At 42.1% G+C, this 129,233-nt stretch overlaps 8 protein-coding genes across 12 annotated transcripts; 4 read left to right on the top strand and 4 right to left on the bottom strand.

Moving 5' to 3' along the window:
- Positions 1–10,553: 10,553 nt before the first annotated feature.
- stag2b (stromal antigen 2b) lies at positions 10,554–38,947 on the bottom strand. 2 transcript variants are annotated; one of them, XM_012869893.3, is made up of 34 exons: positions 38,750–38,947; positions 36,665–36,794; positions 36,454–36,535; positions 36,225–36,368; positions 36,033–36,129; positions 35,866–35,942; positions 35,555–35,759; positions 31,905–32,056; positions 28,471–28,544; positions 28,265–28,388; positions 27,965–28,063; positions 27,725–27,804; positions 25,967–26,074; positions 25,773–25,884; positions 25,559–25,676; positions 25,366–25,469; positions 24,116–24,208; positions 23,929–24,018; positions 22,772–22,975; positions 22,571–22,641; positions 22,358–22,445; positions 20,935–21,015; positions 20,758–20,850; positions 20,479–20,653; positions 20,265–20,404; positions 20,074–20,175; positions 19,821–19,969; positions 18,795–18,923; positions 18,481–18,707; positions 18,156–18,384; positions 15,278–15,385; positions 15,079–15,205; positions 13,839–13,916; positions 10,554–12,612 (listed from the first exon to the last, which is right to left on the bottom strand). In XM_012869893.3, the coding sequence occupies exons 2-34, from the start codon at positions 36,706–36,708 to the stop codon at positions 12,589–12,591; spliced, it is 3,828 nt and encodes a 1,275-aa protein (XP_012725347.2). In that variant the 5' UTR covers positions 36,709–36,794; positions 38,750–38,947; the 3' UTR covers positions 10,554–12,588. The 2 variants fall into 2 exon arrangements, with proteins under 2 accessions (XP_012725347.2, XP_035982798.1); XM_036126905.1 differs by lacking the exon at positions 38,750–38,947 and adding an exon at positions 38,406–38,646.
- A 1,466-nt stretch (positions 38,948–40,413) lies between these two features.
- xiap (X-linked inhibitor of apoptosis) lies at positions 40,414–45,107 on the bottom strand. Its single transcript, XM_012869916.3, has 7 exons — positions 44,934–45,107; positions 43,555–43,844; positions 42,907–43,462; positions 42,702–42,801; positions 42,518–42,596; positions 41,042–41,081; positions 40,414–40,678 (listed from the first exon to the last, which is right to left on the bottom strand). Exons 2-7 carry the CDS (start codon positions 43,792–43,794, stop codon positions 40,485–40,487), a joined length of 1,209 nt encoding a protein of 402 aa, XP_012725370.2. The 5' UTR covers positions 43,795–43,844; positions 44,934–45,107; the 3' UTR covers positions 40,414–40,484.
- Positions 45,108–50,367: 5,260 nt separating this feature from the next.
- Positions 50,368–56,524, bottom strand: psmd10 (proteasome 26S subunit, non-ATPase 10). The gene is made up of 5 exons (XM_036127314.1): positions 56,282–56,524; positions 56,086–56,184; positions 55,844–55,990; positions 51,483–51,649; positions 50,368–50,893 (listed from the first exon to the last, which is right to left on the bottom strand). The coding sequence occupies exons 1-5, from the start codon at positions 56,393–56,395 to the stop codon at positions 50,740–50,742; spliced, it is 681 nt and encodes a 226-aa protein (XP_035983207.1). The 5' UTR covers positions 56,396–56,524; the 3' UTR covers positions 50,368–50,739.
- Positions 56,525–56,902: 378 nt separating this feature from the next.
- nxt2 (nuclear transport factor 2-like export factor 2) lies at positions 56,903–59,940 on the top strand. The gene is made up of 4 exons (XM_012869878.3): positions 56,903–57,063; positions 57,232–57,318; positions 59,232–59,376; positions 59,522–59,940. Exons 1-4 carry the CDS (start codon positions 57,049–57,051, stop codon positions 59,704–59,706), a joined length of 432 nt encoding a protein of 143 aa, XP_012725332.1. The 5' UTR covers positions 56,903–57,048; the 3' UTR covers positions 59,707–59,940.
- A 2,924-nt stretch (positions 59,941–62,864) lies between these two features.
- acsl4a (acyl-CoA synthetase long chain family member 4a) lies at positions 62,865–75,854 on the bottom strand. 3 transcript variants are annotated; one of them, XM_012869898.3, is made up of 15 exons: positions 75,758–75,854; positions 71,824–72,337; positions 71,579–71,756; positions 71,398–71,507; positions 70,366–70,504; positions 70,118–70,268; positions 69,739–69,862; positions 69,509–69,580; positions 69,227–69,366; positions 68,941–69,113; positions 67,719–67,793; positions 67,413–67,601; positions 67,182–67,296; positions 65,375–65,532; positions 62,865–64,564 (listed from the first exon to the last, which is right to left on the bottom strand). In XM_012869898.3, the coding sequence occupies exons 2-15, from the start codon at positions 72,178–72,180 to the stop codon at positions 64,407–64,409; spliced, it is 2,139 nt and encodes a 712-aa protein (XP_012725352.2). In that variant the 5' UTR covers positions 72,181–72,337; positions 75,758–75,854; the 3' UTR covers positions 62,865–64,406. The 3 variants fall into 3 exon arrangements, with proteins under 3 accessions (XP_012725352.2, XP_021175871.2, XP_035983113.1); XM_021320196.2 differs by having other exon boundaries at positions 75,699–75,799; XM_036127220.1 differs by lacking the exon at positions 75,758–75,854 and adding an exon at positions 73,251–73,384.
- Positions 75,855–79,874: 4,020 nt separating this feature from the next.
- eif4ebp3l (eukaryotic translation initiation factor 4E binding protein 3, like) lies at positions 79,875–83,581 on the top strand. The gene is made up of 3 exons (XM_012869895.3): positions 79,875–80,276; positions 82,282–82,464; positions 83,013–83,581. Exons 1-3 carry the CDS (start codon positions 80,144–80,146, stop codon positions 83,039–83,041), a joined length of 345 nt encoding a protein of 114 aa, XP_012725349.2. The 5' UTR covers positions 79,875–80,143; the 3' UTR covers positions 83,042–83,581.
- Positions 83,582–95,128: 11,547 nt separating this feature from the next.
- On the top strand, positions 95,129–108,197 carry LOC105931282 (cysteine-rich and transmembrane domain-containing protein 1). 2 transcript variants are annotated; one of them, XM_036127316.1, is made up of 3 exons: positions 95,129–95,304; positions 103,637–103,941; positions 107,197–108,197. In XM_036127316.1, exons 2-3 carry the CDS (start codon positions 103,644–103,646, stop codon positions 107,298–107,300), a joined length of 402 nt encoding a protein of 133 aa, XP_035983209.1. In that variant the 5' UTR covers positions 95,129–95,304; positions 103,637–103,643; the 3' UTR covers positions 107,301–108,197. The 2 variants fall into 2 exon arrangements, with proteins under 2 accessions (XP_035983209.1, XP_035983208.1); XM_036127315.1 differs by having other exon boundaries at positions 95,133–95,304; positions 103,626–103,941.
- Positions 108,198–121,016: 12,819 nt separating this feature from the next.
- Positions 121,017–124,467, top strand: LOC105931274 (gastrula zinc finger protein XlCGF26.1). The gene is made up of 2 exons (XM_021320197.2): positions 121,017–121,467; positions 122,294–124,467. The coding sequence occupies exon 2, from the start codon at positions 122,473–122,475 to the stop codon at positions 124,366–124,368; it is 1,896 nt and encodes a 631-aa protein (XP_021175872.2). The 5' UTR covers positions 121,017–121,467; positions 122,294–122,472; the 3' UTR covers positions 124,369–124,467.
- Positions 124,468–129,233: the final 4,766 nt, after the last annotated feature.

The following is a 129,233-nucleotide window of genomic DNA, read 5'->3' as shown; positions in this document are numbered from 1 at the left end:
GGGTTCCCACGGCGCTCTATTCATAGCGTTCCACGGGAATCTGCGGCCTGTCCGGGCCTGTTCCTGGAGAAAACCTGCTCCTAATAATGAAAGCCATTGATGCTTCTCCTCATTACGCATTCACCTTGACATCTCCGTTACAGCCCACACGGTGTCTCCTCTTAAAGCAGGAGTGCCCCTCCTTCCCCCCTTTGGTCTAGTTACCAGACACTGCACTGGATGCGGAGTACAGCGCTAGAATGACATGAGAAAAAAAAAAAAAACGGAGGTTAAATTTAGCGCAGCATGGGGAGGAATTTTGGACATCTGACAGTTATTGGCCTGGAGGTCTGTCTGTCTGTCTGTCTGTCTGTCTGTCTGTCTGTCTGTCTGTCTGTGTGTGTGTGTGCTTAACTCCCCGTGCTTAATCTAATGAAGGGTCGGGTAAATGATTTAACAGGGTCAGCTGCTCCCCCCCGCCTTCTTCCTGCCTTTACAAGCTGAGGAGACTATAACCAATCCTTTCATTAATGATTTATTCATGGCATAAACATTGCATTGCTTTATCTCCTCGCAGGAGACGACTCAGGTCTGGTTCTCTTTGGGAAGCAGCTCTTTTAAAATGCATCTGCAAAACTCCTGCAAGCACAGCGCCTCGCAAAAAGCACTCGTATCCCTTTCATTCCGGCGCATTCTTACTGGCATTGTACGTGACGCGACAACGCGATGCAACTGTCAAGTGGGCCGAAGCAGGCGGCACGCTTCTGAATACAGACCCCCTTCTACGCCGATACCCCTAAACCAACCCCAACGACACCACCGGCCTTGAGGAGCGAGATGATAAGATAAGCACACAGATGAACGTCCACTTCGGTTGAAGTGCCAGGCAGGGAGAGAATTATACAGAGAATGAGCTATAAGGGATCACACGTGGGGACTCTGGAGGAGCTGCAGAGATCAACCGCTCAAGTAGGAACATTTATTTATAGGGCGACACAACAACTACAAGTTGTGTTCTACATAAATCTGGCCTTTAAGGCAAGAATAAAGCCATACTAAGCAGGGATGTTGAAGAAGGCAGTCTGGTCGGATGAGAGAATAACTCGACGTTTTGGTCTGCGTGTAAAATAAAGCTAAATGCGTAAATTCAGACTGAAGAAACTCATTGCTTACCTCCATCAATCAAGGACTCATTCGCCTCCGACGCAAGCCAATCAGCTTTGAACTGCTACTCCTCGAAGCCAATCGGTGTCCTGGATTCGTTTTAAAAGAACTTCAAATCCAGCTCAACTACTATCCAGCAAGCAAGCAGTCGCTGTGCGATGTCGGATCTGGACTCTGATGACTGGATTCAACCCACCTCCATCCCCTTCTCCACCATCATAGCAGCTCCATCTGGCTTTCCTATGTGCTCCTACAACCTTGTTCCTATTAGAGTGTAATTCCTCCTGGACTCTACAGAATTCCCTGTCATATCTCAATCGGTCCGGCAGAAGACCGCCATGTTGAGCCTGGTTCTGCCAGAGGTTTCTTCCCAAAGGGGAGTTTTTCCTCTCCACAGTCGCTTCAAGCTTGCTCATCATGGACAGTCATGCAAACCTGTGTTTATCAAATTGGACATCTAGCTCAAACAGATCATCATATGGACTGAACAAACTTTATTTATTTCCACTCCACCACCAGTTTCAGGCCTGGGGGATCATTCCTATTCTCTGCACCGGCTTATGCATATTGAAGTATAATTCAGCGTGAATGTTTCCTGCCGAGGTCTGAGCGCCAAAGTCTTAAAATATTGTATCAATAAATTCTTCTAATTGTCTCTTCTTTCCGTGTGAGTTTTTAAAGATTGAAAGTATAGATGTATGTAACAAATAAAGATAAGAAGACAAACGGTCGAATGAGGCAGCAGCACGCGAGAACAATCAGAGGCAGAGCAGGAAAACTGCTCTCCTCAGCAGAGCTCACAATGCAAATAAAATATACAAGAAACAGCTCAGCCGCAGTTTCACTTTGACGGGCGCAGGGTTGAAAAGAGCCTGGAACCGTGTGCCTCCTCCGAGGCCGAAGATCGCTTCGGCAACAATGAGGTCACACGAGCAGAGGTCACGTACTTCTTTTTTTTTGTCGGTACAGCAGTTCTCAATACATACTTCTGGCTTTACGAGCGCAACACACGACCTTGAACGCACTATCCACATTGTAAAACACGGTGGTGGCGCGAGGCAGGATCGCGCCGTGGAGGTGCTTTTCTCCTAAACGCAATGCCAGAGCTGCAACGAAATGCTTTTGATCGCAGCATATTCGTGTGCTTTAGTGGCCCAGTCAACGGCCAAACCTGAACCCTATAGAAAACTAGCCATAAGACCTGAAAACTGATTTTCCACAGACGCCGTCAGTCCAACACGACTGAACTTCAGCTACTTCACAAAGAAGAATGGCCAAAAAACTCAACTTTTAAAGGAGCACTAAGAAAGATATTTACTGTAACATCAACTTAAATCATTCTCATTTGTCATCTGGGATGGAAGTAACATTCCCTATAAACAATCAGTCCTCTCCATCAACAATGTCTTAGTCACGCTTTTCTCCTTACAAACCTAGAGGTACAGTGCGGAACAAGTTCGGTTCAGAATGTAGTCCGTGTTTACTTCCTGGTTCCTGAGCCAATCATATGAAAGATACCAGGGTTCCCAAAACAGAGCGCAGTATTTTATTTTATTTTGGCGAAAGAGCAGCAGCCTGCTAACATGGAGGCCAGTAAGAGAAGCGGAGAAGAAGTAGAACACAATACACCTTCATAGACCTGTCCTGTGTACGAAAATAATTAGTGTGGTTTCACAGCAACAACGGAGCGTTGAGTAGAGGCTGGGGTCCGTTCTTCGTATGTTGCTAACTCAGTTAGCTGGATTTGATTGTTGACGATTTGGCATGATCTTGGATCGTTTGGTTCTTCGAAACTCATCTTGGACTTGCTGTCATAGCAACATGTGCCCCAGTTTAAACCTGCTCGAGAGCAGGCTTATTTCATGTAAACAAGATTAGATCGCAGCTTTAGAAGCGGAGGAGATAGGAAAGTCTGTCGTAGCCATGTCCATTTTTACGACAGCAACATGTTATGGAAGGTGCAAGAACAATTTGCAGAGTTTTTCGAATTAATCGCGTATTGCGCAATAGACAGGATCCTTTAGGGCAGCGCGACAGTGTAATTGTAGAGAGATTTTTCTTGGTGGATGTTATAAACAGACAAACACATCATTTAACAGTCGCTTTTAAAGAGGAAAAAGTGGTGTTGGAGCCATAAATCTAAAATATTTAAGTTATTTGGATGATGGTTTGCTTTTTATTTTTATCATATTTGGTAAGATTTGTTCAGGCCATTTTATTGTGAAGTTTAGTTTTACTTTGAAAGGCTTGCTTCCTGTCGAGCCGTATATTGTATTAGAAAATAACTATGGATGGATTATTTAGATACGGAGCAATACAGTTTTACCGTGTAAACTGTGGATGACTTGGAAAAGGAAGAACTTCATTTTTTTACAGATAAAGAATTTTTTGTTAAAAATCCCAGTTTGCACATGTCCTTTACTTCCCGTCTCTAAGGAATGACACTGAAATTTGGATCTCTTGACGTAACAAGTGCCTTTTTAAAATAAAGTTTAATAATTAAAGGCTATTTTTGTAAAATATTCTTGTATTTCACTTTTACTTGTCCCCATCTAGTGGGTCCCGTGGAGGCTCTGATATAAAAGAACAAAGTAAATATGAGATAATTAAAATGCAAAAATACATACTGTAGAAAGTGATAGAAACATCTACCATGGACAGTATTTACGCATTAATTTGTCTGCTACTTTTTGCCAGCCCTCTCTCCTGGCTTTAACAGATTTTGAGGTGTTCCCTGTCGTTTTAATTAATGACTCAAATTCGGCATAACCTTCCATTAAAAGCTCTTGTTCTGTTTGGGAGAAAAACTGTGGGCGTTCTTTGGCCATGCTGAACAGCCAATAGCAGCGCTGCTGATCAATGTTTCTACTATCGACACATTTCCCCTTTTAAACAAACGCATGAACGCGCAGTTGTCTCAGATAACTCAATCCAGCGATACTAATCATAAACAACAGGTGTGTTGGAAGAACCCAATTAGCCGGATCATGATTAGCAGGATGAAATCATCTTGGATGTCTCATTTGATCTCGGATGTTTTAAGCAACGTACGAAGAACGGACCCCTGGTCTCCGAGAAAGGCGCTGTTTGTGTTGTTCCAACTTTAACCACTAGGTGTCATTATTACCCATTGTTCCTTTAAGTAGGCAAAGCTGGTAGACGTACACCTGGCAAAACCTGCAGCAAATGGTGGCTCTAAAAGGTATTGACTCGAGGGACCTAAAAACAAGTACATGCCACACTTTTGGGATTTTTATGCAGGTTTTTAGAAAGATTTATGTGGTACACCAACTTGGCGTCGCTACCACAAAAGACGGCAACAAATCACACTTAAGCATTTGGTTGTAACGTGACAATTTGCACAACAAAATAAAACTGGTATGGATACTTTCGCAGGGCACTGAGCAGGTGCTTTACACTGAGCACCATTGTGACAATTATCCATCGGACAGTTATCCAACGCATGTGCGAACTCCGATTCTGCTTGAGGCCTCAAGGTTTCAACACAAGCCGAGCTGATAACGTGAACGGGGGAGGGCCTGCGGGTTATCGGAGGTAAACATAAGCAGGAAGCCTGAGTCTGTGACTGCCATTTAAACCCAGCAGCCCTGACCTCTGCCACGCTGTTTAACCCGAGCCATCCAAACAAACGCACCGCCTCGGAAACGAGCAGCAGAAACAAAAGCTGGAGTAATTATTTTTGGCGCAGAAGCAAGAGATGCGGGGTTAGGTTTCAGAAAAGCCCGGTTCAGCGGCACATGCGTGATGCTAGGATGTCCCAGCTCAAAGGGGGCGAATCAAACAGGGCTGCAGAGGGAAGCGCCTCTCTGCACCTCTTGTAAGGCCCGACAGCCGACATGTGACAAGCAGCCTGACGCGGTGATGGACGAGCCTCTTCATGTGTCGCGTGCTGCACGTGAAACATGAAGGTGAGCTCTCTGCCAGGCCCTATTCTGGTGCTCCGGCATTGATCTGAGGCCCTCTGTATTAATCATGCACTTTAAAAAAAAAAAAAAAAAAAAAGAAGTCTCTGCAGCTTTCATCCTTTCTTCTGCCACCTCGTGAGCTCACTTTTATCATATAACCACAGCGCTCTGTGTCTGGGCACAACAAAGCTTCACTCCTGCTAAAAGGCTCCTTTGAGACCGAGATTGGGTGTGTGAAAGCACATTTTCACAAAGTGAAAAAGATCTATGCATTAGAGGGGTAACATCATCCATGGGAACATGAAATGTCGCAGTCTGGCTTGGCGTGCACTGCCTCCATGTGTCGAGAATGTAAATTGCACGCGGGTGTCCTGGCCAAAGGACACTGTTCAATAATTCAGTGCCTCCTCCACACATACCAGGTACCCCCCCAAGTACGACCATCGTCACTGACATTTCAGATCCGCTTTGCAGCAGATTTTTCTCATTTCATTGTGCTCCATCATAATAACAATACAATGAGGGGCAAATAATCTCTTGATTCATTAGTAAGGCATGCTGGGTTGCAAGATATTTACCGCTTAGGCGCCCTATCTTTACTCAAGAGGAGTTGAAATCAGGATGTCAGATTGAGTAATAGTCAGGGGGGTTCACACCACGCCTGACTGCAAGCTCACCAACAACACCTACTGACAGCTGCTGTAAACACAATTTGCTCTGACCTGTGTGGCCTACATCAGGGAGCACGACTCACAGGTGTATAAAAGCACAAAAGAGAGAGAAATCCGTTATTAACTTGCCAATAGCTATTGATTTTAACCTGGCCATTGATCATATCAGTTATTGTTGAGCAGGTTTGTTTCCTTCCACTCAACTTTCCAGTACTCTGCTTGGATTCAGCACCCTGAACAGCTGATTTATTTAGCTTTTAACTTGCTCACTCTCCTTATGGACGGTGAGGGTGACTGCAATATAGCTATTGCAATATTCACATTTTCAGATTTTTTTTTCTTTAGTTGCAAGCCATAATCACTACTTACCAGAATATTCAGTCATATTCAATAAATTAGAACATGTATTTCAACGAGTCTTTTTTGTCAGATAAAAAAAGAAAGAAAAACCTTTAAGCTGGTATCAAATATACTTTCCATTAAGCCCCAATTTCTGCATAAATAATGTAAATGTTAATTAAAAAAATGTTTCATTGGTCTGATGCAATATTCTAAACTTAAATTCTGTGATTTTATTAGCTGGAGGTGGAATATATATATATATATATATATATATATATATATATATATATATATATATATATATATATATATATGTGACATATTTAAAGGATAGAAAACCTCATCAGTCTGTGTTAATCTATATAATGTTTCCCTTGGTGAACATTTGAACAATATTGTAATTTATTGAAAAAGCAATACATACATACATACATACATACATACATACATACATACGTACATACATATATACAGGGGTTGGACAATGAAACTGAAACACCTGGTTTTAGACCACAATAATTTATTAGTATGGTGTAGGGCCTCCTTTTGCGGCCAATACAGCATCAATTTGTCTAGGGAATGACATATACAAGTCCTGCACAGTGGTTAGAGGGATTTTAAGCCATTCTTCTTGCAGGATAGTGGCCAGGTCACGATGTGATGCTGGTGGAGAAAAATGTTTCCTGACTCGCTCCTCCAAAACACCCCAAAGTGGCTCAATAATATTTAGATCTGGTGACTGTGCAGGCCATGGGAGATGTTCAACTTCACTTTCATGTTCATCAAACCAATCTTTCACCAGTCTTGCTGTGTGTATTGGTGCATTGTCATCCTGATACACGGCACCTCCTTCAGGATACAGTATTTGAACCATTGGATGCACATGGTCCTCCAGAATGGTTCGGTAGTCCTTGACAGTGACACGCCCATCTAGCACAAGTATGGGGTCAAGGGAATGCTATGATATGGCAGCCCAAACCATCACTGATCCACCCCCATGCTTCACTCTGGGCATGCAACAGTCTGGGTGGTACGCTTCTTTAAGGCTTCTCCACACCGTAACTCTCCCAGATGTGGGGAAAACAGTAAAGGTGGACTCATCAGAGAACAATACATGTTTCAAATTGTCCACAGCCCAAGTTTTGCGCTCCTTGCACCATTGAAACCGACGTTTGGCATTGGCACGAGTGACCAATGGTTTGGCTATAGCAGCCCAACCGTGTATATTGACCCTGTGGATTTCCCGACGGACAGTTTTGGTGGAAACAGGAGAGTTGAGGTGCACATTTAATTCTGCCGTGATTTGGGGAGCCGTGGTTTTATGTTTTTTGGAAACAATCCGGGTTAGCACCTGAACATCCCTTTCAGACAGCTTCCTCTTGCATCCACAGTTAATCCTGTTGGATGCGGTTCGTCCTTCTTAGTGGTATGCTGACATTACCCTGGATACCGTGGCTCTTGATACATCACAAAGACTTGCTGTCTTGGTCACAGATGCGCCAGCAAGACGTGCACCAACAATTTGTCCTCTTTTGAACTCTGGTATGTCACCCATAATGTTGTGTGCAGTGCAATATTTTGAGCAAAACTGTGCTCTTACCCTGCTAATTGGACATTCACACTCTGCTCCTATTGGTTCAATGTGCAAATAATGAAGATTGGCCACCAGGCTGGTCCAATTTAGCCATGAAACCTCCCACACTAAAATGAGAGGCGTTTCAGTTTCATTGTCCAACCCCTGTACACACACACACACACACACACGAGTGAAGTTGATCAAGTAACTGAATTTCCTTAAACTTTTTTGCAGTCTTAACAAAAAGTAATCAAATTTCTATATATTGGATTCCAAATATCCAGAAATATAACAATATTAACAAATGGAAGCACCTTTGCCTTGCACAGAGAGGGTGCTGGGTTTGAATCCTGTCCTGGGGTCTTCACTGCGTCGTGTACGGGTTATAACTAGGGACTTCACATTCCACTCAAGAAACATGACTGTCAGGTCAGCTGATCTCTTTAAGATGCCCTCAAAGGGGAAGGTGTGCATGGCGGTTTGTCCTGTATGTCTCCGTGTCGCCCTGTAAAGGACTGGTGACCCGCCAGGCCTCTCGCCCAATGACCCCTGGACACAGGCACCAGCCCTGCACACATAGGCTATAGTAGACGGTGGATGAAATGGAAAAGATTGAAGATTTAGCTTCTGAGAATTGCTGAATTAATGTCGGGTTACAGACGGCATTCCTGACAACTGCTTCATTTCCGCTGTGTGAAGTCGGCCAAACTGTCACAGGTATTCCTGCTCCTAATGAAATGATCACATTTCACACTTCTTCTGGGTTTCTTGGTTTTGCCCTTAGAAACGGTACGTCTTGATGTCGACCCCCACGTTTTCTGTTGGAGGACAGTGTGGAGGACAGGCCGGCCAGCCCGTCGCTTTAAACGTGCGCGTTTGGAACCAAGATCGTCGCTTACTGGTGCCTTTGGGGTTCCCACTTTGCTGAAGCACCTGCTTTAATGGCTCTTCCTCATTAGGCGGCGGGAGCTCAAGTAGTCGGATGTGTTCAAACAGATTATCCCTGGTATAAGCCAGGCGCCACAGCAGGAGGACGCCCCATACCATGACGGCTGCGCCGCCATGCTTCAGTGTACCGGGGCTTGAAATCACTGTTCGGAGTCTAACAGGATTTTTCTCCATTCCTTTTTGCTGTTCTGTGCAATATTTGGAACAAGCCATTAAACTCAGAAACACAAAAAACAGAATTTATGTTTGCTGCCTTCCTCCTTAAATAAGGCCCATCTAAATAGCTGACCTCACTGACTGCGCTGTTATGTTGAAGAGGCTGTTGTGTCTGCTGGTTTCCTGTTACTCTACATGCACAGTTGGGTCCAAATAACAGCAGTCCCACATCACTAGCCAGATAAATCACTGTTTTTGTTCAAATTTCAACTTCTACACTACAAGTTAGTTTCCAGAAGGTTTAGTAAATATATAGAAACCCAACAGACCCAACATGCATGCTGGTGGGCTAAAAAACAAAATATTGCCTAGTTCAATTAGGGGGAGTGTTAAACAGGTGGTCCTTATTTAAGGATCAAGGCAATTGACATTGCATATGCTGGCTGTGCATTTGAGCGCGAAAGACACGGTTCAAAAAGAGCTTTCTTTGATTAAGAAATCGACGAAAGAGGAGGAAAACCTATGAAGAGGTGCAGAAAATGATAGGCTGTTCAGCTAAAATGATAAACGCTTTAAAATGGCAGCTAAAGCCAGAAAGGCGAGGAAGAAAAGCGACTATTCGAATGGATGGGAGGATAACAAACGGCTCAACCAATGATCAGCTCCAGGAGGCTCAAAGATCTAAGATTGCCTGTGAGCGCAATCAGACGACGTCTATGTGAAGCCAAGCCACCAGCAAGAAGCCCTCCTATTGTTAAATAAAAAAATAAAATAAATAAAAGTGCTGAAGCGGTTACAATTTGCCAAAGAACACACTGACTGGCCTAAAAAGACATGGCGTAATAATTTGCGGACTCATGAGAGTAGGATTGTTCTTTTTTGGGTCTAAGGGTCACAGTTTGTCAGACGTCCTGCAAACTCTGAATTAAAGCCACAGTACACGGTGAAGACGGTGCGAGCGTCTGGATATGGGGATGTTTCTCCTACTACGGTGTTGGCTTAGTTTATGAAATACCAGGGATCATGGATCGGGTTGAGTACATCAGAATACTGGAAGAAGTCGTGTTGTCGTATGCTGAAGAGGAAATGCTCTTCAATTGGGAGTTTAAACAAGAATGACCTGAAACACACCAGCAAGCGAGCAAAATCACGGTTGCAGACAAACAGAGTTCAAGTAACAGAGCGGTCAGCACAATCCCCGGACCTGTGGCCGGACGTAAAAAGGTGCTGTTCATGAGGCTAAACCAAGGAATGCAGAAGCATTGTGGAACAATTGTCCAGGGCTGCAACACCTGCTGAACGGTTCCAGAAGTGGGTCGACTCCATGTGCCACAGACGTGAAGCAGTTATCAGAAACCGTGGCTATGCAACTAAATATTAGTTTATGATTCTCAGGAAAGTTGAATCTTCATTTCAGTTTATACCGTCCATTTTTCAGTTTGTAAAGATGCCAACACTGCTATTTTTATGAACATTATATTTCTTGACTTTCTGTAAAATATCCAATTTGCCTTGCTTTGAAATAGAATGTCCACTGTTCCCGATGCATTTGTGTTAATCAAAATACAAATTACTTGAAGGAATTTGAGGTTTACTCACCTTTAAAAAAAAAAAAAAAACACTATTAATAGATGAGCATACCAGCACTAGCACCTCCTTTGCCAAGTAGAAATACTTCTACCAAAAACTTTCAATGATTTGGTGCAACCCCCCCTTTTTTTCTCTCATCAAAAGACCAACAGAGGAACTAACGGCGCAGACCGAGAACCATCAAGAAGTCAAATGTAGCACAGAAGAAATGTGTTGATTTTTATTCAAAAGTTACTGTCTCCAGACAAGTACAAATCAGAAAACAGAGTGACTGAAGGGGGGGGGGGGGTAGACAATAACTCAAGAGTGTAGGCAAGAGTGCAGGAGAATAAAACAGAAATGTTCAAAAGCAAGGAGAGAAATGATTTTTTTTTTTTATATATACACATGATCTAATAAGAATTTATACCGATGTAGTGGTAAGTAACAAACAATAAACAGTACTTTTTTTTTTTTCCTTAAAAGATTTTTTTTTTGTTTGTTTTTACTTACATAAAATAATTAGGCAGAACACATATAGGCTGTTTATCTACTTTATCACATTACATCTGACCACCTCATATTTCATGTTCTAAAGAGCCAATTATCCACCTCGGACATGGAAGATTACTGTGAGAGAGGGTGACCTCCACGAGCATGTTTTTTAAGGCTTAAGCATGGAATGACTACAAAAGAAAAGACCTCAGTAGACAAAAAAAAAAAAAAAAAAAAACATGTTCAGTAAAACTCGTGTGACAAACATCTTGTCAAAATCTAAGCTTTTTTGTCTAGCTGCCACAGCGCTGCTGAATAAACGTCGGAGTTTCAGTGACTACCTTATAGGTTGAAACGTTTGAAATCTAAAAGCAATCACTTATTTTAGGTTCTGTTTTTTTTTTTGTCTTTATATTCGTGACAGGACTTTTCAATGCTGAGAAAAAACCTTAAAGCTCAATTTCACAAGTTCTTTTTCATTAGTTATATCCAAACTAATTTACACGTAGGAAAAAAGGTAGAAATTCAAAAGACGGTATCAAGACGGAGAAGAAGAAGAAGAAGAAGGAAAAAAATAAAATAAAATAGGAACTTAAAAATACAAATTTAAAAATCTTCCTTGATGCATGGCTGCACATGCGCTCATTTTTTTCCCCTGTTTTTTTTTTTTTGTCGTTTTTGTTTTAGTTGTACGTTTCTCAAACTTTTCGGCCTTAAGATTGAAAAAGGGAAAGAAAGAAAAAAATTAACAAAAAGCACATATATAAAATCAGCACCGATTCATATATAACTTTTATTTAAAATGTGGAGAAACCCATTTTAACATTATGCTGTTGGAATTTAGGTAAGAAAAACAAAGCGGGAGGGAGGGAGTTCCTTTTGAGAGATCTTCCACGGCGACGCTACTTGAATAAACCTTAAATCTCAGATTTGTCGTCTCCTAAGGAGTGATCCAAACTTTGGGATTGATTACTGGGGACTCTTCACAGCATAAAAAAAAAAAAGGGATCTGGACTGATTCTAGGTAACATCTCAACATCTTAACCACCAGTGGTTATCAGGACCTCAACTCAGACCCAACAACAGGGAAGAAAAAAAAAAAATGAAGAGATAGAGGAAACTTATAAACAAAAAAACAAAATAACAGGAGGGGGAGCACAAAAAAGAAGGACCTCCATCCACTTGGCTAACACAGTACAAGCAAGCTACTACAGTCTGTTTATAAATTACTACTTCACACCTGGTAACTTACTACAATTGTAAAAAGGGTTAGACATAAAAAAAAAGAAAAAAAAAGGTTTCTTAAGTTAAAAACACACCAATTCATTCCCCATGTTGCTTTAAAAAAAAAAAAAAAGAAAAAAAAAAGAAAAAAAAAAGGAAGGAAGGAAGAAGAAGAAGAAAAGCTATCGTTTTTTTCTTCAGACGCGTCTTGCTTCTAGTACGTTTCGGAAGTGGCCTGTTTTTTTTTTTTTTGCGCTAGCTCGGAACAGGAAGAGCTCACCCAAGGTTAGAAAAGTAAAGTTTCTGAAACAGAGTCCTCTCTGAGCAAGCAACACTGAGTGTGGGTTGTCATTGGTCCACGTGGAGTACAAGCCAGAATGTGGGGTTTTATTTGTAGCTATTTTTTTTTTTTTTTTTTTTCAGTTTTATTTTTTGCTTTTTCTTACAGAAAACACTTCTGTTTTCGCATCTAATAATTCTCTTTAAATACAAAGCGCCTCTTCGGCCATCCCGGCGTCCCAATCCTCTGGAGTTTAGCTTAAAACATGGACACCCCGAGGACCTAGGAGAAACAGACACAAAACACACGGTTACTTCTTTTCCCGGAGTCCATCCGTGAAGTTTAGGACAACCGTCCGCGGTTTCTACGCACACAACGGACGCTGACGTTCCCAAAACGGCTCAAACGCAGTCGAAGGGGATGGAGAACGTCTTCGCAGCGTATTTCTCCATTAGATTCAGGTCTGGACTTTGACTGGGCCGTTCTAACAGAGCGAACTGACTTGACTTTTGGTTACGGTACAGAGGAGAGCAACGTCTCTACTTCCAGGACAACATTTAAGCATAATGGAAACTAAAGTATGAGGAAAAATGAACAAAAAATAAGCTATAAAAAAAAACAAAAATCAATTAAACTAAAATACCAAAAGTTTCCATCAACTCTGAACAGCTTCCAGTGTTTTCCCACAATGCAGCATTTAGCTTATGGACCAAAAACCTCCGTCTTGCTTTCGTCTGACCAGAGACCTTTGCTAAACTCTAAAGGATTTTTTTTTTTTTTACCTTTTTTGACCTAACAGACCTGTTAAGACATTTACAAGACATCTTGAAGAGCCTGTATCCTTTCCCTCCATTATGGATGAAATGCACTGAAGTTTGTGGCTGCAGATTGAAATAAGGGTGTGAATACTTCTGCGAGGCGCTACAGATGTCCGTCAGCTCATCATATTTGCCGGAACGTCCGTCGGAGAGCTTCTGGGGTTAAACTCTGGCTATTTTGTTTGAAAGGGTAAAAAATTTTATGTTTTAAAAAAAAGCGCTGACATCAGTGGAAAAAGGCCACGATGCCTTCACCATTGCAAAGTTTGTCACAGTTGCTGTTTGTTTCTTTCTCCTTTGTGTCCCTCTGAGCTGATTTCAATCAGTTTATGTTTTAAAAAAAAGAAGAAGAAAAAAAGCCACATCTGATGGAAAAAGTAACGGCAGTGGGAACACAGTGAACAGCGTGTAATGCATTCCAGTCGAAGCGAGTTTCTTTTGTCAAGAGCGTTTCAGAATCACGCTTTCTGCTTTGACTTTCATCTCTTTCGTGATCATTCGACGTCGCCCTGAAACATTCACACACCGCATTAAAAAGGTCCGCGTTTAGAGATCTTAGCTGTGTCACTTGGCGTAGCGAAAAGACTGGGATCGGTTTGCAGAGCAGGAAACGTAGCAGTGCAGGGGAAAGAAGAAGCAAAGGCTGGAGCGCGCTGAGTGTGTTTTAAATACAGAGATAAGGCTCCTTACCGATTCATCCATGATAGACGCAGGGTCAAAGTAGTCCGGCTTGAGCTCAGATCTCTCGCGGCGGTTCTTGGAGGGCGGCTGAAAGAGGAAACAGTTCCAGCTTAGAGAGGGAAACTTCTGCTGCTTCGGCTAAATCTGTCAAAACCTCTTTACTCAAAGAAAACAATGTTTCTGAATCGTTTTAGACCGTAGCTGGAGATTTTCCCTCCCAACATAAACATTTCTCCAGGGGGAAACGTGCTTTTAAAAAAGAAATAGACATGATTCTGTGGCGCTGCCGCCTGCAACGCTAAACATAAACCATTAGTGAGCTACAAAGTCAACAACTTCGGGTTTCTGTGGGAAACTGTTGCACTCTAAGCAACAATTGGCCTTACGGACAGTCAGACTGGGAAAAGAAATCAGCAGAGAAGCAGAATAAAGACTTTAAAGGGAAACATTGTTATTTAGATGACCGTTAAGCTACACTACACTGGAGAGTTTGTCAGCTCACACACAGCCGCCTGCAAGAAATGAAGCGCGCCGAGTGGCCGGGCCACTAGGTGGCAGTGACGTCAACAACTAAGAGCCAGATAAAAATGTTGAGGCGGTAAAAACTTGTCCAAACGTGACTGGAGTTTGAAGGCTTTTTGGCGGCCTTGGATGGTGTAGGTTTAAACAGTAGCTGAGGGAGAACAACCTTCTCCAACATCTCTCATCAAAGTCACCCAAATAAAAGTAGAAAAAAAATCTCTACTGAGGAAAATTCAGTAACGATTAAGCCACGAGACAAAAGGACGACAGCTTGGTGCTAAACGCCTCATCTTCCAGGAATCGTCTGAAATAATTGATCTGACCAAACTTAGGGACAAACTGGATGGGTCAAATAAAAGGTGAGTTTATTGCTTCAAAGACTGTGTGCACCCAGACGTAGAAGTAAAATACAGCGGTAACTTCAGTCTGATGTCAGTCAACATAAATGAACAGCGGAGAATTTGTTACTGGCTCAAACAGAAACACAGTTCCCTCATCAGCTGTGAGACCAGAACTGTGGCCGATTTGCGTTTAATGCGATGCTTCACCTTGCTGAAGTCAGCAGAAAACGCAGATTTCACTTAAAATAACTACAAGAAGACATAAAAACGGATCATATTTTATAGCCTTCCTGTCGCAGTTGCTGTTTAAACACAGTAGCAGCAGAGAGAGAGAGAGACAGAGAGAACATGCTGCTAAGGTAGCGTGAACGGCGAGGAGCCCTTACCAGATCAATGTCCATGGTGTCAAAGTCCATGCCTTCATTGAGGTCGTCCATCCGGCCCTCCGATGACATCATCACGTCCTCCACGATCGGCTCCTCGTCCTCCTCCATAAGCCCGGTGCCGCGACGACTGCGGGACAAAGCAGCACAGAGTGAGTGAAGGGACCGGGACCAGCGCCGCTCCGCCGGGTCTGGGTCTTACATGGCGTGCTGCAGATTGGTCCTGAGCTTGACGTAGTTCATGGCTCTTTCCTGCTGCTGGCGCGCCTCTTCCTGCTGTCTCTGAGCCAGCATCCACGTCACCTGGGAACTAGAAGCACAAGGGACCAATTCAGGACGTTTTGAACCGGCTAAACTAAAGACGTCAGACACGAGTCCGTTCGCCGTTGGGCCTGGTGCCGGGGAGTCGTAGAGAAATAAACTCATCAGACTCTCCCGGTGGAGCCGACACTTGGCAGGCTGTGGACTAACAAACATTTTGCTGACGCGTCCTGGCTCGGTCCAGTTGGAATCAGGTTCAGGGACGAGGGGAACCACTGAACCGATTACTGTGTTGGACCTGAGCCTGGACACAATAAGAAGAACCTGCGGTATTAGCAGCTTCATCATGGAGACGTTTTCTGGTTAACGTCTGAGGCCTTTCTGCAGGATGACGGTTGAAGAGGCTGTGAGCCGTCGCGCTACACGCCGTTAGCCACCGTCCACCGTGTCACGCCGTTAGAGCCACTGAGCTATATTATACACTGGAGTGGTGATTTTGCCGAAAAACTGAAGTCACTGGCCGCCATCTTGCTACTCCCTACTCTCCCAGAATCCCACAGGATTTGGTTGCAACAACAAGCAGTTTTCTGGCTGAGTGAAAACGTTTCACAGGTAATTCTACAGTCAGTGGATGTACTAACACTATCAACTACTAGGAAATGATGTGCTGAAATATTTTACATGTTATTCATATTAAATATATATATATATATATATATATATATATATATATATATATATATATAGGTATGTGTATTTGTATATATGTATATACATGTATACACATATGTAAATATATGTTTTTGTACATTGTTATTTATATATTTATAAATGTTAAACATATATATTTAAATGAATAAAATGCTAAATATTTCAGCACATGACTTTCTCAGTACTTGATATTTTTAGAACATAACATAAAACTATATGGCATTTGACATTTTAAAAAAGTTTTAAGCCCCCCCTAAACATGAGAAAATCCTCGTTATTCGATGCTGTAGCGCACATATTTTCTAGTTACTGGGGGGAAATAGGGAGTACCAATATGGCGGCTGGTGGCTTCAAAGCGACTCGTTCAAACAGACGGTGATTAGCACTCCAGTGTATAATAAAGCTCAGTGGTTAGAGCGCGATGAACGCAGTGACAACGGCTGCAGACGAGGGAAACCGTTGACCACGTTCCTGCAGTTTGTCTCCGATGTAAAACGAAGAGCAAAGATTTCCCTGCACTCAGAAAATGACCGTTGACTGCGTGTTGTGGGGAAATGCAACACGTTACATTACGAATTCAGACATTTTCCCTGTTTCCTTCCCTGAGGGAAAAAAAAAGCCCAACAGCCTGCAGCACATTAGCTGAACTGATGCGGCACAAAGATCTAATAGTGAATTGATCAATTTACCTGCTTAGAAACATTAGCAGCTGGGTGGAAGTGTGGATCAGGAGTCTACGGTTACACGGACTAATTCTTTTAACTTTATTAAAAAAGATCGCAGTGGCTCCGACAGCCCTGTTTAATCTCACCTACGGGATGTTTAGTTTACACTGAATATATAATTAGGGATGTGTTAGAGGTCCATCTGAGAGCGTTTGATGCTACGGGCTCCTCTGCCCACTACAGTCGGGACATTTTTCATTTTAACTTTTAGATATTTCCTAGATGCAGATTTGCCCTTTTTTTACTTTACATTTAAACGTTTTACTCAGGAAGTCATGGCGGACTTTTCTACGGGCTTTAAACGTGGGACCTGCTAACAGCGTGGAGGAAAGGTGAGCGGTAGGGAGGGAGGACGCATGGAAGGGAAGGAACGAAGAACGCGAGAAAGGATGGAAGGTAGGGGAGACAAGGAAAGGAGGAACGACTTAAGGACCCAAGGAAGGAAGGAAGAATAGACAGAAAGACACGTGGAAAGAAAGTTGGGGCATGAGGAAGCGAGGCCTGAAAGAAGGAAGCAAGGAGGGAAAGAAGGAGACAAGAGAGTGAGGAAGCAAGGAAGTGAGAAACAGGGTTCCTACAGCACAAGGCAAGTTAAATTGAAGACTTTTTAAGACTTTTTAATGCCACTTGAAATAAAAAGTTAAGACCAACTTCACGATAAACAAGATAAACCTGGATGCGACAACTTTACCCAAATGTTTATTTTAACATAAACCATTACTTTCTGGCTCAGTAGACATGTTAAAGATTTTGAAAAAACATTCCATATAGGAAGAAAGCTAAAACACACACAAATTACAGATATATTTTTAACAACTACTGAACTGAATTCACAAACTTTGTTTTGTTCCCTACTAAAATAAACTATAAATCAGTGTCAGACTCTTTTTCCCAGCTATGGTCCGGCTGCAGCAGTTTTTATTGGTTCCGCTATCGGGACGGAACCAATAATGGTTACATTGAGCCGATCGGTAAATTTAAAAAAAAACATAATTGTATCAATTATTTGACTGTTTGGTAAGGATTACAAAAATAAAATCCTATTTATGACCTGGTAACAATTTTAAGACCTAAGAAAGACTGATTTAAGACATTTTAATGCCAATTAAGGCCTTAGTTTTATATTACAGAATTCAATGCCTTTTAAGACTTTTTAAGGATCCGCAGGAACCCTGGAGAAAGCAGGGACATGGCAAACTGAAGGTCATGTAGAAAAAAAATGGACACGGAGGAGATAAGGAAGATATGATGAGGAAAAAAGGAAGGAAATCGCAAGAGAAAGAAAGACGTGACGAGGAATAAAGGAAGGACATTTGTCGATACTTTACAAAAGTCGATACTTTACAAACTGGTCTGTGCGCCAGAGAAACCGCGCCTCCTTACTTGTAATCCATGGGCGTCTGGTGGTGCTGAGGCGTCTGTGGGTGATGCTGTTGGTGCGGAAGCGGGTGGGGGGGCGGCTGCTGCTCGTGAGGAAGAGCGTAGACCCCCAGGTAGCTGTCGTCGCGTCCCCGCTTGGGGTCCCGCATGGCGGTGGAGGTGAGATGAGGGGAAGGCATCATGACGGGGGTCTGAATGCTGTGCTGCCAAACGTCGCCGCTGCTGCTCTCCTCTGGGGAAGGAAGAGAGACAGACGGGCGTAAAGAGAGGACAAACCTCCACGATCTCAACCCGCGCGTACACCAAAGAGGCCCGGCCCCCTACGCACCTTCCGGCAGCTTCCTCTTCACCGCCGACGTCCCGGCGGTGGCCGCGGGGGGCTTGGACTTCTTGGAGCGCACCGAGGAGCCTCGGCTGGAGTAGCCGCTCATCACCGACATGGTGTCGTCGTCGCCGCCCGCCTGCAGCGAGTTCCTGTAGGAGATGAGCGGCAGCCAGCAGTCCTCGCGCTGCAGGGCCATCTGGAAGGTCATGAAGCGCTCCAGGTACATGTGGCTGGTGAGAGCAGGGGAGAAGACACGTCGATCACACATAAAGCCAGGTGGCAGGCTGAAAAGGGGGGCGCCTGCCGAGAACACTTACACAGTCCTCTTGTCTTGTCTCATGAGCTTGGAGGAGAACTCGCTGAGGATGTCCAGGAAAGCCAGGTTTAGGGGAGGGCCTCCCTCGCCCTGAGGACTGGGCTCCTTAAACGCAAACTCAATGCCGTCCCTGCAGGACAAACACAGGAGGAGGGAGAGAACACGACACAGTCAGCAAATACTTAGTTTCTCACTCTTTAGGCAGCGTAGAAGGTCAGAAGAAGAAATTCAGCTGATGATCATAACTCAACACACAGCTAGATGAAAACTCCAATAAGTCTAGGGCTGAACAATTAATCGCATTTTCAATATAATCGCAATTTAAAAAAACAAATCACAGAGGTCTGCAATCTTTAGGCTATGTAACAATTAGTGAATTAGACACGTCCATTAGGTGTCGGTAAAATGTTTAAAGTGGGTTTGCCTCCACATGGAAGGGAAGACAGTTGTAGCAGTGAGATAATCTAATTGTATTACTAGTTTTAGAGTTTATATAATCATACATAGCATTAAGTACTGGTCAATCAGTTTAATACATAGACTTGCTTGTTGGTTGGACTTCATGTTTAACAAGGATTGATGTACAAATCAATTAAAAGCTGTTCTCTTGAACAATGTTCTGATTAATAGAAACATTAAAAGTTCTTGTTTTAAATAGTCCTTGTTTACAAACATCTTTATTTAGAAGCCATTTTTGTTGCTTGTGTTTAATGCAGAGAAAAGTCAAAATTGCAATTTTGGTTGAAATATATCGTATTTCTGCTCTGAGTTTAGATGCTGTGGGTCTTTTAGCAACTAATCTGCACAGCGAGGAAACAAATTGATTTGTTGTTTGTATATGTTTAAAAAGACATGATAAACTAGAAAAAAAAAAAAGAAAAAAAATTGCATTAAATCCCAATATTAAGAAAAAAAAAAAATCGCAATTAGATTATTTTCCAAAATCGTTCAGCCCTAAATAAGTCCGTCCGGAAACTGAGCTAAAAAGCGCGGAACGGGAACCGGCGAGCGCCGGACGAAGCCTTACTTGTGCAGCATGGCGATGGCGTCCCTGGTCTTGACCTGGTCGAGGCCGAAGGTCAGAGAAAAGCGGCGGGCCAGCTCTTTGATCCCGCAGAAGGCGGAGGAGGAGCGGTCGAACCCGTGACCCAGCTCCGACAGCATCTCGTTGAACAGCTGGCAGCGAAACAAGCAGAGGAACGGACGGGTTAGACGGTTGAGTGAGGGCGGAGAGCGGGCCGGGGAGGGGGGGGGGGGGGGGGGGCGGCGCCGTCACCCACCTGCTGCAGACTGAGGATCAGCGTCTTGGCACACTGGATCTTGTCGATCTGCCGGGTCTTGCTCATGGTCTCCTTGATGATGTCGCCGTAGTCGTTGTAATACTGTGAAGCGGCAGATTAGCGACTTAGGCTTTTCTTCTGCAGAACCTTGAGTTTATTTTTATTTTTTTTAAAAAGGAAGCAGAGCTCACCCTCATGTACTGCTTGAAGATGTCCGCTCCGGTCCTCATCTCCACCACGCAGTAGATGATGAGCTTACAGTAGGCCGCCAGGAGGTTTCTCCTCTTGTGCAGGGCTTCGATCTTCACCGCCTCGTCGTCCTGCTGGCCGTCTGAAAAACACGGGGAGGTGAGAACGGATCCGGGAGCGCCCCCTCCCCCCACCCTGGTCCAGAAACGCTCGTACCGGTGCTGTTGGTGTCGTCGTCCTGATCGATGAAGACGTGGTTCAGGATGAAGGACAGCAGCTCGGACTGTAAGGAGTCCTCCGGCGAATACACCAAAGGCTCCAAGTGTTCCCTGCCTCCCGACACCATCTGATGGCTGAAGATGAGCAGGAGGTCGCACAGGATGGTGAACGCCTGCGGAGGGGACGGGGGGGAAAAGAGAAGAGCGGCATTAAGCGTGAGGTTGGATCGCCTAGAGAGGGGGGATGAGGCGCTTGCATCCTGCGGGTCTGGGTCACCTGTTCCTTGACGGCCGTGTTGACGTTGGTGAGGTAGCGCTGGCACATCATGCAGAAAGCCCTCATCTGCTTCCTCAGGTTCACCATGTCGTCCTGCAGCCAGAACGGAGGCGTTTGTTAGAACGGGCGGCGGAAGCGGAAGAGGAAGCTAAAGCGCGGACGGAGGAAAGTGCTCACCTTTCTGGAGCTGCCCTCGGACAGCTTGGCCAGCTGCCACAGGATGACGTAGTGGGTGCACTGCAGCGAATGGATGACTATCTGCAGGCCGAAATAAGTCGCATTAGAGAGCATCAGTAATACAATATATAAAAAAAAGGCATTTTAGAATCTGGTGACAGTATTCATTCCTCTTGAAACTATTTTGTCTCCTAAACACAGACAGAAATGTACGTATTGGACCCAATTTGCTTTTATAAGAAAGATCAGTCTAACAATAAGTCCATTTCATTCTGCTTCCCTGAGTCAGATCCATCATACAGCTCTGGGTCGCTTTGGGGAATATCTCAGGTTTGGACTTTGACTAGGCCGCACAGACTGCTGCTTTGACAGAAACATCTCCCTGCTGCTCCTGACCAGCTTCCCTGTGTCTGCTGAAGGAAAACTTTCCTCACAAGCGTGATGGCGCCGCCGCCACAAGCAGTTTGGGCAAAAAAAGTTACTTTTTTGAGCACCCCCTCACACACATTTGCAGCCTCTCCTCCCTGGTGTGTGGCAAACTGCCAACAGGTCCCTTTCTGGCTTTACATTTAAAAAAAAAAAAAATGACCCAATAAGAGCCAGCCACTTTCAGATATTTTGGGGTTGCATTCGTATTGCTACATATTGACAGGACTTGAAGGACTGCATGGAGAAAGTCCTGAAAGTGAAACTTCCTCACTTTAAACACTTTAAACATGGGAAGAGGGATTGAAATAAGAATAAATATATATTTTCAGGATCATGTTGGTGGCTGGTAAGAAAGATATGACTAGGAATTGGCTGAAAACAGCGGCCCAAACAAGGGAAGATTGGGTTGAAGTAAAGCATAATATTTAGACGATGGAAAGGCTAACTCCTTCCTTTAGATTAGAATCGCGCAAGTTTAAGAACTATTGGAAAAACTGGGTGAAATTTCTATCACTAGTGAGATCAGACTTCATGTGACAAAATAAGGAGAACCTCTTAGTGCTACATATTTAAAGCATTCTTTTATCTTATTGTTTTTTTTTTCCCTTTTGGTGAAAAAAAACAATAGCGATAAAAAAAAAATATGAGTGTGTTTGTATGGGAGGAGACATTTGTAGATATATCCATGAATAAGTAAGAAGTGAAGAAAGGAATTGATTAGTATTTCTTTTTTTCTCACGAGGTTATACGAGTTAGCATAAAATGTTAAGTGTTGAACTGTTGAGTATAGTTGTAGTGAACTTAATTTGGCTAACTGACTACTTGAGAAATGGTTTTGATGAATGTATAAAATGCACTCAATAAAAAGTCAGTTTAAAAAAAACACAATAAATGGCATAAAGGTTTGTTTTTGCGACTTGACCCAATGGGGAAACGTTGTAGGGGTGTGAATAGTTTAGCGCGGCCCTGTCAGAGGGTTCAGACGGTCCGTTACCTGCTCTGGCATGTCTCCGTTCTCTATACCCGTGTTGAGTAGCTTGAAGTTGCTCGTAAAGAGGTCCCACCCCGACAGGTCGTGTGCACTGCAACAAAAGATGCGCGTTAAAGAGGTCCAGCAGCGGTACCGACGGCGCCTTTCGTTTGGTTCCGGGTGAAAACCCAAGTCAGACAGAGGCGGGTGGAGAAGCGGCGACAGGTTCATACGTACTTGTGAAACGCTGTGATCCTCTTCAGAGTCGACAGAACCTGATAAGCGTCGTCTTCATCGGCGTCTTCGCCCTGGAGGGATTGTTTAAAAAATAAAAAGTTAAAGTGAAGGCTTTAACGGACAAAAGGCTACAGCCCCATCTGAGGCTGTTTGGGTTTCTCAGCGAAGGGAAACTGGGATTAAATGAAGTGGAGGTCCTACCTCTTGTAGAAAGTCCTCCAGTAGCCGGCTGAACTTGTCCACCAGCTCATCCAGGAGCTGCGAGCGAGCGATATCCACCCTGTTGAAGATCGTGAACTCCTCGTTGCAGAGGGCGTGGTACGTCTTGGAGCAGGACTCCAAAACTTCAGTGTCTGTGTGCTTCTCCACTATCTCCTTGATCTGCCGCAGCAGGGCCTCCAGGTGCTGGAGCACACACACACACACACACACACACACACACATACACGGATCAATATCGCACGCCAACTACTGCGTTTGAGCAGGGAAGCTAAGCGAGTCTATAAGCGGCGGCAACGAGCCGTACGGCTGGCCCAGTTGGCCTCGGGGGCCGTGGTACGAAGGAGGAAATTTAACCTGTTTTCAGTTCCATCATTATTTATCCTAGAAAGCAAACCTGCCATGAGAAGGTTGTATTAAAAGGGAAGAGCAACAGATGTAAAACTGCCCTCCAAACGTTTTTCTTAAGAGTGATGAAAAGCCAGAGGAGCGTCCGCCGTCCAGACTAACGCTGCTAAATCTGACCTTTACAGCAAGAAGCAGCATCAGAACCCTACAGGCTCCTGAATCTGAAAACAAGTGTGACATCGTTCACAGAACACCCACTAAACTAAATAAGATGACGGGGCCACTTTGAAGCTAAAGCCTCTGCATTTATTATTTTGAAGCTCTTTAGAAAAAGAACTTTGGATATTAATGTAAGTACAAACAAAGCAAAACAGATGAATAAAAAAAAGATGTATATATAGTTTTGCATACGCTGCCACAAAAAATTATTGTTCAGTGAATTTAAATGACCAATAGATTGAATATATTTTAAAGTGATTGTAGAGTTGATGTAACATTAATAAACCTCTTAATTGACTGAATTCATTGACTTTACTCACAGGAAATGTCCTGTTTTCAGCCTATTGACATGAATAATCTTAATAAATTAGCTTTACAGTTCTTTCCATCACTAAGCAGTATCCTGATCCCGACCCATAAATCATCTCATCTGTTTAACACGATCGTAAACAGGACGACAGACGACAGCACAAAACCAGCGTCGTAATGCTTTGGGAGTTACGGTTCTGCTTGTCAGACGACTGAGTGAGGATCTTTAGTTTTAAAAGCCGCCCTGAGCGGTCCGGTCCTACCTTCTCCAGACGTCCTGTGGTGTAAATCTCCAGGTCGAAGTACTGAGGCAGCTGTAACAAGTTGGTCACCTTCTCGGCATCGACGGCGTACTGAAGGAGGGAAGGAATATTCCACGGATTCAGCATTCAACAATTAAACATTCATCGGAGGTGTTCATGGTAAAAACAGCGGTGGGCGCGGCGTTACCTTGGCCAGCAGAGGCGGCAAAGCCACAGCGAACAGCTCGGTTATCCGCGTTCGATCATCCAGCTGGGTCTTCTTCTCCTTCGCCGTCATCACCTTTTAAATTAAGGGAGACCAATTGGAAGGCTGTCCACTGCTTTGCTTTGATGCACCAACAAATACTCTGATTAAAAGCCTAATGAACTAAAAGCAGGAAATCTGTTTACGCTATAGAGGATTCCTTCTGATGGACAATTTTCAGACTTTCCCAGAGACCAATTAGCAGCAATCCAAGGGTGAACATTCTTTGTAGAAAAAATGTTCACTATGAATTTACTAAAGATATCTGTTCATCCTAACACCTACAAACAAGGTACTAAAGGAAGGAAGCAAGGAGAGAGGATAATATGAAACCAAGAACACAAAAAAGAAAGGAGGGAAGGAAACCAAGGAAGGAAGAAAGGAAACCAAGAACACAAAAGGAAAGGAAAGGAGGGAAGGAGGGAAGGAGGGAAGGAAGGAAGGAAGGAAGGAAGGAAGGAAGGAAGGAAGGAGAGAGGATGATATGAAACCAAGAACACAAAAGGAAAGGAAGGAGGGAAGGAAGGAAGGAGGAAGGAAGGAAGGAAGGAAGGAAGGAAGGAAGGAAGGAAGGAAGGAAGGAAGGAAGGAGAGAGGATAATATGAAACTAAGAACACAAAAGGAAAGGAAGGAAGGAAGGAAGGAAGGAAGGAAGGGAAAGATAGAGGAGGAAGGAAGGAAGGAAGGAAGGAAGGAAGGGAAGGAAGGAAGGAAGGAAGGAAGGAAGGAAGGAAGGAAGGAAGGAAGGAAGGAAGGAAGGAAGGAAGGAAGGAAGGAAGGAAGGAAGGTTTAGGCATTCGTCCTGCTTTTTCCCCCAAATGCTTACTGAGATCTGAAAAAGGTGAACAAAAATCCTTCCCATCGCAAGAATAAGAGGAACCCTGAACCCACAAAAAGGAAAGGAGGGAAGGAAACCAAGGAAGGAAGGAAGGAAGGAAACCAAGAACACAAAAGGAAAGGAAACAAACATCGGAAAGGAAGCAAGGAAGGTTTAGGCATTGGAAAGTAAAATTCAGTGGGGAAAATATCCTTCTACATGTCCTGTTTTTCCCCCAAATGCTTACTGAGATCTGAAAAAGGTGAACAGAAATCCTTCCCATCCCCAGAATAAGAGGAACCCTGAAAGGAGCTGGGGGCCTGGTGGTGCTGGGAATCCCAGGAAGGGAGCGTTTCAAACCAGAATCCTCCTTACCCTCTTGCCTGTTCCTCTTCCGACCGGTGGATGGCATTCAGCAGCCTGACGCACAGTGCACAGCATGATTTCGATCAGAGCCGTCTCTTGTCTGTCTGTAAGAGCTGCACACACCAACGCACCGCGTCATTTAGTCTCCGTTCGCGCTAGAAACGCGTTCTGAAGAGGAGCCGTGGAAGGAAAGGCGACGTACCTTCCTCTCCTGGCATGGGGTCGTCCAGCAGTAAGCTGATCATACACTCCCAGTCCTTCAGTAGCTCTGCACCACATTCCCAGAGGGAGTCCACCAGGTACGCCGCGTGCTCATGGAGCTACAAACAAGCACGGACGCACAATGAAACCCCAAATAAACAGAACCCGACACGGCGGCGGGCCGACGAGACGCGCGCTGCTTCCGGAGGACCCACCTCGCTCTCGAGGAAGAAAAAGACGGTGGTCTTGATGAGGTTGGCGTTGGGACTTTGCCTGCCTCTTCTTTTGGGGGCGCCCTCCTCCTCTGGTTCCCGCTGGCTGAACAACCTGCGGGGGACACCAGCCGTTAACGGCTGCAACATCAAACCCCGCAGTGGAAGGTATAAATGCGGAATAAACCGCCACGTACTTCTTGTAGAGGAACTCCCCGGCTGCGATGGCGACCGGCCTGTGTGCCGAGTAGACCAGGTGATAGACGCTCTCGCAGTCCTCCGGCGTCAGCACCTCGTCTGTGCTACTGCAGAGACAAACACGAAACGGCTTCACTCAGCACTTCCTGCTCAGGCAGGAGAAAATGACGCAGACGGCATTTTTCCACAAATGGGGTCTGAGAGCACAAGTTTTTACATTTTTACCCACAATTCTAACTCCTTTTACTGAGATGCTAGCATCACTCGGGTTTTTCCCCCCCAGGTGTACAGAGTATGGGGGTGGACGATATAGAAAAAAGCATATAGATAAAAAAAGAAATCATATTGACCTATTCAAAACATATAATTTAAGCGAGGCTCTGGCCAAGTGTTAATTCTTAGCAGAAGCAAAAGTTTCTCTGAACGGTACAGCAGACGTTTACTTCCTCTCATAACGTACATAAATTAAATTATAATAATACATTTAATTTATACTGCACTTTCTATCAAAAGATCTCCAAGTGCTACAGGGAAAAAATAAATACATAAAAAATAATAAAATTACTTTTATGCAGTTGCTTAACGACATACTTTTAGATACAAAAACTAAAGGGAATGGATGGATGAACAGAGCTCTGACTAAGTTTGGCAATTGTACTAAAGAGAAATCTAGGATTATTTTTATTCTCCATTACCGCATTTTTCATACTGCGGGATCAATTCAAACTAAACTCTTTATTCAACCAACTTTTTACCAAAACTGCAAGTTTTTAAAAAACTAAAAAGAACCCAATGCTCTCTGAACTCTTTGAAGGGGGCGGAGCTTGGCAACGGAGAGTTCCTGGGTCTGTTTGTGATTGGTTGGGAAGATTTAGTCACTATAATATATCAAACATGGCTAGAATGCAAAAGGAAGGAAACCTGTTATTCTATTTAACTTTTTACTGACCCCCCCTCCCATCAACAATGTACGTCTATCGATCGATATATATTGTTATTGAATTATCGTCCAGCCCTAACAGAGTATAGCAATGTTGCCCCTCCCCAACCTGTTGAGCCGCGTTGGCGATTACTTCTACCATTTTTTACAAGACAGACAAAAATCAGCCGCTAGAAAATGGAGAAAAACACGAGACGCTCGGCCGTCCCTCTCAGTGCAGCAACAAAACTAAAGCAGAGAAGCAACGAGCAGCACGCCTCGCTACCCGAGCAGGTTAAGGTTTCACCCATCAACGGGCCAGAAGTCAAAATCAGTCAAAAACCGGCCGTGGTCGGCTTTGATCGACAGCTTAAACACTGAAAAATTTAATTAATTCCCTCCCCCTTTTCACTAAAAGCATCAGAACAAAGCAGCCCCATCATTTTCAGCATACAAACAAGCCAACAGCATGTGCTTTGATGCACTTTTCTCAGCCTAATAAAAAAATAAACAGATGAAAGTTAGGACCTCTGATGCATAAAGAGAAAAAAAAAATCTCATAATTCCATAATTTCTGCCATTTTGTCTCCCTTGATGTGTTTTAGTCCTTAGAATAATAAAAGGGGAATCGGTCAATATGATAAACTGAACAGTGTCTACAAAACGACACTAAAGGAACACATTCTCTGCATAATCATGTTAAGACTCAACTTAGTGACTAGTTTTTTATTGACCAAGTCTTCAAAATCCAAATAACTAAATGTTACCAATACAAAACAAATGTTTTTCTACGTGCAACAAGAAGCTTGTTGCTTACGCATTACAGACGGCCACTTACTTTAAGACTAGAGTGAGCAGTTTAATTGCTTGCACTGCGACGTCGTACTCCTTGTCCAGAGTCATGGAGACGATTCGGTCCTGGGGAAAGGGGGACAGAACAAGCATCAGGAAAAGAGTCGTGATAAAAGCCGAGCGTGGAAACCGAATGCGTTCTGCTGCGAGAGCGCAAACGACTCGACTTCAGGGACGACTAGAGAGATGACTGCTGTGCCCAGGCTGTCCAGCAGGTGGTGCTGACCTTAAAGCGACTGGTGAAGAGCTCCAGCCTGGCGTTGAGCTCCCTGTTGTGGTAGAGGCCCTGCAGAGCCGTCAGACACTTCAGGCGTACCTCTCCTTGCTGGAATCCGGTCAGAGACGGCATGGGATGTTTATCACAGTTTGCAACGCGCGCCGTAAAATATATACAAGTAAAAATAAATATTTTACCTACAGCCTAAAGTCTAGCAATGCCAGCTGTCAGAGAGTTCTGCCTAACACTAACACACAGTTCGCTAGGATGCCTCTGAAGAGCGCAGGGAGGATGGAAGGACAACGGTACCTTGTCGTGCATCGTCCATCCCACGTACTTCAGATAGCTGTCGTTGAGGAAGGCATCGCTGTACAGCTTCATCCACACGCCGATCTCCTCTATGCAGATGGCCCGGATTTCTGCTATCGAGTCTCTGTGGACACAGAAATGCAAAGTCTGGATTTTGCCTCCCTTTTTTTCTTTTACCTGCGACAAAGTTTCCTGCAAAGTCGTACCGATATCGATGAACAAACACTCCCTTGAAAATCGCGTTCATCATGTTCTCGATCTCGTCCTGATTTTCTTGGAGCTGGAAGGAAGCACAGAGTGAAGACGTGTCAGTAACAGGTCATATTAGGGCTGGACCATATAGGGGGAAAAAAAGCACATTGATAAAATAGAAATCGTATTGATCGATATAATTATCTACAAATTCTAAACATATATTTTCAGTGTAGCCCAGGCCATTTTATGCCGTTACTTAGCGACCTATATCAAGATGAAGAACACAAAAACACTGAATTCAAACTCAACACTTTATTCAAGCAACTTTTTACCAACACTGCAAGTTTTTAAAAATAAAAACAAACAAACGCGTGCTCTCTGAGCTCTTTGTGTTTGTGATCGGTTGGGAGGATTTAAATGACAATATTTAAAATAATATTAACCTACATAGCTAGAATAAAAAAGGAAGGAAAACTGTTATTCTATTGAACTTTTTATTGAACCTTTTTCCCCTATCATCAATATACGTCTATGGATCGATATATATTGTTATTGAATTATTGGGTCAAATGTGCTGCCCAGACGATCAGACAGGCCAAACCACGGCGCAGCAGACTGAACCAACAGCAGGACGCCTGCTTGCACCTACACTTGTCTGCACTGCAAAAACAGAACTAAAATAAGTGCAATTTTCGTGAAATTAGTCTATTTATCCTTGATTTGAGCCAGCAAATAAGATTATCTGCCAATGGAATAACTTTGAGAACATTTTACTTGTTTTTAGACCCGTTTTTGCAGTAATAAAAACTTTCAACGGCCACTGACGGGCTTTTAAAAAAGGTTGCCCTTTCCTTCAAATCAGAGCCCGACTCAACGGGCTCCATAAACCGAAGGGAGGCTGCACGTTCTGAACAGACTTCAGCACCGCCTCTTAGCTGGTCCTGAGGAGCTGACAGTAACTTTTCTATTAAAACTGCCGCATAAAGTTTGCAGTTGTTTCAATGTCATCAGGTACGGAGTTATACCCGGGTCAGAACATGACAGAGATGTGCTTTAAAACCGTTCTTCAGTGGCAAAGACGTCTCCAAAATCAGACAGTCAGAACATAAGAGCCTCCGGTCGGGTCGTCTTTAGTGGTAAAACCCCTATTAACGCTTTAAACTACATATAGAAAAGGACAAACAGCTTCAGGTTTTTACTGTTACTCTTTAGAAACATCGAACACATTTGGAAGAATCTTAACGAATGGTAAAAAGCTAAACATCGTGGCCCAAAGGCTGATCTGTAGCAAAAGGCAAAAATTTGATAACCGTTCGCATTAGTATCAACATGGTTCTAGGAGTAAAAAGTACAAAACGACCGCTCTTAACTATCATTCGCCCACACACTCACTCTCAAATTACTCCAGCTCCACATTAAGGCTGCTACGACTACTCAACATGAATGATTTCAACTACAATTAAAAAAAAATATCAGCGTTGAATCATTTTAAAAAACTATACCAATATTTATTATCCTTTCTAACAGCAATGCTCTTTTTGGAGACAGCGTGGTCCAGACGCAGACAGAAGAACTATATATAAGGCGTTGCTACAGAAAGCAGGCATTTTTTAAGTGAACAGCTGTTTTCTTTTTTGAACTAACTGGAAAAATATCTCCGACCGCTCGGTGGAGCACTGCTCCACGTGTTGTGGTGGGGGGTGCCTGGTACAGCGTCTTACACAAAGTGATCAACCAGGCAAGGCGACAATGGACTACGGTTGTCGTGACGGCAACATCTCACAGTCGATATTGAAAAGAAAAATGCCCGATATTTAAGATACCTCGCATGCTGAGGGATTGCTGCAAAGCCACAGACAATGCAGACGACTGTCCGCTGTGGCTCTACGCTCCTTCAGGAGGAATGAAAGCTGCTTGTCACGACTCGATGCGATCTGCTGGGTTTCCTTAGAGAGGAAACTTTCTGACCAACCTGGAGGATCTGATTAAATTGACTTGGTAGCGGCTTGAGATAAATAAAATGTATTTGAAAACCACGGCAACAGCTGTTTAAGGCAGAGGGTCTTTCTAAACAAGATGGACAAAATTACCAATTACGAAACCACAATAGTTTAAACTTCTTATTTAGGGCAAAATCTAAAAGTTGGGGGAAATTCAGCCCTCGTTTGGAGAAATCAAAATTTATAATAAAACTTCAAAGTGTAACCTCCCTGTAGCCCAGATAACAAAATATATTATCCTCTATGGAAGTACGCTCTTCTGATCCAGTCAGGAAAGTTGACATGAAATGTGCTGTGAATTGATGCTATATAAATAAAATTGAAAGTATTTTATTTAATTATAATTGCTATTCTTTAATGTAGCACTGTGTGCTTCCATCTGCCAGGTAATTCGCTGATGACAGTTAAATGTTCCTACTGAGGACAAAGAATCTTTTCTAAACAAAATGATGTTTCCAAACAAACATGGACCTTGTCCGCACGAAACCTGTGTAAACAAGTACGTGGCTCCGTGCTAAAGTACTCCACAGCGGCGCCGCAGCTGCTCTACAACTTAACGCTGCTTTGCTATTTTGCAGCCTACTAAGCTGTAGGGCCGAGGAACGTTTTCCTGAGTTTCTTCGTACTGCAGTAGAACGGAGCGTTGCGTGGTGCAGAACTAGGAAGCGACTCTCGACGGGGGAGCTCAGACGGACAGAACCCCGGCATCGGGCTGTCCGTGTAGCTAACAGCTAAACGGCTAACGCTAGCATGTGTTTGCCGACGGGTTTACCACTTCACTGTTTCGGTTACTGGAGCTTTTACTTTCAAACGTCAGTGTTGGAGCGTCAGCGCAGCTAGCATGAGGCATCTTGGAGCACACCAGACTAGATTGAGCCCGACAGAATTTCGGACAAGGAAAGCAAAGCACTTCTGGACACGCAGTCACGATGCCATGTAAATATTACGTCAGAACCAGCGACAAGAGGTCGCAAAATATTTCACTACATAATCTACGCTTTATGCCTCCGCTGGGGACGGACAACGGAGCGGACAACAAACGTAGTGAGAGAAAATGACGTATAAAGGGGGCGGCATAGGTTTCGATTTTCTGGTCATGTCAATGGGTCAGTTTGCATCGATTTTGAAGCACATGAATATCTTTCAACAATTAATTTTTCTAGTATAAATTATATAGAAATAGCAACATTTTGACGCTCCTACAAACGCCAAACCCCTTCTTTTAGTAAACAACCAACAAGAGCACATTAAAAACACAAAAAACAAAACTGCCAGATACTAATTATTAGTTGACGTAGGACTGTTGAGCTGAAACAGAGGACTAATCAACTGACTGCACCTTTATCACCACTGTGAGCTGTACATTTTACAGCATGAACTTGCATTTTAAACAACCATGCATTGTTTTGAGTGTTCGGTGGAACGTAAAATGTGACCGTGCTCACCTCTTTGCGCTTTTGGAGGAGAAGCTCCAGCCTGTCGTTCGCTCTTTTAGCAACTACTTTATTCCTCTCTGCTTCATACTGGCGCTGGGTGTTGTCCATATTAATGCTCAGGTTTAGAGCTACATTCACCAGGGCTGTCATCAGCTTCATGGCTGTTAGGGGAAGAAATGTGAAAAGAGACAAGATTAGCCCTATTAAACAAGTTCATTCATTTTCATTTCCTCAGTATCACAGAAATATCCCAGCGTAAGGCAGCAATGTTATTTCTCCCCCTTCACAAATTGATGCTCATGTTGATGGTGTTACTTCTTCATTACGTTTTGCATTCAACAATGTAGCCCCCTAGAAAAAGAAGGTAATTATTCATAGGATGCTAACTCCCTGGTTTAATCTAGAGCTTTGTTCTTTGAAGCACAACGACAGGATACTGGAGAGAAAACTGTGCTCTACACAGCTAGAGGAATCGTACCTAATCTGGAAAAACAGCCTACTGTTGTATAAAAAGAGCCCTTTCACAGAGTTGGAGCAGCATATTTTCATCATTACAGTATTTTTTCAGACTATAAGTAACACTTAAAATACTTACATTTTCTCAAAAACTGATGGCGTGCCTTATAATTCAGGGCGCCTTATATACGATTACTGTTGTGCTTAATGATTGTGCTTATATGGTGCAATGCGCTCAAAAATCTGTTAAAATGTGACTTTGGTTAGCAACGAAGTTGTTCCGCTCAATGGATATTCGGAGCATTAAGGTACACTGTGTCGCCACTTGATTGGACCCCTGAGCTGACTACAAGACTGCCTGACTGTAATGTTGAAACTAGAAGTGCATTCATGTAAGGAAGGCCGCGCCCAGAGTACATGCTAGCAATAAAAGACCAAGTAAGTTAATTCAATATAAAAGTTACGTCTATTATGCTAGAAACAGCGCAGTGTAGTCCAACTACTCTCTTCTCCTGATAGAGACAGATAGCTCTCCCTTTCAGGAGAGAGCTGTGCACGTCCACAAAATGCAGTTCAAAGTCTTCAGCTGATCCAAAATGCTGCAGCAAGACTTCTGATGAACATCAACAAGAGGGATCATATTTCTTCAATTTTAGCTTCCCTTCATTGGCTTCCTGTTAAATCAAGAACAAAATTTAAAATTCTCCTCACGTAATCAAGCTCCATCATATATCAGACCTCTGATTACCCCGTATGTTCCTAACAGAGCACTTCACTCTCAGATTTTTCTCACTCTGCCGAGTTCTCCTATTGTTCTCCAATTTGCATTGTTAGCCATTATTTAAATTTTAACTTTATGTTCTTGATATGTTTTTCTCTTCATAGTAGGTACACCTGGTCTGGCGTTCTATTAGCTATGACACCATCCAGGGGAGGCAGATCATCCACTATTACCATATTAACATAGAAAGGATTCCTGAGTCAATGTGTGCTTCTATGCTCTTTTGTCTTCTCTAACATCCAGTCGGTAGAGACAGATGACCGTTCACACTGAGCCTGGTTCTGCTGGAGGTTTTTTCCTCGCTGTTAAGGGAAAGTTTTCCTCTCCACTGTCGCTTCATGCATGCTCAGTATGATGGATTGCTGCAAAGCCATCCACAATGCAGACGACTCTCCCTGTGGCTCTACCATGAGGAGTGAAAGCTTCTCGTCAAGAATCGGTGCGATCTGCTGGGTTTCCTTAAATGGGAAACCTTTTGACCGCACTGGTTGATTTGTGCCTTGAGATGACATATGTTGAAAACTGGCGCTATATAAATAAAATTTAACTGGATTGAATCATAAAGCCTACATTTTTATAACTCACAAAGCAAAGTGTGACTAGATTTCCAAACACAGAAACCTTCTCTGTACAACCGAAATGTGCAATGTGTTAATCACGGTAACAGCAACTAATAAATGCCCCAAGAATTGGACAATTTTCCACTTAATAGGCCCTGGTCAGTACAATACCTCCTTTTCCCCCCCAATCAATGACTGAAACATTCTAAGCTCTGCTGGGTTGTGCTGACAACACTCTTCAGTGTGGAAGTTGCTACTGAATTGATTGAACACGAGGCATGGGGATGAGGTAATAAAGAGATTCAAATCACACGTGTTAAAGCAGAGCAACAATGAGTCTGTATGGTCTGGAGTTAAGACATTTGTGTTTTAAAAATGGATAAATATTAACGCAACTGCTCCACACACAAAGCGAGACGTCGCCTCTGTGCTTTATGTAAATAAGCATTGACCGAAAATGGCAGGAAAAAAATATTTTGGATGCTATTCTAACTTCTTATGCCATATTCTCAGAGAACAGACTTTAAAATACTTATGTTAGTTTATAAATCCCTGAATGGCTTAGCACCTAAATACATCACAGACTTGTTATCAGTGTATCAACCCTCTAGACCACTCGGGTTGTCTGGTTCCAGCTGACTCTGCATACCTAGAACCAGAACCGAACACAGAGAAGCAGCATTTAGTTCCTGTGCTCCACTTATCTGGAACAAACTCCCAGGAGACTGTAAAACCCTGAAACCCTGAGTTCCTTTAAATCAAGGTTAAAACCCTCTTTGTTTAGAGCTGCCTTTGACTGTTAATGTTGAAGTTTGTAGTCCAACTTGTCTCATATTTGAACCTGCTGCTACTACTCCAATACAATGTTCCTGCAAAGTTCCAATAAAATAGCCTGATTGTTCTAAACTATTGCGCTGACTCAAACGTTAGCTAGTAACGACAAGCCAGTTAACGCTAGTTACCTTGGCAACACATCACAACGAGAGATATTAAATAGTGGGGGTCAGTACTCACAGTTATTAAAGAGCAACTGGAATGGTCTAAAATCAATATCGGCGGGTAAAAGTTACACAAAAGTTGGAGATCAGAAATCTGCCAGCTAACTGAACGGTGCATCTCTACATCCAAAAGCAAAAATAAAACGGTGCTCATGTTAGCATAGTTCCAACAAAAACACAAGCAATTCACTAAATGGCAGATATAGTAATAAACACCTAAAAAAAAATTCTAATTAACTAAATTTTTTTCTGTCCCTTGAATGCAGCAAAGCTAAAAACTGGGGCAATTTTCATTCTAGAAAACACACCAACTAACGCCATGTACCATGACGCACCTTGACTTTAACAGAGTAGAAAACAAAAAAATCAGCTTAGATCAGCGGCCTCCGTGTCCAGTCCTCGGGAGCCGGAGCCCAGCAAGCTTTAACACGTCTCACTCCAACACGAGCTCATTAGCAGAGCTATGCAGAGCTTGACTGCATGCTGGTGAGGCGGTTTAGTCATTTGATTCAGATTCATACGGCATGGGACAGATCTAAAAGCTGCAGGAGATCTGCCCTGGAGGACCTGAGTTTAGGACCTCTGGTTTAGGGACATAGGGGGAGGATGCATAAATGGGGATGATCTTGTTAATGCTTCACCTTTAGTTGGAAAATAGAGCACATTCTTTTGTCATACAATAATAATCTTAAAAAAAAAAAAAAAAAGTAAAACAGTAAAAACTGTCAGACCAGACTTCAAACCCCTTGAATAGCATCTACCAGTAAGAGCCCGATCTCTGCCTCTGTTCCATCGCTTTGGGAGATGCCAACCTTGCCAGAGAGAAATAATCAAGCCTACTAGCAATAAAAATCTGCATTTTACCTGCCAGCGTTGAGGTGTGTCTGAAGGCTCGGACTTGGGAATCTGATAGTCCAGTGAGGAGGGAGATGACCGTGTCCATCATGTACTCGTCGTAGATGATGCTGTACTGACACTGGCGGACTAGTACGGAAATGAATTCACAGAAGCTTGTTTTGAACTTCTTCCACTGCGGCCCGGCTATGGTCAGGGGGTAGTCGCCGCTGTCCTAAAGAAGGAAAACAGCAACAAAGATCCTCAAAAACTACAGCGGAAAAGCTCTGCCATCGGGTTTATGCTAGTCGGGGGGAAAATAAAATGATGCGATACTTCACCTCGTCAAATTCCTCCGTCATTCGTCGAATGATCTCAGAGTTCTGCATATTGCGAAACATTTCCCCGGTCACCACGCCTGAGAGACAAAGACCAGTTAGAGCACATCTAGCCGCGCTCTCAAACGAGAGGAACGGTTTAGACGCTTCGAACAACGACACAAGCGTACCTTTACATCCTGAGCACTGGATGAAGAAGTTGATGAGCTCTAGCAGTGCGATGTCTCTGTCGTGTTTGTAGGACTCGATCCACTCGTCGACCACAGACTGCGGATGGAAGAGGAACGGCCCGCTCATTCATTATTCTCGCTGACCGAAAAGTTATTCTTAGATCTCGTTCCTAGAGCGGCGTCCGGCTTTACCTGCATTGCGCTCCTGCCCACCCTCACAACCTCGAACAGCATCATGTTTTCCATGCCGTTCTCCTGATGGTGGCCATTTATGCGGCCCGCGCCCTTCCCGCCTTTACCCTTCTCCCCCGCCGCCTTCTTCCCCTTCTTCCCACCCTGTAGGAAGAGTGAAGAATCACAAAGAGTGTCTATGCATTCATAAAAGGGATCGTCTGACGAGGGCTTGAACCTAGAACCGTACCTTTCCTTTAGCTGGAATGCCACTTCTTCCATCAGGATCCTCAGAGAAGTCTGTGTCTGAGGAGAATCTGGTATCTGTGTCCCTGGTGGAGGCAAACGGATAACGGGTGAGACTTTTAGATCAGCCTCAGCCGAGGGTTTGGGCTGGTCTTTAAAAAAAAAAAAAAGGTCCCCATCACGTTGGGAGTGGTTTGAAGGAAGCGGGTACTTACTGAGGGTAGGCGAACTCTGGTGGTATTTCTGGTGCTGCTATCATTTCTGTAACATCTTCTGGTCAACGTCAACTTTACAACTGACTTGAGATTCTTCGCAGAAAAGGAGACAGGGGAGGTTGCATGTGACCTAGAAAGGAGTTGGGGGACGGAGAGAAAAAAAATGTTTTAAGAGCTACGCAGGCTTAATAAACAGCATCAAATTAACAGAAAACCAGAACGCGGTAAACAATCAGTCACGGACTCTGGTGGGAGCAACCAATTCTTAGAGGTGAAGGGGGGGGGGGAAAAAGTTTCACATGGTAACAGGGGGCGGACACAAACGCCACTGTCACGCTTGCTCTCCTCCCATTGGCTGCTCTTGCCTCGTTTCCTCCGGTTTACAGGAAACGTCACGCAGGCAAGCCGAGAGTTTCTCCCTCAAAGGCCAAATATGGCACTGTCCATTCCGCCCCGTGCGTATGTAAACCAATCAAAGGGCAGGCTCCACATCAACAGGCCACAGAGAGAGCGCCACACGGCTGTGAAGTGCAAATGCATACATGTATCACCTCGGAGAGTGGGCTCAACTTTTGGATCTTTGGATTCTTGCAGCCAAAGGGAAAGTTCCCTTTAGCTCCAAGGGGCTCTGGGTAAAAAGAGCCTAAAGAGACAAATGTTCAAACCAACCCCCTCACTCCGTGCAGTCTGGGAGAAGATCCAGCACAAAATGCGTTGGTACTGATATGAAATAAACAGAATGGGGACAATTTAATGGAGCGGCTGTAATACAATCAAGTGAAATGCAGATATTCCACATGTGCAAACCTGAGCGCCTAGCAATACGCGATCATGGGAAAATAAAGAGTGATCAACATAACCCCCACACATAAAAAAATAATAAATAAAAACGTGGGGCACACCGAGGAAAACGTGTTCGACAACAACTGTGACTTTGTGAAACTGTCGTCCAGAAAACTGGCTTTCCCCCCCCCCCCTCCCCTGGCGCCGCTGGTACCCGCTCGGTGCGGGACCGAGCCGACACGGTTTTATGGGTGTAGACTGAAAAAGTGGCGCCAAACCGGGCTGCGCCGCTTTCCGAAGTAGTTTTACGGGGAAGCGGCGGAGCGTCGCTTCAGGACGAAGCAAAAGCCTCCAAACCGGGTCCGTGCGGACGGGAGCTCACACCCATTTCAAAAGCCCGCCGCCTCCATCCCCCCCCAGCGACGCCGGCGCCGCCGCGCTCTTCGTCGGCTCCTGTCAAAATTGACGCCGGTGCGCCGCTGTGGTGCTAGCGCCACCAGCTAGGGAACCGAGGATCTCGGCGTCTTTTCCTCGACGTCAGCTAGTTGAGATCCGACGGACTGAGCGAGCACGACTCGCCATAAAAAAAAAGGGAGGAAAAAAAAAAAGCTACTGCTCGCCACCCGAACAAGCAAGGCGGCGAGCGTTTACCACGCATTTCAGACCGATTTTCGATCTACAAGCTCGTCCGCTGCGTCTGTAAGACTAGATCATAACAACAAAACAACGTAAGCTCTACTGTACTAGCCGAAGCTAAAAAAAAAAAAAAAAAAAAAAAGCTAATACACAACGACGCTAATCAGCCGTTTTTCCACGGGTATCAACGCCGCTTTGTCTCCATATAACTCGTAGATAAAATGGGGAGCAAAGCAGGCGGGTATCGGCGGTCAAACAGCGTTTAACGAGCCAAGAACCAGCGCCGCTAGCTGCCCGTGGTAAAAGCTAGCGCTAGCCTTACCTAAAAAAACATCACGTCCTTGCGTCCTCCATCTTGCCTCGGGAGTTCCAGTACCGTATTGCATAAGCAGCAAACACTTTGTTTACAAATACATTGCGTGTAGGTGGGTGCACCCAAATAATAAAGCGCCTTTTTATCTTCCAAAATCTATAATTTCAACAGTTGTGCCGAAAATCGACTTCGCTAGCCTGCTAGCGACCGAATTAGCTGTGTACCGCGAGCTAGCGCAGCGACTCGGTTCAGGCAGACATCCGCGCTCTGGGCTCTCCCACAGCTAGCCAGGCTAGCAAAATACAAATCAACTAAGTTCCACATAGCTCTCCGCCATTTTACCGCTAACTTACCTTGTTGTACAATGTAGTCGGGGCGCACTCGTAACTTTTATGCTTCTTATACAGTCTCTCCCCCAATCCCGCAACAAATCTGTTAAAAAAAGAGTTTAAAAGTCGCGGTCAGAGGCAGTTTCGGACGTTCTCTCACCCCGCTCGCTCCGTAGTTCGGTTTGTTGTTTCGACGACCTAGGAGGAGGAAATCCTGGTGCAGAGCTGCCACCTAGCGGCCACGTCGGCCCCTGTAGCAGCAAAGCCGATGGCCTGACATCTAGTGGCCGCGGTCGGGTACTGCACTGTGTGCATACACCGGGGACACGCGCGCACGTAGAGCATGCTTGCGAACGCTGGGCTTGCAGAAATAAAAAATTAAAAAAACGCATTTTAGCCATCTTAAGCCAGCGAGACTGGATCTTTGTTTGATCCCCTGTTGTAGCCCCTTGTCCATCAAGATTAATGAAGAGAGATGTGATAAAAAAAAGTAGAGCAAATCAATATTTATTGTTTCTATCTTACCATATTACAAATTTTGATTAGACAGATAGACAGACACCGTCTCAGGACGCACACTAATTATATATAATACGCAGACACGAGACATAATATTTCCAATTTAGATTTTTATTAATGAAATCAGTTAAGTGCACAATTTGCTTCCTGAAAAGCCTAAAGCGTGCAAATGGTCTTTAGGGTCTGGTAACACCTGAGTCCAAAAAGTCTAACGAAGAATATAAATGATACATGCAAATGTATTTAATGCATGTTGCAACAGTGAATATGCCATAAATTAAGTATACCAACCTTATGCCAACACTCCGGTCGGAGTAAAAGGTCAGCTTATGCAAATAAGCAGCTTTTCTGACTGTATTCATCAGGTTGCCCAGGCATCTAATAAGCCCATTTAATATCTTAAGTGTTGAAATTGACATAATATATCCTATTCAGAACAGTGGTCAAAGTTCCTAACAAACAGGAAAAAGTTCATGTCCGTCGTTTGAAACTACAAGTGAAGTAAAGAAATTAAAAAATATAAAAGACAAATGCAGCTCAGGTTGAATTATTAAAGATTTATTCATTTGACAGGGACATATTGCATGACAAAACATTAGCTATAAAAACATTAGCTATAAAAACAAAAAGACACACACACACATATATATATATATATATATATATATATATATATATATATATATATATATATATATATATACACATACATATATATATATATATATATATATATATATATATATATATATATATATATATATATATACACATACATACATATATATATATATATATATATATACACATACATACACACACCACACACATATACGTACACACACTTAAGACAAGTATTTAGTGATTAGGAAAATATTTTTGTAGTGAATAATTAAAAGAATACACTATTTTACAGGGCATCTAATATACATGTATTATATTATATTATAGCCATTATTTTACAAACCCCTCAACCATATGCATTTAGTCCAGCGATGTGCTGAAGCATAGTCTCAACAGCTCAAACCTAACACACAGACAACCATACAATCAGTCACTCTGTCAGTTCAAACCCCATCCCACCCCTCGTTAACCTATTATGCATGTTTTCTGAGTGAAATCTACCTAGAAACTCCCTATAAGGAGGCCACAGATGTCATAACATTATGGGGGGGGGGGGGGGTATTTAAAAGATGCAGCATCCATGTTAAACAAAGGAGTTTTTTTTTTTTCTTTTACTTTAAGCAATATAGGTTTTGATTTTTTGTGCTATGACTTCACAGCAGATCGGGCACTTGTGGAGGGCCACCGAGCACTGCTGGCAAGTTGCCAGATGAGCACACGGCAGGAAGACGACGCCGATGTCTCGGTCCATGCAGATTTTGCACTGTTTCTCCCTCTGCAACTTCCTCAGTTTCTCCATTGGGTCCTCATCTAAAAGCAAAAAGATAAATATATATATAAAAAAAAATTCCCCCTCTACTGCACGAAACCACGCTGCCAAGTACATTCGCTGCTGTACATAAAAAAAAAAAAAAAAGAAGTACAGGATTCAATGTATATATATATATATATATATATATATATATATATATATATATACACACACACACACACACACACACACACACACACACACACACACACACACATACATACACACTTATTTCATTTTTTTAACAGACATTCTTTGACATTATTGAACAAACTGAATTTTAAGGGACATTAGCAATCTAACCTTTTTATTTCCTTCAATAATTCTTAGTTTTTTTTTAATCAAACTACGCAAACAATTACCTTTTTCACAGGCTGAATTTTCAGTCTGAGAGCTTGAATCCTGGAAAAAAAAACAGAGAAATGGTCATTTTCAGCAGTTCCCTGGTCTGATACAGGACAATAAAACTGAAAGAAAAACAAGAAGAAACACATAAATGCTCGCATACCTAAAGTATCATGAGGATGAGTAATTTATCTCATTCTCATAGAACATGTTGGAAAGAACCAATGTTAAGCTCGCAAAACATGCAGGGTGGTGCTCAGGAATGCGCTTAAATAGCTGAAAGTTATGAATGACGAGGAGTCCAAATACCTCGCACTGTGAACCAGCCAACAGGGTCAGGAAAAATCTATGTCTTTAAAATGAATACGCTGTCAAAAAAGACAAGATATACTAAAAACCCCTGTAGTGGCTTTTTGGAAATTACAGGAATCCAAACCATACTTTGTTGTAACCTTCTTTGTGCTCTTTGGACCAACTTAGATAACCTCTATTTAAAAATCTAGGACCGGATCCTCCTGCTCTCTAAAGCACATTGGAGATACCTTTATTCTGATTTAAAAAAAAAAGAAAATGTTGTTGCAAAACTAAAAAAAAAAGAAAAGGTAATTTCAACCCTTTTTTTGTGGGATCTAACTGAGCCCATAAAGGGACATTGAAGGGGAAAAGAAAATAAAAAATGCACACCACACCTCATGCATCTGTATCTTCCTTGTGTGCACCAGTTATGCAACAATGTATCTGGTGCACACCAGAAAGTAAAACATTTTTTCTTATTTCCCTTCAATGTCCCTTCACGGCTGTGGTTTCCAAAGTGGGGGGGCGCCCTCTAGGGGAGGTTTAGTGTAACTGCAGAGGCAGCATTGTAGAAATGGAAAGGAAAAGTTACCAATTTGGAAGTTATTTAAAAATAAGTATTGTCTGCAATGTTGAATTCAATTACACAGTGAATAGACAGTTTAACTTAAGCAATTACACTTTAAAAGCGGCAGTTTTGTGATTTACAGAAGACTGCAGTTTATTTTATTTTTATATACGTTTTAGTGCAGTTGGCTTTTCGTCGTTCGACTGTCGAAAAGATTGGATGGCCCCCCCATCCAATCTTTGGATGGGGGGGCCACAAATCAACAAATCAAAGGGGTGCCCACCAAGAAAAGCTGGGGAACCACTGATTTAGGGGCTCCACAAGATCTAAACAAGAGTTTAGAAACACAGGTCCGGCGAAAAATCCAGACCCAAGAAAATAGAAATTATAGCTTTTTAGGTAATGTCGTGGAAAACAAACCCAACCTTTTTCCTCATTCAATTGTATTTCCCCCACACCTAGCCAGACAGTGTAGAAATCTTTTTTTAAATCAATAAATATTTTTATATGAAATGCACTCTAACACATTGGCCAGAGCTTCGTATATTGTTTTTACGATGAAGATTAAAAAGTATTTATGTTAAGCAAGACGATCAGACAAAATAGTTGAAAAAAAAAAAAAACAACCTACATCACTAATGTGCTGGGGTCTTCGCAGCTGGATACTGTTGATAAATTCTGATCCCTTTTCTTCCAGCAGGAAGCTGCATCTGATCCAAAGGAAGCACATTAAAGGATTAAAATAGAGCCGTAAAAATAACGCGGCGTTCGGACCGCAGCGATACAAAGGAGAGAACGAAGATGCCCGCCCTTACCCTGGGTAGTGTTTAGCATGTTCTTCCCAGGGGTCTTCCTGGGGCCCCCAGCCTTTTAAACCTCCGCCACAACGGAAACATAACACCTCGTCTCCGTTCCCTTAAAAAAAAAAAAAAAAAAGACAATGGAAACAGTTCCATGTTAAAACTATAAATGTCACAGCGCGCTTGGTTCTGGTCAGTTCCTTAGCCGCCGTGCCTTTACCTGTGCTGTATAAACCGGCTCTCGCCAGCCTCTCGTGGCTGACGGGGTGCTGAACAGCAGCGAAGCTTCTCAGCCTCCCCTCAAACGTCTCCGTATTCCCAGCCCCGCTCGTGCTTCGACTGCTGCTGTCCTCCTCCATCGGCTCGTCCTCGCTGTCCAGGAGCGGCACGTTGCCCACGTCGTGGCCGAGGACGAAGAAGCAGCTGGGGCAGTGGGCGGCGTGCTCATCCCAGGGGTCGTCTCCGTCGTCCCACCGGCTCAGCTTGCCGCCGCAGCAGAAACACTGCACCAGGTCGCTCTGTCCCAGGTGGTAGAAGCCGGCCTGGGCCAGGCTTCTGGGTCGTACGGGCGCGTCGGAGGGCCACGCAGAGAAGGTGAGAAGGCGGGCTTGTTCGCTCTTCATGTGAGGGATCTTAGGGTAGGTGGTCTGGTCAACCACCTCGCCGGTGGACAAACGGTACTGCGTGTCTTCCGCGACTTCGTCGTAGATGGAGCCGTAGCTCGGGTTCGAGCCGTTTCGGTGGCAGCACGTCAGGAACTTGCACGTTGGAGAAACCTGGACAAGGGGGAGGGGGGGACGTGTAATTAAAGCATTTGCAGCAGAACGACGGAGAAATAATCTTATTTTAACAAAATAAATCTAACTACCTCCTTGTGCCTTTGCACAGGCGTGTCTCCGTTATGCCAGTTATCCACAACCTGCCTGCAGCTGAAACACTGGACTCGGTCCTCGCTGCCGGTGAAGTAGAAGCCGGCCCGGGCCAGACGCTCGGGTGGCACCTGCTGAGCCAGGGTGGAGCCCAGGAACGACTCCATGCGATTCTTTATCTGCGAGTAATCGACGCAGCCGTCCGTCTCAAGGCCCCCGTTCTCGCGTGGATCGCACATCGCCGGGCGAGGAAACTTGCTGGGTGGACAAACTTGGGAGGAGATGATATCTGTGGACGAAACAGAGAGGGTTTTAAGTCGGCAAACGGCGACCAGCTGATTTTAACACTCGGCCTGGCCCTTTAAGAGAGTGGACTCATCACATGCAGGAGCGGAACAGGACATGTGAGGGATGGGCACGGAACAGGCGGGACACGCCAAAGGGGTGTAACCCAATGCTTGCGATTCCAAAGCGGTGATAATAACTTTTCAGCAAAGAAGGATGCAGAACACCCGAGGCAAAAGCCACTTGTTTTTTGTTTTTTTTGTTTTGTTTTTTTCTCTAGGAAGTCAGATGCAAATAATTGGACAAAATACTTCAGTGAGAAAAAAAGGACATCCTGTTCCTGCCGCTCACGAGGAAGCGTGCGCGTCAGGAATTGATGCCAAAAGTTCAATCACATCATCAGGGTGGAATTTCTCTCAACATCTCTGTCCTCCTACGCTCAACCCACGCACCAATCACGCAACCAACTCCAGCATTGACTAGTCAGTTCTTGCCATGAAGCGTATCAGGCGCTGCGTTTACTCTATTGACTGGAGCAAGCCTGTGATCTTTGCACTGCATGTGTCGAAATCCCTCTGCAGCCGTGATCAGACCAAAAAAAAAAAAAAAAAAAGAAAATAAGAAAATCCCTCAAGGCTGCTTTGCTCAAACTGAAAGTGAACGGCGTCGGAAGGTACTTTACCACCATGTGGCAGAAAAAAAAGCATGAATGGGCCTACAGATCGAACTGACACTGAGGATTAAATCGTGATCGTCGTAGAGAACTTAGCAAAAAAAAAAAAAAAAAAGCTTAAGAGCGATAAGAGCAAACCTCACTCCCCGGTCGCTCTTTAAAAGGACTTGAGCCATTTCAAAGAGAAACAGCACAGAAACTCCGAATTGGGCGAAATGAAGCAGCGTGATAGCCTAAAAAATGTTCGCCAGAATGCGTTATCTGGAAGTTGTCAGTTTGGGTTTTAGCCTTGGCTGCTGTTACTAAGGCTGCCCTTTAAAAACTGGACCGACAACACCAGCCCTCGCTAGCCGCGTTAGCTTGACGCTACGCTACGCAGCTACGCAGTTGGGCTGTCGCTGCAAAAGGTCAAGATTTTACCTTTGTTTCTTCACGTCTTGGGGACGGGTCCGTGGCTTGTCGCTTCGCTCGGTCCTACTGTTACTACCACCCACAGCTGAGTGCGATGGCTGCCGGAATGGTGTTTAGATTCGAGGAAGTGGTGAGAAAAGGGCAGTCTGTCCTCAGGGCGCAGCGGTGATGACGTCAATAGGGCAGGCTCTCCTCGCCAGCTCCTCGCGCTCTTTGAGTGGGGCGTCACCGCATTTCCTCGAGACAACTTTCACTTGTTCCTCTCGTTGAAATCAAAATTAAAGTATTTAACTTTAAAAATGTACACGCTTCAAGTGTCTATTTAGATAAGTTTGACGATTTTGGCTAACAGCTATTGGATTTTTCTTTCCAGAACATCAGACTACATAAGGGGAAAAAATAGATTTTTGATGCACTATGTCATGAAAAATATCAGCAAGGATGACCAAAGCCTTGAACATATAGTAAAACAAAGACAAATTTCCACGGCCGAGACTACGACTGTCACTCCTGAAGCAAATACAATGTCAGAACTCTCTTACCCAAGCTTAGGTTCACCTTTACTCTAGGGTCCAAAGTGTTATTAAAGTCAATTCTGGAGGAAGAGTGGAGAGGCACAGAAACCAAGCTGCTTGAGGTCCAGCGTGTGGTTTCTTTGAGTCAGTGATGATTTTGTGAGGCATAGTATCTGCTGGTGTTCCACTGTGGCCAAAGTGAGTGCTGTCATATACCATGAATTTAGTACTTCCTGCTTCCATATGTTGACAAGGTTTATATTATTATTATTAAAAATATATTAGGGGGATTTCATTTTCAAGCAGGACTTGGCACCTGCCCACACTGCCAAAACTACCAACACCTGGTTTAAGGACCGTACCCTTTCTGGCCAGTAAACCAGAATGATCTGAACCTCAGCATCCTAATGCTCAGTGATCAGGCTAACTCCCAGCAGTAATACCAACTAATAACATTGGATTTCTCATGGTTTTGCACTTCTAAACACTGTGGTATCGCATTTGTTACAGGATGTTGAGAAGTACTGAGTGTGCAAAAGATTGAGACACAACACATCAATAGTTTTCTTTCCTTAATAAATAAAATCATCATTTGAAAACAGCTTTTTTCAGCCTTATTGTCTGATTAAAATTTGTTTAATGATCTGAAACCTTTACGCAGGGGGAGGGGGAGGACAAACCTCAAAAACTTGTAAGAGGGAAAATACCGACTCATAGCAATATATATTGATTAAAATATTCAACCAGTTTTCACTGTCCATTCACTCTCTCTTACATCTTTGATTCAACCGCTTTCTAGTTTTGCTCTCACATCCCACAGTTTTGTTGAATTTTCCACTAGTGGCCAGTGAATAAGGCCCTGAAATGGATGAAAAATTACACGTTTCATGTTGAAGGGAAGTGACTATAAAATGGGGTTCCCCACAACTGGCGTGTGAGAGACCCTTTTTCTCACCTGTTTGCAGATCGCCTTGCTGCTGCTGGAAAACGGAGGAGACCCCAACGCCAAAACTTCAATCAGACTTTCATAGTGTGGGATATAATCAAAACCCCAAATAGTAGACAGCATTTTTCTTCTTTAACCATGATTATTAATAGATTAAATTTAACCAAACTGCTCAATGGTTCTTTCCAGTACAATTCATACTTCTGTTGTTTTTTTTTTATTAAACAATAGCTGTAGATTTTTTCCAATGAAGGGAAGAAGTCTCTTATGAGGGCTGAAACCCGTGTTTCGCAAGAAACTCTCAGCAGAGATGAATTTATGAGCTTCCTCACAGCTTAAATAGTTTCAGTAATGTAGAACATTTGCATCATACTTCCCCATTTTTGTGTCGCCGTGCCTAGCGGCTCAGCAAATGATAACAAAAATAGATTTTTGTGTTGTGACTGTCGTGTTGAAATCTTGTAGGCAGCTCCATCCTCATCACGAGCCAAGCATCCCTTAGACGCTGTTGCAACCCCACTATTCTCTTAATGGTGCTGCTTTAAGTGACGTAAGGTGCAACAGCTTGGGTTAGGCACAATTATTTGACATCACTTTTAACGACTCCCAAGGCAATCAGAGCACATTCCTATAAGATGATCAGGTATATGACTGGATTGGGATTAATACGTTTGCTGTTCAAATATAATATCCACAATTTGCTTCAGGCAGGCCTGGCACCACATCACCCCGTACGATGGCCTTATGTTAAGGGTATCAGGTTATAATAAAACTAAACTTGTGAATAAAAAGAGTATAACATGATCTAAATGCAGCAATTATTCCTACTGTTGCTAAAACAACACATTGTTTACTACGTTATTAATGTATGACCCCCTCCCTGGGCTGCCACCTTATCGTGGTGGAGGTGTACGAGTGTCCCAATGACCCTATAGGAGCAATGCTGTCAGGGGCTTCATTCCCCTAGTAGGGTCACCAAAGGCAGACAGGTCCTAGGTGAGGGACCAGACACAGAGCAGCCCAAAGACCCCTTATGAAGAGTACGCTAAATGGACGTAGTGTTCCCTCGCCCGGACGCTGGTCAACGGGAACCCTCTCTGAAGAAGGAGTCGAATCTGGCTTTATTGGCCTGTGGGACTCCGGAAGCACCTGACGTGTACCGGCAGTCAAAGTGGCAGGCGGCTCAGCTGGTCGCTGAGGCAAAAACTAGGGCGTGGGAAGAATTTGGAGAGGCCATGGAGAAAGATTTCCGTATGGCTTGGAGGTGATTCTGGTCCACCATCCGGCGTCTCACCAGGGGGAAGCAGTGCAGTACCAACACTGTTTATAGTAGGGGGGTGGTGTGCTGCTGATCTCGACTCGGGACGTCGTGTGTCGGTGGCTGGAATACTTCGAAGAAGTAGAAAAAAAAAAGAACACTTCGAATACCTCTCTAATCCCACCAACACGTCTTCCATTGAGGAAGCAGAGCCTGAGGACTCTGGGTCGGGTTCTCCTATCTCTGGTGCTGAGGTCCCTGAGGTTTTTAAAAAGCTCCTCGGTGGCAAGGCCCCGGGGAGTGGATGAGATTCGCCCTGAGTACCTTAAGGCTCTGGATGTTGTGGGGCTGTGTTGGTTAACGCAGCTCTGCAACATTGCGTGGACATCGGGGGCAGTTCCCCTGGATTGGCAGACTGGGGTGGTGGTCCCCCTATTTAAAAAGGGGGACCGGAGGGTCTGTTCCAACTACAGAGGAATCTCACTCCTAAGCCTCCCTGGTAAGGTCTATTCAGGGGTTCTGGAAAGGAGGGTCCGTCGGATAGTCGAATCTCGGATTCAGGAAGAGCAGTGTGGTTTTCGTCCTGGCCGTGGAACACTGGACCAGCTCTATACCCTCAGCAGGATTCTTGAGGGGGCATGGGAGTTTGCCCAACCAGTCTACATGTGCTTTATGGATCTGGAGAAGGCATTCGACCTTCTCCGGGTTGGGGAGGATGTGCTGCTCTTAGTGAAGGAGTTTAAGTATCTTGGGGTCTTGTTCACGAATGAGGGGAAGATGGAGTGGGAGATCGACAGGCAGATTGGTGCAGCGTCTGCTGTGAAGCGGGCGCTGTACCGATCCGTTGTGGTGAGAGAGAGCTGAGCCAAAAGGCGAAGCTCTCGATTTACCGGTCGATCTACGTTCTTACCCTCATCTATAGTCACGAACTTTGGGTCGTGACCGAAAGAACGAGATCCCGGATACAAGCGGCTGAAATGAGTTTTCTCCGTAGTGTGTCTGGGCTCTCCCTTAGAGATAGGGTGAGGAGCTCAGTCATCCGGGGAGGACTCAGAGTAGAGCCGCTGCTCCTCCATGTCCAGAGGAGCCAGTTGAGGTGGCTCGGGCATCTGGTCAGGATGCCTCCTGGACGCCTCCCTTGTGAGGTGTTCCGGGCACGTCCCACCGGGAGGAGGCCCAGGGGAAGACCCAGGACACGCTGGAGGGACTATGTCTCCCGGCTGGCCTGAGAACGCCTTGGGATTCCTCCTGAGGAGCTGGCCCAAGTGGCCGGGGAGAGGGACGTCTGGGCCTCCCTACTGAAGCTGCTACCTCCCGCGACCCAACCCTGGACAAGTGGAAGATGATGGATGGATGGACTTCCTCAGCAGTATCTCTTTATAGTTATGTTGCTTCTCTCTTTATAGTTATGTTGCTTCTGATGCAGATTTAAGCCACAATAAAGGACCTATACCTGCTACGCTCCCACACCTTGATGTTTTTTAGGCATTGTGCCCTCCAGAGCAACACAAGAATTATCAGCTATTATCAGCTGGTAAATTAGCAGTAGCTTGCCAACTGCGATTTTGGCCAGCTGACAAGCAGTGCGCAGCAACAAGTGGGGCAGGGATAGCTTTTCAGAGTATTGCTATATGCTCTGGGCATCCAAAGGGAACTCCAGTCACTCTGGCATTTCTCTGGTGTCGCATCAAAAGGACTGTTGATCACTGGGAACGATATGACCAAAAGTGTTTGCGGTTTTGAAACTGAAACTTACAAGTTTCAGGATACCTTGATAATTGCAGTGGGACCATCCCTAGATGGTTTCATCAGTAAAATCCGCATTTGTGACCAAACTAGATTATTAATTGTTAAACTGTAATTTTTACTCGAAGAGACTTTCAGTTCTCTTGGGAGTGGTGAGTGGCAGTTTTGGTCTAGTGATTATGGAGCCGGAGATTTGTAACTTGAAGAGGCCGCAAAGGTTACCGGTTCAAAACTCAGTCTATCACTCTTGGTCCCTGAGCAAAACCCTCGACCACAGATTGCTTCGTGTGTGCTATTCCATGTCAGCAGCACACTGCTCACTAAAGGATGGGTTAAATACAGAGACAAAATTTACCCTCTGTGGGACTTTAAGGGAAATGTTTATTTTCTCTGGCTGCATTTAGTAATAGGTATAAAGCCAAAAAGACTGATACATTTCATAATGCTTTTAATGGTCATTTTAAATTTCATTGCATTACACACCACATTTCTAACATTGTGAGTCATTATCACCTAACCCTAGCGGTCAGGGAGTTAAAGTCTAGTTTTTTTTGCACAAGATGTATCTGGATAAAACAAAAACTGATGTTTTTACATAGCATTGTAACAGCTGACATGCGATTAATTTATTTTTATTGTATTAGGATTGAATTGCACTGTATGTAATTGGATTTTATTGGAATGCATTGGATTGACTGGAACTGAATTTGGATCAATCTGGATTCCACACCAGTTTGTTGTACATAGCAGCTTACTGAGGTGTTTAAGGTCAACCTTGAATCTATAAACTGTACTGTAAGCCATCAGGTGTTATGTTTAATCCCATTCAAATGTAGGACTTTGCTTAACAAGGGACTTAAGATGTGCAAAGCCCTTGTAGATGCTCTAAAAAGAATGGCTCCGAGCACAGAGCCATGTGGGACCCCATTATAAAACCTGGAGTGAAGTTTTCATTAAAACACAGAGGATCAACACAGCTGCAACAACAATCAACGCATTGATTTTTATTCGGATGCAAGAAGTTTATTCCAACCAGATGTTATCGCCACTCTTTCCTTTTTGCCCCATTTCTATACTTCAATTTTTACAGAAAACGCACTGTTGCTAGGAAGACTGTCCTTAGCCTTTTCAGACATATCAGTTTAAAAGCCCCAAAAGGACGTACTGATCAGGCTCCAGAACAGACCCACCCTCTTCTCAGTCACCGTTGCCTCTTTCACGTGTCACTGATCACACCAAAAAACAACAACAACAGGCCTGCTCAAGAAGGACTGAAAGCGATGGCAGCTTTCACCAGGATGCGACGTTGGAGGTTTTAGCCAAAACCCGACCAACGAGTCAGCGAACGCATCACCCCTCCACGATCCGACGCAGTATGTTCCCCAAGCCGCCCTTGGCCATCTGGAGCGGGGTCTTCTCCTCCTTGTTCTCGATATAAATGCTGGCACCGTGTTCTACCAGCAACTTGGCGGCTTCCACCCGTTCCTCGTCACATGCGAGATGGCTGTAAAAAAAAGATTAGAGGGAAAAAAAATTACCACATGCCCAAAACCGCACTGCAAAAACAGACTAAATTACACTAAAAATAAGTTAAAATTTTCTTGAAATTAGTTTATTTGTACTTTATTTGGGCAGGTAAATAAGATAATCTGCCAATGGAATAAGATTTTTGCACTTAAAATAGGAAGAACTCATCTCCATCAACTTATTTCAAGTGCATTATATCTAATTATCTTATTTTATGGGTAAAAGTACTCTTTCTGTTGGCAGATAATCTTATTTACCTGCTCAAATCAAGGACAAATACACTCATTTCAAGAAAATTTTACTTATTTTTGGTTCTGTTTTTGCAGTGCGTAAATGCAAGTTAGATGCTTTTGGTTTTTACTTTTTCCAAGTTCCCCAGAATCGGGGAACAAATCTTAAACTGGTGACATCAAAAGTGGACATTCCAAGCTAACCTGACCGCTCTGTCTCACCACAATGGGGAAGTGAGATAACAGTCCCCGTGTGAACGCTTCCGACCTTCCGCTGGAAGTCTGTGCCAGCACTAGCAATAACGCATCGGAAAATGAATACTTCTGCACACGTACAGTGCCGTGTTGCCCTGCGAGTCCTGGATGTTCGTCGAGGCGCTTTGCTTGAGCAGCAGCTGGATGAGGCGGTGGTTGCCCTTGGCCGACGCTCTGTGCAGGGGAGTGGAGTCCAGCTTGTCGGTGGCGTTGGGGTCGGCTCCGTTTTCCAGCAGCAGCAAGGCGATCTGCAGACAGGGCGAGAAAAAGGGTGTCTCACGTGCCAGTTGTGGGGAACCCCATTTTATAGTCACTTCCCTTTAACATGAAACGTTTGATTTCTCATCCGTTACAGGGCCTCATTCACTGGCCACTAGTGGAAAATTCAACAAAACCGTGGGATGTGAGAGCAAAACTAGAAAGCGATGCGGCTGAGGACAGTGGGTAAAAACTGTGTCACAAAACAGTTGCTGAAGTGAAGAAATACTCCAAATATGTCCATGCCCGCTGTAACTAATTCATTCAAGCAGATCAGTTTCCTTTATAGTGTTGTTTGAAACCGGAAGGAAAAATTGTGCACGGCTCGTAATTCTTTTCACGAATAAAACAGAAAAGCGATGCTTACATTTCTATTTAGTTCCTATTTAAATCTGGAGAACTTCTGCGGAACAGATTCTCCGCTGAATGTAGGCCTGAACTTGGACTGGGCCATTCTGAGCCAACTTTAGCTCTGCCGCCATGTTTAGGGTCAAACTGCTGGAAATAAACCAAAAACCTTACAGTTTTGGTCTCCTCTGATCAGACTGTTGACTGTTGAGAACAGGACTACTTAGGGATTTCTTCTCGGCACACTTTCCTAAACAGGCCAGAGTTTTTTGGAGTGCACAACTAGTTGAGCTGTGGATCTCTGCAGCTCCTCCAGAGTAACCGCTTCTCTGAACGATGGTCTCCTTAAATATCCTGTAAGCTTGCGTGAGCGTCCCGTGTGTTGGTAGGTTTAGCGGCTGTGCCAAACTCCTTTGACAGTAAGAGGACGGGTTGAACAGAGCACTGTGACACGTTCAAAGGTTGAGACATTTACAACCCAACCCAGCTTTAAACCCGTCACCAGCTTCCTCCCTGGACCGGTCCGCTGAGTTCCTCGGTCCCCGTGAAGCCGTTTGTTCTTTAATGTTCTCCAACAACCATCTAAGGCCTCCACAGAACAACTGGGTTCACACGGAGATCCAGTCACACACAGATGGGACACTCTTCACAAATCAGCTGATGTCTGCAGCAGAACAGCTGCAACGGATTTTATTTAGGGGTATCAGAGCGGTACTTGAAGTAAAACGGTCTGCGCGGTCCTCTGTGATGAGGACGGGCCTTATTTTACGAGGAAAATTACAAAATTGTGTCCCAGCGAAATGAAGAAAAACTGGTTGTTGCGTTTTGTACCATGCCTTTGAACCAATGTAACTCTATGTTAAAGACACGTTATCTTTGGGCTGATCCTAAACCAATCAGAGTGAAGATGTTTCTAGCTTCCTTACATTGTTACACGTGGAGCACATCATTCCCGTCATATTCGAGACTTCAGAAGGGCCAAGCCCGCTCTTTAAAACTGTCATGCGTTTTACATTTATAAAAGCTTGCATCATAACTTTATGCCTGCATTGCAAAGTCCTTAGCAACAAAGGTGCGGCTGAGGAGGGGTACCGACACTGCTGGTGCATAATAAAGACTTCGTAGAGGATTTTCAGAGGAAAAGCATTTTAGTGATAACGTAACCGGTTGGTTAAGGTTAATTTTGACATGTGTTCTGCAGAACCGTACCAATACCTGAAACACGTCATCGCTCAGCAGCTCCTTTCTGAAGAACTGTGAGATGTCACAGAAGGATTACAAAATGGTGAAGGCTTCACCGTCTCCTCGTCTTTATTGTATATTACAGGAGGGAAATGCAGGAGTTTATGTTCGTAAAAAAAGATATTAAGCAAGCGAAAGCAAATATTCATAATTTGCGTTTATGCTGTGCAAAAAGGTCATAGTTCGATTGACTTTTTGCTCCCGCTTTCCAGCAGGGCTAAATCTTCCATCAGGTCCTAATTCAAGGTTCTAATAATCCTAATAACTGTTCATTCATCTTAGCATTGCAAGCCAAAACAGGATTGTTTTTGATTTCCTGACGGGTCAACCCAGAGGCGTTGGTAGGATCCTGAGGCATATCCAGAAGTAGTTGACCTTTGATGTAAAACTAGCTTTACTTATAAATAAAGTCAGATTAAAATAAAAAAAATCCTGTTGTAAGATACTTGAGTAAAGGACTAAAAACTACGTAGTCATTTGCTGAATGAAATCATTCCAGGGTGTTGTGATATTTTGTTTTTAGATTTAAACCAAGTCGGCTTTTCTCAAAAATGAGATCCTTCACTCATCTACAAAAGCGGAAAGTTTAGTAAGTTTATGGAGTCATTAAAAATCTTTCCCTCCTCACCCTATATGTCCCGCCTCTCTTTAAAATTATGCATTCTTTAATTAATCAAAACCTAGCTTGATTTTCTCTGATGGATTGCCGAGGAATGCGGCCATATCTGTATTCTATTCTTTTCATATTTTCACAAGTTTTAAGTCACATTATGATCGATAATTGATTTAATTGTGTGTGTCTTGCTAAAAGTCTTGTTTTGTTCTTATTTGCATTTCTACATGTTAGACATCAGTTTTTATGTAACATTTATTAACTCATTTATCTTTCAGGGACTTGTTTTTTTTTTGGGTCATCTGTCACCCACATCTGATCTATGATTTATTCACAGAAAAATAGAAGCTGATCCACTGAATGATACTTGAAGCTTCTCAGGTTGTTGCTATTTTTTTTTCTAGATTTTTTTTAAGCCTCGCTCTTTATTTGTTCTCCACTTTCTGCTTTACACATTTTTAAAGCACACACTGACTGCCCTGTATGCAGTCTTTGTGTCCCCATCAATTACTCAGTTCATTTTTGTAAATGAAGGCAGACGGGCCCAGTTTCTCAATTGGTCACCTTTGATCGAACCAGGAATAGAACCTCAGGGCTGGACAGGAAATGAGTGGGAAAAAAAACAATTGAAGCAAAGTAACAAAGTATTACTTCACTTTTGGAAAATTCTAAGAAAACGTGTCTCCTAGAAAGTTGATAAAAGATGTTTTAAAATGTACACATTTAATCATTTTAGACCTGTTTTTTAATATGCTCTCTATCTTTTCATTCATCTGCTCTAACAGAACCTCTGACAGAAACGGCCAGACCTCCCAGTCGAGCCGGATCAAGGCTGTCTAGCCGCCAATTCTCCTCCGGTCTCGGCCGCTCTTCTCACACTGAGGAAAAGTCTTTCAAAGAGATAAAAAAAATAAATAAATAAATAAAAAATAAATAAATTAAAAAAAAAAAAAAAAAAAAAAACCCGACACACGAGCGGCGTGGTTGTGCTGCTGCACAGTGAAGTCCTTTGTGGTGCGCTTAGAGAGACAAACTCACTTTATGAAATACCGAAGAAAGCCAAACGAATCTGACAAACTATTTCCAGGTCAAAACACAGATTTGAATTAAAAATTTGCATCTTTCACGAGATCTGGAGCTATTCAAAATTCAGTTCTAATAATGCATAACACTTTTAAAAAGGACCCCCCCCCCCCCCCCTCACACACAAACAAAGGAGTTAGGACTTAGGAAATGTACAGAGAATAATTAATGTCTGTTATTGTAATAGCAGCAGAGCGTCTTGATTATTTATTAGGATCGTTTGTGACAGATCAACACAAAGTAGCTTAGAATTGTGACGAGGGTGAAACATGATGCAGGTGGGGCCAATCGGTCGACGGGTCAATTGTTATTCACGCACTCAGCGAATCCGGCCTTTACGGAGGAGCGGGCGAAAACAAAGTTGGGAAACTCAGAAGAAATCCGGTCAAGATTGTTGCCACAAGTCATGCAAGGCAGCTAGCAAACGTGTGGAAGGAGGCTACAATCTAAACTTTGTCCCTTACATGCCTGTTTTTGGTCAACATAAAAAAAAAATACAGAAAAAGTGGAATGTGGCGGTGGCAGCACCATGCTGTGGGAACGCTGTGGGAACAGGGAAGCTTGTCAAGAGGCGACAGGAAGATGGACTGATCTGAGCGTAGGCACAATCTTGGCCAAAAACCCCGTTGGAGTCTGCCATGGACTGGACCACCCTATAACCATTCAGAGCAGGGGTCTAGAACTCCGACCCTGGAGGACCGCTGCTGTGTAGATGCTGTAAAGCTGGTGGTGACCTACCTCTGCAGGCTAGCAGGTGTAAATGCACCCAAAAGGTGCTTCTAAATAATACTGACAGTAGTATTACAATCAAGTTTGGTGTTGCCACGTGACAAAAGATCCCACCGCTAAGCACAGCTGGTGAGCTGCTAAAACAAAAACAAAACAAAGGCCACTGTACCTCATATCTGTCTTTAGAGGCGGCATAGTGCAGAGGGGTGCATCCGTTTTGGTTGACTGAATTCAGCTGGGCTCCTTTGCCGATCAGGGACCTCACGATGTCCTCTCTGCCTGCGGATGCGGCGATGTGCAGAGGGGTCCATGCGGCCTGGGGAGTGAAGGAGGAAAACAAAAGGCACGTTGTCAGCTACATCCCAGCAGGTGACACCGGAGAGGACGCTACCCCGACTGCACAAAGCTCACGTCGTCCTGCAGGTTGACCTCGACTCCCAGGCTGAGCAGAAACTCCACCACCTCGGTGTGTCCGGCGGAGCAAGCCCAGTGGAGAGCGGTCCTGCCGTCCTGAAACCACAGATTGCTCTCAGTAAGCACACCGCCTCACAAGCCACACATTATGCTGATGATGATGATGATGCGCCATGAACGCGGGTATGCTGACCTGGTCCGCTTTGCTGGCGAGGGCTTTCTCGGACAGGATGGCCTGTCTTAATTCCTCCAGCTGGCCGCTGAACGCCAAGTTACAGACCTCCACGTTAGACACGGAGCCCGCCATCGCTCGGCGCGTTTACACCTGACGTTAAAAAGCTGCTGAATCCTGCGCAAAAAAAAAGCTCCGGTTGGCCGGTTTCAAACGCAGGAGGATGACTCAGGAAATTATGAGCGCTACTTCCGCCTGGTTCCGCGTCCCGTCTCTTCAAAATAAAAGACCAACAGCGCTGTCGCCGTTGCTTATATAGGGAGTCCCTTTTGTGGTCTCGCGGTAAGTGATGCGGGGACACGGGTTCGAATCCCGGTTGCGTCAAGAAGGCCGACCGTGCAAGTTCAGTTGTAATGACTTTGTAATGATGGTGGCGACCCCTAAATAAATAAAGGGGCAGCCAGAAGGACTCACATTAGTCAATTAAAACAAAATGTCATCCCTCTTAAGCCCATTTATTCCAAGAACGCGTATTAATTTGGTCCAGGACGCTTACAGCACATTTACAGGTGCCTCTCCTCCCCTCTTGGTGGCGCTGCTGGTTCAAACGACTGCCCGCGCATCTTATTTTGGTAGTCACGTGTTTTAGCTAGGCGGAAGTAAAACATGTAACATGGACGCGCTGTTATAGCTGCATGGAAAGGGGGGGAAATATAGCATCGAGTGAATACGTACGAGCTCTTACTGTTTCGCCGGTGGTCGTTGTGTCGTTGCACGCATGAGCAGACATGGCGAGCACTCTGGTAGGTGTATCTGCGTAGCTAGTAGTTTATTGAGAGCCGATCCGCCAGCTTAGCTAGCTTCTCCCCACCCAGACCCTGTTAGTTAGTTAGCAGTCGGTGGTAAACTATTAAATTCATCAATACGTCACCTCACCTGCTGATTCATTTAAGCCGTGCGTGTCTCCGTAGGATTTCCGGACGCACGCCGACCAGTCTTGCGGATATGCCGAGGAGTTTGTCAACATTTACTACGACTGTGTGGACAAGAAAAGGAGGGTGAGCTCTACGTTCCCAGAAAGGTCTTATTAGATGTGTTTCCCTCAAGTTGTGTTAAACAATTTGTGTCCTCCATGTCGACCTGTTCGTATGTTTTAAGCGGGGGAATTGCAGGCGTAGGGGCTGCAGTTTCATAGCTTCCTCAGCAGGGAGCAGTGGCATCCTGGGTGCAGATCTGATGGAACCGCCAGCTGTGCATCACAAGCACTGAGCTATATAATACACTGGAGTGCTGATTTTGCCGAAAAACTGAAGTAACTGGCCGCCATCTTGCTACTCCCTACTCTCACAGAATCCCATAGAATTTGGTTGCAACAACAAGCAGTTTTCTGGCTGTGTGAAAACGTTTCACAGGTAATTCTACAGTCAGTGGATGTACTAACCACTGAGCTATATTATACACTGGAGTGCTGATTTTGCCAAAGAACTGAAGTCACTGGCCGCCATCTTGCTACTCCCTACTCTCACAGAATCCCATAGGATTTGGTTGCAACAACAAGCAGTTTTCTGGCTAAGTGAAAACGTTTCACAGGTAATTCTACAGTCAGTGGATGTACTAACACTGTCAACTACTAGGAAATTAGGTGCTGAAATATTTTACATGTTATTCATATTAAATATATATATGTATATATAAGTATGTGTATATATATATATGTATACACATATGTAAATATATGTTTTTGTATATTGTTATGTATATATTTATAAATGTTAAACATATATATTTAAATGAATTAAATGCAAAATATTTCATCACATGACTTTCTCAGTACTTGATATTTTTTAGAACATAACATAAAACTATTTGGCATTTGACATTTTAAAAGTTTTAAGCTCCCCTTGAACATGAAAAAGTCCTCGTTATTCGATGCTGTAGCGCGCATATTCCCTAGTTACTGGGGGGAAATAGGGAGTACCAATATGGCGGCTGGTGGCTTCAACGCCACTCGTTCTAACAGCGGGCTATTAGCACTCCAGTGTATAATATAGCTCAGTGGTCACAAGGCTTGAAAAAAATCAATATATACCAGAATTGATAGTTAATGTATTGTAGGCATTTTATGATAAATCACACTTCAGTGAAGACGTGGAAAAAAATCAAAGCCTTATCTAATCAGGTTGATATGATGAATATGTCGACACGGACACATTCTCTGTTGAAAAAAAAACAACCTGAACTTAGTTAATCTGTCGTTGCTGCATTATTATCTCACACAGAAAAACGATGAAATATCCATCTGCTTATGTTAAGAAATAATTGTTCAAAACATGCGGGACAATCATGATGACCTCTTAACGCTTCGTCAAACTCCGTTTCGACAGCAGAACAGCACTTGGTAAAGTTACAAGTTTGGAGCATATAGCAAGATGGACTGTTGATCATTCCTGGGTTCTATTCAGATGGACCCACAGGTCTCTTTTCGAAGGGTTTGGGTCCGGGGACTGAGATTGCAATGGAAGGAGGTTCTTTTTTTGTGTATGATGAACCATTTATGTGTTGATTTAGTTATGTTTTGGATTGTTACCCCGTTGACTCAGTTATGACCCATTATCTGTTTATTGTCAGAGTCCGGCAAGTTTGTTTTTGTTTTGTTTTGTTGTTTTTTTAAAAATCTTCTGAGAGTCCAAAGAGTTGATGACGCTGTGCCCTCTGATAATATTCCCACGGCCTTTCGAATAGAAAGCACAGAGGCTGCTGCTTTGAGAAGTCACCTAGTTTTGAATTAGATTCAACAGGTATAATAGCAACACAAACAGCCGCCGTTTTAGTTTTGTCTTCTTAGCTTTAATTCCCAGCAGTGGTTTTTGAAGGGAGGGGAGACCAAATGCATCAGTGGCTGCTTGTCTCTGCCGTAGGATGATGTCAGTCGCCCCCTGGCTGCTGTTATTTTCCGGCTTCTGTGTTTCAGAACCTGACCCGGCTCTACCTGGACAAAGCCACCTTGGTGTGGAACGGCAATGCGGTCTCAGGACAGGATGCTCTGGGAGAGTTCTTTGAGTCCCTGCCGTCGAGCGAGTTCCAGGTTCAGACTCTGGATTGTCAGCCAGTTCATGGTCAGTGGGGCAGGCTTAAGCTTTCATGTTTGAATGTTGAGGAAAAAAGTTTGTTTTTAAAAGATTTTTAAATCGCTAATTCATGTGACATTTCTGTGATAACGGTGAGATTATTTAGCGATTATTTACCGTTGTCCTTTGACAGATCAAGCAACCCAAGGCCAGACCACGTTGCTGGTAGTGACTGGTGGGATCGTCAAGTTTGAGGGGAACAAGCAACGCTTCTTCAACCAGAATTTTCTCCTCACAGCTCAGGCCTCACCAACCAGCGATCAGCCGGTCTGGAAAATCGCCAGTGACTGTTTCAGATTTCAGGACTGGAATAGCTGAGCTGAGTCTCACCTCAAGATGACGTGTCTCTAAAACTTCAGTGCTTTAGCATCAGCTACCTTTTTATCAGGCTTTTGTAAAAAAAAAAATAATAATAATTCTGTTAAAATAAAAATGTGTAAAATTCAATAAGGAAGCAAACATGTGATCATTTCAAACATTTCAAACAACCAAATACTGCGTGAAAGCTGAATAATTACATATTTCTTTTTCTAATAAAATCCCTAAAATGCCTACATGTTTCAGGAGGATATTACTTTGTTGGTCTGTCTGGGTCTGCAGATCTTTTGATCCAGCCTGATTCGGGTACTGAATTTTGTATAAATTTAACTTTCATCAAACAAAGGACCATTGTTATCGGAAAAAAGGTTCACAAAATAAACTGTACATTTTATATTGCTTCTTAAGGCCTTAATTCTGCCACCGACGGAGCTCAACAAAGGCGCTTTCTACTTGGCATGGCCTTAACTGCAGCTCACTGTCGCTGCTGTTTATAGGATTGTGGCTTGACCTTTTTTTTTTTTCCAGTTTACTAAAGAAACCACACACCACTTTCCTCTTTAATTGATTATTCTAAAAAAAAAAAAAAAAAAAAGCTAAAGGAACAGAGCCAGACTTGTCAGTGAGAAAACTATCGTGTCCACTGTAAAAGGGCTTGTTGTCCTTTGCCCGGAAATGGGGCCATGCGAGGCTGTTATTAACATACAATTTGTTTTTCCTGTAGGAATCTCCAAATTATAACAAAGTCTGCTCTTTTTACCTGTAATTATGGTAACTTAAGTAAAAAGCATCGAGGGGGAAAAAAAAAAAAAAGCCGATGGCCTCACTTTGTCGTCAAAGAAGGACGACAGTCATCCCTCTGTTTTATTGCTGTGACCTGAGAAATGATTTCCTCTCAGACGCTCTGCTATGAGTCAAGTCATGTGTCAGGCCAGTACCAAAGCATCCTGTTTAATCTCACCCCTGTTGGTGGGCTTATACCCACACCGCTTATAAACACTTCCAGGAAGAACGAGTGGGATCATGGCAGCAACAATCCTATCTTTATTTGGCATCTGTGTTATTTTCCACAGATGGACTGTGGCGTCATCAGGCAAAAGTTGTAACAAGACAGCTCTAAGATCGGAACGTTGAAATTTAGTAGGTGGTCAGGAAATTCCTCGTATCGCAGCCCCTCTAGGAACCCATGGTCCACCCGTCGAGTTCACCATCGGTCATCAGTGGAACTGGAAATCCAGAAGTTCTTACAACATCCACACTGAAGATTAACTCTTTAGTAGCAAAAGAAAAAAAAAAAAGAATATTATCAAACATTTTTAATTTATCTAAATTATACTGTAACACCATGTACAAAATACGTCTACGAAAAGATAAAACTTGCTGTCGCTCCCAAAACTAATGGTGGTACCGTACAGCACAGACTGTTCACCTTATCTGCTCCACGTAGTTTTATTTACACTAATAAAGATAGCGTAGATCGCGATGACCCTGAGTTAGGAGAAACGTAGCGGCAGTTTCTCGGTGTACGGCGGTGTGTATGCCTCCTCCTTGAAGATATTGTTCTGTTATCACAACCACAGAGTATATTTTATTGGGAATGGATATGCCTGATGAATGGGACGCATAGTTGTGAGATGGAAGAAAAATCCATTTCTATTCAGTCAGTACTTTCTAGACTAGTCTTCCATTTTTGTCTTAGTACATCTCCTACAGTTTTGCCCATCTATAAACAGACATTTTAGGCCATTCTTCATTGCAAACCGGCTCATAAAAAGTCGGGCTGGATGAACATCGGTGTTCAAGTCTTGCCCTCAGTTGGGTTAAGGATTGGACTTTGATTGGTTCTTCATACCACATTGATGTGCTTTGGTCTAAACCACCTCCTTCTAGCTCTTATGTTCTAGGATGTGTCCTTTCACTGTAGTTTCAAGGTTTTCAACCTCCAACAAAAGAGGCCTGTGTTCAGTGCTGTCCAACCTCCTATCCACTCTATGCAGCCTTCCTGCCCCTGAAGAAGAACCTTCTTCCACTTTAGTTGTGTCCTTCACTCAAGTTGAACGTTTTCTTTCTGCAATGGCTTCTTTCTCATCGGTTTACAGGAAAGGCAGCATTTGTGAGGAGCTCAACAGTTGTCCTCTTGACAGATTTCCCCACCTGAGGGGTTGATCTCTGCAGCTCATCCAGAGTTACCACAGTCCTCTCCGCTTAATGCCCTCTTTGTCTGGCCTCGGTGTAGCTGGACAGGCAGTTATCGGTGGATGGATTAGAGCTCTGTCTTTAAGTGTTTTATAACTAAACTTCTCCACAACGTCATCCCCGACCTGCTGGGTTCTTCGCGATGCTGTTTGTTCACTAATGTTCTCCAACAATCCTCTGAAGCCTTCACAGGACAGCTGGATTTATTCTGACTACTCAGAGCAGATGCCTTCTGACCTTAATAGAGTACACCGGATTTTCTTTAATGGGTATTAACATACAGGTGGGTAAATACACATGCATCCAGGGCTGCCTTCAGGAATTTTGGGGCCCATGAAAAAATAAAATCAAAGTCATCCCAAATGCTCATATGTCATATATATCATTTCTTATTGGGGGCCCTTTACTAACTTTGCCCTCTATACGGCACCCCTGGATGGACGCCATACATCTGATTCTATTTAATAAGAAATGAGAACCCACACCTCCTTGTATTGGTCTATATGGCATACACTACATTACAGTTTGGTGTTTATAATGTAACAGAAATATGAAACTTCGAAAGCTTTAGTAACCATACTACACTGGAATCAACACAGGAGGTCCAAATGGGGAACTTCCTTTGATAAACTGCTTTGTCAGTATTCAGTATTGCAGGCAGGTCATTGCCCTTTAAAAAGAACCACAAACATATTAGAGACGGTTATGCTTCATTCTCATTTACGAAGTTTGGGTTTTGAGCATGAATAATGCTCTGAAATGCCAACGCGATGCTAAACTGTGATTTATAACTTAATCTCAGATACCAGTAGCTTCCTTTGTGACGTAAAGTCATCACATGACCTGCATTGTTTTTATGTTTGCCAGACAAACGGTAAACATATTTTTCTCAATGGCATGAATATGTTTTTCTTTTGTTCTTGAGTCTTTGGGGGTGGGTGAAAGGCAATAAAACAAACAAATATGAAAAAAACATTTATTTCTGAACAAACCATGTGGTCATGATGGGAGTAACAAATGCAAACTGGTTCACCAGACGTGTGAAAAGTGGTCGCCATTGTCTTAAGTTTCTAACGATGAAAACCCATCAATACAACAGTACTTGGAAAAATACGTGGAAAAAAACACGGCAAGGATTATAAAGTGAGACAGAGTTCAGATACTCTTCATACCAAATTTGTATATTAAGCTGATAACAGAGTTAAAATACGCACAGGATTACAGTATGCCAGTTGGGGGACTATTGCCAGGAAGCGTTTAGTGGTTAAACATGCTAGCTCTTAAATAAATAATGGTGTCCACAATAAGTTTCTCATTTCATGTTCCTATAAAAGCAAAACCGTTCATTTGACAGTTAGATACTCTTAACACATTTACTTATCTTCCTGAGTTACTTTGTTTACATATTTTGGTCTTTTAAAAAAAAAAAAAAGAAAAAAAGAAAAAAGAAAGCAACAGTAGTTTAACAAAAGAAAAAACAGATAAACAGACATGATAATCAGCATCTTTTAAAATCAACCATCAGTGTCTGATCATCTCTAAGCGGGCATATTTTTTCAATAAATATGTAAACATGGCAGTAAAGTCGGCGTTGAAATATTTGTTTTCCATATTCGGCTCTTCCTACTGCTCTGCCGCACAAGTACTGCAGAGGGAAGGCACAGTAACAGCAATACTCGTCTCACAAAAGCACCCTCCAAGTCTCTTCGGGGGGGGATCACCGTGTTCACCGTTTCTATTGGAGTCTCAGCCATAAACCGGCAGAAATCCCCTAAAACCAAGGTGGAGACAGATGTAAAGCAAACGGCAGTAGAGCGCTGTGAAAACCTCCGACCCTTCTCTGATGAAATGAGACCCGCAGCTACAGAGCGTCCCTTAGACAACCGTAGATCCTACAGGCATAAATAAAAAGCAGCAAATGTGGATCAACAGCAACAACTATGTACACTTTCCGATTATTCTTCCAAACTTTTTCTTCTTAAATCCTGTGGTACACAAACAGCTTAAAGCTGGGGTACCAGGGTTGTCGTCCAAGTTGAAAACCAAGCCCTACTGGGAGGGGCGGCCATCGGCTCCGGGGCGACGTCTCCGTCTCCTCCAGAATAAATACAGATATATATATTTCCATGTGGCCTGAGCCAGGCTGATCGCAACAGGAAATCTAAAGTGGTGTGGTTCAATAGCAAGTGTAGAGAACAGAGCCCTTCAGGCACTTTGGAAACAAAAACAACCAACAAGGCTGCTTCAGATGTAGCAGCCATGAAGAAAAAAAAAAAAAAAAAACTTGAATCTCTTAACGTGTCCGAAAGAGTTGGACGGAAATGCTTTTGGAGCGCGGTAGCCTGCTGTAGCACATGTTGCTACTGGGTGTTTGGGTCTGGTGGTTTGCTGACAATCTAAGGTGAGCTCTACTTCCAGACTCTCTTCCCTTTGTGCATTTGTTTGGCAAAGCTAGGCTAACTATTTACAGGAACAAGCGGTGATCACTGGCATAATCAGCGGCCCTATTTTCCACCATACATTCTCTCTATATCGCTGAGATAGTGGTTTTTCAGCTCCTTCCTCTTCAGCTTGAACGCGTCTGTGACCAGGCCGGTCTCCGGGGTCCACGGCTCCGGGCTCAGACGCACCTTCACCGGAACTTCAAATCGCTGGAGTTTAACTATTAAAAACAAGAAAAAGCAAAGAGGAGAATCAATGGGAGAGCTAAAAAAAAACAAACAAACATACATTATATACAGAGAACATGAGAGCCAAAATACAGAGGCAGACATGCGATTGTAACATCAAAACTATATTCTGGAAATTTCTGGATCCGTTCTCATGGTATTGTGTCTGGGTTCGGCTGAAGGCATCTTTAAACGAGCGGTGATGATGGAGCTCCATTCCCAGAGTCGCGCTTGTTGGTCTGCTGTTCGTGACTTTGTTAGCCACGCGCCTAGCAAGGCGTGTAGCCACGTTTTACACGACTACTTAAAAGGAATGATGGCCCATTTTGGTTCTAGCTTTAGAAGCCAGCACACAGCCACTACACATTATTTGATCTAATAAGTCTGGATTTACTCAAATAAGAAGTCGTTTCTGCCGTTACAGAAGACGAGTGAAAGACTGTTGTGGCTGCTGCAGCTCCACGTATGCCTGCATGTGATTGGCTCTGTATGCTTCCCTTAGATCAATGGTAGCTTAACACTTGTTGAAGCACCGTAACAGGCTGAAAGTTATCCAGCTGTTGGTGTCAAGAAAAACCATAAGAGAGACGGGTGTTTCAAGAAGTACTCAAATAGAATGATTTAGATCCTAAAATACTGATGAAGTACAGTGGCTCATTTTGCTACAGAGTTTTTAAGCATATCTAGCCACTGATTTTAATGAGATACCCACTTAGGGTTCAGCAAATGTCTACACTTGTGAGTCAGATCAGCACAACGGACCAAAACGCGCCGACTCGGACGTCCCATCGGTCAACTCTTACTTTTAGCTGCGACCTCCTTGATCTCCTTCAGAACCTCTTTTTCCATTTCTGGATGATTGCAGGTTTCCTCCCAAATTCCCTCGATGCCCCTCTGCCTGGCCAGCTCCGTCAGCCTTTTCTGGTTGGGAACCACAAAGCTGATCACGTAGTTCTGCTCGCTACAGGAACAAAAAACACAAACGGGGTTAACGCGGCGGGCTCTCCGACGCTTCTCGTGCGGTGGCTGTGCGGCCGAAGCACCGCGGGCATCGTGGCTCCGGTGAGGGGCCAGACAGCGAACGTTAGAGACACAGCACTGGGAAAGCTCCCACAAAGCGTTGCGTCAAATCTTTTGACAGTAAATTAGACCACAACGTTTTTCATTTGCATTTACTAGCGTAGTGGGTCATCTCTGCAGCTTCATTTGTATAAGCAAACATCCTGGGCGCCTAGCAGGGTTTGTGAGTAGCGTTGTGACAGCAAAGGGAGGATTGTTCCCGGAGGTTAATGGCTCATCCGGCTCTGTTAGAAACAGGCTAGATCACCTGAAACACTGCGTCTGCTCCACAGCAGCTCACTTGTTCACAATGATGCTTTTCATCTTCACTCAGACGTTCTCTGCGTGGCAGACAGTAAAGTCGTGACGTTTGGGGAGGTTTTCTAAGCCAAGCTAAAGACCCACTTGTTCCTCTAATCTATTGCAGCCTAATTCAATGGCTAAACTATGTTGTTTTAATATTGGTGTTTCCTTTAGCTTTTAAATTGCATTGTTTTATTTCTTGTTTTACCATTTTTTAAACCACCTACTGTTCAGCACCTAACGTAGCCGACTGATCATTACACGGACAGGAAAGCTGGATGATGCCCCGCGTTTAATACTTCCAAAGGTTCATTTTCAGCGTCGCATGTACTCATCAAATACAGTAACAGCTTTTAACAAGAAATATGAATAGAAATTTGGCAGAATACAATCATCGATATTCAAAATGGACATTTTCTTCAGCAAACACACATGCGGTACAGTGACCCAGGCTTTATTGTTGCTTTGAGCCCACTGGGTCTCTGGTGTTGCGTTTCTTCTACAGGGGAAGCGTTTTTACATACAAACTTCCATTGTATTGAGTGACATGAAATTTGGTTGCCTGCTGGATTTAACTCAAAGTGAACCAATCCCCTGTGGTACCGCCCCAATAGCTGCAGCCTGGCCACAGCTTGTGCTTTGTGCATGTTCCCATCGGTCACATCATGCTTTAGTTTGCCCAAAAGTCTGTTCAGATGCTGATTTTTAATAGCAGCTATGCAGTACATTCGTCAATCAGAGATCATACGAATGAACTAAACATGAACCAGAGTTTTAAAGTGACATCCATAACCTAAAAGCTGCCATTCAGCTTACTTATTTGACCAACAAACATTCTTTTTAAATGAATTTCCATTTAAAGCTGTAATATATGCCGTGATCACAGTTCCAATGTATACACATGTTAACCTCCCCATAACTTTGACAGATTAAATCGCATACGTTGCACAACAAACTGTTCTTTTCCTGTGAACACAGAGCCTGCAGCAACTGCCATCACAGTCCTCATTTATCTTTAGCGGCGTATGGACAGGACAGGTTAGACGACGTATCCCAGCTTATTTCAGCGTGTGTATGGTAAACACATAAGGCCCCAAGGGTGTGACATTAATACGGCATGCAGGAAAAAAAAAAAAAAAAACCTGTCTGGTTGGTTCCAGGTAAATAAAGCCGTTTGATGTCAGCCTCCTGTTTCATTTGTATACATCTTTGTCAGTGTCCATCCGTGGCTGCGGTACTGTCACTCACCTGTTAGCGTACGCACAGATGTTGTCGATGAGAGAACAGTTTTTCAGCGCCGACTCCACTTTACCAAGAGACACGTACTCCCCAGCCTGCAGTTTCACCAAGTCTTTTTTGCGATCTTCAGGAAAAAAAAAAAAAGTTAATAAAGGGGGTTTATAGAACCAGGTCAGAAAGAGTAAGACTGTATAAAGATTGAGCGTTGAGCGACGCTGAATAGAGAACAAATCTACACACCTACAATCTGCAGACAGCCATCGGGGTAAACCTCTCCTATGTCTCCGGTGCAGAACCACCGCTGACCGTTCTCGTCCACAAAAAAGTCTTGATCGTTGCCTTCATGCCTGAAGTAACCCATGGTTACATTGGGACCACCAATCAGGATCTCTCCTCTTGGATTCGGCTCGTCTGCGCTTGTGTAGCCACCTGGGAAACAAACAGGGCGGGCAGAGTTTAACGCAATTGAAAAAAAAAAATAAAAAGACGCAATCAAAAAATAGTTTCCATGAGTACGGCGTGTAGCCGCATGTTTGCGAGGTTTACCTTCAGCCCAGTTCCTGAGCTTGATCTCACAGCAAATGAGAGGAGACCCAACACGGCCGGTGCTGAAATCTGCAACTGCACAGCCAGATGGATATCAGACCGTTAGTGTTTTATCAGTCTTCTTTTTAAAGTAGACATACATAGACAGAATTCAAAAGTGTTTCACAGGATGTTTTATAGCCAACTAGTGCAGACATATATGCACCTAAACAGAGCGCAAAGAAAATTCAATAATATAGTCAATAATATATTCTCCTCCGTTACGTTCACAGGATCCCGAATAACTTGGTACCCGATTGTGGAATGGGAGGAAAAGGTTCACAAACATTTTACAGGTAAAAATGAAAAATAAGAGCCTCTTCCCACAGGGTTGCTTCAAGTATTGCCCTTTATTTAACTTCATCCATCCTCCCATCAAGCCTCCATGTCCCGCTAAAGAATAACATTCCCACAGCTTCACCTTAGACACGCTGGGCTCAGATTTACCAGCTCTATTCATGATACGATGTTATAGCGGTTTGTTTGGATGGCAATGCTGTTACCATCTCTGATCAATATCATCTGTGCATCTAACATTGTGATTTGCATTGATATCAACTCAACAATAAAAAACAAAATATAAAAATTACCATTGTACCAATGTTTCCATTCTGAAGCAATGTAAATGGATCATTAATCATTTTAAATTGATGTATGAATGTATTGTTACACTCCTAATTCAGATGTTTTCATTCACAAAGAGCATGTTGCAAGTCAGCCAAAAATGGTGAATATACCATCATGTTACCAAAGTGCCCTCTTTTATATATGCAGTGTCCCCAACACGACTATAACAAACTACAAATAGGATTTCTTACAGCTTTCTGCTTTCCACACATCCATAAAAGTGGGATTTGTAGAGCGTACTACTTGATATCGTTTGCTTTAAAACTTCCCCACATCTCTATCCCTGGCCTGTCTGGTATGTTCCTTAACAGATAGATTTTCTCCACCGACACGATGCGACTTCTGAAGGTGGCAGCACTAGATTTTAATCAGGGCCGTCAGAGTAAAAGGGGGCCAATTTAAAATCCCAATAAAACCAACTTATACGAAAAAAAATAAAATAAACTTTGCAAGGTACTTTAGATTTTGTCTTGCCTATCAGATTCTCTTCAGTACCGTGAATTTAAAACGACTTGTTGACCACCACCAGCCCCCCACATCAGGAAGTCTGACCTACCTTCTGTGATGGTGCCGGCTCCACAGGTTTCAGTGAGGCCGTAGCCCTGACCCACCGGACAGCAGAAGCAGACGTTCATGAACCTCTGAGTGGCCGAGGACAGGGGGGCTCCTCCGGACAGCATCATCCTCACTCGCCCACCCAGCAGCTTCTTCACTTTCCGGAACAACAACCTGCAAAGACACGTTAGCGAGCGTTTTGATCTGAAAGCTAAACACCGCATCGCGTGTGTGTGTGTGGGTGGGTGTGTGTGTGGGGGGGGGGGGGTGCATGAAGGGTTTCTTACATGTTGCAGACAGGTGCGTCATAGCCCCTCTTGACCTGCTCCAGTTTATATTTGTAGCCCAGAGTAAACAGCGTCCTCTGAATGTAGCTCATTTCCTGCACTTTGCTCATCACATTCCTGTTGATGCGATCCATGATTTCCTTTTTTTTTTTTTTTTTTGGAGGAAAAAGCAAAGCATTTTATTAGAACATAAAAGGGAGGAGTTGGATATCATTAAAAAAAAAAAAAAAAAAGTTGCTTATGAAGCAAAAAAAAAAAAAGAAGGTCAGGCGGGATTCTTACGGGGACGGCTGCCATCAGAGTGGGTCTGAGCACAGAGCAGTCGCCTTTACTCCCTTTTTTGATCCTGGTGGACTAAAAGGGAAACAGAGGCAAATGAACCGACCGATCAGCGTTGCAACATTATGCTGACTAAACAAACGGTAACTATGAGTGAGATTACTCCCACGCATGTACGTTTACAGGATTACGAGACGGCGCATCCAGTTACGTCACGCCGGGAGGCCCCTTACCTGATCTGACAGCGTCTGGGGGGATGAGTAACCGATCCGGCAGCCGTAGGTTACACAAGAGATTTCCGCCGTCATTTCCAGAACATGAGCCAGAGGCAGATACGCGATGTAGGTGTCGTCAGGGCTGCCGAGACACAGAAAGGTCAAATCTCATAGTTGGCACCCATTTTCGGTCCCATGTGACCCTCATAATGAGGAAGTCGGGGCAACAACTTCCTCAGCTGACCGTTTGGAGTACATCCTGTCGCCACAATGCCACATCTAATGACTTGGGCACCTCGGCTCTAGACTTTTAAGCTTATATACTTGCTAACCATTTTAGAAAAATACTTAGAAACCTAAAAAAAAAAAAAAGGAGGAATTGGCTCCTGAAACTCACCCAAGTCCAGGGATGCGCTCACACTGGCCCGTCATCCCTGCGATCAGGTTGCTGTGGACGATCATGACTCCTTTGGGTCTGCCCGTAGAGCCGCTGGTGTACATCACCACGGCCAGGTCGGAGGGCTGGGGTGTCACGATTTCCCTTTCCACTGCAGGACAAGAAAAAACAAGACCGGCACAGTCATTTACAGCACGTGGGCCTTTATCGCCTTGAATCTGAGCAGAGCAAGTCGGAGGAACACGCACTGTTCTCGGGCAGGGCGCCCAGCTCCCGTACGGCCTGCATGCTGTGGACGGAGAGGCCTGCTGGGTAGCCGTCGCTGTTCACCTTCTTCTGGTCCACGTAGATGACGTGCTTCAGCTTGGAGATCTGCGGTAGCACTTTCTGGACGGAGAAAAAACATCACAAGGCGAGTTACTTGGTCTGCGTTCGACGGTGGGTGGCTCATTTAGCGACGTCACCAGCTGCTCTCTGAATAAGAAACACGAGGACTGAACGGGACCTGAAGACGCGGCGCGCTCAACGCACTCAGGCCACTTGTTTACTTTACGCGGGACATGTTTGGTCCGTCGCCGCCAGTCCTCCCATGATTCATCGCAAACGTCACATGACATTTCCAGACCCGAGGAAACTAACAGAAACAATCCTGCACCAACATTTACCACCTGTGGAAAAAGCTACCGCCTTGCTTTCCAGTCCTGTTTAGAAAATTATGCTCTCCTTTATCCGGTTATGGACCACGAATCAACCTCCAGGGATTCGTAGTCGTTTTCCCAAATCTATAAAACCACTATAAAACCCCTTAAACGTTTCCCAAATCTGTTACATTGCAATCCAAAAACTTTTATGTCGCAAATGTCAAACAAATATGTGGAAAAATGCGGCCCGTTTTTAACGCTACTCCAAAATAAATCTAGCTGTACTCTTCCTAGGTTGGAAGTCCACATGATTTATTCAGTAGATTGTTGTAGAGATGCTGAATCTCAGAGAGACATGACCACTGATATGAAAAAAAATAAAATAAAAGCATATCATGCTCAGAATCAGAGCAAAAACTGTTTCAATTTAAGCCTACAGGGTTGCTAAGCCTAATTACATCTATTTAAAATCAGACCTAATCTTGTTTAAACAAAGTACTCTTTCCTATGAATGAGTTTACAACCAACCACATTATACTCCAGCGTGTTTCTCGGTCTCATGAAGATCTTATGATAGCGTCTAAAAGCACCTCATTAGACACAGAAGTCCGACCTGAACGCTGCAGCGGACCGACTCACCTTCAGCTTGGTTTCCAGCAGCTCGGCGCTGGTGACCAGATGAGTGACCCCGGTTTCGTTCAGCCCATAGGCGATCGCCTCCTCTCCCAGCGTAGCGTAGAACGTCACCACTGCAGAACACAGCCCGTCAAACAGAGCTGCCTGCTTACAGAGTTTAGTCAGAGCGCTCGCTTTTACTTACGTGGGAAGTTGCGCCTGAAGCACGCCTGAGCGGTTATCATCCACTCCGCTCTGGTTTCGCAGAAAATGGCAATGGTGCTTTTGGGCTTCTGTCCCAGAGCTGCCAGTCCGCTGCCAAACTCGCTGACTATAGAGTCCAGCTGGTCGTAGGACAGCCACTGGTACTCTCCCAGTATCACCTGCAAGGAGAATCGATCAGCTCCGGCTTCACACAATGCTGGGCTCCCCGAAAAGAGCCGGCCGTACCTTTTTAAACACTTTGCCGTTGGGCTGGACCTCGTCCTCTTTGCTCAGCACCTCTCGGGTGCCGAGGCAGTCAGCCGGCCCGAAGCGCTGCACCGCGTGCCTGAACAGCTTGTCCAGGGTGTCCTTCCCGGGGAAGTCCTCCGTGGCCAGGGAGTCGAAGTGGTCCACCGAGCGGTACGGCCCGTCTCGGGATCCCGTGGTGGAGCGGGCCTTCATCCTCTTGGACTGCGACTGCTTCTGGCCGGCGCCGGTGAGGAAGTACCAGGGCAAGAAGGAAAGGAGGGAGTAGAGCCAGATCAGGAGGCGGATCGGGAGGAGGAGGGCCGACTGGAGGGTGGAGTCTGATTGGGCGCCCATGCTGCCGTCTGGGAGAGAGAGAGCGTGTGTGGAAGGGAACTGAGGCGCAGCTTTCAGGAACAGGAACGCACCGCACGCAGGTTTTCAAATAAAAAAAAAAAAAAAAAAAAAGGTCCCCGCAGGTGTAGACTAAAAGGGTTCTGGTCCAGTGGTCCCACTGAGTCAGGAAGGGTTGGGGAGGAACAGACAAAAAAAACAAACAAGAAAAACACTTGAATATAAAATGAAATGTAATCAAGCATAATCTATGGTTTAAGTTTCTTTTAATGAGAAAAGAAAGCTACTCATTTCTGTTGCATTCAAAAAACACATGTTTAATGGAGAAATATTTCCGGAAACAAACAAATGAGAGAGACTTCATCCCTCCAATTCAAGTACCGCAGCTTTGAAACTAGGGTTGGCGAGCTGAGAGCAGCGTGTCTGAAGGCTAGATTATTTTTTTTTTTTTATTTTTTTTAAAAAGCCAATTAATTATGAGCCAATATTAGTTTGTTAATAGTCACTTCATAAAAACAGCAGAATAAAAACATCAGAATATCAAAAAAAAGACAGTCGACTGACTATAATGACTATATTTAGCCAGTTTCTTTCCCCCCATCTATTTTTACTGCAAGTATATGTGTTCTAAAACCAAATGTTTTAGATCATCTTTTTGTAAGTGTAATAATCAGCATGTTATATTGTTTTAGCAGCAGTAGCTGGTGAATCTCTGTTATAAATCAAAGCAATCCGATCGCGCCATGCTTTTTGTTTTAAAAGGCTGCGTAAATGCAGTAATACCGCAGTGTTTTTTTTACGCGAGGTTATCGTTCGACGACAATCTCGTACCGACCCATCCCTGGATTTAGGAACGGGAATTTAATGTTCAGACTGAGGCATACATACACAGAATAAATAAAAAAAAACACCCAATCATGAAAAAAACAGAAGCTAAGATTTGTCTGACATCAGAACCAGAGCCCCTCCCCCAGAACCTGGCTTGTAAATCAGAACAGTAAGATCCTGACAACCAGCAGACACAGCTCTGAGCAGGCTGCTCTAGACTGTCCACCGCCGTCCGTCTCACTTACCACCTTCTTCTCTTGCCGCCCTCTGCAAAGTCAGGCAGTCAGCCTCTAACTTTATGTACAGCCGTCAGCTGGTCCCTCCCATTTTTTTTACCCAAACACCTTTCCCCCTCTGCGAAATAAAGACAGCGTTTATCTGAGAGGGGGTCAGAGAGGGATGAAGCCGTGTGGACACGTCTCTCTTCCCCCCCCCCCCTTCCTCACCAGCCTTGGCTGCCGTCCAATGACCACAGTCCTGCGAGTTCTGCTGGAGAGGATAGAGCGACAGACGACCAATGACAACTCTCTCGAGGCTCACCCCACTCGGTGGTCAGCGAAGGGTCACTACAGGCCAAGCTCAGCGTGCTAACGACCTCTCGCCGCAGAGGATGCAGGGGAGTTAAAGACGGGCCAGTGTGGGTTTTAAAGACGACAACAGCTGAACGCCGTTTCACCGTTTTAACAAAGGGGTGAATTGTAACCCAGATGTGCAGTATGTGAGCAGATGCTGGGGGGGGGGGGGGGGTGGAGTCGCGTGCACTTCCTGTCACTTTGACACGTCGTCTAGAGAAACATTAAATGGATAAATAAAGTCAGAACATTTTCCCCAACAGTTCCTAGATGTTGTTTGGGTGCAACACCTGGTAGGCTGTTCTAGGTTAGGCTCCCTGGATTACAGCTCTGCTTTTGGAATATTACATTAGGCCAGAGGCGCAGTCCCTCGTCGCCCTTGATGCCCACGCCTGATTCAGTTTAGTCTGAGATACTAAAGCTCACAGAGGCAGCGTGGCTTAAAGGCCATCGGCCTCACCATCACCATTTGAGGTTTACCAGCATTACAATTAACCAATGGGTTTATCGCGCGTTACTCCACCTACATGTGGGTTTGCTTTAGCATTTCCTTTAAATCACCCCAAAAAAAAAAGAGAAAAGAAAAAGAAATGATCGCTAACACAGAGTGTTTATTTGTAGCACAAATGTTGAGGGAGTTAGAGATGCACAAATCAGCTGGCTTAGAGATCAGAATCGGCCGGTTTTCCTATTATCTTTTCAGATCAGAGATCAGCAGGTGGGATGCTTCAAAATAAAAATAAAAACAGCTGTTTTGTAAAATTCTAATCATTATATACATCAAAACCAAGAATAATAACTTTTTTAAAAATTGTTTTTACAGCGATACTTGTCTAGAGATAATAGTAGAATTACAGGCAGAGCGTAAGGAGTGCATGTGCTTTGATAAATTTCTGCAATCTGATTAATCTGGTTCCCCGTTAGTACACATAATCATTGATCCCTCCATATTTTCCTGTCTTTAAGTGTAATAGATCTTGAAGGGAAAGGCGAGGAAAAAAAACAAACCCTCAAATCAGTAATAATTTCAATTTGAAGGTTAGAACTAAAAGAAAACAAACAAAAAATAAAAATAAAAGGATTTCTGAAATATTTTTCGTCTTAAATTGTTTTACAAATAATAAAAAAAAGGGGGGGGGGTCTACCCCAGTCAACCCGTTTGCACTCCAATGTGGAACATCATATTACATGAACTCCATGGAACTGCAGATTCCCGTTCTTACAAACTATGATGATTCACAGCTCAGTGAATCACAGCTCCAATGTACGTCAGACACCCCTGTAAAGAATGGCTGAGATTACGGAGGAAAAATACGACATCTGAGTTCCAGAACCGCACATTCCTCACTTTTTTCCCCCCTTAACCCGTGGTACGTTTCGCTTAGCTTCCACATCCATATATACAGTTTGCTTATTTTAATAGTCAAAATACCGGTGGTGAGGGCATCTTGCGCAATAGCAGGACGTGTTCACGTCCAAATAATGACGCACCTGTGGAACCATGTTGGCTAGCTTTCCGGGCAGCTGAATCTGCGCTGATAACGGAATATTCAAATGGTTTATGTAAAAAAGCCCAATAAACCAGGTTCGCCGTAAATGTTCGCTTACACCAGTCTCTTGGTCGGCACCGGCCGGCATGACACCTTTTACGATTTAAGCAAAACTGTCCATGAACGCACAGGCACGTGTGAATTCGCCATCACCATGGCAACACCAGGTATCCGTTTTGGACGGATATGGTATATATAAAAAAAGAAGACGTAAAAATGCCCAATTTCCTAGAATATAGTATTAGCTACGAAATTTCCGCCTAAAAACAAAAATGTTTTAAATCCTCGTAAAGTTTCTAGTACGGTAATTCAAAGACTGTTGAATGGATAAAATTGTTGCGAAATTGCTAATATTTTAAACGAAGAAAATCCTCTACGGGCTACCAAGCGATTGGATAGCTGACGAAACAATGATGACAAAAGCCGGGCGCCTCATGTTGCGAGTGCCATTGAGCAAACCACAGCAAGTTTAGAACCCGCTGTGGAGGTGGTTTAATCCTGTTCAGTGTGGCCCAAAACAAATCACCCCAAATGCGATTCAACACACGGATAAAAGCAATAATGAGCTTACGGTTTCAGCTTCAGAGAGAGTGATAGCCTGCTTAACCGGTAGGCTCGCCACAGTCTTACCTCCGGTGGCAGCAGCAGCAGCAACGCAAGGCGGCCAGTAGAGTCTGAACCCAGAAATGACCGAAAGTTACCTTTTCCTTTGACGCCTACGTCATCTGATTCCATATTTCTCAACCAATCAGAAGGCGTGGCGGAATTGTCCCGGTTTTTAGGTCCGCGAGATGACAAACGCAACAGGAAGTCCGTCGTGTTTGTTGTTGATGTAAGTCTGTTCTTTCGTGGTGTAATTTGTTCTCATAAATCTAGCATTATTTGTATTGTTTTCTTCTCACTGATTAAAACACAACATACAAGGATACGTTAATAGTAAATTTCAACATATTTTACATCTATATATTTAAGTTATAACCACACTAAAAAGCTTTAATATATTAATATTTATTCTTTAGAAAGATTTTGTTATTTTAAATGTAAATACGTTTATAAATACTATTACCATTGGCAATGAATTCTCCGACTATTCTGTCCCATGTACAGCACTGTTGTTTGCGAGTGATGGAAAATTTCTCTCTCTCTCTCTCTCTCTCTCTCTCTCTCTCTCTCTCTCTCTCTCTCTCTCTCTCTCTCTCTCTCTCTCTCTCTCTCTCTATATATATATATATATATATATATATATATATATATATATATATATATATATATATATCATGGCTATAAATGAATGGAGGCGCTTTTCAGGAAGAATCTGGCTTTGAATCAACATTTGTGCAGATATTTTAAATGTAATCGTCTTAGGTATTAATAATGATAATAACAATGAAATTATATATATATATATATATATATATATATATATATATATATATATATATATATATATATATATGGCTGCAGATAAATGAATATGTATAATTACAGAATACTGTAATTATACATGGTCAGGACCATGTCGCCCTCTCGTGGTTGGCAAGCATAAGTACCTTTTCTTTGAAGCCAGGAAGGAAGCCAATGGTGTTTGAAAACAGAACATTTCCTAATCTCATTTCAAGACTATAACAAAAAATAGACAATGAAAGCGAATTGTGATCCCTGTGTGACCTTCAATACTTCTACATCAAACGGATCTTTGCCTCCCCTTTGTATGTCTGCGGGAGTCTTTAGTTGATGTGAACAATAACAAGATTGGCTGTCTTCATGCTGCACTGCTTTGGAAGCACTAAACCGTTCCTATCACGGATTAAAACACAACAAATAGGAAAATGACAGATGAATGCAAACAGAAAACTATGATTGGGTCTAAATGAAAGCAGTGTTCTATCAAACATCTGTTTAATAGAAATGTATATCATATAATTTTCTTACCTTCTCAGTGCTACACAGTATTGGAATTAAACGATCCAAGTTCAGGTAAAAGGGAGGCTATTTTTTTCTCTGCTAAATCAAACACAGATACTAAATGTTTAAAAAGAGTGAATTGAAAGTGGAATTAAATTGTGAATTCTTATGAGGTTTAGTTTTGGCTTACAAAAGAAAGTCTGCTTGTGTCTGCGATGAGCCCTTCGTGAGCTCTTCTCTATTGTTTTTGATGCTATTTCCTCAGGATGGCTCTCACTTCTTAGAGATGTAACAGGAAACAGAAACCAGCTCGTGCCTCCTCAGGTCCCCGGAACTGAAAGTGGCAACAAAAAAACACACAAAAAAAATCTGCCATAAAAGAGGAACAGGACAAATTGGAACCTGCTTCTTCAAGATTCAGCCTCTTCACCTTCTTCTCAGTCACACTGGCCCAGCTTCGTGGAAAATATCTGCTGTGACAAAGTATGATATTTACCCCAAAAGTTGTTTTATGACCAACAAAATAAGGGAAGTCTCTTTTAAAATGCTTCATCGGTTCTATTCTACCCACTCAAGGGTGATAATAATGTAAACTGAACTTTTTGTGAAGCTGCTGGAGAAACCTTTTTTGTTGTTTGTTTCTGGTGCTGTTGGTTTGCAAAACATCTTTGGAATAAACTTTCATGTTTTGTTTCTTGCACCAGTCTTTCCTCATGGTTGGAGAATGCCTTGTTCGGTCACACAGATACTGACCGTGAACTCGTCCCTAAGTTTTTATGTTTTTAAACTGTTACTTCTACTGTTCAGATTCTATTTTCATAAATCCAGGTTCTCCAATCGTAGCCCACATTTCACTGAATTACTTTTTTATATATAACATTTTGTTCTCTCAATAATGGATGGCAATAATAATAATAATAATAATAATTAAAAAAAAGCCATGAAAACGTGTCAACTTTTTAATTATTTTAATAAACTTCTTTAGTTTTGTGTTAGAACGATTTAAAACTCTGGGCATCTTGCGTTTTTGGTATGCCCAGGTTGTTTGCTTTTCCTTTATTTTCCTACAGTACTCCTCTCTGAGGCGTTATGTCAACTTGATATGTGCCATCACGTTCCCTTGATGTTGTTAATAGCATTGGAAAAACAGCACTTCGTGTGAAACGTGCCCCCTTCTTCCCAACAATATTACCGCTAGGGGGCGGTGTTCCCACGTCTGAATGGCAACATGACGAGGAGATGCGCTTCTTTTTCATGCCAGAGAAGCCCTGAAAGCCGCTTACTCCCCAAAATTAGTCCTGAATTATACTTCACATGAAAAAGGTATAGAAATGGATGGATGGGTGGGGAGAATAAAGTAGTACCTACCAACAGGGATATTACTGTGTTTTACGTATGCCTTTGACAGCATCATAGAATGACTGAAATTGAGGTTTTGCTTTTAGGTTTACTTTGCTTAGCCAAGACAAGACAAATAACTTAACAAATTGTTGGTACACATTTACACAAAGTTATGACACGGCGTGAAAAAAACAGCTAACTCACAAGTTCAGCCAGTTCCAGGCCAAGTTTGTATGGCTAAGCAGATTTGTCTTATATTGGTTGACATTTCCATTCAAGCAGACGCCCTGCAACCCACCATAGCATCATATCTGGACCGTCAGGCAATACATTTGATAATGTCACAAAATATGTTTGCCTGACCTTCACATTAGCCACCTCACATTGCTTACGGAATACAAATCAGTAAATTAATTGTACAAACATATGTTTGTTCCCCGCTTATTTGGTCCAACGTAAAACTTTCCAATAGTAGGATAGTACGGCCAGGTGATTACAAGTGGCCATCTGCATATTATTTATTTATTTATTGGCATTCATAATATACAGCGTTAATATTACAGTTAGTACAAAGACAAGCAGGAGAAATGATTAAAGTAGAGGTGTATATATGACTTTTAGCAAAACTACCAAACTAGTAAGATTGTTCCATTGGTACAGCTAGAACATTGGTCAGTTCTGTTTAATCCTAAATTCTAGACGATACAATAAAATAATTGTCTGGAGCAAAACTAAAATTAGGCTCCTTTTTTATAAACATAGCAACAAATCTCAACATCTAAATTGTGTTTGTCATGGAGCCCCATTCAGCAACTTAGTTCGCTTCTGCCTCGGTCCGGCACCTGGTTCTGACAACCTTTGAGCACCAGGAACTACATGGGGTTGCAGATAGGTTCCACTTTTGTTAAAGCCTTCATCGTGGTGCAGCACGTGGCTGAGCAAGCGCCCCATGTATGGAGACTCTTGGTGCTAGATGCAGCTGTCTGGGGGTTCCATTCCTGACCCTGGGACCTTTACTAATTTTCTGATCACTGTGTATAAACACCAGCAGCGCTAGGGGAAAAAAAAAAAAAAAAAAAATCCAACAGTGATACAAAGAACGACATGACTTTGGACAGGACTCCACCTTAAGGATCAGGGCACTGAATTATAAAGGATCGTCAGTTTTAAACAGACTGAGGAAGCTTGACCCAAATAAAACCCACCCAAACAGATTCTTACAGCTGCAGCATCATCCAGAGCGCAGACTGCAAGCCTCCACAGAGGATTCAGGACTACTCGTGCTTTGAGAGAGGTTTATCTGATGGGGGGGGGACTTAAAGACTAAGAGCTGTGACAACCCTGCATTAACATTTATCGACGGAAAAACAAACACAAACGAGGCCTTTAGTCTTAGGTCCCTCTCACACGTTCCCGCTCGCGTTGTCAGCGCCGCCCTCGCAGGGCTGCCCCGTAGCTTAAAACACTCGCATCGCATTACTGTAGCCCCCACGTGTCACAGCGCCTCAGCACAAAAACATCAAGCCTGGCTGCTGCGGCTGCTGTGCGCTTCCTAACGCAGCACATGGTAGTTTCTGGGGGCCGCTTGTGGCGACGGGTATCTGCAGGCATTTAACCCCTAGCTTGCTTCATCGTTCGCTTTGCCACTTCACCAAGCGGGTCGAGATTAACATCTGCAGCTGCGAGCTACTGTGTTTTTGTAGTAAAGTGCGGAACGCTGAGAGGAGGCGTCGCTGCGACTGGAATCCGTCTGCTGCGTTCAAAGCCAACATGTCGACCGGCACAAACCAGGTGAAAAGCTGCCCCATCCCGACCAGGGTGCTCACCCTGAAGGACTGGTCCCAGCTGCCCGACTGTTACAGCCAAACACCCGGGGGGACCCTCTTCTCCACCACGCCCGGAGGTAAGAGGACGGCTCGTGACTACATTGTTGCCTCGCGGTTATTTTAATCCGTGTTTTAAAGTGTAACTATTTTTTTTCTCTTTAGAAAAAAAGATGTGGTCAAGTATTTACCTATCAATCTGTCTAATTCAGTTTTTAGTCAGTTTTGTCTAACTATATGTGGTCTCGCGATAACACGATTTATTGCAAGACGCACGTGGACTGACAGCATAACTATTGTCGATGGGAGCAGTCTGGGCTATGACCAGTTTACAGCCGTGTTTTAAGCAACAGTGACTTAAAATAAATCTTTTATCCGCTAGCTGACAGCTCTACCTCTGTATAGATGCCCACTAACACTACCCCGACCTTTTTATTTTAGTTTTTTTTTTAAACTTCCTAAATATTAAATATTAACTTATTCTGCTCAAACACCTTTGTGATTGTGTATAATTGTCCTTCACGTTCTAGCTGTGACTCGTTTCCTCCTGTATTGGTCTTTTTAATTGACTCCTAAACAGTGGTTTCCGACTGAAAACAAAAGGGGAGTCTTCCAACCCCGTGACTTGCAGAGAGGGTGTATATTTACAGCTGGGATTGGAGCCATCTGATTGGCCGGTGCGTCCATGGTGCAGCTGGAGGCCGTCCAATCCCCTCGCCTCTGAGGCCGAAAAACATACAGGGACTACCTGTACGAATGAAAAGAAGGGGAAGGGGTGTAAATGTTTTAATCTGCGGTGAATGGCACAGGAGGTTGGAAGTTGTGCGACGGATGTCTTTTGACTTGCATTCCAACCCACATGTTGCAGGGGTCTAGGCTACTTCTAATTTCTCCCCCTTTTTTTTTTTTTTTAATGTAAACGCAACAGACACGCCTTGTTATTCACTATATACCGAAGCTCCTCCTCCTCCTGCTTCCCCTTGTCCGGGATGAACCGTTCAAAACCCAGTTATTGCATAACATGTTTCTCTCTGCCGGGCTGATACCGAGCAGAACAGTTCAAACTCCAGTACAGAATAACATGAACTATACGGACCGCTCCCAACTCCCCTTCGTGACACCAAGTTTTTCAAAACAAGCCTTTTATGACCTAATTCCTGGGTGGGTTTTTTCAGCCTGGATGTACAGTAGTGGTAGCATGTTATGTTGTTTTTTTGTCTTTAGTTATGATGATGCTCGTTGAATAGTCATGCTGCAGGTTTATTTATTTATTTTTTGTAGTATGTGTGAATTTGTCTGCTTAGGACAAGGGTGTCCAAACTGTTCGGCACGAGGGTCGACATCAAGCCAGAAATACTCAAGGGCCAAAAACGGAATAAAAAAGAAATAAATAAAAAAACTTTTTTTTTTTTTTTAAATATATTGAATTTTTCTTACCTGCTCTGCAAAATATGATCGTTTTCATTAAACAAATTAAGTAATTTTAATTCAAGGCAGATTTTAGCGCACCAAATTCCACGTTTGAGTTAAAGATCTCGGAGCAATGTAGTCAATTCAATTTCAATTCAATTTTATTTATATAGCGCCAAATCATGAAACATGTCATCTCAAGGCACTTTAAAAAATCAAGTTCAATCATATTATACAGATTGGGTCAGATTATACAGATTGGTCAAAAATGTCCTATATAATAGTCTTATTTAGTACAAAATTAAAGAAAATGTAAAAAGTCTGGTCATTACAAGATGAATACCTTGAGTTGTACCTAACATTTTCAGTTGTAGGATCTTAATCTGTCTTTAATCATTTTGCCCTAATTAAAAATTAGGTTTCCATCTGCATCAGCCATCTGTGCTGGTCTTTAATGAAATGAAGTTGGGGGGGGGAATCAGACAAAGTATTTTTCCTCAAAGACTTAATAGTTTCAGGTTACATCGTTCCACACCCCTACATGCGAAGATACAGCGGTAACTCAGTTTACTTGCTTCAGTGCGGTCATGTGAGCGTCCAGTGTTTGCTCCAACCAGGACCTGAGGGGTGGATGTGTTTACACCAAACGTCCTCTGTGTCCCCGTCGTCACACAGGTACACGCATCATCTACGACAGGAAGTTCCTCTTGGACTGTCGGAACTCCCCTCTCGCCAGGACGCCCCCGTGCTGTCTGCCGCAGATCCCGGGGGTGACGGTGCCAGCCACACACGCACACCACACGGGCAAGCTGCAGGACCTCAAGGAGGAGGCCGAGGAGGAGGAGAAGGATGTCGGAGGTAAACGTTTAACTCCTGCTTTCTATTTTTTATTTTTTTTTCTTCCTCGCCCTGAGGCATCTCCATAAAGGATTTCTGGTCTGAGCTGTGCTCTTTGACGTTCAATTCAGATTTAGTTTGTCCAAAAGAACGGTGACATGCTCCAATACTTCATCTTAGATGGGGCTTTTGGATTTATTTTTTTATAAAAAAAAATGTTCTTGCTACTTGAATAACGTTCATCAACACTGCAGTGTTAAACTTCACCAGAATATCCCTGATTCTTCAGGCATATTTTTCTTGCACTTAAAATCTTCTGTGTAAAATGTCCTCAGCACACCCCCCGTGTCCGACTAAACTCAAAGATCTAAATTCTGTTTTTTTTTTTTTTTTTTTTTTTTTTTTTTTGTCTCCTCCCAAGCTGTTGGTAAACACGGCGCGCTGATAAGCCATGCAGGGTGTCTCTTCCCTCTGTTGTTCGTTAGGGCGTGGCTGCATGGGGGGGCTGATTATCAGATGCAACCCTTTTTTTTTTCATACTAATTTTCTTTTTGACTCTGTTTTTGCAGATGACAGCCAGTTTGAGATGGACATCTGAGCCAGCTGTATTCCCTCCTGTGGAGTGTTACGTTAAAACGCCTTACAAGTCATAAAGGACTCCATATGAAGCTTTTTTTTCCACCTTTTTTATTATTAAAAACAGGAACCTCTGGGGGGGAAGTAGCCAAATATAAGGTTATTTACCTTATAAAATTGGGTGTTAAATTGTTTTACTTTGGATGGATTGGTTGGTTGCTTGTTTCAAAGAAACTATGGAATCAAGTTTAAAATCTGTTTTGATTTAACCATTTTTTTAAAAAAAATCTTTTGTAAATAAGACACTTGTATTATGTTTTAAGTTGAGGATTATGGTTATTGCATTAAAATGTGTATAAAAGAGGTCTTCAATACATGGATCGGTTTGCTTTTTGTTTAATTTCCTCCATAAAATGAGGAGGGGGGGCTTTCATTGCGTGCCATTATGTGTATCCCTTACAGTCGGTGTCTGGTTTCTAATGAAAGATCAGCTCTTACTTTGTTTTGTATGGAGACAAGGAGTGAACCATTTGGAAAATAAAAAAAAAAAACTAAGATGCCATCTCGTGTTTTCTGTATGCAATGTTCATTTTTACAATACTGTAGAACATTAAAGGTCTTATCTCTGTTTTCCACCTACACGGTCATAAAGATGCACACATGCTACAACATGAGTTTCTCGTCTTGATTTTTTTTTTCCAACTCTCGTTAAGGTCCAATATTTGTCAATGTTTTATTTATTTTTTCTAACCCCAGATTTGGGAACGTGTAATGTCAATTTACATTCATTTAAGCAAGGAACTGCAAAAATATTTTGTCAAATCCACATAAACATGTTGAGCTGTTAAGGAAGAAATGGTTTCATGCATGGACTAGCTTGGTGTGTGTGTGTGAGAGACAGATGAGGCTGAGTCAGCTTAACGGTTGGCTTTACTATGCAGCGAGGCAGATGCTTAAGGCCATGTTTAAATCTCAGTGCCAAATGAGATACAGTTCTTTAGAAATGCAAGACCTGAACCCATTGACTTTCATGTCACAACTGCAAGCTTAGATGTATTTTGGAAGGATTTTATCAGAAAGACAAACAGTAGTGCACAATTACGAAATGGAACCCAAAGGATGCAGTGTTTACTTTTATTTTTATTTTTTTTGCAACTTCAAAATGCATTGCAACATTTAGCGTTTATTTCCTCTCACGCTCTCACTAGCTTTTGCATGCTAGAGGTATTTTATGTTCTCATCCACACAAAGTATCTGCTGTGGCGTTGACCATACCGCATATGCATCGGCCGCTGTAGTCCATTAACGGCGGCTTGTACGCTTCTGATTTACATAAATCTGTCAGCATGAACCAAATCAGCATCTACCGAGACTCAGATTAGTCAGGTTTCAACAAACACACACTTCAGTGTTTCCTATTGGGATTCACAGACCATTACAAAATTGAATTTTTTTTTTAATAATCCGTGATTTCCTTGTAGATATAGCTTCGTTTGCCCATCAACTAATCAGCTTTCGTGTTCCTTCGAAAGCAAATCTGCAGAGGAGGATGCCGCCTCCTCCATGTTTTACTGTGAGGATGGTGCGTTCTGGGTGATGTGCGGTTTTCCCACCACACGTAGCCCAAAATGTTAATTTTCCATCTTATTTGACCGGAGGACCAACAACAATGTGCACGACCCTTTTCACATTTTTATTTCTGATTAAAATAAAAGTAAAGTTTTTGCTTCCCTTTCACAACCATACTCTGTGTTGGTTTAGCACACAAAGCACCATAAAGGTTGGTGGCTGTAGTGAGAGAACCAGGAAAAGTTCCAGAGGCGTGAATAGTTATCCAAGGGAGTGAGTGTGATTATTCATGTTGGGGATTTAGTGTTGAACTCTCCATTATCACCACACATCTAACAGATGAGATACGGTGTGGTTTCTGTGTGCGGCACATGGACCCAGTTTAAAGTGCATTTTTAGACACCAAAGACCCACCCAGCCCTGTCTACGCCACACATTCCGCTGCTACCCTCTTGAATCAGTATGATCAAGGCTGGGTCTGCTCGCTCGTTCCAGATCTGTAGATCTGTAGACCCTGATGGGAAGGGGAAGGCCCGGTCGTTAAGAATGCGAGCAGCTGCAGCAGCCTGCGGGCCAGACATAGCCACGCAGCGCATCTTTAGACCGTTCCCCCATGGCAGCTGTCTCGGATTTGTAATCGTAGACAGTCCTTTCTAGCAAAAATATTTATTTCAGCTCTGACGAGGACGTACTTTGGATTTTATAGATATTGCTGATGTCAAGGTACATCTCTAGGAGCGGTGGAGGCAGATAGGCAGTTTCCTGTGTCATGTGACTTGGGTGATATAGGTCAGTCGACACAGCTGTTCCCGTCCAATGGCCTGGCAGACCCGCCGGCCATCACAGCTAAGAAGTGACTCAGGATTCATTGTTTTCTCGCCTCATAACAAGATCAAGAGGCTTAGTCAGCATTTTGCCACTGGGAATTGTTTAGGGCGTGTTGAGAAGAAGCTTCACTATATTTAGGAAGAATGCAACAAAGAAAAGGGTCAAAAGCCACTTTCATCGGGTGAAGCATGAGTTCATTGGGCTGTATTTGTAAGGCACTTGAATAAAGTAAGAAAAAGAGCTGATGCCATCTGACTTGGATTAGCACCATGTGACCCTGATCTGATTCTGTGCTTCCCAGGGATTTCACTTCTTAATGTACAGATGCAAGAACAGACAAAAACAAAGTACATTTTCTTGTGCATGCAAACCCGAGACTTCCTCTACATGAATATTTATTGGCACATATGGTAAACAGAAGATTATTTAGACAGAAAATACCTAATCCCCTGTAATGTAAAATGCCTTTTCTTCCGTATGCACATTTATTGGTAAAGATTCATCAAGCATCCAACCAGCAAAATGGCCCCCGCAGCACTATGCTGCTGCCAACTTGTTTGACACTTGAAGCAACATGTGAAAGCGTCCTCTTGACTTTTCCAAACCTTTTTTCTTGCAACAGTGCCCAAATAGTTCAATCTTTGTCTCTCCTGCTCATAAAACATTGTCCCAGCACGCTTTCGGGTCATTCATTTGGAGAGGTGAGTGTCAGTTTTGGAGATCTGCAGTCAAATGATATTATTGTAGCAGAAGCTTCATGGTATATAAAAAAAGAAACAAACACGTAGTTGATTGAGTTGAGACTCGCAAAGGGACTTTTAACCAAATATTAAGCATGTAAATATTTGAGCCTGAATAGATGCAAATGATTCACCAGCACCGTGGAAAATGCTTGCCCTAACAAAAGCGTAGCCTAACAGTCGCTCAGAAATCAGACTTTTGCCTTCATACACATACACAAAAGCACACACATGCCCACATTTTCCACTTTGCTGAAGACTGCTGTAAAGGCTTTTATCGTCACATGAGGCTGCTCTGAAATAATACTGTAATCCGCAGACAGTGTTACTAAAACCTGTGAGGCGTAATGTTTTTATGACCCCGGGGCTGTTTAAAATGACTTGTTCATTTACTGTAGGTATTTTGTGGAAAAAAAAAAAATTCAAAACAGTGCTCTTTAAAGTGAAATGTCTCCATTTGCTAGTTGAGAACTCGGCGAGCCTTTGAAATGAATGCACACGTGTCTTTTGCACTTAGACTTATCTCAGTGGATGTCGGTCGCTTTGATGGAGCACGGCGCCTCCAGTCAGTGATATTCCTAATGGTTGGTTTTGAAACACTGAACAAAAGGGTTTAAAATATTAGTGGAATATATTTTTTTTAGATCTGCTGTCTAATGAGATGTGGCAAACTCTCCTCCGAGGCACAAGCCCAGGGCTTAATGACATTGTCTGTTGTGCAGCTTCTAACGCTGAGCTGGAAGAAGAGAGGCAGAGAGATATGAGGCGACAGACAAAGAAACACACAGAAGCTTCAACTGAAAGGTCCAGTTGCATTCATTGAGATCGTTACACTTAGTTCAAATTTCACTGCATAGGTGTAAACCGTGTAATCTTTAAAGTTCCAGCGAGCTCAGATTTGTGTTGCCTCAGCGCACCTGCAGTGGAGACCAGAAGATTACCTGTTGCATTGTTTTTTTCTGTCCTATTCGGTTCCGTACGACGAAGAGAGAATCCACCAATCTGTCTACATGGGACGGCGGAACCAACATCTTCAAAAGCCTGCAAGTAGACAGAACAGCTGTGGGCGCTGACGCCTACTGGACAACGGAAGAGGACTGCTGGAACCCAAATCACAAAGCCAAGCTGGTTCTGAGAAAATAAAGAGTGGTCCGACCTGACAGTATGCCCCCCCACCCCCCGTTGTTCTGTTCTAGGATCAAAGATGTTTTCTGGCGTCAGAACCTCCTGTGGTGTGTTGTTTCTTTAATGAATTTATCATCAAGATAAATAAGTCTGATTACTAAAAGGTTGAACGTTTGTCAAATGATAATTAGTTCCAATATAGTGATTCACATAAAGCTGAGCTGTCAGTTTTATGCAAACAAAATCATTTTAGAATAGTCATGTTTTTTTTTTTTTAGAATAGGTGCAGTTAAAATCTGTTGATAAAGTAAAATTATTTTATCCTACAAGGTAATTATTGATAGACTTAAAGCTGGTAAGAAAATTGAGAATTTTGTAAATGAGACTGAAGAGATTTTTAAATATAGATATGATGGTCCACCATTCGTGAGTCTTTTTTACAGTCCTAAAGAAGCATCAACCGTGGATACTCTCTGCTTTGATGTTCAGAGAAGGGTCACTGAAAACCAACTCCATACCATGCCACAAGGTCACCGTCGTCTGTCACAGACACGTGGCCAATGCGCTTGTCATGCCATGCGCTTTGCAAACGGACCAGAAATAAAAAGTTCTGCTTGACTTGGTGGATGTGCTACAACAAAACGTTGTTAAAGTCATTTGTAACGCTTCTAAGCTAAGTGAAACGTTTTTTAATCTTTAGCTGTAATGTCATGTATGATGTGCCCACATTTCTTTCTGGAGCAGCTGTAAGGCCCTGCTGAAGGCAGGAGGGCCCCAGCCAGTGTATGTTTCACTGAGCGTATGACGGTGACGCATGAGCTTATCGGCTCCGGCATAGTAAGAGGAGCGAAGAACCTTCATGAGATCCACCTTCGTGTTGTTTAAGAAGACAACACACATCGTTTCGAATCTATAAAAAAAAAAAAATTCTATAAATGTTGACGATTTTTGGTTCTCGTCACGCGATCACCCATTATTTGCGCGTACTGCCAAGAAAAACTTTGAATCAAGCACATTCGCTTGTTGTTTTGGAAAATCTGGGCCTTGTGGTACTGTAAACAACACTGGAGACGGCCACGTGTTGCTTTTTCCCCCTTGCCTCTAAATGAACCCCTTAAACTCGGGTTCCTTTGCTCGGGTAAAACTGGAGTTAGTCAGGGGGGGCTCTATTTTTGTCCACAGCTCCCCGTTGAGGCTCAGGAAGCGGGATCAGGCCGGATTGCTGGGGCAACCTTGTAAACAGGCACTGCAATACATACACAGCCTTGCTCCGTGACCATTATAGAAGGGAAGGGGACTTTAGGCAGAACATGTGCTGGAATCTATAGAAGAACACCTGCACATTTCACATTACGCCAGCGATCAAGTATGCCCCGCTGGGAAATAGGCCAGTGAGGCGGTACTGTGACTTTGGTTGTGAAAACGTTTCAAGGAATAAAACGATTCCTCGATTACCGTTGCACTTTGAAATCAAATCTGAGGGACAAGCTGTCCCAAGCTACTTATGTGACACTAGATTTGTTTTTTGAATGGCAAAATAAGTAACTTTTATCTCTTTATTTCCCCACGCAGGTTCAGATGCATAGAAAGAAATATGATATAAACAACTTTTTAAGGAAATTCTTTGTTAGTCTTGCATCATTGTGGCATACTTTCTGCTCAGTTAAGCAGTTTCCCTGGCTGTTGCACAATCTCTGTTTTGCTACACAGGTTACAGTCAGACCTGTCTGTTAAAAGCTCTTGCCAGGTTATTGCTTAATGTGCAGAGAGCGCTTTTGACCACCGGTTTCTCCGTCCACAACATTAACTTTTGCCAGAAAAGTCTAGTGACATAACTTACAGTTCAGAGTTTTTGACTATTTCATACACCGCGGGCTGAAATAAGATACGTGCTACTCATATTTGTTGTGCAACTTTACCGTGAAGGTATTGCAACATCATCTGGTGTTTTTGCAGAACAGATATTTCCCTTTCAAGCTCCCCTTTCAGTTGCTCCATGCATGCTAGGGCAACGTTGTTATGTTCCTCAGCAACTCTCGGGTCAGTGTTTAGAATGAGAACTACTTCTCTGTTGTCTCGCCTGATAAAATCAAGGTTAAATAATTGAAAGACAGAAATAAAATGCAATACAAAACATGAGGGGCTGCACAGGGCAGAAGTTGGTAACGGTGTTGCATTGCAGCTGGAAGGTCCTAGATTCAAATCCCAACCTGGGGTCTTTCTGCATGGAGTTTCATGCTCTCCCTGTGCATGCATGGGTTCTCTTCAGGTACTCTGGCTTCCTAACCTGGCCAGCTGGAGTGATAACGTGTAGCACTGTAGTTCTACACACTGATTCTCATGTGTCTGTGAACCTTCATCTTGCAGGCAAAGTTACTGGCTACCTCTCACAGTCCAAAAACCTGACTTAATGTTTAATTGGTCTCTCCAAGTTGTCCTTAGTTGTGTGTGTTTGCCTTGTATGTCTACTTTGTCCTGTGATGGACTGGTGACCGGTCCAGGGTAGATCTCACCCAGTGATTGCTGTAGATTGTCACCATACCCATAATCATAGTGATAATCAACAGGTAAATTGTATCTATCATCACTGTCTCTACATCTGTGTTGAAATCCTGGGTCCAGTCCTATTCAATAGCTACATCCTATCTCAAAATATTAGAATATTTCCTCAGACCAAGTAAAAAAAAAAAATTATAACAGCAAAACAAAATCAAACATTTGAAAATGTGCATTAATGCACTCAGTACTTGGTTGGGAATCCTTTTGCACAGATTACTGCATCAATGCGGCGTGGCATGGAGGCAATCAGCCTGTGGCATTGCTGAGGTGTTATGGATGCCCAGGATGCTTCAATAGCGGCCTTTAGCTCATTTGCATTGTTGGCTCTGGTGTCTTTCAGCTTCTTCTTCACAATACCCCACAAATTCTCTATGGGGTTCAGGTCAGGGGAATTGGCAGGCCAATCAAGGACAGTAATGCCATGGTCAGTACACCAGTTACTGTGAGAATCTTATGTCGTCTCTTAACCACTACCATACTTGTGATTTAGTTTACTGAACCAAGCTGAGTGTTTTTCAAGGCTCAGGAAACCCTGCAGTGTTTCGAGTTAATTAGACGATTCAAGTGATTAGTTGAATAGCCTACTAGTATTCTTTTTCACGATACTCTAATATTTTGAGATAGGATATTTGGGTTTCTTAAGCTGTAAGCCATAATCAGCGATATTAAAACAATAAAAGGCTTGCGATATTTCAGTTGATTTGTAATGAATCCAGAATGTATGACATTTCATGTTTTTTAATTGCATTACAGAAAATAAAGAACTTTATCATAATATTCTAATTTTCTGAGACAGTCCTGTATATATTTATATGCTATGTGCTATACATACATATTCGGGGCCCTATAACATCTATTTCAAAAGGGCAGCATTTATTAAACCTGAACTTCTGATAAAAGACAAACTTTAATGTCAGTAGAAAATCTACCCATCTTACTATTTTACCACGTTATTGTGTCACTAACGTCCAACCAACATTGTACAGAATGTAAAAATGACATAACATGTTGTTGCCAGCTGTGTACTTCGTACTTACCTTTGACACTTGAAGTCTACTGTGCTGACAGTGCACCTCCTTCACTAGTTAATGTAGGTCATTTGTCTTCAGTAAGGTAGCATCACTCTAATGTAATCATACAAGTGTTTACTTTGAATGAGTTTTTGAAAATGTCCACCAGTCTCCTTCACTCTAGCTGTAAGCCGCCTATCTCAAATCAAGAGAGCGCACACTCTCTGTCAATACATTTCAGCTAGGCACAGAGGGCCCTAGGCTATAAGCCACTGCTGTCATGACAAACAATAAGAAGAATGGCACGTAAACAGACTGCTTCTTGGTGAGCAGAACATGGAAACTGTTGCAAAGACATACTAGGAGCATCGTTAACCAAAAAATAAAACATCCAGGCACACTCTGGGTCTCTTTGTTGTTGTAACTGTTGACTTATTTTCACTCATTGCTGTGTTAAAAGACGTTGTTTATGTCCTGTTTGTGTTGAAGGAAAGCAATGTTCAAGAAGGGCTGTAGGTGCACTGCGCATGCTCCGTCTAAGAACAGAAAGTCCTGGTCTGTTAGGCGTGAAACACTTAAAAGTTAAACAGCAACTACAATATAGATGACAATCTTACATAAAGAACAGCCGCTTCATGGCGTTTGATATTCAGTGAAAGCTCCCCCAGGGCAAGGCTGACATCTGCTGGTAAGGAAGCAGAAGTGCACTTCACCCAGCAGGTCAGCAGTCATCCAGCTCTCAGACAATGGTTTTAATCGTCGGCAGTGAACATTTCTCTGACATACATTACATTTAGTTGAACTATAAATGACACACAGAGTTTGTGATGTCTTTAAAAAAAGGCAGATGTTGAATTCCTTCTATTTTATCCCATAAACCATAGAAATTAAAAAGGTTTGCCCTGACACATAGATATTTAAATATTAAATTGCTTGCTGCATTGCCACAGTTTGCATAAGAGAGATAACACGTGCTCTCACTAACAAACAAAAGCGCCCTTAAAGCATCAAGGGGTTTATGAGCAATTAAATATTAAAATAAGATTGGATAGGCTCTACCAGTTTGCTGCTTTGGTTAGGTTTTGTCTGAATTTGAATGTTTGTGAATTAAACAAAAAAGGTGTACAATAATTTTAATTGCTTTTAATATTTTGTTAGTAGCTGAAGGATGAAGAGTAACAACGTTTAGGATTGATGAATAAAAAACATTTTGTCTCAGCAAATAATGACACATTTTGTGATATTTAGAAAGAAAAAAACTTCTGAAAAAAAAATCTGAACTTTTGCACATCCCGTCTGACAAAAGTTTTTCTAAAACTCAGAAAAACTGTTTTTGATAAGTCAAATAAATGTGCATCTGGCCTCATCTATGTAAATTACCGTTTAAAATTTAAAACTTTTATTAAAGGTTCCATAGTCATAATAGATTTTTTCTAAAATCTTAGTCAATGGTAAGATCCTAAAAATACATTTATTTGATGTAAGTGAGAGCTTTCCCAACATTTGCTTAAAATTGATTCTCTAAGCAGGTTTTATCCCTTGTTTTCTGCCCAAGCAGCTCAATTTCTACTTCTACACTACATGCAGCTCAGAATATACACTGCTATGTAAAAGTTTAAAAACCACACCAGCGCAGCGGGACAGGCCTCTTTGGCATGTAATGTTTTTTTTTCAAGATCCTCCAGACCGTAGCAGGGTCTTTAGATGAGAAATTGCTTTTCGACTTCTAAGTGAATAGTCTCTGAGCTGCCCTGACCTCCTTGTTGAGACTGTTCCTATAAAGGGCCTGAACCCCACTGCTGTCAGCTTCCTCGGGCATAAGGTCTTGGTTTGCACACACGTTTCCTCACAAAAAACTGATGTATTATGTCATAGTGTCAGTAGATGAATTTGGGTCAGTGGACGAAGTTTCAAACGCACTCCGATTTGTAAAGTTAAAGCATGTCTCTAACATCTGCTTTGAAACTTATTCATAACTTCATACATAAAAAATATGTTTTATCTTTAGTAAAACTCTATTCTTCTTTCATTAGTATAGTTTAAATTACATATTACATTTATAAACAAAAAAAATAACAAACCAATAAACAATTCAAAACAGTTAACTGATTATGGTACACTTAAGGTTGACTTTTATAATCAATTTTTTAAATTAATACTGCACCTTTAAACAGCTCAGAACTGTGTGTTTAACTATCCTTACTAATTTGTCTAACTGGCACCTGGAGATGCATCTTATTTGCCTGGTTTATTGAGCAATCCTTTTTTTTTACCAAACTCCATGTAGAATCTGACGTGTAGAATGTGTTGATCTGAAGGAGTGTTGATCTTTTTAACGTTTTTACCCACTGATAGGATGAAACAATGGCACAGGTAACAACTTTTGAAGCTGTCTTCTTCCTTCGACCCATTGTTAGGAAGGTGGAGCGGGCAGTGAAACAAATCAGATTGTTTTTTATATAAAACTTGTTATCTAAGATCAGTTTGAGGACTAATGTGTCTTTTTAACCGGCATGTACTTGTAAATGACTTCTTTTGTGGGCTATCAAGAAAAGATCTCCCGATTGCTCTGCTAGCAACACTCTCTGGGGGTCCCAACTTCTAAGGCCAGAGGAGATAATACTGCACCCCTCTTGCGCCTCCTTATGAAGGAAGCAACATTTTTGTTGCTTGTGACCTCTCTGTCAAGATCAATGCTTCATGATCACAGTTGTGAGTTGGAGCGAGCTTTGACTTTCAGCTCTGCTGGAACATTCATTAAAACTGATCAATCAGCAAAAGAGCATTAGGCTCAACTTTGTTTCACCAGCACACATTTACACACAAGGAGGTTGTCAATTTGGATTTGTTACCTCCCATTTAAAACCCTATTCTGTACTTGAAGCAAAGCTTTCACTATTGCAGTTTGGATTTATCTCAGAATAAATGAATGTGCTTCCCTTCCCTTCCCTTAGTAGGGACATGCTCAGCCCGGTGTTGTAAGGTTCTGATGACCGAAAGTTTGTGCTCCAGTGGGTGGTGTGAGTCAAAAAGAAGATATTGGTCTGTGTGTGTGGGTTTCCTATACACTTCAATGTTGAGGTTTCCATCTCCTTCCATGTTCACCAAACAGTCGAGAAAAGGTAGCTTGTTGTCATTGGCATCCTCTCTGGTTGAATTTGCATGTTATCTAAGACCTTTGCTGGGCAGTAATATAAAGCTTGGTACTCTACATTACTCCAGACTTTTTGAATTGAGAAAGCTTCGGAAAACAAGTCCAGTTGCTTTGTTGTTTTTTTTTTTTTTTTGGAACAAGAAGAAAATCCAAACGACAAGAAGATTTTGTTTGAGCACGACGAGTTAGGGCAAAACTGCTGACCCTCGTCATTTTTAATCTATAAAACTTTCTTGGCCTTGTCAAACCATTGATAACACATTTGCTGAAAAGGGTTTTCAGCAAATGTAAAAGTTTGAAACAAAAATGAGGAAATGTAGCAATAAATCAATGAAGCAATGAAAACTGGCCAAGTTTCCCTTAATTGGTTCTCAATTTTTTTTTTCTGCGTCATTAATTGTGAAAAACTGAAACCAAATTTCTTATACGAGCACAGAAACAAGCCCACATTTAAGAAATAAGGAAGCCAGTGTAACACATGCTGGTTATGGGGCATACCTCTCAGAGAATCTGAAGGGAAATTTAAAAAAAAATATGGATAAATAAAAATGAAAAGTGAATAGTTCCGGACATTACACTTTTATTTAAAACGTGGATGGGAAAGAAAAAAAGATAGATATAGAAGTCTAGATAATTATATATATATATATATATATATATATATATATATATATATATATATATATATATATATATATATGATGCTGACATGTACCGTCGTCTAACCCCTATAAACCCCTGTGTGTGTATGTGTGCTATTGGTCTGATGTATATTGTAATGTTAAATGTCGTGTTCTTATTAGCCAATAGTTGATTTTTAACAGATACTGTAATAAAGGAATTTAGCCAAAGTTCCGTTACCCTCATATTTCAACGCACAGGGACAAAGGCAACAAGGTCAGCTCCTAATGATTAACACAAATTAGTCACCCATCCCTCCTGTGTGCTTTGTCACTTACTGGATGATGTTGGCCTGTTTAATCTTTTAGCAAGTCAAATGATCGAGGTGTCACGGTTTCTCCTTCCTCCCATCCCTGCTGTCATCTCTCTCGCTTTTGATTGGCCGGCTGCGACCGGCGGCCGCGTCGACCACCAATCCCGTGCGTCTGCTTCTCCCACTCTGCTACGCCCTGCTACGTGACGTCACGCGCAGCCACGGTCATACGCACTGGACTTCGGGAAAGGGTCGTTCATTGCGGTAAAAATAGTAAAGTAAAAACAACGAAGGCCGCGAGTTTTGCTGCCGAGCTGACGCCCCTGCGAAATATCGAAGAAATATCGGAGCCGTCTTGTTTTCCAGGTAAGAGTCGCGTGTTGCCCGTTAACGTCAACGTTCACGCGCTCACGAGCCTCTTCGGCGTGAACCGCTGGGCTGGGTTATGGCCCCGAGGCGCTGCATCTGTCAGGCGTTACGTGTGTTGGGTATTTACAGCCTCGCTTAATATATTATACCGGTGATGCAAATGCGTTATATTAGCTACTAACACAAACGGGGCTAACACGGAGGTGATAAAGGCTCTTGTGTGGATGCAATTTTCAGTCAAATTGATGTTATGAGGCTTAGCAACCTAGAATAACGATGTTATGTCTCTTGGTTGAGTTTATTTTCTACCTTTCTATCCTCTGCTTATCCTAAATGGATGCTTGTGAGACATTAGTGCGTGGCGATTCCTCCTAATGAGCTCCAAGGGGGGTGCCTTCTTGTCCCCGGGTGGACCTGAGAAGAAAACATGGGCTGCTATGTGACAGGAGGTGCTCTATTTCATGGAAAGCTCTGGCTTTGTTGTAAAAGGAAACCCTTACCTGGGAAGTACCGACCTGTTTTCATCAGTTACAGTGAGATCTGTGAGATCTGTGGGCTATATTTAACCCGAGCTGACTAGGCCTGTTCCAGAGGCCTTCAAGACCCGCCACCCCCCCCTCCCCCAGATTAACCTTCCCCCTTGTGTGTGTGTTTTTTTTGTGATTATTATCACCACCATCCTGTTGTGGAAACATGGTCCCAGCTAACCCACTTGCATCTGCTGTTCAAACTGGGAAAACGCACAAAACAGAAGACACCCAAGCAAATGAGTCTCTTGCAAAGCAACACTGTCTCTTTGTTAAGAGATGGGTAGGAGTTCGAATCTGACTGTCACCGGATTCTTTAGTCCTATATTTTTTTTCTGGGAGAAGGGGGAAGAAAACAACAATAACAACAACAACCCTGTGACCCAGAAGATGAACTTTGCTGACGTAGATCCTCGTTGGTGTCAGATATTTCTTTCTTTTGAAAGAGACTCCACCTCAGCGTTTAGAGAACAGAAGGAGCCTTTATTGTCCCACAGCGGAGAAGTCCAGGTGTGCTGGCAGCAAAAGAGCAAAGTTGACAGCACAAAGGAAAATACTGTACTGTTAATAAAATAACAGGCTCAAGAAATTAAAGACATGTACAGGTGAGCAGGATGAAAGCTTAGCCTGTAATCTAACACCATGCAGCATCAGAAGACTATCAGTGTTTCTGGTGGTTCTAGATCTATGTAAGTTAGGCGTTATATCCGGTGTTGTGCAATGCTGTCGTACTGGGGCCCGTTCTTCGTACGTCGCTAACTCAGCTGGATTTGATTGTTGACGAATTTTGGCGTGATCTTGGATCGTTCGGTTCTTCGAAACTCATCCTGGACTTGCTGTCATAGCAACATGTGCGCCAACTTAAGCCAGGCTTAATTCATGTAAACAGGATTAGATTGCAGCTTTATAAGCGGAGGAGATAGGGAAGTCTGTCCAGCCAGTGCACTTGGACCACCTAGTGGCAGAGGACGGGACAGAATTGTGGGACACCATTTTTTAATCTTTAATAAAAGACGCAACAAATAATGCTTAGTTCCTGTCGTTTTATTTAAACAATTCTTTATAAAGAAAAGACAGCAAGTCATCTTTTGTCTGCAATAAGAGATAGTTATGTAAAGTCAGCAATACTACTGTCAAATCATGGTGTATTAGAACTTAATCTGAACGTCCTTTTGAATCAACTCGATCTCTAGTGCAATTTTTCTCTTTTTCTACTTGTGGAGTTTAATTTCTCCTCTTAATTTGTGTTTTTTTTTTTTTAGGTCAAAATGCTATTTTTTTGTTGTTGAAGAAGCCGTTTATATAGGGAACGGATGGCACCCTGTGTCATTTTGTGAAAGAAAAAGAAAGGGTGAAACATGCCTCATGCAACAAAAGTAAAAATAACCTGGGTTTTTTTTCCAGCCTTTTTCCTGGTGGCTGTTAAAAACAGACAAACACATCATTCAACAGTGGCTTTTAAAAAAGAGGAAGAAGTTGCTTTTTAAAATATAGTTTAATACTTAAAGGCTACCATTTTGTAGAATATTCTTGTACTTTGCTTTTTTCCCCATGTTATAGTGGCTCCCGTGGAGGCTCTGACATAAAAGAACAAAGTAAATATGAAATTGTTAAAAAGCAAAAATACATACTGTAGAAAGTGATAGAAACATCTACCATGGACAGTATTTATGCATTTAATTTGTCTGCTACTTTCTGCCAGCCCTCTCTCCTGGCTTTAGCAGATTTTAAAGTGTTCCCTGTCATTTTAATTAATGACTCAAATTGGGCATAACCTTCTTTTAAAAGCTTGTGTTCTGCTTGGTAGAAAAACTGTGGGCGTTCTTTGGCCATGCTGAAGAGCCAATAGCAGCGCTGCTGATCATTGTTTCTACTATCGATACATTTCCCCTTTTAAAGCGACGCATGGACGCGCAGTTGTCTCAGATAACTCAATCCAGCCATACTAATCGTAAACAACAGGTGTGTTCGAAGAACCCAATTAGCCGGATCAGGATTAGCCGGATGAAATCATCTTGGATGTGTCATTTGATCTCGGATGTTTTAAGTAACGTACGAAGAACGGACCCCTGGTGTGAAAGAAAAGAAAACAAACAATGAGAAACTACATACCGTATATAAATCGTCTGAGATCTTTCTTTTGGGATTGTTGGATGTTTTTGCAATAATTACTATTGGGTACTGACACGGGCACACTAGGCATCTGCTGGAACACCAGTGCTTAAAGGTTCCTACTTATCAGTGCTAAGATTTAAAGTCAGTTTAAGGAGATGCCAGAAGGAGTGCTAGAATGAGCAGTTTCCCCCAGGTCAATGGAGAACGGAGGAACGCTGTGCCCCCCCCCTTCCAGCTTAGCAAGAAGCCTAACTAACTAACCAGCTGGTAAATCTAGTTGTGCTTTTGTTACTTGACGAGGGCCACTGCAGATTGCTTGATTCTTCACAATATACGCTCACAAGCTCCTGCTAAACTGAGCCGTTTTATCAGAGATGCTCAGAGAACCTTTTTATTTGACAGGAACTGTCTGGTGCTTTGGCTTAATTTGCTCTGGCTGCTCTCCTGCCGCTTGGACTTAAACCAACCGTATTAAGTGTAGAAGCTGTTACTGCTGGAAGAAGATTCAAATGTAGCCATTTCAGTAAAAGTGAGGTGTTTAAAAATGAAGTTACAGTCAGCACAGACGGACGAAACTTTCATCAAGGAAGCTGTATTAGTTTATTCGGGCTGCGAGAGAGAGCAAGATTTTCTGCAGATCACAGGAAGGCGACATTACAGAAAGTTAGATAGGGACCCGAAAGCTTTTGTCTGTCATGGTACATGCTTGATTTGGAAATGTTTGCAGCGTTTTGGAAATCTCACTGACATGGGTCTACATTCTCTTGGGAATGCACATTAGTCCCTTTTTCATTGCAAGCCCCAGGATTTAAAGCCCCAGGCTTTGGTTTCCCAAACCCCAAACCAAAGTTTGGGGCTTGTCATGTTCCAGACTATAGTACTCCAGAGCCCCGTTTCAGAAAGAATAGCCGATCTATCCTGCGTAGAAAACAGCTACTCTGAGTAGTTTTTCCTCACGCTGTAATGCTCGGCGTTTTCGGTTTCAGAACAGGTGATTTCAATCAGGTAACTAAACTCAGCGTCCTATCAATCCTGAGCTAAGCGTGAGCATTAAAGAAGTCCTCATCAATGCAACGCAGATAACGCGTGGAATTAGAAATCTTTAATGAAGGCATATGGAGAATATTAAACCATAACTAACAAAAAGAAGCAATGCTGTTGAGGTAGAAAAAGTCAATGCATGAGTGACATGAGAGTTATTTAACTATGGTTTGATCAGCCTCCCGACAGATTTCTGTGGAGTATTTGCGCTCCAGCATCTAAAGGCTCCTCCAGAAACGGACACGCCTTTTCTGACACTTCCTTGTGCAGATCTCAGCTAAAAAGGAGGAAAAACTCAGTTTATCCAAACAACTCTGCTACCGAGCAAGGTTGTTTTACAAACTCATGTATTGTCATAATTTGACTCAGGGTAAAGGCTCCTGGGATTTCTGAAACGGAAAAGCCAGGGTATGCAGGAATTTACCCCCAGAACTTACTCTGAATAACCCATTAACCCAGCTTTCTCAAACGGGGCTCTGTTTGTATAAATAAAAATAAAGCCCAGCTTCTCTCCGTGAGTGTGTGACAGAAGCAGAGAGGGGAGACGGGACTTTGATCCTTTGCTCCAAAGTTTGCCTCGTGGAGTTAAAATTTACAGCTTTATGAGTTTGTCTTTCGCCTCAGCCGTGGCGAGAACGATAAGAAGGATCTTTAAGTACAATACCACAGACTTTTTGAATTTGAAACGATCCCAAAATAATATCCAATAAAGTTATTTTTCTTACATATCAAGTGGGGCACTGTAGCGAAAGCAGTCATGCTCCACATGTGAAAGTAAATCTGTTGGGCTCTCTTTGGCTTTAAGACAGCAATTCTTAGTGCAACACAGCCAGGCAGGACGCGTAAAAAAGAAAAACGAGCCGTGCTGACTCGGACTCTCTTTTCCATTACATCAGTTCGTTTGTCACACGTGTATTGGGCCCAGCAGATAACTATGTAATGTACCAGTTATCTTACCTTCACCTGGAATATTTCCCAACAGCCACAATAAAACTAGTCGCTCGTGATAATATGTAACAAAGCAATTGAAACAGCACTTTGAACCAATTGTTGGGGATATAAGTTTTTCCACAACGGATAACAAATAGACACACAGGAATCAGTGGTTTTCTTTCAGTACCTTTTATTTATGCAACTCCTGACACAGAGGATGGGTGGATAAGGTAACCCAAGGGAGTGTTTACAGTGTACACATGCGATGACGAAGAAATCCCAGGAGGACAGGCAGAGATTCGGCCGTCCGTCCAGCCCCATTTCTTTCCATTGTTATTGTTGTTGGTCATAAATGAGGTGAAGGGGTAGCATGGTGGGTTGTGATGGGCCTCGGATCTGCTTTGTTCCACGGCGTCAGCGGTTAGTTATGAAATCCGCTTCCTGTTAATGAGGTCTTGAGTGGGACAGAAAACCTCCAGGTGTGTCTTTCGCCGACTCGGGGTGGCTTAAGCATTAAAACCCTTTAGACGGAGTCTGCTTTACGAGCTTTCTCCCTAATTTACAGAAACGTCTGCGACATGAACATGGGCGATCTGGGTCAACTTCTCGCGGTTTGCGTGCGAACGGAGAGGAAAATGAGGTGTGAAAGTGCGACCAGTCGAGGCCTCAATGGGCACAGCGGTCTTTTATTTATTTGTTTTTCCTCTCTCCTATTCCCCATGGTTCATTTCAGCAGCCTCATTTTGTACGCTGAAGTCTTTGTGAGCCGTGAGATAATGGCGCTTATCTCTGGTGGAGTCGCGATTGGCCACCGAGTCGTGAGACGCCTTCTGCAGTCATAAAAACAATCTGTGCGGGTTTGCTTTGCTGAATGTTGTTTTTCATTCTGCGCAGGGAGAAAGTGGGTAGGGGGGGAGGTGCAGGGATGAGCTGGTCGGTGATAAAATGGGTACTCCTATGTACTGGGAAAACAGTTTCATCAGTTTTGTCCCTTCCAGAGAACGGGGGGGGGGATGTCTTATCTGAGCTCTGGGGATTTCATTACCTAATGTGTCTCCGTAGGTTACCTAACCAGCCTCCAGGAAAAAAGGGCAACAGAGACGGAGCTGATGTTACTCCTGCCTGTTTAGTCCCACTTTTTACAGAAAAATCTAAACGGTGTTGCAATATTTATGTGTGTTTGCCAAAAAGCATGAAACTGACTTGTAAAGTGATAAATAGATTTAGCTTTCATATCCTGTTTAACATATTACTACATTGTGGCTTCCTAAAGTATTCACACCGTTACAACCTCAGATTCTTATGTATTGTCTTGGGATTTTGTGTGACCGTCCAACACTAAGTGGTGTATAATCATGAAGTGGAAGGCAAAGGACACACACAAGCCAAAGACTTAAGTGTTTTGCGGTACGTCTGTACCAATTTTGCACAGGTATAGACGGAAATGCCCGTTCAAGTCTTGCCACAGAATCCTAACTGGATTTGGGTTTGGACTTTGACGAGGCCATTCTAACCCGACCCCAGTCACTGTAACGCTGGAATGTGGACATCAGTCCCAGTCTCAAGTATTTTGCAGCTTCTCACAGGTTTTCTTCCTTAATCCCTCCATCTTCCCATCAACTCTGACCAGCCTCCCCATTGAGGACAGAGAAAACCATCATCTCGGCATGATGCTGCCACCGCCGTGTTTCATGGCATCTTCAGTGTGAGCGTTTCACCAAACGTGTTTTGCACGCGGGTCAGTGGTTAAATATCAGTTTCATCAAACTATTAATTGCACCGTCCGCAAGTTTGCTGGGTTCCCTAAACTTTGAACTGGACTCCCAATTGCTTCTATCAACGGCTTTCTTCAAGGGTTGTCACGATTCATCGAATGATTCGAGGATCTCGATTCATAACATTCATCGAGGCAAAATTATCTGCCTCGAAGCGTCATTACATTGTTTATTTATTCAGCGCACTGTGTTCCGGCGAGGCGGCTAACGCTAGCTTAGCCCGCTAATACATGGATGCCAAGTGCGGTTATCCGCTATGCAAGGGCAAAAAGCAGCACAAAGAAAGAGACCTAAAGCTTTTAAGGTGTAGGGACACTTTAAATTTACCAGAGAAGAAAACTGCGCTGCGAGCTGCCTGGTATCGGCTGGGCTTCTAGCTGCCGAAGATTAGCGCTACTACTCGCTGCTCAGCCTCCACCTTTCCTCTCGCCAGGAATCATTTTGATTGGTCAGCATGGCGGCCAAACGGCCAATCACGTGAGGGCCATACCATTGTGAGGAAAACAGAGAGGGGTGCAGCTGTGAGTAGAGGGTGTTTGTTAGGTAGTCCTGTAAAATGAACTACGAGGGACAGGAGAAAACAAAGCATCTGGCTGCAGTTTAAAGATGTTGGGGACAACAAAGCAGAGCTCCTTCACCGCAGAATGACAATAACTTTAAGAGCGGGTTCCACTACAAACCTGCAGAGACATGTCAGAGCTCTCAGTTTAGAAGATAGTTTGGTTCTGGTTCTGTTAATGTCTCTTTTTTATTTATTTATTTATTTTTATTTGTGCAACAAAACAGTTTGGCAAAAATATGACATCGTTCTGTAAATCAACTACTGATTATTTCCTTCAACACTTTTTATCTGAATATGCCTTGTCTATTAATCGTTGCACAGTATTTTTCTTTCTCTTCTGCTGTACAGCTTAAGTTTAAATTGAGCTTTTTTATATGAATTAATCTTGTGTGTAAGTCTGGTGTCTAGGCCTCCCTGCTTTTGCCACGGTCACACACACATTTCCCCACTGTGGGACACTAAAGGTATTTCTATTCTATTTAACCCTGGTAACAATGGTTTGAAAAAAGGCAGTATTTATTATGCCTGAATTTAAATTAGCTGTTTACCTTTTTGATAAAGGTCATTATTTTATTGTTTATTTGTGGACTAAAAAAAAACTAAGAGTTTAACATAGCCCTGAGGTTCAGTTTTATCTGAATAGAATTATGCTTTTTAATCTAAAAAAATATATACAGAATGTAATATGCAAGGGAAACTTTATGCATTTTTTTTTGATTGTGACCATTTTCACTACAAAGGCACAAGCACTTTATTGATGTTAAGTCAACAAGAAAGGGCTGAACTTTTAACATTTTGATCCTAGAACTTTTTAACTGCAGATCTATCCTTGCTTTTCAAAAAATAATGGCATTATTTGCTCATTTGCATTCTTTTCCTTTATTTTTATTACTCATAAAATAAGCTTAAGTAATTATGTGAAAAATCTGCTGAATGTCAATTGACGATTAACCGTCAGTATAATCGATTACTAAAATAATCATTTATGGCAGCCCTACTTTCTTTGTTGCACTGTTCTATCATGGCCTAATTTGAGTATGTGATGATGACTGAAGCCTGTTTTTCTGGATTCAGGGGTGTCAGAGCGACAGGAGCTAAATCTAATGCACACAACCCTTTTCAGACATTCACTTATGGAGAATCCTGCCACATGTTCCTTCCACCTTACAGCTCTGCCCCACCTTGTGTTGATTTATCACATAAATACCCAATAAAATACGTGGCTGTAAAGTGACAAAATATCAAAAGTTCAAGGTGTAGGAATACATAGAAATGCATCTGTTGTCAGTGGACACCCTTACATGCTCGATCAAGTCTCATTAGTAACACCATTGCTCTTTTTTGTCCTATTTCTTTTTTTTAAAGTGACTCTTCAGCCCAGAGATGAATTTCGAGCAGCCCCCTCCGTACCCAGGCGGTGGTCCATCTGCTCCAGGCTACCCAGGCCAGGGGCCACCTCCTCAAGGCTACCCGCCCCAAGGCTACCCTCCACAAGGTTATCCTCCACAAGGTTATCCACCACAGGGATACCCAGTGAACCCTAACTACCCGGTTGGCCCTGAAGGTCCCTACCCCGGCCCGGGACAGCCTCCGTTCCAGGGCTATGCTGAACAGCCACAGTTTGGCTGGCAGGGGGGGCCCCCTCCTGGACCCATGTATGGGGAAGCACCAAAAAACACAGGTGAGCAGTGTACGCAGGCTCTTATAGCGCAAACAGCCGAAGGATTTCCCCCTAAAAATTAGTATAAATAAATGCATTCTAATCACAGTAATGATAGAAACTTTCAAGTATTAATACTTTAATTATGAACAATTATATTTAAATAGCTTTCATATACTACATGGCAAAAGACAGTAGACAGTTGTGTCTAGTGTGATTAAACAATTTTATATGTTTATAAATGCCCTCTTTACACATTTGTTGCACTTTCTTGAGCAAAAAGGTAATTTTCATTGAGCTGCCGCTGTTTCCCTTTAGTTACGCACAGAACAGGCTGAGCAGCGGCCACATAATGAATAGCAGTGCTGCGGAGGCCTCCGAGTGACAACAGCGTTATTAGCTAGAGCGGCGTGTCGCACACGTCTCACTTTACATCTGCTCACCAGTATGGGCCTGTGACTGCATCTGTTGCCGTTGCGGAGACGCATCAATGGATCAACAACACCCTCCCTTTGACCTTTGCAGTATGCGTGTGTATGTATGTGTGTATATATAGACACACTGCTCAGAAATAAAATAAAGGGAACACTAAAATAACACATCCTAGATCTGAATGAATGAAATGTTCTCATTAAATTGTTCGTTACATAGCTGAATGTGCTGACAACAAAAATCACACAAAAAACGATCAATGGAAATCAAATGTATTAACCCACGGAGGTCTGGATTTGGAGCCACACTCAAAATTAAAGTGGAAAAACACACTACAGGCAGCTCCAACTTTGATGCAATGTCCTTAAAACAAGTCTGATGAGGCCCAGTAGGGTGGTTGCCCTCCTACAGCCTCCTCCTCGTCTCCTGATGTACTGGCCTGTCTCCTGGTAGCGCCTCCATGCTCTGGACACTACGCTGACAGACACAGCAAACCTTCTTGCCTCAGCTCACACTGATGTGCCATCCTGGATGAGCTGCACAACCTGAGCCACCGGTGTGGGCTGTAGACTCCATCTCGCTACCACTACTATGCTGACTGCCTCTAGTTTCCATCTGTTGTCTATTCTATTTGCACAGCAGCAGGTGAAATTGATTATCAACCAGTGTTGCATCTTAAGTGAAAAGTTTGATTTCACAGTAGTGAAATCAAACTTTTCAAAGTGTGGTTGACTCTTGGAATAGTTTGTATGTTGTTGTTTAACTGTTCCCTTTATTTTTTTGACAATATGTGTGTGTGTGTGTATGTATGTGTATATATATATATATATATATATCACGCCCCATTTATTCCATTTTCTCCTTACAGCCTATGAAAGGCTTGCCAGTGGTTTTGTGTGTTTTTGTTTGGTGCTACATCGATCCACCTGTTCGTCTAAGCCAAAATGTGCATGAAGAACGCAACCCTCGACTGAAACTTTGTCAATGTGAACAAGATGATAAATGATTAGAATTAGGATGCCGTGATTCGACGCCCCTGCAAAACACAGAAAACAGTTTAGTTTAGTTTACTGTTTCTAAACTTTGAATTATGTAAGCATTAAACGATTAAAGCCAATAAACCTAAGAGATTAATCTCCGTATGTACGATTAACAGTAGCAAAGCACCAGATTTAAAATGATCTCCTTAAATCATATCCTAAAGTGCAGTGTTGAAAACGCTTTAAGAATTGGTTTGTTGTATGACTGTTTTATGCCATCCAATCACAATGCTGCTTTGTGCCTGGAGCAAAGAATATAATCCACTATATGTTGGTGTCTTAGCGAATCCCCCCTTCGCTCCTCTGCAAGTACAGGGTTACATTTTCTCTTGTCCACGCATGGCCAAAATTATACAAAAATCTTTTGTACATATGTAAATCCCCCTAATATTAATAGGTTATACCACAGCTGTACTTTGGGGTTTCTGGTAACCGTCATCCTTCTGGCTGGACATCAGATCACTTTTCATGGCAACATTTCTGAGGTTTATCTAAGCTTGTTTGATTCAGGTCATACACCTGGCTTTTAAACAAAGTCCTCTGAGTTTGCAGAGGTGTGAGGTTAGGCGTTTGGCAAAGCCGGTTTCAGAGGCTTCACATTAACCTTCAGGCTAAACTCAGTTCACTCCTTTAGTCTCACGTCATTAATTCAAATCCGTCACACAAGGGCAAAGCATTGTAAAACGATGAAATAAAGTGTTGCGTTTCGCTGCTTAGAGCTCCAAAACTCTTCGGCCCTTATAAATGTAAAGAGAAAGAAATTCAATCAAATCTCACTCACAATTAAGGGATTTAGCGTTTTGTAAGTGTTGTGGCTTAATAACTGTTTCAGCTCCGCCAAAACGTTCAAGCAAATCACAGAAGGCAGGTAGTTTGGGATCCCGTATGTGTGTGTGTGTGTGTGTGTGTGTGTGTGTGTGTAGTCAAGCCTAAGTGCGAGAACAATGTGCGAAACGTAAAGCCCGCTGTAAAATATCCATTATGAACACGCAGAGATGAGAGAAGCCAATTAACACCGGAGTGCATTCCAAAAGGCAGAGAGGTGTTGCTGCGTCTGTGATTAAGTCACGATAGCTGCTTGATCACGCTTCCCGCTATGAGACATTTAGATCAAGGCAAGCGTCGTTAAATGTTGCCCCAACACTCATCAGATGGTTGCATCGCTATCAGAGCTCCTGTACGTCTACGGTTGGGAGCAGGAGCGGATCAGGCTGTTAAAGGCTGGCTGAGTGTTTGGCTCCACATCAATGATTAATCACACAAACAAGGAAGGAAGGAAGCAAGCGGAGATGCAGTCCTTCAGGCCTTTTGTCGGACTTGTTTTTTTCCCCCTCGGCGTGAACATCTGCTAAGCTTCATGCATGACTAATAAACTCCTCCAATGTTTCTAATTGCAACCCATTGATTAAGCGGGACCCAAAGCCGCTGCTGGCCATGTGAAGCAAAGGAAGGTTTTACTGTACGTTATGCTGAAAGCTCTCATTATACGGGGCCGGTAATCGGCAGCACAACGGCTACTCGGCTGCTGCCGGATCGTGGCGCTCAGCTGCTATGGCATCACCATGGAGATTTGCCTCCTAAGAGGAATGTAATTAGAGGAAACCGTATCGGCCTCGGTTACCCTTGAACTCGCTGCTGGAGTCCCGACGGAGTAATTCTCGGAAATATCTCCGGTTTTGTGCAATTTTTGGGGAGAGGCAGAAATACTGATTGGAGTCCGGATTCGTTTGCCCTTTGTCTCGTCGTCGTCTCTAACCTTTTTTTTCTTTTTTTTTTTTTTCTTTTGCACAATCTTCCCTTTCAGTGTACGTGGTGGAGGACAGGAGAAGGGACGACACGGGAGACACCTGCCTGACAGCCTGCTGGACGGCACTGTGCTGCTGCTGTCTCTGGGACATGCTGACATAACGTCCTCCTTCACCTGTCCAGCCTTATTAGTCTCCTGCAAGCCGAAAACCTCATCGCACCCCCCCCCCCCCCCCCCCCTGTCTGCCTTAAAACCTCGCTCCATCTCTCCCCACCCCACCCCTCTTCTTTCTGTTTGTAATCAGTAAACAAAAGCTCGTTTTCACTCCTCAGCTCAGATAGGCTCCTCCATAGCTTGTCTTGTAGCTGTTTGTAGCTGAGCTTCTTAGCGTAACCTGGATCTGAAGCTCATTTCTGAAATCGTGCACCTACACACAACCTTCACACACACACACACACACACACACACACAGAAAGATGCAGATTGTACATACTTGCTCCTTCATTATACATGGATCTCAGGCTTATCTAAGTACGACGCTCTTTGGCACTTTACAATGATTTCCTCTGCAAGAATCAACTCCTGCCTGCCCGTTAAACCCTGCCCCCGTCCCTTTGTCCTCAACTACATTAGCTGCAAAAAGGAAAAAAAAAAAAAAAGGACTACTCTCCTCCGATGGGCTCAGTCCCCACGTTTCACCCAGACCCTGGCTGCTAATGAGACATGGGTCGATGTTTAGAAGCTTGAAATATATACATTTTATTTTTATTTTTTTTTGTCTTTTGTGAAAATAATTGAAAGGCATTTTTAAACATAAAGCTGATCAATGTTGGATGACTGTTAACTTTTAATGGCTGCAATGTTATTTTGTGCTTTTATTGTTATGAAAAATGATTCTGATATTATTTGTATTATGAACCTTGGAAATAAAACTGGAATTATCTCTGGGAAATCTGTACTTGATGAACAGAGGAAACCCTATTAGTCAGGGGATGCCTTTTTTTTTGTTGTTGCTTTGGATGAGTCTTACATTAAAATAATTTATTGCTATAATTAAAGGCTTTGTCATTTCCAATTATTGGGTGGATTACAGCAATATGTATGAATGGAAGTGGAGTGTGCAAGACGAAATGTGGCCAGGGACGATGGATCAATACTGCAGCCGTAGAAAGCGCCGCCCGTTCAGCTTTAGTTCAGCAGTCCGCACTTATTATTACCTTGGTAAAAATGTGCCACAAACCTTAAGAATAAATAAAAATTCCCATCTTTAATTTGAGAATGAGGATAAAGTTAAATGCTAAGAACCATTCCTCTTTGCAGTCTCTAGATCACAGCGTGTCCTGGTCTTCTTCTAGGCTTTCTTCAATTTACCCCTAAGGTACATCTGCAGGTCTCTCCAGGTTTGAGGACTGGGATGACCATAGATAGAATAATGTGGATTTTTGGTACAGCAAACCATTTCATGTGTTGATAACAACACATGTAGCTTAATCCTATTAAACCCATTTTCTTTATTCTCAAAACTCTAGATTTTTATTTAAGGACTTCTGGTGTTTCAAAGATTTCCTGATGCCATGTGCTCTCAAGCTTCTCAGGGACTTTGGAAGGCACAGTGGTGCGCAGCATCACAGGTCTTCTACCTCATGTGGCAATTTCCATGAATTTGCTGTTCTAGATGTTCATGCTTTGTTTACAGCAGGTGTGTCTAAAGGGCAGTACTCTGACTTTGTACTCGGCCACAATTCAAGAATGGAGTGCACATCGTATTACCAAGTGAAGTGTTTTTTATGTTTAAAAGGGAGATTTTCACAAAATGTTTAAATTTTTTTTTTTTTTTAAGAAACAAATTTTATAGTAGCCTACGTAGAATGCAGAACCTTGTCCAGTTCTTGGACAAGGTAAAAAACATTAAAATAAACATGTAATTCATACCAAAAACTGGAAATTAAATTCCATGAGAGCCTTTTTAGGATATGGTTGGTATTGATTTACAGATTGTCTGTGTGTATGTATATATATATATATATATATATATATATATATATATATATATATACATACATACATACATACAGAACCTTGTTTGTTTCATTCAAATCTTGCATATTTAGTAATTATTGAGCAGCTAAAAGTAATAAATAAAAAAATCCATTATTTATTTCTAAAAATAATTGTTTGAATGCTTTCAGTTCTTACAAAACCAAGATAGTGGAGTAAACTGGGATTTTCCTGGTATCTTGGCTGAATTAAGCATTCTTAATTTCACAAAAGCAGTAGCACATCAGTTATCATGGTGATTCATTCTGTACAGGTAGCCTGCTCCAGACCAGGCTAACAGCCAGGTTTATTTAAAGCCTGGTGCCTTCTCTGTTCAGTCAGCAGCCACATTGATCAGAAACCGATGTGTTTTGTCCCACCGCAAAAAGGAAACTAAAAGTAAGTAAAATTTTCTTGATTTGACCAGGTAAATAGGATAATCTGCCAATGGAATGGGTTTTTCTACCCCTATAATAACAAATTTGAAATATTCACTTGAAATAAGATGGGGATGAGTTGTTCCTGTTTTAAGTGCAAAAATCTTATTACATTACTTTCAAGAACACTTTATTTATTTTTAGTTCCATGTTTGCAGTGCAATGAGTCCCTTTTATTATCTGTGTTTCTGTATTTTTTTTTATCAGCCTGCATTAAAATACCACTAATTAATCTCGGCATTCAGGCAAGTACTTTTATTCAATCAATCTTTATTTCAGACATTATTTGGTCCATATAAAAACAAAAACAACACCTGAAAAATTAAGAATACAAAAAACTAGAAACACTATAATTCACGTAGGCGCATTCTCCAGCGTCCCCAATGACAACAGGTGTATCTGATGCTCCTTTTTTTGAGGCATAATTAAAACAGTTATTTCATTTTTTGAGTCCTCCAGATGCATTAAAAATCTGTACACAAGATATCAGATCACAGCATTTAGAGTGAGTACATTACTTTGCACAAACAGCTGACTGGCACTAGTCCAGCGAAGGATCCGAAGTGTGTCGTACGGCACTTGTAATTTATACATTTTAGCTTTACATGTGTGCAGCGTACAGCGGAGTACAATAGGCTTTAAACAAAGCAACGTTGCCATAAGAACATGTAAAATTTACGTGCCACCATGTTTGCTTGTGCATATAATTTACAATACTGTCTCTGTCATCATCACAAAAATCACTCCTAATAATGTGACCGAGATATTTAACCTTATCCACAACAGTTTATACATTGTCTGACAGTGAAGAGGGGAAAAGTCTTTTTTTGGGTTAAACTTTACATCATATTGATGACCATATTACGAGCAGACTCTGAGCTGTTGTTGCAGCCCAGCAGAATAGGGAGACATGATGACCAAATTGTCGGCATAAAAACGATGGTTCAAAAGCAGATCGCCCGCCACACATCCTGTTTTACTGTCTTTAAGTCTTTTTTTTTGAGAGGTCATCCATGTGCAAACTGAAGAGCACCGGTGACAGAATCCCACCTTGTCTAACCCTGTTAACGGATCTGATGTTGTAATTCCCCTATCTAACTTGCATGGTTTGGTTTTACATTCTGAAAATGTGGGACCTGAATCAAATAAGGAGGAAGCCCTCGTTCTTGTAATTTCATAAATCATTTGCCATTATTAATGCGGACAAATGCCTTAGAAGCATCCAAGAAACACAAAACATAGTGGAGTTGTGTTTTGTGTTTTTGCTTACTGCCTCTTTCAAAGCGATACACATGTCATTGCCGTGTTTATTTTTGAAACCAAATTGTTCACCAGTGGTAGCCACGTATTTTTGAAATCTATCTAAAATGATTCTTTCTCAAACTTTAGACAGCACACTTGCTTATGCGACGGGCCTATAGTTTTCAATACTGGATGTCGTTCCTGTTTTATCTCTAATTACTGTTACCAATAAAACTGACAGCAAAGAGCTGGGTGGTGTACCATGCACTAACGTTCCAGAAAAGCACGAGGCCAGTAAGAGATAAAGTCTGTGAGAAGTAAGCGTCAAATGTTCAGCTGTGATCTGATCAGGACCATTTATTTACAGACAATTTTTCAAATGCACTGCAGACTTCCTCAGTCCTCATAACTACATCATCATAAGGGGTAGTGTCAATATTAAAAATCTCACTTTTTACACCTTTGAAGAGGTCACTGTAATGCTTCCTTCACAGTTCAGCAATATTCTGTCCCAGTGACCCCATCGATATTTGAGGGCAATGGTATTTATTATGAACATTATGATGGTGGCTTATACCATTATAAGCTTTATAAAAATCAATGTGGCCATTGTTAGTCTGATGTTGTTCTAAGTTTGACAGAAAGGACTTTAAGAGACAACTGAATTTGTTGAGGGGATTAGAGAAATGGCTGATAAAGTAGCAAAGGTTTCAAGACAGGTGTTAAACCACTTTCCATAGCCTATCAGATTATGTGACTCTAGAGGGCGCTGTGTCCTCCAGGAGAAACGCAGTGCCCACACTTGATACGCAGTCTAATAAGGTTAATAAGGTTCTTAGTATGGTTTCCAAATGCAAAAAGAATAAGAATATGGAAATGGGAGGGAGGGAGGAAAAACTGAGCAAGTAATGTATTGCGAATTACCATTAAACTGGAACAGGCTGCTCATCAGCTGATCAAGTTTAAGACCACATCTCCAAAGTCCCTTAAAATAGGACTCGCTAATGAGTAGCTGCACCATTCTTGTTACTCACCTCCAAAATTTCACTAAAGGGAAAAACATACACAGACTGCCATATAAGATTGTACTTTTCTTAGAAAAATTACACACAGAACATGTTAAAAACATTTTACTATAGGCAAAGAGAAATAAAAAGAGAAATTAATGGTTATTACTTATTAATGATAATTTCCAAGGGCCCTATCGGATAAAAATACAGGCAAGCATCACAGATTATGTTGCTGACTGTAATTATGTCTTCGGCCACAGCAGGCGGTTTCATGTGAAATTCTTTCCAAAAATATTTCTAAGAATTAGCAGTTGTACCATCTGAGCCAGGTGCTTTATCTGAAGCAACTTTTTAAACAATATCCTATTCTCAATTGCAGAACTACTGTAACCAATGAGAAAGCTGTTTACACCCGAAGAGCAGCTGTGGCTGGTTTAACTTGTTTTTTAGGGTGCTCAGGGACCAGAAGGGTCATGGAAATGTTAAATGGAGTGGGTAAAGTAAAAAGAAAATGCATTTTCAAAAAGCATTTGAAAATGCAAGGTGAAAAGGTAATTGGAAAAAGGAATTACACTTTTAAATGTTTCATAGTCAAAGATATTTATAATCTGATTCATGAATTGCGGTTTTCAAATCTCCATTTAGAAACTGGATTTGAAAATACATTTAATAATGGATTAATAAATGCATCTTACAATTTCTCTTTAGTAATTAAATTAAAAAACTGCAATTACAAAATGCTTTTCAATGTGATTTAAATGGTAAATTTGAAATGGTTGTTTTTCCTTTTTCAGTTACTCCATGTATGCTGTGTTACTAACAAGAAGGACAAATTTGTATTCTGGGTTAGGGTTAGTGTGTTGTGTTTGCTGTGTTTGTTCTGTTTGCTGAACCAAAATTGCCTGCTTCTTGCAACTTTAAAACAGCCCCTAGTTGCATGATCAGAAAATCCAGCGTCTGAAGCAAAAACAGCAGCTGCAGACTCCCTTATAACACACACATTAAATCAGCTCATACATTTAATAGATTTATGGTATTAACCTGGTTATTTTGACCTAAGCAATCAATGGAGCTTGGATTTTTTTGCAGGGTGAAGGAGACACAGTGCAAAAATGTGGTGGTGTGCTACGTCCTCCACCACGAGTAGGAAGTTTATGAATCCCACCGACCAGGTGGGATTCATAAAGTATCCGCCTGCAAAGTGACCTGCTTCACCTGTCGCTAACCTGTTTATTAACACTAGAGTAACATTCAACTATATCAGTGGTTTGATGTGGGCACAATAACTATATTGTTTCTTGCTTTATAGGAAAGGAGGAAACAGGAGTTAAAACAGGTAAACACTGTCTTAAAACACAACTTTGGATTAAGTGTAGAAGGTATTGTAATCAGTCGCTGACATCGCAAATTTGTTCGGCAGATAAGTCATCAGAGACATGGAAAAGTTGGATGAGATGAGTGAGAGGAGGATTTCTGTGCAGTAAAATTTGTTTCATATAATGTTGTTGAATCCGATTTTTGCAACTTATCACCAATAAAACCGTTTAAAGGCAGAAGTTTCCCCAAGTCCCTTTTTGAATAACTGCACATGTACAAGACCGTCTTCCCTTGCTCTTTTGCTCCTCATGGGAATCACGTGAAAAAAAATAAATCTCCCCAATTCACTCAGGTCTTATTTCTTTCTTCTTCCTCTTCTTCTCATAAACTTACGTACATGGTTTGCTCATTATGATTCTCAGCCAACTCAGCTGGTCATTATATCTCTGCTACATTGACCAGCTAACACTGAGGCTAACCACTAAGCTAACTGGATACATAAACACTAGAAGTGAGCATGCACCGCCAGCAAGTGGAAACTAACAAGGAACAAACGCGCACACTGGCATTATTTGAGCGCATCAGAATGATTGGCGTGTGACACAACCAATAGATAAGGTGATACCCCCAGAACTTGAGGGACACAGGAAGAAGAACAAAATCTTTACTCTGATGCCCATAAATAAAATTGTGTAGAGTAAGTTGCCTTTGGTAGTTACCCATGCTTACTTTGGAGGAGCTGCAGAGATTCATGGGTCAAAGTGGGATGATCTGTCAACAGACCTTAATAGAAGAGACACAAATAAACCTAATGGTGAAGGAAAGCTCCACAGGTTTAAGGTTTGCTGTGCAGGGGACACGGCAAACATCTATGGGAACATTACATGTAGCAGAAAAATAACTGTTCTTCACTATTAATGGTAAAGCATGCTGTTGTCAGCTTCTGTTTTTCTTCTGATCCTAAGCTATTTTACAAGACTTCCGTCTCTAGATGTGCTAAGTTAGTAAAGCCCTAAAGACTCTTTATTTGTAGCTTGAGGTGTCAAAGTGACAAAATGTAAAAAAGGTCAAATGGTGCGAATATTTTTACGTAACATTTTACTTGCACAGCGGTTAAGAAGATTGTTTTAAGCATTTGTTTTTATTAAATGACCATATTTGTTCATCACTGTTCAGGTATCCAATCTCCTCCCCCAAGAACGGGAAGCCTCCCTCGTTCTCTTTCGCCACTGGGTTCAACGCTCCTCCCAGCATTGTTCCAAGCCAGAAAGGTCCGGGCTCCAGCCAGGAAGGTTCACAAAGATATGTGCCACCCCCCTGCCATGCCCATGCGACCCGTAGTCATGCAGATGACTCTCTTCCTGGTACAAGTGCTGCCCCTGGCAATTTCCAAAGGCAATTGGCTGCACTCAGAGAAACGGGGTCTGAATACCACACTTTTCAGTTTTTTTATTTGTAATTCTTTTTTTATAATCACGTATAATTTGTGTAGGTCTTTCACACAAAATTCTAATAAAATATATTTATGTTTATGGGTGTAATGTGACAATATGTGGAAAAGTTAAAGGGGTATGAATACCTTTGCAAGCCTCTGTAAATAAATTCATTAATAAATTAAGTGCTAAGGTTTTGCGTAGTGGTGTTTTATTGATCAACTGCAGAGATAGCGTTCAACAAGGGAAAGCAGCTAGCCCTAACGGTCACTTCCTGTTTGCGGTAAGGCGTATTGTGTCACTTCCTGTTTTCACGTTGTGAACTGCGGCCTGTTGTCTGTCGCTTTTATCTTTAATCTCTTTGCTGTAACGTCTGTTTCTAACACATAACCACTTTTAAAACATTTTCTGTTGTTGCACATCGCGCTTGGGAACTCCTCGTGTTTCACACGGTTTGCTTTTTTGGCGTGGTAAAAGGGCGCTAGCCTAGCTTTAGCCTAGCCTAGCTTTAGCTCTGCAAAACCTGGTCTGATCCAAAGAGACGGCATCCATCCCACTTTGGATGGTGCAGCTCTTCTTTCTAGAAATCTGGCCGGATTTATTAGTTCTCCTAAATGCAAACAACCCAGGGTCCAGTCCAGGAAGCAGAGCCATAGTTTAACACACCTCTCTGCAGCATCTGTACTGTTACCCACCTATTATCCTATTGAGACGGTGTCTTTCCCACGGCCAAAACTTAACAGATCAAAAACTGATCTAAAAGGAACAAATCATAAAAATCTAATAAAAATCAATACGGCTCACCTTGAACCAAAAAATAAAACAATTAAATGTGGTCTATTAAATATGATCTCTCCCTCCAAAGACTTTGTTGGTTAATGAATTGATTTCTGATAAACAGATTGATTTATTTTGTCTCACAGAAACCTGGCTACAAGAGGACTACGTTAGTATAAATGAGTCAACTCCCTCCAATTATTCAAATTTCCACATTCCCAGATCTGTGGGAAGAGGAGGAGGAGTGGCAACTATCTTTCAGTCTGATTTATTAATTAGTCCCAGGCCAATTAATAACTACAGTTCTTTTGAACATTTAACCCTCAGTTTCCCTCATCCAAACTGCAAAGCAATAAAACCTCTTCTGTTTGTTGTTTTGTATTGTCCACCGGGCCCTTACTCTCAGTTTTTGGATCAGTTGTCAGACTTCTTATCTGCTTTGGTGTTAAAAACTGACAAGGTTATTATAGTTGGGGATTTCAACATTCATGTCATTCATCATATATCAGAGCTCTGATTACCCCGTATGTTCCTAACAGAGCACTTCGCTCTCAGACTGCAGGTCTGCTGGTGGTTCCTAGAGTCTCTAAAAGTAGAATGGGAGGCAGATCCTTTAGCTATCAGGCTCCTCTCCTGTGGAACCAACTCCCAGTTTTGGTCCATCAGGCAGACACCCTGTCTGCCTCACGGACAGTGCTATTTATAGTAAATTAAAATTATTTTGTGCTATTTATGGTGGAAGTAATTTATTGTTCAGCTCAGACAAAAGAAAGTGGGGAAAAAAATCTAAATAATAGTGAGGGCTGCAGAGAAATATCTTGATATGAAAGATCTTGGATGGGAAGCCATGGAAAGTATGATAGGTAGAGGAACACCAACACAGTCAGAAGTTGGTGTTTTTTTTATGGTCATAAGAATGTTTCAAAGGAATGCTAGAAGTCTCATCTCTACAGGACAAGATTTTAAACATTTCATTGCAGAACTGCAACCCAAGTCACATGTTTATTGTATTCAAGAAACCTGGTTAAAACCGTAGTTAAACTTTTTACTCCACAGTAAGGATAGAGATAATGGAAGAGTTGGAGGGATTATGACACTTATACAAAACAGTTAATATGTTAATGTTATAATATAATTAATAGAGAAAAATAATATATAACTACAAATATGGACTGATGTCATGCTCTGACAAAAAAATTATTGAATCTTTTTATGAGATTTATCTCAGCTTGGGATCTGTGGGGAAAACACACACACACACACACACACACACACACACACACACACACACACACACACACACACACACACACACACACACACACACACAGATGTTGGTGGCTGTGTGATACACAGTGACAATGTGCAAACACAAATAAAAGCCACTAACCTTCAACGTCCAGGATTGTGCACAGAAGCTGATCCGCGCAATCACAAGATAGAGGCAGACAGTAAACATGCAGGATGAAAGAGAGAGGGGCTTAGCTGAGGGAAATCCAAAATCCAGGCAGGGGTCAGAACCATAGAACAGAGGCAGGCAGAGGCAAAGCAAATTTATTTGTATAGCACATTTCAGTACAAAGTTGCAAAGTTCTTGCTTTGTCCCCTGCAGAGGTTTCCAATAGGACAGGCAAAAGCTTGGTTGAGAGGCAAGGTGGAGAGTCAAACAGGGGCGAGGCAAAGCAGGGAAATCCGAGACACAGGGCAAGGTCAAAAACAGGCAAGGCAATCAGAGGATGCTGGTTGGTTTACTCACTCAAAGGCTTTCAAGGATCTGGCAGAGACTGGCTGCGAGAAGCAGGTATAAATAGGCAGAGTAGCAGGTATTGCAGATGCAGGTTAATGAGCACAGCGTGGGCAGGACCAGACTGCCAATCAATGGAGCAGTGTGCAGAGGAGCAAAACACAGCCAGTGCAGACAGAAGCATAACAACTGGTGAATTTGAAATAGTGTTTCATTATCATAATCCATGTAAAGAATGAAATAATAACATATTGAGCACAGTAAGTGGACGGAAAGTATGGGAAATTAGTATGGTTTGGAGATTTTAATGCTCACAGCATGTTATGGGGAAAGTAATGGGGGGAAAGACAGAAACAGCAATGGATTTAACAATAACATTGTGTGAAATTGCAGGAACTGCACAATGGGAAGTAATTAAAAAATCACTTGAAAACAATCATAATGTAATGATCATTAAAATGGGAATGTAGAAAAAAAGCATGTAGATTACCTAGATGACATTTTAACAAAGCAAACTGGAAGAATTTTGACTGAAGACAGATGTATCAAAACAATTAAAAAAGTATCAATGATATTTGACAGATTAGATAAAAAACATCAATAATTATAGAAGTAGCAAATAAAACAATTCCTAAAAGTACAGAAAAATGAATTAAAAAAGAAATGTTCCATGGTGGAATGATAGATGTCAAAAAATCTATTGAAGAAAGGACTCATCATACAATTGCAAAACTTCTATACTATAAAAGAATATAGGCAATTGTAAGGAAAACAATTATAACGGCAAAAAGAGAATACTGGAGAAAATATTGTTCAATTATAGGTATGGAAAGTTATCAGATATTTGGGGAATGACAAGAAAAATGCATGGAATAAATAAAAAGATATTTCAGTAATTAAATAAGAAAACATTACAGCAATAAACAACTCAGATCAAGCAGAAATATTAGCTACAGCATTGGTTAAAACACATCTATATGTCAGAGGTTTTAAGGGACTTAATGAGACTAGTGGAGCGTCCAAGTATAACTGAGGAAAAAACCCATTACAGGAGGGCAAATGGACCTACCTTTTAACTTTTATGAATTAAAAAGATCTCCTAATTATACCAAGCAATCATCCCCTGGAAAAGATAACATTTATTATAACATGGTAAAGCATGTGTGACAATTCTCTTTATTCAGCTTTATTTAACCTAGTCTGGGAAAATGGCAAAATTTCAGCATCATGGAAAAATTCAGTTGTAGTTCAATATTAAAACCAGATAAAGAGCCATCAAATCCATCAAACTATAGACCTATAGTATGAACATCACTATTTGGAAAAATAATGTATTGAATAATTATTTAAAGGTATAATGTTATTTAGAATCTGTCTCTAAATCAAAGTGGGTTCAGGAAAGCAAGAAACACAATTGTCTCTCTAGAATCTTAAATCAAATCAGAAGCAAATAAAAGATTTATCTTGATAATGGGTGACAGTGGTGCAGGACAGTGGGAGTTTGTCTTGGTTGCCGGTTCAATTCCCTCACTATGACTGTCTCAGTTGTCTCCGGTCAGAGGGCCCGGTGGAGAGCGGCCGATGTATGGCATGTGAATGTATGGGTGGATGTAGTGTAAAGCACTTTGCGGTCGTCGCACTTTATAAAGTACAACCCATTTACCATTGCAGTCATTTTTGATATAGAAGAAACATATGATACACCTGGGAAGGAAGGTCTCCTAATAAAACTGGAAAAATATGAGGTGAAATAAATAACAAAAACAAATATCCTTAAAACTGTATGGTAAAACTGTTGAAAAGGTCAAAATTAATAGAGTTTCGGGGATCGTTGCGATGAGAAACTGACATGGAAACATCATATTGATAAAGTAATATGATGTCAAAATGTAAAAATAAAATGTATTACGTAGTTTAGCAGGAAGGGAATAGGGAGCAAATACAAAATCGTTGCTAAATATAGATCAATCTTTTATGCATTGTGCTTTTGGTTATGGCAGCATGAGCTATGTGGCAGTAGCAGTGAAGCTTGTCAATGTAGATCAGTCAAAGGCTGTTAGAGTATGTTGTGGGGCATTTAAAACATCACCATTAGTTGCATTGTAAGTAGAAATGGGAGAAATGCGTTGATGAATTAGAAGATTAAACCAATTGCTAGTTTATTGGGTTAATGATCACTCACATCCAACAAAACTATGTTACATTAGCTTTGGGAACACAGCAAAACAGACATAAATAGTTTTGGTTGGATTGGTAATACAAAAGCGGAGTACGCAGAATTACATGCAATAGATTCATGTCCAACGGTACCTGATTCAGACATCCCTCACTGGCTCTTTGCCAATCCACTGGTTAACATATCCATTAATGTATTAATAAAAACAATGAAAAAAACATTCCAGAATGGTTTATTGTGCAACAATATTTGAATAAAACATTTTGTATGAAATTTTGTTATTTACCAATAGATCAAAAGACCCAGAAACAGGAGATACTGGAGCAGCAGTATATATTCCATATTACAACATAGCAATGAAGTAAAAAACTATTGCTGACATACAGCAGGATTAATAGCAATACTCATGAGTTTAAATTAAATTGAAGAACAGAGTGATCAAATATACGTGCTAGCCTTGGATAGTTTGCCGGCTTTGTCAACCATTAAATTGAACAACTCAACAAGGACAGATATTGTTATTTATCACATTCTGTACAAACTTCACATTAAGAAATTAACAGATTTATTCACTTCAAGTTATTGGTGAACATCCAACAGGTTTATGTGAACATTGCAACCTGGCTGACACCACACAACAAGTGTTTATGGAGTGATTTGCATGGGAAACCGAAATGTATAAAATAAAAATCAGATATACATTTGAAACTATTCTCAATGTAAGTAAAATAAAAGGTTAAATTGTGTCGTTATTTTTATTTATTTTTTTTTAAATACAAACTTATTAGAGAGAATTTCATTTATTTTTTTCACTGGGAATCTCTTGCCCACGCTCCAGTCCAGCAGGCGGCGGTAATGCACCTGAACAGCTGGTTTGCCAACCGTCACAAGAAGAAGCAGAAGAAGAACCCTTTCGGCTGCACTTCCGCATCTGCGCAGTTCTGAGCACTGATCTCTATTATACACTGGCTTGCTGATTTTGCCGAAAAACTGAAGTCGCTGGCCGCCATCTTGCTACTCCCTACTCTCACAGAATCCCATAGGGTTTGGTTGCAACAACAAGCAGTTTTCTGGCTGTGTGAAAACGTTTCAGGTAATTGTACAGTCAGTGGAAGTACTAACACTATCAAGTAATAGGAAATTATGTGCTGAAATATTTTATATGTTATTCATATTATATATATATATATATATATATATATATATATATATATATATATATATATATATATATATATCCATCCATCCATCCATCCATTTTCCAAACCGCTTCTCCCTCATGGGGTCGCGGGGGGTGCTGGTGCCTATCTCCAGCGTTCTATATATATATATATATATATATATATATATATATATATATATATATACATATATATATATATATATATATATATATATATATATATATGTAAATATATGTTTTTGTATATTATTTATAAATATTATAAATGTTATATATATATATATATATATATATATATATATATATATATATATATATATATATATATATATATATAAATAACATGCAAAATATTTCAGCACATAACTTTCTCAGTACTTGATAGTTTTAGTAAATAACATAAAAGTATATGGCATCTGACATTTTAAAAGTTTTAAGCCCCCTGCCCTAAACATGATAAAATCCTCGTTATTCGATGGTGTAGCGCACATATTCCCTAGTTACTGGGGGAAAATAGGGAGTACCAATATGGCGGCTGGTGGCTTCACAGGGACTCGTTCTAACAGCGAGCTATTAGCAGTCCAGTGTATAATACAGATCAGTGGTTCTGAGGCCGCGACACGTTTTGACGGGAATTATCAGGCAGGGAGTCCGCAGCAAAACACCGACCAAAGCGCGGATGATTCCGGCAGTGATTGCGAAGAAGAACGGGTTAACGACAGAGGCAGCGGAGAGCCGGTGGGTTTATTCTCACACAGCCAACAAGAAAAGACCTGGTAGCGACGAAGCTTTCTCGATTAGCCAGACAATGTTTCATGTTAAACTTGCAGCGTGTCAGTGGCTGTAAAGCGTATAACGCTGCATAACAGGCACCCTGCATGCTGTAACGCTGCGCCTTGGAGGCGTGGGATCAGCTGGCATGGAAGAGGCCGACCAGGATCCATGTGGAAGCCATACCAGCCGCTCTTCAAGGTTAGATACGCGGTTTCCCCCCGCAGTCCACAGACAGCAACAGGTCAGATATGCATAATATATATATATATATATATATATATATATATATATATATATATATATATATATATATTTTTTTTAATGATCACCTACCTCAGCTCTGGTTGTGTTGCTGATTCTTTTAAGCATGTCGCTGTGAGACCACTTCTAAAAAAAAAAAAAAAACACGTCTTGATGCTAATATTTTGTCTACTTTAAGACCTGTTTCTAACTTGCCTTTTATTTCCAAGCTCCTTGAGAAAATAGTTTTTACACAGTTACAGTCTTTCTTAGAGCGTAAACGTTGTCCTTGAGACATTTCAATCTGGCTTCAGGTCTAGACACAGCACTGAGTCTGCACTGCTAAAAGTTCACAATGACATTGTTGCTGGAGGACTGTGACTGTCAGGCATGTATCTTTGGGTTTAGGTAAAAATGAGTTCATAGATTTATGGTTTTCTTTATTTAAAAAAAACAACAACAAAAAAAGTGGATTCTGAATTTTATCGTCCTGGGAGGGCTGCCCAAGTAGAGTCTATGTATGGCAAAAGCTGTTGTTTATGACCAGGAAGTCTCTAGCAAAAACTGTATGTCTGGTTAATTTTTGGCTAAAACTAGTCTGTTTTTGTATTCAGTGTTCAAGTTATTTGTGGGGGGTAGAGTTGCTATACATTTTCCTCAAGAGTAACAATACTTAATAATATCCATCTAGTAAAAGGGAAAAAGTACTTTGCAGTGAAAACGCTCCTAAAAGTAATTACTTTTCTAAGTTTGAGCTATAATCAGCCCCTTTTTCCCCCCCTAGATCTTCTAAACCACAATCCCCAGAAGGAGAAGGATCTCACTGGCCAGCATTTCTGCAACCAGGAAAGGGACCTCTTGTTGGACCAAGAAGAACCAGAACATTAGCAGGTGAAAGAGAACAATGAAGATTTAGAACCTCAGCTTTTCATTGAAAATAAGGACAAAAAAGAACCTCACCAGATGACACACCATCACAGAGAACCAAAACCTCTTCCTATGAGAGAACCTTGTCAAATAAAGGAAGAACTTCCACAGATAAAGTATGTACAGAAGGAACTCTGCATCAGCCTAGAGAAAGAGCAGCTTGAACTGCAGCAGGTGACTGATACCTCAACTGTATGTCCTCCTTATTTAGAAAGAGAGCACCAAAAACCAAAACCACTGCCTATGAAAGAGGATCAGGGGGAACCACAACCTCACCAAATAAAGGAAGAACCTCCACCGATAAAAGGAGGGCAAGAAAAATTCTGCATCAGTCTAGAGGAAGAGCAGCTTGAACGACAGCAAGAGACTAATACATCTGTATATCTTTCTTATGAAGAAAGAGAACTAGAACCAAATACAAACCAACTCCCCATCTGTAATTCATCTAAAAACCAGGAAAGGAGTGATCACGAAGACTCAGCATCAAGTGAAAATGAACTGAAACATAATAGGAGGTCTCAGAAAACAAATGGTAACAGTGGCCAGGTCGACATTCCAAAAGTTAAAAGACTAAAACAAACAACCATTAATGAAAAAACATGTCCTTGTAAACTGTGTGGTAATATTCTAGTTAAAAAGTTTTTAAAAACACACATGAGAACACACACAGGTGAGAAGCCCTTCCCTTGTTTGACTTGTGGAAAAAGTTTCAGTATAAAACAAACTCTATTTAAGCACATAAGAACTCACACAGGTGAAAAACCCTTCTCATGTTTGACTTGTGGAAAAAGTTTCAGTCTTAAAAAAAATCTTTCTGACCACAGGAGAATTCATACAGGTGAGAAGCCCTTCTCATGTTTGACTTGTGGAAAAGGTTTCAGTGTAAAACAAACTCTATTCCGGCACATAAGAACACACACAGGTGAGAAGCCCTTCTCATGTTTGACTTGTGGAAAAGGTTTCAGTCTAAGACCAGCTTTATCTAAGCACATAAGAACTCACACAGGTGAGAAGCCATTTCCATGTTCCGCTTGTGGAAAAAGTTTCAGTCTACAACAATCTCTATCTCAGCACAAAAAAATTCACACAGGTGAGAAGGCCTTTCCATGTTTGACTTGTGGAAAACGTTTCTGTATAAAACAAAATCTGTCCCGGCACATGAGAACTCACACAGGCGAGAAGCCCTTCCCATGTTTGTCCTGTGGAAAAAGTTTCAGTCTAAAACAAAATCTATCTCAGCACATACGAACTCACACAGGTGAAAAGCCCTTCCCATGTTTGACTTGTGGAAAAAGTTTCAGTTTAAAACAAAGTATGTCAATGCACTTAAGAACTCACACAGGTGAGAAGCCCTTCTCATGTTTGAACTGTGGAAAAAGTTTTAGCTGTAGAGGCTCTTTAACTCAGCACATAAGAACTCACACAGATGAGAAACCCTTCTCATGTATGACTTGTGGGAAAAGTTTCATTCTAAAAAAAGCTCTAATTCAGCACATAAAAACTCACACAGGTGAGAAGCCTTTCACATGTACGGTCTGTGGAAAAAGCTTCTGTGCCAAACAAACTCTATCTGACCACATCAGAACTCACACAGGAGAGAAGCCCTTCTCATGTATGACCTGTGGAAAAAGTTTCAGCAGAAAATGTGCTTTATGTCAGCACATAAGAACTCACACAGGTGAGAAGCCTTTCCCGTGTTTGACTTGTGGAAAAAGTTTCAGTCAAAAAAAAAATCTCTCCCAGCACATGAGAACTCACACAGGCGAGAAACCCTTCTCATGTTTGACTTGTGGAAAAAGTTTCAGTCAAAAAAGAAATCTAACTCAACACATAAGAACTCACACTGGTGAGAAGCCCTTCTCATGTTTGACTTGTGGAAAAAGTTTCATTCTAAAACAAGCTCTATCTCGGCACATAACAACTCACACGTGAGAAACCTTTCACTTGTTCGGTCTGTGAAAAAGGTTTATGTGAAAAACAAACTCTATCTGCCCACATGAGATCTCATACAGGTGACAAGCCCTTCTTATGTATCACATGCGGAAAAAGTTTTAGCATAAAAAGCTCTTTATCTCAGCACACAAGAACTCACACAGGTGAGTTCTGCTCTACCTGTGGAAAAGGTTTCCAGCACAAAAGTAGTTTTACACGTCATATAAGGATCCATACATGTGAAAAGCCTTTCTTAGGTAGGACCTGAAAAGTTGAAGTACAATATGATAACTCACGTGGGTGATAAACGTTTCACTTTTTTGTTATTATTGGGAGAAGTAATATTGTAAGAAGAAATTTTTCAAGAAAGAGAAGACATTTCTTATTGAAAAGCATCCACTTAGTAAATGTTTATAAGTACAGTCATTTTGAACCATCTTACTACCATCATATCAGCACAGGTGGGATTTGACAGGAGGTTTCTTTTGCCCTTTAAACTGTTATTGCACTAAAACCTTACTGAACAATGAGAAGAAGGATTAGTCCTCAAAGGGCTTTACCACAGCTTGTTTTCATTTGTTATTTTTGTTTTCTCTTTATGGGTTTGTTGTTTTTCTTTTTTAGGTACATGTGTGTTGGAAATGTTGTTGGATAGAAAGGGGCAGGTTTTAATAAGTTTAAGCGTCTTCCTGCGTCTATTTGGACATCTTGAAGGAGCAATAAGGAAAACTTTACCACTAGGTGCGCTGTTGAGCAATGATTGTAGACCAAAACAATGTGTGTGGCAAGCCACACTTCTCTCCACCCCAAAATCTAAGCAGCAGACCAGTTATCCACTTCAATTTTAAATTTTTTGTTAGCTGTATTGAACAATGCTGTGTTAGCCGGGCTACCGGCTGCTCACCTCACAACAGTAACGCCTTGCCCTTTGCTGGTCAAACTCCCAACAATTAACCCACATGCCACAATTATAGCATTATATTGAATCGAAATAACATAGCAACACAAGTCTAACAAGACTGCAACACAAACAAAAAACAGTATTTGACTTCATGCCGTTAGCTGTCTGAAGGGGAAAGGCTAGCTCCAAGTCAAACTGGAGCTGCTTCTGCTTTTGTGGTAATAGCTGGTTCTGGCCGTCTGCAGGTGAACACAACAGTAGCTTTTTAAAGGGAGGGACTAAGCCCTGAGTGGCAGCTGTTCACATGCATATACACGTACACGCACGTGTGGCTGACCCGGCTAAGTAAAAGAGAGACTGGAGAACAACACAGAGATGGTATGGGATAATTGATCCCTTAATTATTTAGTTAAATGGCAATGGTGATACCATCAAGTTTCAGCATTTTATTGAGACATCAAGCACATATAAAGTAATTGTACCCTTGGCTAGGGGACTAGACCCCCTGTGCCTCCAGAGCTGGTCTCCTCCGAATCTGAGCCCACTGCCACCTCAGACATTCCTATGCTGGCTGCATAAGACGTAATACAGACGTCTCATAATGAAAACATTTTCATACGCAGGCATTGACCTTGAAGAACAGAAGGGGAGAGTGAAGCTGTCTCCTCTCTGACATGAACTCAGGACCCAAGCTGTAATGCTTCCATTCAGACGTCACACCATAGTCTGGGGCTGGACGACATAGAAAAAAAAAGCATATTGATAAAATATAAATCTTATTGATCAATATCTATAATTATCAACAAATCTGAAATAGAAATTTTAAGTGCAGCTCTGGCCATTTTATGTTGTTGCTTAGCGACCTATTTTTAGATACAGAACACACACACTTAATTTAAACTCAACCCTTTATTGAACCAACTTTTTACCAACACTGCAACATTTAAAAAAATATCACTTGCTCTCTGAACTCTTTGAAGGGGGTGGAGCTTGGTTCCTGGATCTTCGTTTGTGTTTGGTTGGGAGGATGTAATGACTGCAATATTAATCTACATGACTAGAACGCATAAAGAAGGAAAACTGTTCTTCTATTGACCTTTTTATTGACCCTTTTTTCTATCATCAATATACGTCTATTGATCGATATATATTGTTATTGAATTATCTTCCAGCCCTACCATAGTCTAAAAAGGTACCTTTAGTTCTTCACAAAACTATTTTTTAGTTCTTTCTATATAAAACTATTAAGTTTGAAATAAACATGTAGAATAATGAAAAAATAATAAAATAATAAAATAATAATTTGTTCATTCGATCAAATATTAATTCAATTAAGATAAGAAATACTTTTATTGTCCCGAATTTGGAAAAATGTCGTCACGGCGCTCTTCGATCAATCTTGGAGGCTTATCAGTACCTGACCAATCAGTGATCACAAATTCTCCCAAAGTGACACACCCCTTACCTTCAGAAGCTGCTCTGTCAATATCCCAGGATGATTCATTATGAACAAGTTCTGCTGGGTTTTTTGTCTTTTGGATATCTGTACGTTGCAACTTCTGGTTGCCTGAGAAAACAGCTCCTCTTCCGTTCAGTGATTTATAAACTAACAGTATATTAAAGTCTATTCTCTGAGCTACAGGGAGCCAGTGTAAGTACTTTAGAACTGGGGTGATGTTCTCTATCTTCCTGGTTTCAGTGAGAACACCAGCAGCAGCGTTCTGGATCAGCCGCAGTTATCTGATTTATTATGTTATGTCCACAAACTGTGGCCATAGTTCTTCCTCGTCATCTATGTTTATTTTTCTCTTAACTCGCGTTTTATCTTGAGAGGTTTCGCAAGATTTCCCATCTGACAGATCAAAAACAGTCTGTTATTTTGTGTGTACATAGTTCCTTGGTCTCTTTTATCTTAATTTTGCTTAGAAGTTTTAGTTCAGTTTTATTAACCTTGTAAAGAAGAGTTATTGTCTGAAATATGTTGTTAATCAGAATCAGAATCAGACATTTCTTAATTATCCCAGAGGGAAATTACTTAATTCAGGTAAACAACATAATGAATATTGTTCGTTGGACTGATATTTCTTTGTTAATAAATTATTATGTTTGAAGAGAAGTTGTCACTCATTTTTATCCATATATGTGCAGAGTTTGCATTTATAGAATGCTAGTGCTTGAATCCCTCTTTCACCTATTGTCCTAATATCACAGCTAAATACGGCTGACATTAACAGGACAATACCTGACAGACCAAGAGTTATTTAATTAAGTTTTGCACAACATGGACAAAGAGCAACTTGAGATTTCACTGATCAGGAGACATACAGGCTGAGAAAACAGATAAATAGTTAGAAAGGAACTTGTTTTTTAAATGGCAATTTTTTTAAATTTAGAGTTATTTCCCTCTCTATTTTAATGTTTTTATTTTCAACACCTACTTCACAGTGACTTGTTTCAGAATGAGGACGTTATGTAAATGAAAGCCAGAGAGGCTAACAAACGAAGACTGACATTCGACACAGCACGGATGAAACGTATTGATGCATTGTTTCTACAAGAAATCCATAATGAGGAAAGCAATGAGGCAGACTGGAATAAAGAGTGGGAAGGGCACGTGCTTTTAAGCCATCAAAGCACCCAGAGTGGGGGAGTGAGTTTCTTTTTCTCCAGAGCATTCACTCCATCATATCTGGTGATAGAGCATGTTGTAAAGGGGAAGATGTCTCTTGGATAAAACACAATTTGAACATCACACGCTGGTCTTTATAAATATTTATGCTCCAGTGAGTCCTGCAGAGATGAGTTTATTTATTTATTTATTTTTTTTACAAAAATTAATGCCAGTTTGAATTGTGGCTCGGATTATTCTTTTTTTAGTCTTTGGTGGGGATTTTAACTGTATTGAAGATGGGGTTTTATATTGTAATGATGCAGAGCCTCACCCAGCTTGCTAAATACTCTGGAGCAGCCGGTATTCTCTCATGGCCTGGTAGATGTGTGGAGAAGGATGCATAGGCATGTATACATATGTCTGTGGAAGGATGCACACGGACTGCAGACAGTAAACGTAGTCCCACCTCAAGGAGGATAGGATCTCTTTTAAAAACATGCTCCTAAGCCACGCTGCTTACGTTAAGATTACGTTACGCGGCTAGTGTCATTTCCTGTTTAAGCGTAACGTAAGCGGCGTAGCTAACGGGCGTGTTTTTAAAAGCGTAGATTTACACCAGCTGCATGTTTCTGCACAGAAAAGATGTTTTGCCACATGGAAAGAGCACTAATAGAAGGTGCACCTTGGCCTTCCTTCTCCTGGTTGACGAAGTGTTGCGATCTGTAGCGTCAACAGCAAGGTGACTTCTACCACATCGTGGCCGAACTGAGACTCGGCTGTTATTTTGGGATACTTTCGGAGGTGAACTTTGACAGAGGATGTTGTTTTCCCGTTTATTCCCTGCCAAACAGGAGGGAATACGCAAATGAGTGTATCCAAGATTGACTGTATGCCACTTCATTTTAAATGGGAAAAAAACGTACACACTATATTCTGAAAATTTTTATGAACAATTACGAATCAGGTGGACTTAATTTTAAAATTCATTTATTTTTTACGTTAAATAACACTTTAAAAATTAATTGCGTTAAACACTTCCTTAAGAATCTGCCTTCTATCTGTAACCTTATACCATATCATGTTTTTTTTTTTTTTTTTGCGTTTTGGTGACCTTAACTTCATTTTGAATTGCAGTTACAATGTCGAGCAACTTCCTGTTAAACTTTCATCCTTCCATAAGCTGTTGTTCTTAGCGGACCCTCAATTATAAACACAACTTCTCACTGTACAAATACCTTATCTGGAACAAGAGAGATGTCTTGATATAAAAACATGTCACTTTTCCTTGAAACCTGGGTTCAAAATGGGATCTAATTCATAAGGAAGGACAATTACAACATGTAACATGTCAGT

This window comes from Fundulus heteroclitus, chromosome 23, assembly GCF_011125445.2.
Source record: "Fundulus heteroclitus isolate FHET01 chromosome 23, MU-UCD_Fhet_4.1, whole genome shotgun sequence".
NCBI lineage: Eukaryota > Metazoa > Chordata > Actinopteri > Cyprinodontiformes > Fundulidae > Fundulus > Fundulus heteroclitus.
This window is presented reverse-complemented; position numbering and strand designations above follow the sequence as displayed.

Coding starts and splice junctions, on each gene's coding strand:
- psmd10 (XM_036127314.1), bottom strand. CDS start 56,395: ATGGCGGGCTCCGTGTCTAACGTGGAGGTCTGTAACTTGGCGTTCAGC. Junction 56,185..56,281: donor TCGCCAGCAAAGCGGACCAG/GTCAGCATACCC, acceptor CTGTGGTTTCAG/GACGGCAGGACCGCTCTCCA. Junction 50,894..51,482: donor TCGCAGGGCAACACGGCACT/GTACGTGTGCAG, acceptor TTTTTTTTACAG/CCATCTCGCATGTGACGAGG.
- LOC105931282 (XM_036127316.1), top strand. CDS start 103,644: ATGAATTTCGAGCAGCCCCCTCCGTACCCAGGCGGTGGTCCATCTGCT. Junction 103,942..107,196: donor GGAAGCACCAAAAAACACAG/GTGAGCAGTGTA, acceptor CTTCCCTTTCAG/TGTACGTGGTGGAGGACAGG.
- acsl4a (XM_012869898.3), bottom strand. CDS start 72,180: ATGGGCGCCCAATCAGACTCCACCCTCCAGTCGGCCCTCCTCCTCCCG. Junction 69,114..69,226: donor GACGCACCTGTCTGCAACAT/GTAAGAAACCCT, acceptor GTGTCTTTGCAG/GTTGTTGTTCCGGAAAGTGA. Junction 65,533..67,181: donor ATCTGTGCGTACGCTAACAG/GTGAGTGACAGT, acceptor TTGTTCCTGTAG/CGAGCAGAACTACGTGATCA.
- nxt2 (XM_012869878.3), top strand. Junction 57,319..59,231: donor GTGTGGACAAGAAAAGGAGG/GTGAGCTCTACG, acceptor TCTGTGTTTCAG/AACCTGACCCGGCTCTACCT. Junction 59,377..59,521: donor GGATTGTCAGCCAGTTCATG/GTCAGTGGGGCA, acceptor GTCCTTTGACAG/ATCAAGCAACCCAAGGCCAG.
- LOC105931274 (XM_021320197.2), top strand. CDS start 122,473: ATGACACACCATCACAGAGAACCAAAACCTCTTCCTATGAGAGAACCT.
- stag2b (XM_012869893.3), bottom strand. CDS start 36,708: ATGATAGCAGCACCAGAAATACCACCAGAGTTCGCCTACCCTCA. Junction 36,536..36,664: donor CCAGAGTTCGCCTACCCTCA/GTAAGTACCCGC, acceptor TGCCTCCACCAG/GGACACAGATACCAGATTCT. Junction 35,943..36,032: donor CCAGTGCTCAGGATGTAAAG/GTACGCTTGTGT, acceptor TTTGTCTCTCAG/GCGTGGTGACCGGGGAAATG.
- eif4ebp3l (XM_012869895.3), top strand. CDS start 80,144: ATGTCGACCGGCACAAACCAGGTGAAAAGCTGCCCCATCCCGACCAGG. Junction 80,277..82,281: donor CTTCTCCACCACGCCCGGAG/GTAAGAGGACGG, acceptor GTCGTCACACAG/GTACACGCATCATCTACGAC. Junction 82,465..83,012: donor GGAGGAGAAGGATGTCGGAG/GTAAACGTTTAA, acceptor CTGTTTTTGCAG/ATGACAGCCAGTTTGAGATG.
- xiap (XM_012869916.3), bottom strand. CDS start 43,794: ATGTGCGATCCACGCGAGAACGGGGGCCTTGAGACGGACGGCTGCGTC. Junction 42,597..42,701: donor CATGCTAAACACTACCCAGG/GTAAGGGCGGGC, acceptor CCTTTGGATCAG/ATGCAGCTTCCTGCTGGAAG. Junction 40,679..41,041: donor AAATTCAGCCTGTGAAAAAG/GTAATTGTTTGC, acceptor TTTTGCTTTTAG/ATGAGGACCCAATGGAGAAA.